Consider the following 141,356-nt stretch of genomic DNA (forward strand, 5'->3'; position numbering starts at 1 on the left):
ATTGGTCGCCTCCTACTTGAACCCCGTCAAGCGTGGCGAGGTGCTTTTGGAGTCTGGGTAGGGTGTGTCCTCTGAAGTGTCCAGGAATAAGTTCACTTGTGCGTGAGGCTCGGGTCCGAGCGTGGGGAGAGCGGCCGTGAGCATGGCGGCAGTTGAGTTCTGGAGGTTTGGGGCTGCTGGGGCTGGGTCCCTTGGGGCGGGAAAGGGTCTCACCCGCCCCCTCCTAGGGCGCCCCGGGTGAGACAGCCTGGCAAGGGGTCCGGCGGCACGGTCAGGGCGAGCGTCAGGCTATGCTCCCTCCCGGGAGAGAAGGACCCGTGATCTCAGGAGGCGGAGCTCGTAAGAGGAAATATTCCCTTATTTATAAGAGGGCTCTGTGAAAAGCGGGTTGCTCCACAGATGCCATTAACTGCACCCGTAGACCTCCCCAGTGCTCCCTCCGCGGCCCCTGCTGCAGTGACGCCACGGCCACGCCTTGTTTGGATATTGGCACGTGCTCAGCTGCAGAGCCCCCCGTGACCACAGGTTTCACCGTGGTGCAGGAATCACAGCGGGCAGGAAGGCTGGCGCTGGGGTCTGGACGGGTGACCCCCACCCCCACCCCCAACCCACCAAGCACGTGCTCGTCTGTAAAGCTACGCCGGGTCTGCTTGACGAGACATCGGCACGTGTGTGGACTGGCTCCCGATTTTGTCGGTCTGACATGTCGCAATATAAACACAATTTAGGGGCTGGAGAGCTAGCCCCGTGGGCAAGGTGCGTGCCTTGCACGAGGTTTATCTCAGTTTGACCCACAGCACCCCCGCAAAGTCCCCCGAGTGTCATCAGGAGTGATCCTTGAGCACAGAACCCAGAGTAGGCTCTGAGCACTGTTGGATGTGGCCTCAAAACAATCACAAATATAAGCAGTATTCATATGTAGCACTGTTTTTTTTTTCTTTTTGGGTCACATCCAGCGATGCTCAGGGGTTACTCCTGGCTCTACACTCAGGAATTACCCCTGGCAGTGCTCAGGGGACCATATGGGATGCTGGGAATCGAACCCGGGTTGGCCGTGTGCAAGGCAAACGCCCTACCCTCTGTGTTATCACTCCAGCCCCTAGCACTGTTTTGGGGGTCACCTCCAGCAACACTCAGGAGTTACTCCTGGCTCTGCACTCAGAAATTACTCCTGGCGGTGCTGGGCCGACCATATGGGATGCCGGGGATTGAACCTGGTGCAAGGCAAACGCCCTCCCCGCTGTACTATCGCTCTGGCCCCGTACAGCACATAATTAGGTGTATAATTTAGGAGTAAGGAGGCCACAGAGGGACTAAGGCACTTGCCTTGCATGCTGCCAACCCTGGCTCAATCCCCGGGGCCTGGCATCTCTTGGGCTGCAGCATCACCAACAGGCACGGGCACAGTGGGCACAGAATGCCACCCCGGGCACGGTGGGCACAGAAGCCCGACCTCACAGGGGACAGACACCCCCACCTCAAGGTCGAGCCCACCCTCACCTCCTCTCCAGGTTATGAGGCTGGAACCTTGGGTTAAATCCTGGCATCCCTGGGCAGACAGATGCCCCGGATACAGCAGTGTGATGGGGAAATATACCTGAAAAATACAAGAATTAGGGGCCGGGGAGAGCACAGCAGGGAGGGTGCTGGCCTTGCACATGATTAACCCGGGTTCGATCCCTGGCATCCCATAGGGTCCCCCCAAGCACCGCCAGGAGTGATTCCTGAGTGCAGAGCCAGGGGTAAGGCTGAGCATTGCTGGGTGTGACCCAAAAGCAGGAAGAAAAATAACAAAAATTAGCTGGCACATGTTAGCAGAGGCCAGGGGGGGCCAGCACCCCCAGGATGAAAATTCTGAGGGTGTTTGACAGAGAACCTGAAATGTAAGACTAGGAAAGCAAAGCTGTGTTGCCTTGAAGACATTTTCTCGGGGGGGAGGGGTGACACTGAGATGTCTGCCAAGGACCCCGGCTTCCTTAGCGACTGCAGGGGCCTGAAAGGCCATGGCAGACTCTTGTGAGGTGACAATGCCAGGCCCCTGGTAGGGGGCCCTGGGACAATGGTGGCAGGAAGCAGACACCTAGTTCCCTCTTTTTTTTGGGGGGGTGTCACACCTGTCGATGCACAGGGGTTACTCCTGGCTCATGCACTCAGGAATTACTCCTGGCGGTGCTCAGGGGACCATATGGGATGCTGGGATTTGAACCCAGGTCGGCCGCATGCAAGGCAAACGCCCTCCCCGCTGTGCTATCGCTCCAGCCCCTAGTTCTCTCTATTGACAGGCCCTGCCAATGCCAGTTGGCAAAAAGAAATGTAATTTCCAGAGTCGCCCCAACATCACAAAAGGGGTACATACAGTGGACTGTGTGCTTGAAGATAATAGCTGAGGGCGGGGGATGGTTCAGGTGGAACCATCGGGTCTTGCACACGCCAGGCCTGTGGGCGATCACCTGTATCATATGGCCCCTTCAGCACTGCTGGCACAGCTCTGGGAGCCCCCCTAGCCCCCCAAAGGAGGCCTCTACCCCAAAAATCAATAGCCCGATAGCTAACACAGTGACCTTGGGAACTACTCTGCACCCATCGTTCCGTGCTCTTTGGGTGCCATAACGGCCCCAACAAAACGTAACGACTTTGATGGAAATAAAAGACAGGGTCCTCCCTCTTCCCCAAAGAGAAGGACAAGTCCCAATGGTCACTGCAACCATCTCTGGGCGCAAGCCACCACCACCATTTCTGGACAGTCGACACGACTCTTCAAACAATCACAGTCAAGCTGCGTATGCGACGTCCGAATAATCCGTCACAGGAGGTAAGAGATGGTTTGACGGGCTGAATGCAGGCTTTGAAGGCGGGAGGCAGGGGTCTGAGACTCAGGACTGGGGGAAACTAGCAACTAGCAAGAAAAAGGGGGCTGAAGAGATAGTACACTTGCCTTGCACATGGCCGACCTGAGTTTGATCCCCAGAAGCCTATATTCGATCCCCGAGCTCTGTCAGGAGCGATCAATAAGCACAGAGGTGGGAGTAAGCCATGGAGACCTCTGGGTGTGGCCCAAAGTGGGAGGGGAGGGGAGAGGAGGGAAGGGGAGGGGAGGGGAGGGGAGAGTAAGAGAGGGGAAGGGAGGGAAGGGGAGGGGAGGGGAGGGGAGAGGAAGGGAGGGGAAGGAAGAGGAGAGGAAGGGAGGGGAGGGGAGGGGAGGGGAGGGGGCATCATCCACTCCAGGGAGGCCATAGCTCCTTCCCTGAGGCGGAGTCTCACGCCGTCAGTGCTCCCCCGGGGAGCGAGCCCCTCTCTGGGAGCAGTGCCGTGCCCACGCGTCTGCTTCTGCGGGTGAGACTCTGAGCCGTGGCTAATGCACACCAGCTGGGACGAAACAACTGCATGTGTCTGAATTCATGCACAGCGGCCACCCCCGCCGCCGTGAGCACTGTCGTGGTGCCGGGATGAGGCCCGCGCTGGCACCGAGCCCCACGGCAGGGCACCTGTGTGCATGAACCGGCACTGGGGAGTCGGGGGAGAGAGACGACACCACAGCGGAAGGTGCCAGCCTGTCCTCTGCCCCCACCACCCCCCCCGGGGATCAGCTCTCAGCCCCTGTGTGCCCGGGCGGGCTGTCTCACCCGGCTGGAACCTTGTCGGTCACGTGTGAAATTCCCACAGAATCCCGGAGCATTTGGCCCTTTGCCTGCGACTTAGGCTCATCCCACCGAGAGAGGGGGTCTATTTCCCACCCACCCGGGCTGGCCCGCATCTCACTCGACCAGTAGGACTCCGTGGAGGGGACTCGGTGGGGCTTCCAAACCCAGGCAGGCCTCGGTGACCCTGGTGACCTCGGTGACCACAGCCACACCTGTGCACCCCTCCCAGCCCCTTGAACCCAGCTAAGCCGCCGGCCAGTCCAGGGGCCGCTCCAGGCCAGCCCAACAGCAGTAAATGGGGTCCCCCCTTGCAGCGGGAAGGGCTGGCCACAGACTGTGAAGGTCATGACGCGGCTCCTGCTGGGAGGCTGACCGAGTCGGACCATCCTTATAAATCCCTCCTCGCCCCCGGGAAAGGTGCACGTCTCTCCCTCAGGCCCCCAGGAGCATCCTGCGGCCTTTCTCTCTTTCCGGCCCCCGACCATCCCGGCGGATCATGAGCTGTCACCCCCCGTCAGAGCCTTCCTCTCTTCTGCAGCCCACACAGAACCGGCTTTCCAGCCGCAGGGCATACCGGGAGGACGTCCCTTCACAACCGTCCTCCAGGGATCCTCAGGACGGGCAGGGCTGAGCTCCAAATCTGGGTGGACAGCATGGAGGAATGACCCAGAGGAGGCCGGAACCCAGGGCCGGGAGGTGTCTGGGTCTCCCAGTCACAGACTTGTACCTTCTGGACATTCGTAAGTCCGGTCTCCTACATGCCATTCCTCTTGGCAAAGCTTTACAGCTATCTGTGCCCAAGTTTATGTCCGCTGGATCAGATGAAGCTGGTTCGAGAAGGGCCTCTTGGTCTGGCGGTCACCCGGAGGTCCAGCACGTTACCCTTCTGTTTCAGTAAGGGCTCAAGAAGGGCCGGAGAGACAGGGCAGAGTTAAGGTTGCTTTGCATGTGGCCTACCTGGGCTCGATCCCCAGCACACGGCATCTGGTCCCCCGAGGACTGTCAGGAGTGATCCCTGAGCACAGAGCCAGGAGTAAGCCCTGAGCACGGGGCCGGTGCTGTCCAGAACAAAATAAAACAAAACGAAACAAAGAGCACACAAACCTTCAGAGCTGGAGAGAGGGTTCAGCGGGTGAGGCACACGGCTTGCACTTGGTCAACCCGTGCTCAATCCCTGGAACCACAGAGAGTCCTCCCGGCACTGCCAGGAGTGATCCCTGAGCACAGAGCCAGGAGTAAGCCCTGAGCACAGGTGGTGTGGACCCACCTCCCCCCACAAAAGGGCGAGAAGAGAGGAGGCCCTGCCTCGGCAGAGGTCAAAATTACCGTCCCCTGCTTCTGACAGGGGCTCCACTGACCCCTCCGGATGACTGGAGCATCCGGGAGCTGTGTTTGTGCGACGCCCGTGTGAGAGCCCCGTGCTTGCGCCCGGACCCCTCCGGAGAGTCTCCTTCTCTAGGCCCCGCTCAGCGGCCGCGGCCGAGGCCAGAGGCCGTGCAGGGAGCAAACGCCCTACGTGCGTGAGGCGCTGGGTTGGATCCCCGGCATCACAGAAAAACTAAACTGAAAGCACCCCACAAAACCCAAAGCCAGGGCCCAGAGTTAGTATGGCAGGTGGGGCCTGGCATGTGGCCCCCAAGGGTTGATCCCCGGCCACACAGAGAGTCCCTGAGCCCGCCAGGAGGGACCCCTGAGCACTGAGCCAAGGAGGAAGCCCTGAGCACCGCCGGGTGCTGCCCAGGAACCAAAACCGAAACCCAGCAAAGGGCAGGCGCCCTGTTACCTGGGAAGAGGGTGGGTCTGCTCACCCCGAGGGCAGCCGCCGAGTGCAAAGGGGCAAGCAGTAGCCCTTCATGCTACTTCACGCGAAGCCGAGGGTGCGCCCCGTGCTCCCCTGGACACGGCTCCACGGCCCGTCACTGAGCTGGGGGCGCCGGGGTCTCGGGGCGTCACCTCTCACTCTGACTCTCTTGGGTTTTTTTTTTTTTTTTGCTTTGCTTTTTGGGTCACACCCGGTGATGCTCAGGGGTCACTCCTGGCTCTGTGCTCAGGAATTACTCCTGGCAGTGCTCAGGGGACCATATGGGATGCTGGGAATCGAACCTGGGTTGGCTGCGTGCAAGGCAAACGCCCTCCCCGCTGTGCTATCACTCCAGCCTCACCTCTCACTCTCCACACACTGGCTCGAGGGTCCGGGAGTGTGCCCCCTGTGGTGGGGTCTCCGCTGAGCGTGCCCCGCCTCTCCCCTGAGGCCGTAGGCCGGAGCACGAGAACTGCTGCCTTGAGACCCCTTCGGGTCCTTTCAGGAACCCGGGGAGACAAGGCGCCTGTGTGGAGCAGTGACCCTGAGCCCCCTCATGCCACCCCATCCCGGGAGGCCGGCAGGAGCCCAGGGCCCCCATCCCAGGCTCTGCTGAGGCCCGAGCTGCCTGGCTCTGCCAGAGAGATCTGTAGCACCTGAGCCACCGCCCGCTCACCAGAGCAGGCACCTCAGCAACAGGGGGCCCCACATCCACCACCTCAGACGCCCCCACCGTGGCCAGTGCTCTGCATGGAGCACTGTCCCTCCGGAACCCAGAGCAGGCGCCTGGGCCAGAGCAACCTTCAGTTGGGCGGCCTTCTGCCGACTCAGAGTGAGTGCCCGGCACCGGGACGTGCTTCTGGGGACTCTCCTGTCGGGGGTCGGGGGGGGGGCTAGCAGAGACCAGGGTCTTCCTCAGGACCCCGACATCCAGCCCCGAGGGGCTGCGGTTCTGTGTTGTTTCCAGACACACAATCTCTGCAGGCCAGAACACAGGCTGGCAAGGGGCCGGGACCACCCGGGGCCAAACCACAGGAGGGCTTGGCGGATGGTGCCAGGTCTCAGGAAACCCCTCTGAAGGCTGCAGACTTGCGCCGAAAGGTAACAAGTTCAGGTTCATCGGTGGTTTGTGTGTCCCGAGAGCGCCACCAAGGAACGGAAAGGCTGCAGCACGGCGGGGAAGGTTTGGACGGCTCTCCCAACTGTCTCCCACAGAAGCTGCCCCGGTTCTGTTCCCACCCACATCATCCCTCCACGCCCTCCCCAGGAAGACACTCCCTTCCCCAAAGCACAGTCAGATGAGCCTGGAAAGGCGGTGGCCCTGCGACCCCTCCCTCCAACAGCCTCTTTGTCATCTGTATCCTGTGCTGCGGGTGAGCTCTTAAGGGCCCGGGAGCACGACCCCCGAAACAGTTTTATCTAAAGGGCCAGAGCTGGTCCCCCGAGACCTCAGCTGCCAAACACTGAAGTGAGCAGAGCCAAGAGGTGCCTTTGGGAGAGAGGGTCATACTATGGTTCAGGGCCATGTTCAGGCCTGAACGTGCCCAGTCTCATCTCGTCTGAGAGAGAGGGTCGCTTCAGTCCTGGAAAACCTGCACCAAGACGAAGCGGTCTAAAGAACGCGTCGCGGGGCCAGAGCGATAGCACAGCGGGTAGGGCGTTTGTCTTGCACACGGCTGACCAGGTTCGATTCCCAGCATCCCTTATGACCCCCTGAGCACCATTAGGGGTAATTCCTGAGTGCAGAGCCAGGAGTGACCCCTGTGCATCGCCAGGTGTGACCCAAAAAGCAAGAAAGAAAAAATAAAAAAGAACGCGTTGCTCAGGAGGTGAGCGGAAGGGCGCTGGGATGCAGACCCCTGCCCCCGCCCCGGGCCTCCCTGCTGAGACTGGGAGACGGTGCAGCGATGAGGCACCTGTGTCAGGATGCCACGGAGCCCAAGCAGAACCATACGCTCAGGCTTTTGCACTGCATTGCTGCCCCCCCTTGGCCAAGAACTGCTGGTGGGGCCCCGGGGGCTCCTGAGCACTGGGCACAAGGCCTCTCTCAGGAACTGAAGCAAACCTCTGTGAGCAGGGCCAGAGAAAGGGTCCAGGGAGGAAGACTCTTGCCTTGCACGTGGCAGGCCCCAGTTCTGTCCCGGGCATCCCCGTGGTGACCAGAGCACCACTAGGGGTCGCCTCTGAGCACTGGACCAGGAATAGGTCCCGAGCACCCCGGGGTGCAACCCCCGCCCCGCTCTCTGTCTCTGCAGTGTCCACGGTGAGCACGTCTTTCTCCCCGGCCTTCTGAGAAAGACACACCCACTCGTGAGGCAGGCTTCTACGGTGGAGCAATCTTCCTGACCCTTCTCTCTACTGTCCTTGGGTGTCGGTCTTGTGTTATATATTTTGTATTCTACAAATGAGTGCAGTCCTTCTATGTCTGTCCCTCTCTTTCTGACTCATTTCACGTAGCATGATACTCTCTATTTATAAGCAAATTTCATGACTTCATCTCTCCTAACGGCTGCATAGTATTTCACTGTGTAGATGTACCAAAGTTTCTTTTCTTTTCTCTTTTTTTGCGTTTTGAGTCACACCCGGCAATGCACAGGGGTTACCTCCTGGCTTTGCACTCAGGAATTAGCCCTGGCTGTGCTCAGGGGACCATATGGGATGCTGGGAATCAAACCCGGGTCAGCCGCATGCAAGGCAAACGCCCTACCCGCTGTGCTATCGATCCAGCCCCAATGTACCAAAGTTTCTTTAACCAATTGTCTGTTCTCAGGCATCTGAGTTGTTTCCAGATTTTGGCTATTGTGAGTGCTGCAATGAACATATAGGTACAGATGTCATTTTTACTGTGCTTTTTTTGCAGCCTTGAGATATATTTCCAGAAGTGGTATTGTGAAAGCTCAATTTCTAGTTTTTGAATGACTGTTCATATTATTTTCCAAAAAAGGCTGGACCAGTCGGCATTCCCACCAACAGTGAAAAGGCGTCCCTTTTCCCCCCACATCCACAACAGCACTGGTTGCTTTTGTTCTTTTGAATGTGTGCCAGTCTCTGTGGTGTGAGATGATATCTCATTGTTGTTTTGGTTTGCATCTCCCTAATGATTAGTGATGTGGAGCATTTTTTCAAATTTTACAAATGTGCCTTTTGGCCATTTGTGTTTCTTCTTTTTTTTTTTTTGCTTTTTGGGTCACACCCAGCGATGCTCAGGGGTTACTCCTGGCTTTGCACTCAGGAATTACTCCTGGCGGTGCTTGGGGGACCATATGGGATGCCGAGGATCGAACCCGGGTCGGCCGAGTGCAAGACAAACGCCCTACCCGCTGTGCTATCGCTCCGGCCCCTATATTTCTTTTTTGATGAAGCTTCTGTTCATTTCTTCTCCCAATTTTTTTGATAGGGTTGGAGGTTTTTTCTTATATAATTCTACTAGTGTCTTGTATATCCTGGATATTAATCCCTTATCAGATGGGTATTGGGTAAATATTCTTTCCCATTCTGTGGGTTCTCTGTATTTTGGTCAGTTTTTTTGAAGTGCAGAATCTTCTTAGTTTGATGTAGTCCCATTAGTTTAGGTTTGCTTCCACTTGCATGGTCAGTGCTGTTTCGTCCTTAAAGATGCTTTTAGCTTCAATGTCATGGAGAGTTCTGCCTACATTTTCCTCTATGTACCTTATGAATTCATGTCTGATATTGATGTCTTTTTTTTTTTTTTTTTGCTTTTTGGGTCACACCCGGCGATGCTCAGGGGTCACTCCTGGCTCATGCACTCAGGAATCACCCCTGGCGGTGCTCAGGGGACCATATGGGATGTTGGGATTTGAACCCGGGTCGGCCGCGTGCAAGGCAAACGCCCTACCCGCTGTGCTATCACTCCAGCCCCGATATTGATGTCTTTAATCCATTTTGATCTGACTTTTGTGCCTGGCACTAGACAGAGGTCAGAGTTCATTTTTTTTTGCAGATAACTATCCAATTTTCCCAGCACCACTTATTGAAGAGGCTTTCCTTGTTCCATTTCACTTTTCTTGCTCCTTTGTTAAAGACTAAGTGGCCATATACATGGGGGTCTGTGACAGAATATCCAACTCTGTTCCACTGGTCTGAGGGTCTGTTTCTAGCTCAATACCATGCTGTTTTAATTACTACTGCTTTGTAGTAGAGTTTGAAGTCGGGGAAGGTGATGCCACCCATCTTCATTTTCCCAAGGATTGAAAAGCAGCTAAGTCTTCACCTTTCTTATTTTCTTTCATAAATTAATGCATTCTTGGGTCAGAGGTACAGGGGGTCATGCACCTGCCTTGCACGTAGCTGATGCCAGTTAGATCCCAGTTAGATCCCTGGCACCACAGATGGTTTTCCTAGCATGGGAGTAGCTGCTGAGCACCACTGGAGGTGGCCCCAAATATTTCCCAAATTCCATTTTTAAAACAACTAATTTCTTTGTGATTTTATTTTTCTACACCTATTGAATCCACCTGTATTTTTTTTTTCTTTTTGGGTCACACCTGGTGATGCACAGGGGTTATTCCTGACTCATGCATTCAGGAATTGCTCCTGGAGGTGCTCAGGGGACCCTATGGGATGCTGGGAATCGAACCCGGGTTGGCTGCATGCGAGGCAAATGCCCTCCCCGCTGTGCTACCGCTCCAGCCTCTAAAGCACCTGAGTTCAATTCCCTGGTCTTGGTTCTTCTTTTCTCAGCTGGGCCTCCCCCCCACCCCCACAGACCGGGCAGGGCGGATGCCCAGAGGCCCCTTGGCACCAGGCTAGCTCTCCCCCTCAAGCTCCATCACCCCTTAGAGGATGACAGGAAATTCAAGCTTTTCCACGCAGCAGGCAGCAAGACAGCGGGAGGGGGGAGTGGCCTGGAGTCGGGGTGAGGCCACCCCAGGCCTCGAGTGTGGGCATCTGAACGCCCGGGAAAGAGTCCAGGCATGGAACAGCTTTTCCAGGGTCCCCTGTCCTCTGCGTTCTCAGGGTTACCAGGCCCCGCTGCAGGGGTGCAAGAAGGAGACACCCCTCTCCCGCAGAGAAGACGCAGCTGACTCACCTGTGGCTTACACCCAGCACCCTCCACCTCAGAGGGGGCGCTGGCCGGGGAGAGGGCAGCCGGGTCACCTCAGCTTTACCTCCACTCGCGGCCATGGGGACGCGCTCTGACAAGCCCCAGCCCAGGGGGGCGCGAGAGGCCTTTCGGCAGAGCCTGGCGGCCCGCACTGAGGGACCGCAGCGGCCAGGTGGGGCTCTTGGTCCCTAGTGCATGCCCCTGCCTGCAGGCCCGGGAGGGGTGAGGCCAGGCGGCCCTCTGCAGGGGACACCCACCAGCCCCCCGAGCGGGAATCGGGCCCCACCTAGGAACCCCAGTCCTGCCCAGCGGGAGGAAGGGAGATGAAAGGCAAAGGAAGCTCCCAAGGGGATGGGCGTGAGGCGCTGAGGAAGTTCCGAGGCAAGAGGCGTCCACTTCCCAGCGCAGGAGGCTCGATGCCCACAGAAAGATCTGGAACATTAGAGCAGCGCAGGAGGAAACTACCCGCTCCCACCTCCCCCAACCACCTAGGACTGTTCTGGAAGCTCAGCACGGCGAGCAGACTCCGGCGCGCGAGGCGTCGCGGAGAAGTGGTTTGTTTGCCAGAGACGCGTCCGCGACGCCGGGCTGCCCCGACGCCCCTCCAGGGGGACGCCGAGACTCCCTCTCGGGGAGACCTGCTGGAGCCTGGAGTCGGGGGAGGTGGGCACAGGGCAGGGACGGGAAACCGCCCCCCCGGGGGAACTCAGAGGAATGTTCTAGCCCCACCACCCGGGCCCGGCAGGCTCCACCCTGAGAGCGTGGGAGTCTGGAGGGCAGGGCATCCCCCCGCCTGCAGAGCGAGCGCCTCAGACGGGCTGTGGCGGGAGAGGAGAGGGCGGGCGTGCTGGTCCCGGGGGAGGCAGGAGGCGCCCCCGCTCCCGGCTGCCTCTCTCCCCTCTGTGCACCCTAGACCGGGCTCCCCGGGGGTGCTGGCTGGCACTGCCTCAGCGGGCTGCGGGGTTTGGCAATATTTGTTATCCTGGAGGTGGCCTCTCTCTCGCTTTCCTGTGTGTTCCAGAAAGTTCTGAGGCCCCACCCCCCACCGCTGGCTGACACCAGGTCTGTAGGCTGCAGGGAGCCGAGGGGAAGGCAAGGCAGAGCCGGCCCAGCAGGACTGCTCGGGAGCACCCCCACCCCAGGGACCCTGCCCCGAGACAGCCCTGCCCGCCCTGCGCCCCGGGCCACCCTCCCGGCTTCCGGGAAACCAGCTAAAGCCGCTGCCCCCCACCGTGGCTCTGAGCCTGGCCACCGCCCCTTTCCCACGCCCGAGGCACCCCGCCCGCCGGCAAGGAAGATGGTCCCGCACTCGCCTCCTGGAGGGAGACCCCGGAGATGGGGACCCCTGCGGCCCCAGTCAGCAGGCCTGGTGGACCAGCCTGGGAGGGGGGACCAAGCCCGGGTTCCTGCCGCCCGCTCTGCCTTCCAGAGAAGAGGGAGAGGCACTAACTGAGCGCCCTCAGCCATCAGCGAGACTAAAGCTGCAAACAGCACTGAGAGGCCACGTCTGGGGCCGTGCAGAAGGGCTGCGGGAGGCACGGACCCCGGAATAGGGGAAGGCTGGGGGACAAAGGCCATTTGAGGGGCTCAGGGGCCTCCAGGCTCGGCGGCAGAGTGGCATGTAGGCGTGCGGGGCTTGTGCAGTAAAGTAGGGGAGGGGTCACCGTTTCCGGGGGGCTCTCGGTACAGACAGGGGCCCCAGGAAGCCGTCCTTGACCACAAAGAGATGTCAGCATTGACCGGCTTAGAGACCCCTGACCTCTCTCCAAGGGGGGTCCCAGCGGGTGGCGAGACGCAGAGGTCAGAGGCGCCCCCCAGAAAGCACAGCACGGCCCTCCAGCAGCATTTTTATTTACAAACAGCAATTTCCATGGACTTTTATTGATACCATAAAAAAGCCATTTACAAGCAAGAAACAAGAATTCCGAACAAAATTAAGCAGCACTGAAATATTCATGTCACGAATCTAGAACAAAATGAGTACGAGAGTAAAATATCCTTTGAATAAATAGTCTTAAATCCATGCTATAAAATAATCCTTAATGGCAAGTTACTAGTTGGGACAGCATCCGCTTAGCTAGCTTCATTTACTTCACGGGGATGAAGTGTGGCGTCGTGAGGTTACCAGTTTATATTGCAAGGTCATGACACTGTGTCGAGTCATTCAAATTGCTCAAACCATTTCTAACGGAAGGAAGGTTAGCCCGACGGGTTACAGTGGGGAGAGACGGTTTCACATTAGGAACACGGGCCTTCTCCGAGAGCCGGGCCCCTCCTCTCTCCCTGGGTCAGGGCGGCCACCCCGGGCGGCCAGGCCGGGGCTGGCTTCACAGCATACTTGTCCCTGAGGGCCAGCGGTAGGTCTGGTCAGAGAGCTGGCGGCCGGGCTGACTCCAGCCTCGGTGCAGAACTACCCGAGCCCCGTGTGTGCGCGGACCCCGAGGGGCAGGTCCCTCCCAGGCCGGGACGCTGGGCCCTGGGCCTTGGCAGTGCCACCCCCGCTGGGCGTCCTGAAGACGACAGGGCGGGGATGGACGGGGGCAGCCGTGACAAACTGGGAACAATGTGAATGACTCTTCCGAACCTTCGGTTCAGCTGCACTGAGTAATATGAGTTTTCTAAGAATTATGAACTAGATAGTTTCATATAAAGAATTTACATAATTCCCCAATACTTTCATATATAAAATTTAATAAATAACCCTGACCAGTCTAGAAGCACCATTCAAGGGCGTGCGCCCCTGGAAAATAGTTTAGGTGTTGCATATTTGAGTCCCTTTCAGTGGAGGCATCACAGGAAACCCTTAGAGAATCGAACAGTAACGACGACAACAGCAAAACAACAACAAAATCACAGTATGAATAGAAAAAGTTGTTCAAATAAAATACACGAATTTCTTTAAAGTAAAGCTCATTCACATAGATGATCTGCGCCCCCCCAGCCCGCCCCCCAGCCCTTGTTTTGTGTTCCTGCAAGTTCTTCCAAGAGTCTGTAAAACAGACAAACAACACACACACACACACACACACACACAGATACACACACACACACACACAATATGTAGGCCTATGGTCTGGGTGAAGGAAAAAACAAAGACTGAGCTAGAACTAGCATCAGAAAGAGGTCTCCACGCGCATTGGAAGGTTGAAGAATGATCAATGTAGTCCTACAGTATATTCTGCTTAACAGTGAACCGACAGTATCCTTTCTGCTGTTAAAAACAAATTAAAAAAAAAAAAGAAAAAACAGAAAAAAAAAAAAACCAAAAACACCTGCCCAGGCAGAGCCAACTGGAGACTCCTCGCCAACCCAAACATGAATTTGTTCCCCTACGTGGTATTTACAAATATAATTTTTAAATGTATTTACAGCTTTAGTAGAGGAGAGAGAACGGATCAGAATGGAGAGAAGGTGTTTAAAACCACACATGTTAGCAAAAAGTAGAAAATTCTTTGTCTTCACAGTTTGCAAGAACAGGTTCGACACCCGGGGAGGAGGCGGCTGCGCTGTCTTCACATTGTGGGCGGACCCGCAGGGAGCCCAGGGGACTCGGCCGGGAAGGGCCTAGGAGCCCGGGAGGGAGATTTCACTGTCAGAGTTCTTCACACGTCACTCTGCTCTGCCGCTGACTTTTCTGCATCTGTCAGACATGAACACGGAACCTAAAACTGTACAGGAATAGGGACTTGGCTTTTCCCGGAAGGGCCGTTCTTACTCGGGACTTACGCAGCGCACTCCGCCTGCCAGCTAGACGCGCGAGAACGGCTCGGTTCTGCGGCCCGGGGCGGGGGGCCTCCTGGCACCCCCTCGCGTGACAAGGCACAATGAACCGCTGCCGCCCGGTCGATGGGAATGGGGCTCGTCTTCTGCCCGCCCTGCGCGCGCGGACGGGCAGGCAGGAAGCGCGCCCCGGGAGGCCGCTGGGCCCTGGGAGGCCCACGAGCCTTACAGTACTGGGTTATGGCTTGAGAACCCCCTCTCGGCACTGCACTGCGAGCAGTGGGGAGGGGGGGAGGGTTAGCAACAGGAGGGAGAGCACGGGGGACGCGCCCAGTGTGGGATTCTGGCTCTCAGGAACGCCATGGATTTCCTGCCCCGGAACAGTACCCTTGCGATGTTTGAACCTGAACTGTACAATCAAAGCAATGTCTAGTTTTGTCAAAGACAATTTTGGATAAGTCACTCTTTGGTAAACTCAAACCAGTGAAGCAAAATGGACAAACACAAAGAACGCCACGGAGAGAAGGCTCAGACAGACACGGTGACGAGAGCCAGGACACGCCGGGCGCCGGCCCCGAGCGCTAGCGCTCCTCCCCCTGGCTGGAAGATCACAGAACTACTGGAAGGAACCTCAGGGGCGGCACCTCCCAGCCTGAGGGAAAAGGAGGTTCCTTCCCTGAGCCTGACTCTGGACATTTTCTTGTCACAAGATAAATTGGTATTACAATAGAAAAAAAAAAAAAGGTTTTTTTTTTTTGCATTTAACTCTTAAAAAGAAAAAAAGAAAGAAAGAAAGATCAAAACCAAAGTATTCATGTAAGGAAGAAATGAAAACTTAATCACAAACATTTACCTGAAACCCCAGAAGACTTTTAAGTGGGTAAACACGTGGGGTCCGGCCTCCCCCGAGGCACTCGGCTGGGACAGGGCCACCGAGGGCTCCCGGGAGGGGCGGCCGCCGTAGGCAGTCACAGGAGAAAGGCATCCCATATACCCGATCGGCCAGCTCCGAGCGGCAGCTCTGAGCTGGCCTAACACTGATGTGGGGGTGGCGGCCACGGGGGCGGGGGGGGGGGGGGCCCTCCGGCACAGCCGCCGCCCGGGGCACGCACACACAAGGGCCTGAATGAGTTCTTTTCTTCAACACCCCCCCGCCCCCACCCCAAACCAAAAGAAACCACCGAAAAAACAAAACTCAGAAATAACCCCCCCTTCTTGGTATTTTAAGAGCCGGCTAACGTGGGGTGCTCGCGCGAGCCCCTGAGGCTGCCTGCTCTGGGGGGGGTGCTCCCTGGTGGCGAGCCCGAGAGCCGAGGTTCTCCAGCCGGGGGCGGGGGTGCCGACAGCCCACCACCTGCGGCCCAGGGCTCTGCGGACACCGCAGCTGGGCCAGCCCGGGCCGGCAGCACCGCGGCTGCGCCGTCCCCCCGTGGCTGGAGCCGCAGACGTTTCCTGCGATGCCGTCAGGCCTCCGCCGGGGGCTCTGGGCAGGGGTCGCAGCCGTGTTCGCCGGCACAGGCTTTTGAGGTCTCTTTCAAGCTCTGAGCTTGAGAGCAGAGAATTGTAATTCAGTATTACCATTAGGTTTCACATTTTCTACGACTGTACTGACCTAAGAGGATACGGAACATAAAAAAATAGCACCACGTGACCCGAGAGACGGGGACACACAGAGACGGGGCACGCCGAGTGGCCGAGAGGGCGTGGGGACTGTTGGTTCCTTGGAGCAGGAAACAGAGCGGGGAGCCGCTGCGGCTCTCGCTAGCACACACGATACTGAGATATATTGCTTGCAATTCCCATAGAGTCTATCTTTACAAAAAAAGGTACAAATTCCGAGTTCTGCAGTTTCCCTGGGAACCGCGTATAGAAAAAGTTGCTGTGCACCTGAACTGGCTGTTTGGAGAGAGGAAGAAGGAAGACGCGAGCCGCAACACTGCTCAGAGAGTCTGTAGCCGGCGCTACGAGCCCCTCTCCTGAATGCCGGGCCCGAACTCCCGGGAGGGTGATTCGACTGAGTTACCTGGTCTGCTTGTTTCTACAGTACGGAATGAAGGTAGATTCGTGGCCAGTGAGAACGCGGGGAAGCGCTGCTCCTTTGGGCTGGCTAAGAGAACTGCGCTAGGTGAGAAGGTCAGCACCACGGGCCATCCGGCTCACTCCCTGGACAGCCGACAGGAATTCCAAATGGTTTCCAACTAGAGTTAAATACACCTTATGGCATTTGGTTTATGTGTTTGTTATGAAGCACAGCTAGAAACACTGTGATTTGCTTTGCTTGCTTTTGGACACGGTTATTAATAATATATGAAAACCTATATGAACATTCTTTCGTAAAGGAAATAAAGGGGCAAAACCCTAGCGCATTAGGTAAGGTCGAGACAGAGTCAAAAAGCCCTGTTCACATTGTATTAAATTATATATTCCTCTTACATTCACCTCAACCAGAATAAAATCAAATTTGAGAATGTATATATACCATATATATAATAATCACTTTATTATATATATATATAAATTGTCTAACTATCCTTAAAAGTCAATTTAAATTAGAAAAGGTTACCCATTTGTATCGGCTGATGGAACCCTAGTTTCTCTCCATGGAAACGCTCGGTGCCAACGCAGACACAGAGAGAGCGAGCGTGCCTCTTGGCAGAGCGGGTCGGGGCGACCAGCTGGCGTCGCCAACCCACCGGCGGGCTTTGGATGAGGGGTTCAGCCCCAGAGGGCCTGTCAGCCTACCAAGTTTTCCCTGGATACGCAGCCCTGCGTGCACGGAGCTCCTGCGGGGAGGGGGCGGGGGGGCGGGGAAGGATAAACACTACAAAGTGTTCCTTCCAGAAACCTTAGAAAAACTGCCAAGAGACCCAGAGATTTCCAGATGGCCGGGAAAACCCAGGATTACACCAACCAGAGCAGATCACAACTCTGCCTCGACTAATGTGCTTTGTCTGGGTGCACACATTCACCCTCGTAGTCGGGCGCGTCGGACACCGTGTGGATTTCCATGCGGGAGTCCAGGGCCATCTCGGCGGCTGAGGCATCGCCGTCCAGTTTCTGCTCCACGTATACATCTGTTCTCTCGGGGGACTCGATGCGGCTCCGGACCTCGGCCACGCCGGGGTGGTTCTTGCGCAGGTGCTGGTTGAGGGTGCCCTGGAAGGGGAAGCACTTGCCGCAGATCTCGCAGCGGAAGGGCTTGTCGTCGGTGTGGCCGCGGATGTGGTACTCCAGCTGGTCCTTGCGGGTGTACTTCTTCCCGCAGAACTTGCACACGAAGGGGGTGATGCCCATGTGCAGCCGCATGTGCCTGTCCAGGCTCCCCTTCTGGTTGAAGGACTTGCCGCAGTAAATGCAGATCAGCCGCTCGTTGTAGGGGTACCAGTGGCCCCGCACGCCCCTCTCGCGCGGGCTGCTCTCGTACCCCGGGTTACCCAGCAGCGCGTCGCCGTCGGAGCCCTGCACCAGCCCCTGGAAGTCGCTGTGCAGGTGCACGGCCAGCGCCCGCTTCTGGCGGGGGCGCCCGCCCCGGAAGCAGCTCAGCATGGACCGCGACGGGCTGGAGCTGCTCAAGTTCCCGAAGGCCTCGGAGACGCCGGGGGGCTGGGAGGCGGCCTGGGAGTAGGGGTAGGCGTGCTGCAGCACCGAGCCGTACGACCCCACGTTGACGGCCACCACCTGCTCCCCGTCCACCAGCTCGGTGTGGTACCCGTCGTCCCCCAGGGAGGAGCTGTCCGAGCAGCTGGGCCGGTCGCACTTCTCCGTCTTGACCTTCACCTCGGCCACCTGGCTCTCCCGCACCAGCAGCTCGCCCTGCTCCTGGTCCCCCTCGATCTGCACCTCGTACTCGGACACGCTCCCGCTGCTCCCGCGGTCCGAGTGCCCCTCCTCCTGCAGGCGGCCGCGCAGCGCCTTGCTGGGCGTGGTCTCCATGCGCAGGTCCCCGCCGGCCGGGGGCGGCCGCGCCTGGGAGCAGTAGGGCGGGGAGATCTCCACCGGGTTGGCGAAGAAGCTGCCGTCCTTGACTCCGTTCTGGCTCTCGGCGGCCTCCTCGGCGCCCACGGTCACGGAGTCCACGTCCCCCACGCTGATCTTGGAGTGGATGCTCTCGAGGATCTGCGTGCACTTGTCGATGACACACTGCATCTGCAGGAAGCTGGCCGCCGTCAGGAAGCTGACCACGTCCTTCAGCTGCAGGGACATTCTTCCAGTGTAACAGAAGGACAGCAGCTGCTCAAACACGCTGGGGTTCTTGATGACCGAGATGGACAAGCCGCTCATGGTGCTGAGGGCCGAGTGGTCCCGGAAGTAGGGGGAGCTGGCCGCCAGCACTGCCTTGTGGGCTTGGAACGGCTGGCCCTGGATGTGCACGATGATGTCGCATAGTTTCCCCTGCAGGCGGAGCTCGTTGAGCTGGCTCAGGACGGTGCTGCTGTACTCGGGCACGTCGAACTGAATGAAACTGCTGCTGTCCATCGCTACTGGCATCAAACAGAATCTGCGGAGACAAAGAATGCGCGTGATTCACCCCCGACTCCTCACATGCTCCAGCGGCGCAGCCCGAGCTCGCAGGCCGCGTGGCCGCAGCCACCCCTGCCCTCTGAGGGCCACTACTGGCCCTCCGCGGGGCTGCCCGAGCACTGGGAGGGAGGGCACTCCTGTCTCCCAAGTCTGGGGGATTCAGCTAAGGCCAAAGAAACGAAAGATCTACCAGCCCGTGGATATAACTGCTGACCACGGGTCAAGATCAGAACCTTACTCGTGCTGGGGTCACTGCGCCTGGCTGGGGATTTGGTGTCCTTTCGGGAAAAATAGTCTTGTTTCACCTATTTTTGAAGATCTGAAGTTCCTTGTAGAAGAGTAAAAAAGTTCATGGAAAGTTTGCTTCCTTGCACCGGTGCTCTCCAGCCTCTGGCATCTGCATACGGCACCCGGAACGAAGCCCTTCTCTTTTAGAACGGGGGTCACGGGCTGGAGGGGCGGCTCAGTGGCTTTGTCTGTGGGAGGCCCAGGATCCCTCCCCGGCACCGCGTGGTCCCAGAGGCAATTCCAACCAGCCTGCCGGGGCAGAGCAGCTCCTGAGCACTGCAGGCTGTGGTCGAACACAGAAGAGGAGGCGCCTCAGCCACATTTTCCTCTCTGGCTCAATACACCTTTCTAGCATTTTGGGTTGGTCACTGACAGAGCAATGCCCGGTCCTCTCCGAGGATGCTCCTGACGGCGCGACAGGCACACCAAAAGTGTGCCCCCCTCCCCACTGTACATGGGGTGGGCACCCCTAGCACAGGCCAGCTTCCCTGATTTGCAACCAGTACCACGGAAGCCTTCAAGCCCACGCAAGTGTGGCTGCCACCCTTGACCAACACAACTAGGTGTGAGGGGCTGTTTTTGTTGTTTGTTGGTCCGGGGAGGCCCACCCAGCAATGCTTCCGGTCCACGCTGGGCGCCAGGGATGAAACCCAGGACGCCTGCGGGCAGAGTGTGCACTCCAGCTTGTCAGGCTAATTCCTCGGCCCGATCGTTTACGTTGTTGATGAAAGCAGGAGAAAGTTCAGTACCATTCTGAATCACTGAAGCAATGAGAGAATTGGAAAAAAAAAAAAAAGCTTAGAAAATAAGATAGCTCATCCAATCTGGGAATAAAGCTTACTTATGTTCAACTGACTTGAGGATGTCGTCCCAAAGGGGCGGGAGGGTCTGTGACAGAGCCAAGGTCTCTGAGCACAGCCTGCGGATGTAGCTGTTTGCTGTTAAAGCCAACTCTGCCCTTTATGAAATTTCATAATGAAACGTTGGCGGGTTTATTATCATTGTTGCTCTGGCCCTGCGCCTGGCCGTGCTCGGGGCTTATTCCTGGCTGTGCGTTCAGGGCTCGCTCCTGGGGCTGAACCATGGTTGGTCGCATGCCAAGACCAGCGCCTTACCTGCGTACGCCTCTCCGACCCGTTTAGGGGGTTTAAACCCACATGCTTCAATAAGGAAAAATCACTCCATTTGAAGATTTTATCACTACACACAAAGAATAAAAATTGATGAAATCTCCTCAAGAAGACTGAAATGAGATTAATGAAATCTCAAGAAAAGGAAGAATAATAAATGAAGCCTGAAAAGAGCAAACAGGGCAACGTGGTCCAAAATCAAAAAATGTTAAAGAGGAGGGGAAAATATGAAAAAAAAAATCAAATAATCACAGAAAAATGTTAAGACAGAACAACGTGCAACTAAAGCCAAGACCCTTGCGGGAGAGAATCAACTGTGCGTGTGACTTTATCACGTCAGAACTTGTTTTCACTATGTGAGAGCCTGAGTTAAAACACTGGAGTTACAGAGAAAAACAGCGCTTTTGTTTATCCTAGATTTATGATTGAAATCAATTTGAATCTGTACCGAGGACAGAGTCTTAGGATAACATAAATTGCCAGAAATAAATGAAGAAGAAACAACTGCCAAAACACGGAGTCTCTCTGGAGCTCTCCTGCCCGAGAGCCATGTGGAGTGAAGAGCCTCTGCTCAGGCAGGGCAGATGGCACGGGCTCTCAGCACCGTGGCAAGGAGAGGACCTCGGCCCCCCTAGCCGGGGCTCAGGCTTACCACGTGCGGGGGGAGAGCTGAGATGCTGGCCTTGATGCCGCCGACCCGGGTTCAATCCCCACCTCCTCATAAGGTCCCCGGGCCCACCAGAAGTGACCCCAAGTACAGAGCCAGGGGTGATTCCTGAGCACCTCCAGGTGTGGCCCCCAAACCAAAACTAAGCAAATGCAGCATCTCCGTTCCAAAGGCACAAATCTGATGCCCACGAGGCCCTGGGTGAGGCAATTTTCAAGTCCTAAAGAGAGTACTACTAAATAAAAACCACCAGGAAAACAAAACGATCGAATCAAGAGAAGCTCCAGGCCTCAGAGCGACAGAACATGAGCAGTCGGGCCCTCGGCCGACCCGGGTCAGTATTGATTCGGCTCTGTGGTTTCTTCCCTCCCCCGACGCTCCCTCGGCGGTGCTCCTTGTCTCCGCATAGACACACAGCCAGCCTTAGTCTGCAGAAGCTTCCTCTCCTCTTCCCGCACCATGCCCCGCGTCTGTGGCGGCTGGGCTCCGGGGCACCGGCCCACGCCTGGTGGAGCCCCAGTGGTGCGGCACACAGGGATGGAACTCGGGCCTTGCTCTGCCTCTTGGGCTCTCCCTGGAGCCTGCAGCAGATTTCCCCCTTTTTTTTTTTTTGGTTTTGGAGTTACCCCCAACAACGCTCAGGGCTCTCGGGAATCACGCCTGGCAGACTCGGGGGACCCTATGGGGTGCCGGAGCTCAAATCCGGGTCGGCTGAGTACAAGGCAAGGCCCCCGCCGCTGTACGATCACTCCAGCCTCACAAAGTGCTTTCTTTTCACTTTTCCCTTTTCGTGGCTCTGGGGCCATACCTGACAGGCCACTCCTGGCGCTGCACTCAGGAATTACTCCTGGCGGGCTCAGGGGACCACATGGGATGCCAGGAACGGAACCCAGGTCAGCCGCGCGCAAGGCAAATGCCCTCCCCAACATCCTACCACTCGGGCCTCTTCTGCAAACCAGAGCGGCCCATCCTGAGAAAGGAAGCTTTGTGTCTCCGTTTCCCAAAGCGCCCAGAGTAGAACCCAGCCCAAGGGGAGCCTCAGAGCGCGACCTTCCCATGACCACCCCCCCCAGAAGGCCTGCAGACCGGAATTCCATTAAACCCAGCAGTCCGCAAACTCAAGTGACGGCGAAACTCCTCTCTCAGGCACACAGATTCAGGGCCGAGGGAACGCGTGGTCCCCGGCACAGCTCTGCTGCTGCTCTAGTGACAGTGCTCCCAGCAGTGCCTGACCGGGCCAGGCGGGCCGCCCGTCCTTCTCGGGCCTTTATCTTCCCTGTGTCGTCGGCTCAGCTGAAAACCGGAAACTGTTCGGGAAGCTCCAGACAAAGCCGACGCCACAAGGAGAAAGAAGGTATGCAAGGTTCGGAGAGGCAAATTACTGCGTGCAGATAAGACTATTTACGCAGAAAATTTAAGAGAATTACTTGAAAAAAAAAAAACTCTATTAGGTTTTAATAAGTGTGGTTAGAAAAATTCTGTACCAAGAAAACCAGTTGGGTAAGATAATGACAGATTACAACCACAATAGCAACAAATTATAAAATACCTAGGGGGGTAAACAAAATACAGTTGCAAATTGTTATGCTTTAATAAAGACAAGAACATGTATGAAGATAAATATCATGCTTCCAAAAGGAAGATTTAATACATTAAGATGGATATTTCCCCATATTAATTTGTAGATATAATGAAGCCCAATGGAGCATTTTCTTAGAGGTGACAGGATCATTTTAAAATTCACCTTTGCTGTCCATCAGAAATGCAATTCAAGCTACATGTGTAATTTAATGTTTTCTAGCAGTTACTTTTAAAATATACAAAACAAATTTTTATACTTTTTCTTGCCTTTTTTGAGGTCACACCTGGCAATGCAGAGGGGTTACTCCTGGCTGTGCACTCAGGAATTACCCCTGGCAGGGGTAATTCCCTGAGCAATTACCCCTGGTGCTCAGGGGACCATATGGGATGCCGGGGATCAAACCCGGGTCGGCCGCATTCAAGGCAAACTCCCTCCCCGCTGTGCTACTGCTCAAGCCCCCAAATTTTTATACTTTTATACACTAATTTCTCTAAAATGCATTATTTCAATCTTTTCCTGAAACTAAAATGTTCTGTTGGGGTGTTGGGGCCGTACCCTGCAGTGCTGAGAGGCCCTTCCTGACTCTACTCTCTCCTCGGCCCCTTCCCACTCCAGTTCTCACTGACAACTCTGGACATTTGGTGTCTTGTAGCTCAGCTTGGAACAACTGCACTTCCTGTGCTAGAAAGCCACAGGCCGCCGGGGCTGGAACGATAGCACAGCGGGGAGGGCGTTTGCCTTGCACGCGGTCGACCCGGGTTCGATTCCCAGCATCCCATATGGTCCCCTGAGCACCTCCAGGAGTGATTCCTGAGTGCAGAGCCAGGAGTCACCCCTGTGCATCGCCGGGTATGACCCAAAAAGCAAAAAGAAAAAGAAAGCCACAGGCCGCCACACTGAAAGGATACTGGAGACGAAAAACACAACAAACATACATGTCAGAACACACGGTGAGGCCAGAGCTTAGCAGGCAAACGGTGTGTTTTCTCCGGGCCAGGCGCGGTGGGAGCTGAGATCCCGAGCACGTCCACCGCCGGGGAGACGGGGCCGCAGGGCAGCACTGCCACTGCCCAGACAGAAGCGGGCACCAGGCGAGAGCCAAGCGGGGAGAAAGGGAGCACGGAGCCCGAGACAGGACAACGGGTAAGACACTTGCCCAGCACGTGGCTGACCCAGGTCTGATCCTTGGCACCACCAGGGGTCACACCTGAGCACTGTCACGTGTGTCGCCATGACACACGTGTACCCAAACCCCCCTCTTCAGGAAAGGGAAGGAGAGAGAGGGCCCTTAGTTCAGCACAGCAGGTCGGTCGCTTGCCTCGCACGCGGTCAACCCGGGTTCCCTCCCTGCCACGGCAGATGGTCCCTGACCACAGAGCCAGGAGTGACCCCCGAGTACCACAGCTGTGGCCCCATAGCAGAAAGAGAGACGAAGTATGACGGCAGAGCTGGGCCTCAGAGCAAGGGGCGGGGCAGGGAGGGTTCGAGGGGCCGCAGAGGCCGGCTCAGCCCAGGAACAAAGGGAAGCTCCCGAAATAGATGCTGCCTGCATAATCCAAACACTAACAGACTCCGCTCCCCTCTTCACAACATCCTTAAAAATAACTTCTGGAGAGCGCGTCTCGAAACACACCACAGATTTAGCTCTGGAAGGTTTTTTAAATTATTTCTTTTAAACACAAAAGTGCTCAAGTGTACGGCGTCAGGGCAGAGAGCCACTGCAGCGCCGTCAGGACGCCCACGGCTCTGGCCCGGGGGCAAAGGCCTCCTACACCCACAAGAGCCTCTGGGCCAGGAGAGACCCGTCCCGGGCCAGGCGCCCGCTGGGATCCGCTGGGATCTAATTCCAGCATCACCTGATCCTCTGAGCACAGAGTGGGGGGAGCCCCAAGCCCCGCTGGGTATGTAACCCAAACCTTCCTCCGGCCCAAAAAAAGCCCACCAAGGCAGGAGACGTGCCTCAGTGCAGCACGTAGCTCACATGGGTTCAGGTTTGACGCTAACAGCCCTGCAAACGCCCGTTTCTGAGGTGCCAGAGCTGAACGCCTGCCCTTCTGCACGGAAGGCACATTACTACTGGGCCACGTTCCCGGCACCCCAAAAAGGCCTTTCTCCCCACAAAAGGACAAATTGTGAAAAATACAACACTTATGTTGGAAGGATAAAATGCTTCTGCATCAGCAGAAGCCAAATCGACCAATTTTAAAATGGGCAAAGAAGAGAGCGGAGGACCGGAGGGTGTGACTCAGTGGTAGAGCTTCTCTGTATGTGAGGCCCCGAGTTGCGCACCCGAGGGAGCTCGCGTGGGCCCCAGGCTCTGCCCTCAAGCACGGAGCCAGGGGAGCACCCAGGCACCACCAGACATGGCCCCCAAACAAACACGGAAGCCAAGTAACGGACAAGGAATACCAAACACTGCTCTAGGGGCTGGAGCAACGGTATACAGGCAGGCCACGTGCCTTGACACGGCTGGCCCGGGTTCAATCCCCGGTATCCCCTATGGTCCCCTGAGCACCGCCAGGAGTAATTCCTGAGTGCAGAACCAGGAGTAACCCCTGAGCATCGCTGGGTGTGACCCAAGAAGGGGGGAGGGGGAGAGAAGCTCTGAAAAGGAAAAGTTAAGGAGCAGGAGAGCCAGAACAGGGGGTAAGGCGCTTGCTGTGAATGCTGCCAACTCGGGTCCAGTCTCTGGCACCGCACATGGTCTCCCAAACCCTGCCGGGAATGATCTAGGAGCAGGGTCAGGAGTCAGCCCAGAGCACCACCAGGTGGGGAGGGGCAGAGGGAGGGGGAGAGAGGAGAGGAGGGGAGAAGCGCCTGGGAACTGACTGAAGCCGTTGAGTGCAGGCGCGGCATGCTGGAGGCGTAGCTCTGACCCCTCGCACACAGAGACCACTGAGCACGCAGACAGAGAGGTAACAAACTGAACAACTTCATCAACAGAGAAATACCTATAAACACGACACATAGTTCTCACACTGGCCAGCGGTACCCAGCTGGCACGGCTGTAAGCAGACCGGTGCTCTGAGACACTTCTGCGGGCTAACAGAACGTATGCCTTTAGGACGGACACATCCTTGGGGCCTGGACCAGCCCTGGCCCGAGGGCCCCCAAGCCTGGGAGCAACTCCTGAGCAAAGCACCAGGGGTAGCCCCCAAACTCTGCAGAGTAGCCCAAAGGCCAAAAAAGGATAGGCATTTCTCTTAAATCAGCAGTGATCATTAAAAACTATGGATATTAGCAAAAAATATTATCTGCAAGTACATTCAACAGCAAAAAAATTTTTTTTTCCTTTTTAGGTCATACCCGGCAATGCACAGGGGTTTGCACTCAGGAATCACTCCTGGTGGTGCTCAGAGGACCATATGGGATGCTGGGGATCGAACCCGGGCTGGCCGCATGCAAGGCAAAATATCCTACCCGCTGGGCTATTGCTCCAGCCCCTCAACAGCAAAAATTATTCTAGGAAATAACCAAAAGGAGCAAATGTTACTTGGAATGACCCCCTCCCCTGCAAAAAAAAAAAAAAAAACCTTCATAATTCCTGATAGGTGATTTGACAGGTATTGCAGGGGAGTGTTGATATGTTCCGAATACCGTGGAGGGCATTTTAATAATATCCACCAAAGCCACAAAAACAGGTCAGCCTGTGAGTTAGCTGCTGCAGCTCTAGAACTCACAACAGCATTGTTCACAATCACCAAAGATGGGCAACAAACGGCAGGCCTGTCGGGCGGAGCTGGTTAATGAGTGATGGTATGTCCACACTAACAACCCCACTACACAACCGAAAAATAAATGAATGCCAAAGGTAAGGAACACAGGAGCAGTTTGCTCTCGGGATACGACAACAGAACCGCACGCACCCTGCTGGGCCGATCCATCAACTTATGGATATACACGTATTTTGCAAATAATAGAAAAAAAAAATCACTTCAACTGCCACCTGGGAAAGCACAGTTGCTTTCAATGAATCTTTTTTACGACTTAAAATGTCTAAACCAGGTGAATGCATTGCTTTTTCAAAATAAGTAACATCAAAAAAAAATTAAGATAGCTCATCTAATTTTTGAAAGATAAGGACGAAAGCCCTCATGGGCTAAGTGCCTACTTTGCATGATGGGGGTCCAGTGCCCATCCCTAGCACTCCATGGCCCTGAGCTCAAAAAGAAAGACGTAAGAAAATACCGTAATACAAAACAGTATGTTAGGATCATAAATTTAGAACCAGAAATGGGTTCAACACAACGCGTAAAACCACAGTTGGAAGCCTGCCTCATGAGCTGGGGGAGAAGGCGGCTGGGATAGAGAAGGGATCACTAAGGCAATGATGGTTGGAGGGATCACACAGGATGGGAGACGTGTGCTGGGAGTAGATAAAGGACCAAACGTGACGGCCTCAGCATCTGCATTGCAAACCAGAATGCCCCAAAGTAGAGAGTATGGGGGAAAATGGCTGCCATGGAGGCAGGGGGAGGGCTGGAAAGGGGGGGATACTGGGGACACTTGTGGTGGGGAATGTGCACTGGTGGAGGGATGGGTGTTTGATCATTGTATCACTGAAACTCAAACATGAAAGCTTGAACTGTATCTCACGGTGATTCAATTTAAAAAAGTGTCTGGGGCAAGGTACTTTATGATCTTTCCATGTTTCCTTCTTTCCAGTTGTACTGCCAGGGATTGAAGCGGGGTCTCTGCTGAGCTGTCTCTTGGGCCCTGAGTTTTCTTTTTGTTCCTTGTTTTGGAGCCACTCCCGGCTCTGTGCAGAAATTTCTCCAGGCGATGCTCAGGGGACCATACGGGATGCTGGGGACCGAACCCAGGGTGGCCCCGTGACAGGCAAATGTCTTATCCACTCTACTCTCTCTTTTTCCCCACAGGGAGGGTTTGGGGCCACATCCAGCAGTGCTCAGGCTCTGGCTCTGTACTCTGAGTGGCCCCGAGTGTAGTTAGCGACTGCATGTGGCACTGGGGACGCCACTGTCCCCAGCCCCGCCCTGATGCCCTGCCCCCTGGGGCGCCGCGAGGCTCCGCAGAGAACAGGAAGCACGATGGACGCCGGACACGGCTGGTAGGAGCAGGGGAAAGCAGCAAAGGCCAGACTTCGACGCTGACACAAATCTGGATTCTGCCTTTCCCAATAAAATTAGTGTCAGTGAGGGGCCAGGGAGAGAACGCAAGTGACCAAACGTGTGTGCTACGTGTCTGTGGCAGGTCCTGCACCCGGTCCTCAGCATGGCATACCCATCTCCCGCACATTAAAAAGACATCAGTAACAATGAACGTTTATTTATTTTATTTTTTTTCTTTTTGGGTCACACCCGGCGATGCACAGGGGTCACTCCTGGCTCATGCACTCAGGAATCACCCCTGGCGGTACTCAGGGGACCCTATGGAATGCTGGGATTTGAACCCGGGTCGGCCGCGTGCAAGGCAAACGCCCTACTCGCTGTGCTATCTCTCCGGCCCCAACAGTGAACATTTAAAAGACTTGAATGGTCTTGAACAGACCCGTCAACTTTTCATTTCCTTACCCAGAAAAGCCCCGGAAAGAATTCCTACTCGGGCTGGAGGCAGCGCCGGGGTCTGACCGCAGGCTTTGCAAGTCGCAGGCCCTGCTCCGGTGCCTGCCACTGTGCGGTCCCCTGACACCACTGGAAGTGATCGCTGAGCACAGAGCCAGGTGTGCCCACCATCCCTGGCAAGGGAAAATAAAAATCCCTACTACCGAAGAGGGCAGCTACAATCACTACACGGGAGGAACCCGCGCAAGGATGCTGTGCGCACGCGTCCCTGCGGTGACGACGTGAGTGGACCGGAACAGCTTACACTCGTCAACTAATCTGGTCTCACCAACTCCGAGGGAAACACCCCGATCGTTTCAGTTTTCTTAGATGAAACAGAAGAGAAAAAGTCTGGCCCCAGGGGTGGGGGGCACCCCCCCAACAGCCTTCCAGGAAGCAGATTCCCGCCGGCGTGGGGCAGGAGCCCAGCACTCCTTGGCACGGCCCTGCCCCAAGGAAGCATCAACAGGGACTTTTGGAATCAAAAGGCAAACAGAGCTGGGTTCAGCCGTTTGCCAAGTGCAAAGTTCTGAGCAAAGGCTGGCAGAGGAGGGACAGCGACAGCGGGCTCCTGACACAGACTCACGGGAAAGCCTGCTGACCAGGCTGCCCTCCCGGGCGAGGCCCGTCCTCTCCGGAGGAAAACACACAACTACTCTAGGGCTAAGGAGAGGGAAACAAGGCACGTAAGACGGTGCTCCCCGCCTGAGAGAGGGGTCCCACTGTTCTGCCAGGTGAGCAGGGCAGCGCTGCCCTCCAGGTCGGGGGGCAACGGCTCCTCTCGGAAGCTGCCAGCTGCAGTGCTCTTCCGAGAAGGGGTTTCCAAAAGACAGCGCACGGCGGAGGCAGGACCCCAGGCCAGAGGAAGCAAAGGGACCCCCTAACGCCAAGTGCTGCACCCACCGAGGAGCCAGGTGGACGTGCCCGGTGGCCACCAGGGACAGGCATTCGGGTCCCCCAGAGGGACTGGTTCAAACAGCCCCCCCGCCCCCCACCCAACCGTGCGCCTTCCCTGGTTTTTCCCGCAGGTCTTGATTTCTCAAAGTCCGCTCCCAGGGAAGCTAATTTTATCTGTTTATTTAGGTCTGGGGGCCCAAGCTGGCGGCTCTCCAAGGCTAGTCCAGCTCGGGGGTGGCCTGGTGAGCCTCCAGGGTGCCGAGGGGTCAAGCCACAAGCCTCCACACGCAAAGCACTCAGCCACTGAGCTTTCGCTCTAGCCCTTAATTTTATATTTAAACTGAAACATAAGCAGAGGGCAGACCTTCAAGTCGCAGGACAGAAAAAGCAAAAACACGGAGGGGGGGAAAGGCAAAAACGTTTCTTGTCCGTCTTCCACAGACCCAGTTGTAAGAGACCGGGGCTGTTCTTCCAGAGAAAATCGCACAGGCTGTCTCGTCTCGCCCTCCGGCCCAACACAAACCTTCCCGCGTGTCTTCCTGGCCTCTGACGCAGGCACGGCAGCCCCTCCCGCAGCGGGGAGGGAGAGGGGGCTGGAACTCATCTCTGATACTGCCACGACGTCACTTATACTAGCTTTTCACTTAGAGGAAGTTTGCAGCTGCTTCAGAAAGCAATAATGAATTGAATGACTCCAGCACTCCGAGACCCTCCCACATTTGACGACACTCGGTCACAAGCCTGCTCCCGGCCTGCTCCCAAGGCTCCCACGGACGGGAGACGACACGGGCACGGGCAGGGAGTCCTCCCTTGCAGTTGCAGTGCTGGTCTCCCCGCCAGCCTCCTCCCCTCCACACACAGGGCGGGAGCCAGTGCCCTCCCGCAAGGTGGCACTCGCTCTGCCTCTGCACCCTGGACCCGCCCGCAGTGGGCATTAGGCTTGTTAACTTTCCAAATGCGTAGGTGAGAATGGCCGCTCATTGTTTTGATATGCACTTAGTAAAGATAAATGAGGGTGACCATCTTTCCTCATGCTTAGTGGCAATTTGTTGAAGTTTGTCTCTGAAGTGCCTATTCATATCTTTTGCCCATATTTGCCCCCTTTTTTTTTTTATTGGATTATCAGAGCTCTTTCCAAATTAAGGAAATTAGCCTTTTGTCATACGCACTGCAAGTATTAGATTTAATTGCAATCACTAAAAGGCACACTGGCTGGGAAGTTAAATGATTTTTTTCCCCATTTATAGGAAATATTCATTCCATTTCCATCTTCTGCAAGCCCAAAACCGAAGGGAATTCCGAGAGGAGCGAGAGCCGCCGCCTGGCCTCTGACGCAGGCACGGCAGCCCCTCCCGCAGCGGAGAGAGGGGGCTGGAACTCATTTCTGATACTGCCAAGATGTCATTTATATTAGTTTTTCATTTAGAGGAAGTTTGCAGCTGCTTCAGAAAGCAATAATGAATTTAATAATTCCACACACCACACAAACCCGAATCAGAATTCTTTAATTCAACAGATTCATCCCAGTTCTTCCTCTCACGTATTAAGGAGGCGAAACTAGACATGTATGCTCTATTTTAAATTTTTTTAAGCTGGATATAAGGATATATGTTTCTAACTTGATTTTTTTTTTGAAAAGCTACACTTTGCAGTATATTAAATACATCTTTTAGAAACACACCCAGATGGGGCTGGAGCAATAGCATGGTGGGTAGGGCGTTTGCCTTGCACGCGGCCAACCCAGGTTCGAATCCCAGCATCCCATATGGTCCCCTGAGCACCACCAGGAGTAATTCCTGAGTGCAGGGCCAGGAGTCACCCTTGTGCATGGCCAGATGTGACCCAAAAAAGCAAACAAACAAACAAACAAACAAAAACCAAACCACACACACCCCCCTCCAGAGAGATAGTGTAGTGGTTGAGGCATTGGCTTTGCATGCGAAGTGACACCAGCCCCGGAGTGACACCAGCACAAAAGTCAAAAAATAAAAAAAATAAAGGCACATGTCTTAATGCATGTACTATCTCACTGGCTCCCACGCAGGCAGTGCCCACCCCAGCTCAGAGAGGCAGCCTGACTTCCTCAGGGCCGTGCAAGTCTAAACACCCGGGGCCCCCCATGAACGCTCCTTACCCTTATTAGCTGCTCGTGAGAGAAAAGCAAGACCAGCAGGAGGAAGAGAAAGCCTGCCTGAGGAAGCGTGGCTGCCCGGAGGGTGGCTGGGGACCGGATGGATGGCACGGGGAAGACACGGAGAAGGGCAGATGGGATCCAAGTTCGGAGACGCGCACTCCGCCACTCCGAGGTGCCAGCTCCAGGCATCACGGCTGCTCTCTCGAGCAAAGCCACCCTCTCTACAAAGTCACCAGGAGCCGAGGTCACCACGCAGAGCCACCCCCACCTCCCCCACGATACACAGCTCTCCCTACCTGCAAGCCCCGATTCATTAGGAAGCCCTCATGCAGTAACTGGCCCGAGAGGTGGTTGGAGGTCAGAATTACGGAGTGGGGATGCTGTCCAGAGGTCATGGGGTCAGCCCGTGCTCCCCGAACTCAAAGCACTACTGGGGTCAGCACAACAGGCTGCAGTACGTGCCCGAGTGGGACCCCCAAACACTGAGCCAGGATCAGGCCCTGAGCAGCAGGGGGTGTGGCATAAAAACTGAACACACACACACACACACACACACACAAACACACACACACACACACACCCATACACACACCCTCTCCCCCCCCCGAAAGCAGCTGACATTCAAAAAGCAAGTGTGGGCAGTGCAGGGCTCTCCAGGAAACTCAGGGGGTGCCAGCAGGCCAGCTCCAGCCAGGGCGGGCGAGGCCCAGGAGTGGGGTGAGGAATGGACGCAGGCATCTAGCAGGTGGCCTGGGGGCACAGGCCAGCGTGGACCCCCTGCCCACCGCCGGGAGGGGCTTTAGACGTAAACATGCGGCAGGCTCGGAGAGACGCAAGGCCTGAAGGAGCACACGGGGCAGGCCCGGCGAGCAGAGTGGCCTGAGACGCGTGCGGGACCCCACACGGCCAGCCACAGGCCATGCCACCCGCCCCCTGCACCAGGACAAGCAGAGGCTGTTCTGGAACACAGCAAACAAGGGACCAAACAAGGGCCAATGCTCCTCGTCCAGGCTCCAAAGTGACCAAGAATAGACGCTTTCTATCGAACGAGCTTCAGAACAAAACAGCCACTCTGGCCGGGGCAGCGAAAGCCGCTGACAATGGTCCTGAGCCTGGGGAACAGAGCGACCCACCCATCAGTCAGTCCTCGGCCCTCCTACCTTACCCCCCCACACACCGTATCACTGTCATCCAGTTGTTCATCAATTTGCTCGAGTGGGTCCAGTACCGTCTCCATTCGTCCTAGCCCTGAGATGTTAGCAGCCTCTCTGTACTCGTCCTTCCCAACGGTGCCGCACTGGAGGCTCTTTCAGGGTCAGGGGAATGAGACTCGTCATTGTTACTGGTTTTGGCATATGAATACGTCACGGGGAGCTTGCCAGGCTCTGCCATACGGGCAGGATACTCTCAGTAGCTTGCTGGGTTCTCTGAGAGGGAGAACTAGACAATAGAAGGTCACCAAGAGTTAAAAAGAGGGGCTGGAGCAATAGCACAGCGGGTAGGGCGTTTGCCTTGCACGCGGCTGACCCGGGTTCGATTCCCAGCATCCCATATGGTCCCCTGAGCACCGCCAGGAGTAATTCCTGAGTGCAAAGCCAGAAACCCCTGTGCATCACCAGGTGTGACCCAAAAACAAACAAAAAAAAAGAGTTAAAAAGAAAAGAAGTGACACGGGTCCTAACAGATGACAGCACTACAGGTTCACATAAACTTTATGGAGACACAGTTCCCTGGCTTTTCAAAGGTGGTACGCGTTTACTTTTCCTCACACAGCAAGCACCAGGAAATGAAGGATTTTTCTTGGTTTGCGTGTTTGGGGAGGGGGTACCAGGGAGCAAGCCCAGTGAGAGCCTTGCACACACAAAGCCCGTCTCTGCCACTGAGCCACGTGCCTGCCCGCACCAGGAAACGTGAGGAGAGTTCTGCTACTCTGCATTTAATGCCCTTCTATTTGGGGGTGAGGGGAGCTGACCCACACCTGGTGATGCTTAGGGGACCCCCTGGTGCTGGGGACGGAACCAGAGTTGGCGACACACAGAGCAGGCTAGCGCTGCAACCCCAATGCCACTGTATTCTTGCGGGTTTAGGACTTGACAACCATCCAAACAGCACTGGATGAAAGTACAATAATAACAAAGTTCTTTCCAAGCCTGACATAAACCCCAGAGACCACAGAGGCGAATACATTGAAAGAATTTAAATTCTATGATTTCTAAAACCCAGACAAAAATACACCCAACAGCCAAATGACAGAACACGTACGGAGTGCTAGCAGTGCTCATCGGACCGGAGCTACATCCCCAGGTCCTTCATGGGTCCCGAAACCAGACGGGGCTGACACAGAGTCGGGCGGGGCTGGGAGGAACAGCACGGGGCTGACAGCATCTGCCGTGAAGCCCCCAGGGTCATGCGCTCCGGTCCCCGGTCCCACGTGTGCTGCTCACAATCCTGGCAGACTCGGCCGACTGCCGTCCCCAGCACCACAAGTGATTTTTGGTCACACTATGGCCAGGTGTGTGTCACTACAAAAAAGGGGGTGCAACCCCAGTGGACACCAAAACGGCGACTTGTGAGCCTGGACTAAGAGCGTGACCTTGGGGCTGGAGCAATAGCACAGCAGGTAGGGCGTTTGCCTTGCACGCGGCCGACCCGGGTTCGATTCCCAGCATCCCATATGGTCCCCCGAGCACTGCCAGGGGTAATTCCTGAGTGCAGAGCCAGGAGTAACCCCTGTGCATCGCCGGGTGTGACCCAAAAAGAAAAAAAAAAGAAGAGCGTGACCTTGGGATGACATGGGGAGCAGCCCAGCCCAGCGAGTGTCACCCCCCTTGTCCCAACACGCAGGGAAGGGGAGCGACGCTGACCATCCTACAGGGGCCAGGACGACAGGACAGCGCGTGCAGTGCACATGGTCGACCAGGGTTTGCTCCCCGCATCCATGCAGTGCCCTGAGCACCTCCAGGGGTGATCCCTGTGGGCAGAGCCGGGAATAAATTTTGAGCATTGCCACGTATGGCCCGAAAACAAAACATCTTTTTGTGTTGTTCTGAGAAAGAGTCAACAGCTCAGAGACAATGACGGGGCGGGGAGGGGGCCGGAGGGAGGGAAGATGTCTGGCTTTAGCCGGGACTAAGACACTTGAAATGCTGTCCCCCAACCCCAAAAAACTAAAGACAGGAGACATGATATTATCTGTAACACTTCAGACTTGTATCACCCCCTTTTTAGGCTGTGTGTGGTGTAGTGGTGGGTACTCAGGACCTCGTATGGGCCAGGCCTAAGTGGCACCACCGAGTTTGCACATATTTCGCTTGTGCCATACCTGGCAGGGCTCAGGGGACTCTCTGCAGTGCTGGCATCAAACCCAGGTCAGCTGCACTCGAAGCACGTGCCTTACCCCCCAGGTACAGCTCTCGGGCGCACGAGTTTGCACATGATTCCAGTGTAATCCTGGGGGATAGCTTCACAGCATCCGTGAGAGTGAAGCAGGCAGGCCAGGGACAGCGCAGCAGCGCCAGCACTGGCCTGCGTATGGATGGCCCAGGCTTGGCCACCGGCACCCATCTGATCCCGATCCCATCAGGAGTAAGCCCTGAGCACCAATGGGTGTTACCCCCACCCTCCCCAAATAAGAATTTGTGTGAGTGCTGTGTATTTGTGGGCTGTTCCTTGCCGTTGACTGTGAGCCAAATGCTTCTGTCTTTTTCTCTCTACTGGGGGTGGGGGTGGGAGGGCAGCCCTCAGCTGAGCTCAGGGGCCATTCCTGCCAGTACTCGGAAGACCACAGGCAGAGCCAGGGATCAAACCCGGGTCAGCCTCGCCCCTCCCCGCAGTACTATCGCTCTGCTCAGCGCTCAGGGAAGCATGTCAGAGAATCCATCACAGGAATGCCCCGTCAGCATCTGCCGCAATGGAAACACACACCGAAGGGGGAAGCAGTCTCCAAACGCTCTTCCCCTGGCAGAAGGGGCGTTTCAGAGACCACTGAGCGCCAGAGGGGTAGCGGAGGAGGAAATGCGTTTGCACTGCACCAGGCCAGCCAGGATCCGCGCAAGGTCCCCTGAGGCCCCGCCAGGAGTAAGCCCTGAGTACCACTGAATGTGGCCCCTAAACACCCCCCGCAACCCACAAACCATTGCCTGCGAAATACTATACAGCCATTAAAAAGAATACAAGGTGCCGGGGATGTGGCTCAAACGGCAGAGCGAGTGCCCAGTGTGTGAGAGGACTTGGTCTCTGGCACACAGCGTCCCATCATGGCAGGGAATGGTCTGCCCCCAAATAAAGACAAAGAGCACCAGGGCCTACATGCTTTCCTATGAAAAGGGCTCTAACACTTCACTAAACACAGTGAGCAAAGGAACTCTCCAGGCTCATTTCGCAGGTCATGTGATTTCACGAAAAACAACCCAACACCGATACCACACACCCCCATTCCGGAGCGACTTAGGGATGAGGGACACAGGGCTGGGGACAGAGAAGGGAAGAAGACTCTGTCTTTCGGATTGCCGGGTTTCGGGGGGGATGGAGGTGCCACCCACACTCATGGTGCCCAGGGAATCACTCCTGGCCGGCGTAGGGGACCTCAGGGGGTTCCGGAGACTGACCTGGGCTGGCGTCATGCCAGGCACGTCCCCTCCCACTTACTATTGCCCCGGCCTCCACCTCTGGAAATGTCTATTACGCAGCTATACTCTTCCCACGAAGGGGTTTTTCCTTTAAGACATGTAGGCTTTTTACCTAAAATAGGTGCAATTTTTAAAATCAAATTATCTAGTGAAAGAAAAACCACAAATGATTTTTTTTTTTTGTATCCAAAAATTACAGGCAAAGGGACAAGGACAAGAGCAGTGACAAGGCTGATTACTTGTGACCAATAAAGGTTTTTGCTTGGGGGGCCTTTGCGGGGGCAGTGAGGGGTGCCCGCTCGGGCCACACCCCGCGTGGCGGAGGGCACGCCTGACTCCGTGCTCAGGGCTTGCTCCTGGTGGAGCCAGACACGACGGGCCAGGGATCAGACCCGGGCTTCCTGCAGGCGAACCACATGCTCCAAGCGCTGAGCTGACGCTTCAGCCACAACAGTTTGTGTGGGGGGATGTGGGGGGGTGTTGGGGGATATCCCCAACAGTGCTCAGGCCTGACTCCTCCTGGCAATGCTCGAGGGATCCCTGCAGCGCTGGGATGGACGGGCCCGCTGGCAGGACCCTGGGACCAGGACAGCAGCAGGAGAGGAGTGCCCCGGGGGGACAGAAGCGCAGCCACGCCCCAGACCCCCGAAGTTCGAGCAGATGCTGAAAGCTGGCGGCGGCCCTTTCGGCCCGAGTGTGCGGGGACACGTGGACGCTCTCCCTGGCAGCCGGGCTGCCCACATGAGCTGAGGGGGCCGGGGCGGGCACACTACGCATGGGAACTCTGGCCTGCACTGCAGAGACCCCGATTTGAGAGGTAGAAGTCACGAGGCAGACGGGTGCAGTGAAGGCTCTGGGGGCTGGGAGGGCAAATGGCAGAGACACAGACAACGCCAAACGCCTGCTCCCGGAGAGCACTGTGCGCATGGGCACCTCTGCCCCAGGCCCCTTGGCCCCAGGCACGGACCTAACGCCTCACCTCTCCTCTCAGAGCCCGCCTCAAGGGCACCCACACGGGCCCCTGGTCGGGAGCAGCAGGGCCGGAATCAGCGGCGCCTCTCACCTCGGGCCCGTTCTGAAGAAAGCCAGAGATGAGGACACGACGGTGACCTCTGGGCAGAGCACCCTCGTGGGGCCGCGACACCCCACCCCGGCCCTTGCACCGTCCTTGGGTCCAGCCCTGCCACCATTTCTCCAGAGACCAAGCAGAGGGGGTGGAAGGGAGCCCGGGAACTGAGCCGGGGACTGAGGCAGAGGCGCGGCTGTGCGCCAGCCCAGGGCTCGGGCAGAGAAGCCCCGGCAGGTGTCGGCGGGCGCCGCTCAGGGTCCACCCGCTGCCACCAGAAGTGCCCCTCAGTGCCCGGCTGCACCGCAGAGCCGCTGTCTGCAGACGAGGGCTGCCGTCCTGGCCAGCTCCCGCCCGTCCCGCCGGAAACCCCGGGAGGCAGGCGCGGGGACCAGCGAGTTCTCCTCCGCCAAACCCCGAGGCCTCCTTAGGAGAGTGTGAAGACCTGCCACTCCCGAACGTTCGCTCTCACACAAAGGCAGTCAAGAGACCGCAGATGGAGGGACGGGGGGCCACAAGCACGGCAACAGCAGGGACAACCACATAAAAATAACTTTTCTAGGTATTTCTGCCTGGGTCTAGAGCAGAACCGAAGCGGAGCTGTCAGGAGCACGCGCTCAGCCTCCCGACAGCAGCCCGCGGTAACGCCAGGGCCGCGGGAGCCATTCTGGTGCTGCTGAAACCCGCGGCAGGGGAAGAAATAAATAAATAAAATGGCATTCCGTGATGGATATTCATGAAGCGCTCATCCTAATTTAAAAGAAAACAAGTCTAGAGTTCTTACTGCATTAATTCATGGGAGCCCGAGAGAACATTTTTATCCAGGCTGCTACATTTCCTAGCAAGGCGCGAACATGCTCCAGGTCTGAGGGTGAGGGTCAGCCGCGGAGGGGGGTTGCCGTCCAGTACAGACAAAACCCAAGAGGCTCCCTGGGGACTTCACTGGAGAGCGGGGCGGGGGTGCGGGCCGCGGGTGGTGCGGCGCTGTGAGCCGAGCCACCTGCCCCCTCGCCTCCCTGGCCGCCACTGGCAGAGAGATGGGCACGCGCGTCCACCCTGGGCGGCCAGCTGCCCGGCTCTGCGCATGCCCGCACCAGGCTCCCGAGCCCGCAGCCGTGCCTCCCGAGGGAGAGGCCTTCACACAGGCACCCACGGAAAGCGAGGGTTTTCGCGGTGCCAAACTCGGTTTCTTTCTGGCTCGGGGGGACACACCCGGCTTGGTGACTGGGGGTCCCTCCTAGTGGTGCTCAGGGGACACAAGGCACGGTGGACAGAGCTTAGCTGGCCACACGCGGAGCATGCGCGCTAGGGGCCGTCTGCCCAGCCCAGTGCTGGGTGCTCGCTGACCGGCTTTGAGTGAAGGAGAGTTCTCACCAGGGCTGTCCCGACGCCGAGCCAGCGCCGAGTACAGGATGACCATCTGTTGTACTGAAAGCAATCTGCAGACATTTCTCCGAGTGGGGTCCACTCTTTCTTACTTCCGTCTGGGAGGCAGCCCAGAGACTAATCACGAATTAGAAAGATCCATTTCAGGTAAGAGAGCGGACAGGCCTTTCGCAGAAGACAGAGGCAGGGCAGTTACAAGGACTGCTCCAAGCACACCAGGCATGGGCTGCTCCGGGCGGTGCAGGGGCTGAACCCCCGCCTCCAGCATGCAAAGCATGTGCTCCAGGCCTAGAACACAGACGTCCCCTTAGCACAGGACTGCAGGGGACAGGGGAGCCGGACAATACTGGGGGGGTCTCCCCTCTCACCCTGGCATGGCCTTCCTCCGTAAGTTTCCCACGACACCAGCTTCCACAGAAAACAACAGCGAGAAATGAAGCTGCTTTCGATTACGACCTAAACTGCCGCAGTCAGTTGGGCAGTCTGTCCTCTACGAAACGCTGGATGGACACAGGAAGTCTGAAAAGCATGAAGGGGACTTTACAGCAGCATGAAGTTCACGGGGGTCGAGCATGATGACGGCTCTCCAGAGCGGGAGCCCGAGTCTGGGTCTGGAGCGGCGTCGGGCGAGATTCGCACCCACAGCCGAGCGGACACGTGGGAATGCAACGCAAAGTTATCACCTGCCCCTTGATACCCTTGCACCCCGGAACGGGGGCTTACGCTGAAGATGACAACGTACTAAGCAGCGCTGCAAACTGTGCTTCCTCCTTCATAAACTTAAAAAAAAAATGGCGGGGAGGGAGGGTGGGGAATGTGTGGAAAGATTTTTTTTATTTGGAGGCCACCCCTGGCAGTGCTCAGGGCTTAATCCTGGCTCTGTGCTCAGGGGACCCTATGGGCTGCAGGGATCTAAGCTGGGTCAGCTGTGTGCAAGGCAAATGCCGGCCCAGTGTACGAGGGCTCTGGCCCTGGCGGTGCTCAGGGCTCACTCCTGGACTAGCTCTCTAGCCTGATGACATGGGAACATCTGAGAAAACAGAGGCAAGGCGCACTAGCCCACATGCCAGTCAGGTGCTGCGGGGGTCTCTTTAAGGAGCAAAGCCTCTGCGTCCCCCCCCCCCGCCCCAACAGTCAAGAGTAAACCTTTTAATATGCCCAAGATTTGCTTCATTATCTACCCCCTGAGCATGAGCGAGAGACACCCCCCCCTTAAATGGCAGCCCTGGCCGAGAAAGCTGGTCACCAACAACACCTTCGCCTTTCAGAAAGCAAAGCGGGAGTGCATGTCCCAATTTTTCAAAAAGCTGTTTACCGACACTCCCCAGAAAGCCTCTGCGTAGGGTCCGGCTGCAGGACCAGCTCCGGGAGCGCCCCACAGAGGCCCTAAGACGCAGGCTTCCAGGGGGGGCTAAGAGCAGGCTCCTCCTGGCACAGGCGAATCCTGAGCCTTCGAGGGGGCTGGGGTGCGGCGGGGCGGGGAGCCCGCCCGAGGAGGCCTATCTTCAGCAGGGGCCAAGGCGGAAGTGAAACTGGGAACTGACATGCAGAAGGAAAAGGGAGGCCGGCAAAGGGAGGCTGGCACCCGGCAGGGGGGACGGGCGGGCCACAGGGGAAGGTTCATGCCCTGGAGACAGTCTTGCACGGGCAGAGGGGGGGCGCACCGGGTGGCCCCAGGGGGCGGGCCGGAGGCCACTGGTCAGCTCTCCCAGGCACCTGCAGGCCCCCCCCACCCCGCCTCGGCCTCCCCCACCTGCCGCAGTCCCGCACCCCACCCGCTGCCTCCGCAGGAGCGTCAACTTTGGCCCAGTGCTCGGATTCCTCCAGGAGCCCTTCCCGACCAACCCTTCCTCCTACTCCCTCCTCTGCGCGCCGGCAGCCGCTGACTCCGGACTCCGGGCGGGCCGGGCCGCCTTGCCTTGCCCTGCGGGACGCTGCGCAAGTGTGAAGTTCAAGGCGGGCCCCCCAGAAGCCTGACCTCCGGCCGGCCCGGCCCGTGCTCTGCCCCTGCTCCCGGGCCGGCGGCGACACCCCGGCGGCTCCCGCGGCCCCCAACCCCAGGCGGCAGCAGTTTGACAGTGCATAAGCGAGCCAGCACGCAACTCTTTTTTTTGACTTCCTATATTAAGTTTGGCATTAGCATAAAGGAAGGGTGGGGGATGGGGGGCCCTTCTGAAGTCAGAGCCCAGCTCAGAAGCTGTTGCAATAATCCAGATGTGAAGCAAAGAGGGCCTGGACTAGGGAACAAAGAGAAAACGGGCTAATATAAACAACCCAAATTTAAAAAAAAAAAAATTCCTTTTTTTTTTTTTTTGCATGTCAGAACTCCGCGGTGTGGGGCTTGCCGAGGGCTCCCCGGAACAAAAGCAAGCGCCGCCTCACGACCCCGGGGAGGCCCGAGAGCCCCCCTGGCCGGCCGCGGGAGCGGGTGTGACCCCCAAGTGCGCGGAGTGCGGCTCAAGAACTCCAGCTCGGCGCCCGAGTCCCGGGGGTGCGACGGACCCGGGCCCGGGACAGCCCCGCCAGTTCCCCACCTGCCCGGGACGCCGAGTGGGGTCTCCGGAGGGGTCGCCTGAACGCCGCCCCCACGCCGTCCCCGTGGGCCCCAGGGGGGGAAACTGAGGCCCGGCGCGGGTTCCGCGGAGACCGGCCCCCCGGTGCCGCCCTCCCGGGGGCCGCCGCCAGCCCGCGCCCAGGCCAGTGCCCGCGGCCCCGGCCCGGCCCGGACCCCCACACTGGCCCGGACCCCCGCGGCGGGGCGCGGGGCAGGGACCACCGCCCCCGCGGCCGCCCCCGCACGGCCGCCCCCGCCCTCGGGGGGGACGCCCCCGGCCGGCCGCCGGGTCCGAGCGGGCAGCGCCCGGCCGCCCGGGTGGACGCCGCCGAGTCCGGGCGCGCCCCGCGGCCCCCGCGCCCGCCGCGCCCCCCGCCCGCCGGCCGCCCCGCGCCTCACCTGCCCCGCGCGCCCGCCCGCGGCGCCCCCTCCGCCGCCGCCGGCGCCAGGCCCGTCCCCGCCGCTCCGGCTGCCGCCTCAGCCCGCGCCCCCCGCCCCCGGAAGTGCTTCCCGGGCCCGCCCCCGCGCGCCGGCGCTTCCGGCCGCGCCGCTCCCCGGGCCCGCGCCGGGCGGAGCCGCGGGGGCTGCGGGCGGGCGGACGCGCCGCGTCCCGGGACGTCCGACCCCCGCGCGGCGCTGGGGACCCCGGGCTGGCGCCGCCGGACCCTCCTCGCCGCTCCCGAGGGCGCGGCTTTGGCCACTGCGCCGGGCCGGCGTGGACACGTGCCCCGCTCGGGTCTGGGAGGGACAGCAGCCGGGACGCAGGGGCGATGCCCTACCCCGGGGGGTGCGGGGCGGCAGGGGGGCGGGGGGCACCGCCTGGGGAACAGCCCCCCAACCAGAATCTTTCAGAAACACAAACCGGGTAGGGCCGAAGCGGATTTTCAGGGTAGGAAGCTGCAGCTCGTCCTGGGGCCCCGAGCCTGGTGCAGCAGGTAAGGCGCTTGCCTTGCACAGGGCCGGCCCGGGGTCCGTCTCCCGCCGCCTCTACGCGCCCCCACCACTGCCAGGAGCTGGCCCTGAGCATTGCCAGGTGACACCCCCGCCACCACCACCACCACCACCACCCCGCAAAAAAAAAAAAAAAAAGAAAAAAAAAAGCTGCAGCTTGTGGTCCTACCCCATTCTCTGCAAGCAGGAGCTCTCTGGGATGTGTCCGCTAGCCACGTCCGACACAGCCCGCGCTGCTCCACGCTGCAGGGCCCTCCTGGGCCCTCGAGAGATGCCACCGCCCTTCATTGCACAGCCCCAGTGAGGGGTCTGCTCTTACCTTGTTGGAGAGAGGGTCCGTGGTTAGATAAGTCACGCAGCGAAGTAGCGGGCTTGGAATGAGCCTTCTGGTCTGCCTCCAGAAGGAAACTTATTATGGCAACAGAATATTCTAAACACAGCGTTTTAGGTAACCGGCTGCTAACGGCAGGCTGACTGCACGGACTCGCTCCCCTCTGACGGCCGCTGCTCTTGAGCTCCCTGGAGTTCCATCCCAGGAGCGAGAGGAGTGAAGAGCACAAAAATGGCATCATCTGGTCATGTTTCCTCAGGACCACCGGTCACAGCCCACCAGAGTGGGTTCGGGCTCCCCTCCTGGCCGGCCACAGGAGGCTGGAGTGATAGTACGTGGGTAGAGTGTTTGCCTTGCACACGGCCAACCTGGGTTCAATGCCCAGCAGCCCATATAGTCCCTGCGCCTGCTAGGAATGAGCACTGCTGGATTTGGCCCAAGCGTTTAAAATAAAAACCAGATCCATCGCTGGCTTCATCGTTTTGACTGATTTTTGCTAAAGCTGTTGGGAAAAGTCGAGTCTGGGCGTTGAAAAGCATGCAGGGGATAAGGCAGTTCCCTGGCACGCAGCTGACCCTGATTCTGTTCCTGGTCCCTTGAGCACTGCCAGGTGTGACTTCTGGGCACAGCACCAGGAACAGCCCCTGGGCACTTCCAGCTGTGACCTCCAAACTCTCCCGAAAATAAAAATCTTAAAAATAGTTCAAGCAGCGTCTTCTCAACTGGGATAAACGCATTGGCATGCCCTTAGGGACGATGGAAACAAATGTTTAATTTTTGTGCCAAGTGGCCCAAAGTTACTGTTGATCTGTCTGCTGGGTAATTCTCCATACATTTATGTTTATTGCTTCAAATGGAGACACTAAACTCATAGTTTCCAGTCCCATGTTTCTACTGGGTTTGTGTTTCCTCTGTGTCAGCTGATAATGTGTCAATTTACTAATTCCTTTTAGTTATAAGGTGACCGCTTCTCAGTTTTTCCATGATCTTTGGGGTGGGGGCAGGGTCATACCTGGTGACTCTTCGCAACGGCCCCAGTGTGTTGCTTTGGGGTGACACCTCTGGTGGGAGAGCTTGGGGCGCTGGGGACCTCAGGGACCGCCTCCGTATAATGCCCCTGCACCCGCCTTTGAATCATCTCCCTGCCCCCAAAGGCTTTCTCAAGTCACCTAACCTTTAGCCCAAGTGAAACCAAGAAGTACCTCCAGCAGTTTTTCCCAGATTTGGTGACACTGCCACCCCCAGCCCAGCGCACTGGAACTAAGATAGAGGGGTGCGGTTGAGGGACCTCAAAAGCAGTTGAGGGGAGGGTGCTTTTTTTTTCTTTTTTCTTTTTGGGTCACACCCAATAATGCACAGGGGTTACTCCTGGCTCATGCACTCAGGAATCACTCCTGGCAGTGCTCAGGGGACCATATGGGATGCTGGGAATCAAACCCGGGTCGGCCGTGTGCAAGGCAAACGCCCTACCCGCTGTACTATTGCTCCAGCCCGGGGAGGGTGCTTTTTAAAGAAGGTATTTTTCTGAGGCTGGAACGATAGCATAGCGGGCAGGGCGTTTGCCTTGCACGAGGCCAGCCCAGGTTCGATTCCTCTATCCCTCTCGGAGGACCAAGAGTATCCCACCCGCGTGGTAGAGCCTGGCAAGCTACCCATGGCGTATTCAATATGCCAAGAACAGTAACAAGTCTCATAATTAAGACATTACTGGTGCCCGATCCAGCAAATCGATGAGCAAAGGGATGACAGTGATACAGTGATCTTTTTCCACTTATGCTTGCTTTCTATTTCATTTATTCCTGTTAGTTTCCCCAGAGAAATCGATAAAATGATCAAGCTAACATTTCATCTGGGGTTATCCTTCGTTCAGTCGTTAGGGATCTGGCCATCATGGGGGCCAGCGTGTGATGGTGACAGAGGGGGTTTGCCATGTCTCTGTTCTGCCTTATGGGGACCCCACAATGTGGGCAAGCCTCCCCTCTGTGCAGGACGGTGCACGAAGGAGTCTTCTGCTTAGAGCTCACCCCACCTGCCTCTTCCCCCGGCCCCGTTCTGAGTCCTGAGAGAGTCAAAAGCCAGGTGATGCGGAGAAGTTCAGGCATCCAGCCCCTCTCCCTGCTTCCCAGGAGACCCGTTCTGGCCGCCTCTGAAATCCCCACATCTTGGCAGAGCCTGGCATCCTGTTGACCCCTGTCATGGTCTTTACAGAACACACACTAGTCTACCTTTAAAAAATGATGTTCTTGGGGCTGGAGCGATAGCACAGCGGGAAGGGCATTTGCCTTGCATGCGGCCAACCCAGGTTCGATTCCCAGCATCCCATAGGGTCCCCTGAGCACCACCAGGAGTAACTCCTGAATGCAGAGGCAGGAGTAACCTGTGTGCATCTCAGGTGTGACCCAAAAAGAAAAAAAAAAAAAAACACGGTTCTAGGAGTGCGAGAGAGAGCACAGGGACTGGATACTTGCCTGGCCCCCAGAGTTGTCAGGAGTGATCCCTGAGCACAGAGCCAGGAGTCATCCTTGATCACCGCTGGGAGTGACCCAACACCTTCCCAGCCAAGAAATGATACTAGCTTGGGGCTCAGCCGCACCCACTTCCACCTGCCTGTCCACCTGAGTCGCTCTGGCCAGCAGGGGGAGCCTGACTCCAAACCAGCTGCCCACTCGCCTTTAGAGTGGGGGGTGCTGGGGAGCTTCCCCACCTCTACGAAGAAGCAGAGAGCAGGGCCCAGGAAGGCCCCTCTTCTGCGAGGCTGCCCCTGGCACTTCCTGCTTGGGTGCCGGTGCCAGGGGCCCTGTTCGCTCCTCTAAGGGCTTCTTCCTCCGTCACGCGTGGCCCCGAGGCTGCGGGACAGGCCTTGCCATCTCCCCATGGGTGGCCAGGATTGGGCGGCAGAGCCCAGTGGCCGTGGCCAAACACTGGGACCCAGCGGGGTCCTCAACCCCCAGGAGACTTGAGCTCTGCGGTGTGACCTGGGTCCTGCTGAGCTTCCACCTCTGCACAAATGGAGTCAGGGCACCGTAGTGGGTAGAGACAATCAGAAACCAGTGCTCCGAGCAGGCCACATCCAGCACCCTTGGCCAGGAAGCGTGTAACAGAGAAAGAATGGCGTGAATGCCCCACCAAGCCCCGAGAGGCAATAGCTCACTCCCCACCTGGCCGGATTCCACGGGGCCCACCTTCCCTTTGGTCACGACACTGCTGGCATCCACGGGCCCAGGTGCCGACCCCCCAGTCTCCCTGGTCTGCCCCTCCTTGGCCTCCTGGTGGTTTCTCAGCACTGTGGGCACAGCTATTTCCTTCATAGTCAAAACCACGGATCTTTTTTTTTTTTTTTTTTTTGCTTTTTGGGTCACACCTGGCGATGCTCAGGGGTTACTCCAAGCTCTGAACTCAGGAATTACTCCTGACAGTGTTCAAGGGACCCTATGGGATGCTGGGAATCGAACCTGGGTCAGCCGCATGCAAGGCAAATGCCCTCCCCGCTGTGCTACTGCCCCAGCCCCCACAGATTTATTAATACCACATATGTCTGTGAGTTACGTGTCCCTGGCACGAGCCTGTCAGTTCCAGGACAGTGACCCTGCCCTGCCTTCTCTTCTGCCTGCTTGTGTGCGGGTACCAGGGGCTCTGCTCGCCCCTCTAAGCGCTTCTTCCTCATCACGTGGCCCTGAGGCTGCAGGACAGGCTTTGCCATCTCCCCGATTGCCAGGGAGTAGGTGATGTGGGGATTGGGACCCCTTTTTCCCACTCAAGCGTGTTCCTCCACTACTGCCTGTGCCCCCAACAGAAGCCAGGGCTAAACGCACAGCCGGATCTGAGAGGACGCCCCCATTTCTCTTCCCCTCTCACCTGCGTCTCCTCTTCCTGTCGTGGGTCTCCAGCAGGCCCTGCCTTGCGGTTTCCCTGGGCACACAGGGCTGCGGTGAGAAGAGGAAGGCCGTCCACACTGTAGGGCATCCTGCGGAAGAGTCTCTCACCTGAGATGATGGTGCCAAGGGCTCCCTGAGCCCCGCCAGGGGTGATCACTGAGTGCAGAATCAGGGGTGAGTCCTGAGCACCGCCAGGTGTGTTCCCCCCCCCAAAAAAAAAAAATTAAGAGGCTAAGAAATTATCCTGGGGCCGGAGCAATAGCACAGCGGGTAGGGCGTTTGCCTGGCACGTGGCCGACCCGGGCTCAATCCCCGGCATCTCGTATGGTCCCCCAAGCAACGCCAGGAGTAACCTCTGAGCATCTCTGAGTGTGACCCAAAAAGAAGAAGAAGAAAAAAAAAAGGAAATCGTCCTGGGTTCTACCTGCCACAGCTCCTCCAGGCCCACACCTACCGGCCAAGAGAACGGCTTCACTCTAAGAGAGTGTCCGGCAGTAGGTCCAGGGGAACTGGGGCCCTTTCCTTGGGCCTCCAGATTTTCACAAGAGCGTCCGGCAGTCACCGCCTTCCATCAGACAGCCCGTGGCAGCAGCCTGCACTCTGATGAGAGAATGGAGGCCCCTTGCCAGTCCCTGTGGGGAGACCACTTACTTATTTTTTTCTTTTCCTTCCCCTCTTCCCTTTTCTTCTTGTCACGATGCCCGGAAGTCACAAACTCGTTCTCGGTACTAAGCAGATCTCACGCTAGGCTGCGCCCGGGCCCCGGAGCGGTGCTGGAAACGGAGCGAGAGGCCCCAGCCTGGCACGGTGGACTCTGCTACCGAGTGCTCCTAAAAACGGGTCCCGACCTTACTGACTTTCCTCTTTCAGTAGGAGATTCACTCTTGGGCCAGAGGATAGCAGAGCAGGTGGGCACAGGCTTACCATGGATCCACTCGATTCCCAGCACCTGGTGGTCCCCCAGACGCCTCCAGGTCTGGCCCCAGAGGACCCCAGCACTGCAGGGGCGGCCTGGGTACCCCCAGCATGCGGAACCCACACAGCATCGCAGCCCGGGCCCTTGCAGGAAGCAGGCCTGGTTGTCTGAGAATTGCCCTCAGACCTCTGAGCACTGCTTGGGAGCCCCTTCCCTCAAAACTAAAGGCTGCACTGTATTTTTGAGGGGGAATGTCTTGGTCCACACCCAGCTGTGCTCAGGCATCATTTCTGACAGTACCCTGGGGACCATATGTGGTGCTAGATGGAAGCCAGTTTGCTGGGTGCACGGGAAGTGCCTTCTCTGCTGTACGCTCTGGCTCAGGGGGTATTCTTTATCATTGGTTTGGGGGCTACACCCAGAAGTACTCAGGGATCATTGCTGATGGTGCTCAGGGGACCATAGGTGATGCTTATAGATTGAGCTGGGGCTGGAACCAGAATCAGTCACGTACAAGTGTCCCGACCCCTTTGTACTACCTTTCTCCCGGGGTTACTCCTGGCTCTGCACTCAGGAATTAACTCCTGGCACTGCTCAGGGGACCATATGGGATGCTGGGAATTGAACCCGGGTCAGCCGTGTGCAAGGCAAACGCCCGCTGTACTATCACTCCAGCCCCTGTACTACCTTTCTGAACCCCCTCCCCCACACCCTATACATTCTTGTTCAAATCAGGTGTTTTGTTTTTTTTTTCCTTCCATCCAAACATGGTGAGTAAAGGCAGAAATCTATGTCAGACAACGCATTCTGGAAAGCTGTGCCTTAAGGACTATTGTAATGCACCCCACTTTTCTCCCAGGCAGCTGTCTGATGGGAGTCAGTAAAGTGAAGCCATCTGCAAAGATCTCGCCTGCTTTCAAATCGGGGCGTTTGTGCTCGGAGCCTCAGAGCCGCCAGGCACGCCTTGGATTCCAGCGCCGGGAGCCGGCTGCCCTAGAAGGACATTCTCGCTGAAACATGTGTTTTATGTAACGCCAACATCCTGTCCATCAACCATCAGACCCGAAACACTGCTTGCCTTCGCTCACAAGTCAGCGGGCTGACAGGCTGACTTTGATGACCAAGAGCTTTCAAAAAGATGCCCAGGGAGACGAGACGCCCCCTCCCCCCAAAAGTAAACCTCCCTGCAGCAAATAGTTGTGCTGACCTTACACAGGGCTTTCTTTGCGGCTGAAGTTCTTTAAGTCCGAGAACAGTGTGGCATCTGATTGCCTGGAAGCTTTGCTAAAGGTTGCAGATTTGCAGCTCTGGGGGGAGGCAGCATCTCTTTAATCTCTCTCTCTCTCCCTTTCTACTAGGCCTCCTGTCCGCTCCCCCTGCCAGCAGAGGAGAGACTGGCGGCCCCTGGGCACTGGGTCCCCTGAGGCTGGGGGTAGTTCCTGCCTTGGGCAAGAGAATCCACTGCATCTTCTTAAAATATTAAAAAATCTACAATGCTGAGGGGCTGGAGCGATAGCACAGCAGGTAGGGCGTTTGCCTAGCACGCAGCCGACCCGGGTTCTAATCCCAGCATCCCCTATGGTCCCCTGAGCACCGCCAGGGGTAATTCCTGAGTGAAGAGCCAGGAGTAACCCCTATGCATCGCTGGGTGTGACCCAAAAACCAAAAAAAAAAAAATCAACACTGCTGAGCTATATCTTGTTTGGGACTGCCACGACGATCCCCAGGGTGCTAGGGAGGACATGGGGGACCAAGCCCGGGACGCTGTGTGACCCAGGCACATGTTTCAGCCCTCTGAGCTGAGAGGAAATGAGGTGTGTATTTCGCCCCCTGTGTTCAGGGCTAATTCCTGGCTCTGCAATCAGAAATCACGCCTGGCAGGACTGGGGGGGCCCTGTGGCCTCAGGGATTTGAACAGGACCAGTTGCGAGGCACGTGCTTTTTTTTTTTTTTTTTTTTTTTTTTGGGTCACACCCGGCGATGCACAGGGGTTACTCCTGGCTCTGCACTCAGGAATCACCCCTGGCAGTGCTCAGGGGACCATATGGGATGCTGGGATTTGAACCCGGGTTGGCCGCGTGCAAGGCAAACGCCCTACCCGCTGTGCTATCACTCCAGCCCCGAGGCACGTGCTTTTACCCCCTCTCTCCAGCCCGCCTTTGCGTCATCATCCGACTGCAGAGAGCCCCCAGCTGTGTTGGGGCGCAGGGGCTCCCGGCATCACTGCCTGCCTTCTTCCTCTGCATGGACACAGCTGGCCTCGGCCCCGTGTTCCTGCCCTGCCCGGGCCAGTCCTCGGCTGGCCCCTGCCTGCAGAATCAGGTTCTTTTTTGTGCCACCCCCGGTGATATTCAGGGCTTACTCCTGGTGGGCTCGGGAGACCATCTGAGGCACCGGGGCTCGAACCTGGGCCAGCCGCATGCAAAGCTAACACCTTCCTTACTCACAGTATTAGCACACTAGTCCAGAACCAACTCTGCAGCTCTGGTGTCCCCTCTGCCCTTCCTCTCGGCTCTGTGGCTCTGTCCCCTGCCTCCGGCCCAGACAGGGCTGCTGTCTTCCTAGGCGCCTGGAAACTTGCCCTGTTTCCCAGAGTGGAACGTGGGGGAGGAGGTGGGTGCACTGCAGAGCCCACGCCTCGTGGGTGCTCAGCCCTGGGTGCTGAGCCCGTAGGAGAGAGACGGGGCTAGTTGAAGCGCGTGCCCCCCCCCTTGTGCCCCCTCCCCCTCCCCGACACACGCGGTCACTCACTCCCCTTTCATCCTGGAGCTTAGCTCCCTGGAATCCTCGCCTCCGGCCACTTAATGAGACAAACTCCTCACTGTCTGCCCCACCCCCACCGTGGCCCCGGACCGGAGTGGAGTCGGCTGACGGGCTGACGGTGCCCGCGCCGCCTCCTCTGCAGACTTGCTGGCGCATCTTCATTTGCCAGGGGCTTCAGTCTGTGCAGGTGTGTCCCGGGAGGGGGAAGAAAGAACCGAGCGTCTCCGCCTTCCGTCCCGGCCGGGCCCACGGCACTCGCGGCACTCGGGGAACCGGCAGCCTGGAGGCAGCTGAGGCCCCTGCAGCTGTTCCCGCGTCCTCCCCTGGCCCGGGACGCACACACAGGCAGCACCCTGGGCCCCGACTCCTCCTAAGCCGCGTCTTTGTTGTTCCTCGAGAGCCTGAATTTTGATCGTGTTGAACACAGACAACTGCCTTCACTTTTCCCTTGGGGGAGGTGGGGGAGGGGGGAGGGCGGGTCACAGCACGGCGGTACTCAGGGGTCACTCCTGGTGGAGCTCAGTGGTGCCAGAGATTGAGCAGGGGTGGCCGCACGCAAGTGTTAGCATCTTGGCCGTGTCAGCATCTCTCCAGCCCTACCTTGGGGCGACTGGCAGGCCGAGCTCTCGGGGAAGGGGGATCACATCCTGTGTGGGTGTGTTATCTGTCTCTGCTCCATGTGTCTGCATGGGTGCGGGTGCGTGTGGGATGTGCATGTTTGTGTGTCTGTGTGCATCTGTGGGATGTGCATGTTTGTGTGTGTGTGCATCTGTGGGATGTACATGTTTGTGTGTCTGTGTGCATCTGTGGGATGTGCATGTTTGTGTGTCTCTGTGCATCTGTGAGATGTGTGTGTAGTATGTGTGTGGTTCACGTGATTTGTGTGTGGTGAGCAGTAGAAGTTGTGTGTGGTTTATGTGTGAATGGTGTGTGGGGTATGTGTGTAGTGTTTGTTGTCTGTGGTGTGCCAGTTTTATGTGCTGTGTGTGCTGTATGTGGTATATGTGAGTGATGTGTTTTGTGTATGGTATGAGTGTTGTGTATGTGGTGAGTGGTGTGTTGTATGTGGTATGTGTGATATGTAGGGTGTGTGTGGTATGAATCGTGTGTTATAGGTGGTAGTATGTGTTGTGTGGTGGTGTTATATGTGTGAGTGATGTATTGTGTCTGTGAGTGTGGTATTTTGATGTGTGTGATATGTGTGCTGTGTTGTGTGGTAGCATTTATGTTGTGATATGTGAGTGATGTGTGTTGTGTCTGTGTGGTATATGTGATGTGTGTGGTACGTGGTATGAGTGATGTGTGTGTGGTATGTGTGATATGTGTGTGGTACGTATGAGTGGTGTGTGTGTGTGTGTGTGTGTGTGGTATGTTTGCGGTGTGTGTGGTATGTGTTGTATATGGTCTGTGTGATATGTGCTGTGTCTGTAGTATGCTATGTGTGTGGTGTGTGTCTGTGTGAGAGGGGCTGTGCCAGGCATAAAGCCCAGGGCCACATTCCAGGCCCTGAGGTGAACTCACTGGGCGTCTCACGGCCGCTCCACACAATGGAGCCAAAGAAAGCACCTCAGAGGGCGGCTGGGAGCAAGCGGCACGGTGCGGTGACGCCGTGAGACCTTCGCCTCCTGCCCCGGGCCCAGAGACTCGCCCCCGGAGCTCGCAGCCCACTGCTGGCTTGGCCGCGACGTGTCTTGCGCCTCCGCTGCTGCTCTTCTGTCATGCCCGTGCCCTGGGGGCCGTCACCTGAGCGGGGCCCCGCAGGTGCCAGGCTGAAGCAGCCCAAGGCAGGAGCCTGACCGGCTCGCAGGTGGCCGGCATTTCCTGCGGCCCGTGGCCGGGCAGAGGGCAAGCGCGCAAACGTTCAGAGCGGAACAGAAGAGCAGAGCTGGGACCCGGCGCCCGAGACGGCTCAGAGGGCGGACACGGGCTTGGCACGTGGGGGCCGCGGTTTGGTTCCCAGCACGGTATGGTCCACTGAGCCCTGCTGGGCACCCCGGGCACTAGGTTGGGAGTGTCCCCCAAGTACTGTGGCCCCCCATCAAATACAGTGGGTAGGGCACAAAAATAAATATAAAAACTTTCTAACTTGTGGAGTGCACGCTTCACCATGCAGTAGGCCTGGGTTCGACTCTGGGCACTGCATATCTCTGGCACAGCAAGGAGGGAAACCCCCCCCCCACCAGTGCCCAGCTAGAAGTAGCCTCTGGGCATTGCCAGGCACAGTCTGAGAACAAGCAAGAGGGGAAAAAAAAAAACCCTGCTCGCACCCGCGACCTCACCCCCCAACCCGCCACCAGAGGTGAGAAAACAGGAAGGGGCCGGGGGCCGGCCTGAAGGAGCCGCTTCCCGCTCACTCTGCCCGGGGGAGAGGACGTGCTGCTGACAGCCCGGCCTCCTAACACGGTGCTCCCGGGGCTGGAGCACAGCGTGTCTGGCACGCAGCCGCCGACACAGGTCAATCCCTGGCACCGCACATGCCACCCACCCCCAGGCCAGAGCCAGGAGTCAGCCCTGGCACCGCTAGGTGTGGTCCCAAACCCAAACCCAACAAAAATAAATCAATCCAGCAGCTCGCCCTGTCCTGCGGTGGAGCGGGAAGCCAGGCTGGCCTCGAAGAGGCCAGAGGAGCCAGAGGGAGGCCACGGAGCTCCCGGCTCCCTCCCGCCGTGGCCCTCTGCCGGCCTGGTCGGGAGCTGGTGGTCGCCTGCTGTGACGTCTCTGCTGCCCTCAAGGCCTCAGTCACTGGCCCCCAGCCCCGGGCAGCCTGGCCACTCCTGTCAGGGGAGAGTCTGGGATTCTTCTTTCAGCTTGGACCATACGGCAGCCCCTCAGGGCCTCGCCAACCAAACTGCCCTGGCAGAAAGACCCTCTCCGACTCTCTCTCTCTCTCTCTCTCTCTCTCTCTCTCTCTCTCTCTCTCTCTCTCTCTCTCTCTCTCTCTCACACACACACACACACACACACACACACACACACACACACATACCTGGGTCCTCGCCAATCAAACTGCCCTGGCAGAAAGACCCTCTCCAACTCTCTCACACACACACACACACACACACCAGCACACACATACACACACACCCCCCCCAGCACACACATACACACACACACCCCAGCACACACACACACACCCCAGCACACACACACACACACACACACCCCAGCACACACACACACCCCAGCATACACACACACACCCCAGCACACACATACACACACACCAGCACACACACACACACCAGCACACACACCCCAGCACACACACACACATACACACACCCCAGCACACACATACATACACACACCCCAGCACACACACACACACACACACCCCAGCACACACACCCCAGCACACACACACACACACACACACACACCTGGCACCGTCTGACTGCAGCCTCTTCACTGGGCGACCCAGACACATACACACACACACACACACACACACACCCCTGGCACCGTCTGACTGCAGCCTCTTCACTGGGCGACCCAGACACATACACACACACACACACACACACACACACACACACACACCTGGCACCGTCTGACTGCAGCCTCTTCCCTGGGCGACCCAGACACATACACACACACACACACACACACACACACACACACACACACACCCCTGGCACCGTCTGACTGCAGCCTCTTCCCTGGGCGACCCAGACACATACACACACACACACACACACACACACACACACACCTGGCACCGTCTGACTGCAGCCTCTTCCCTGGGCGACCCAGACACATACACACACACACACACACACACACACACACACACACACCCCTGGCACCGTCTGACTGCAGCCTCTTCCCTGGGCGACCCAGACACATACACACACACACACACACACACACACACACACACACCTGGCACCGTCTGACTGCAGCCTCTTCCCTGGGCGACCCAGACACATACACACACACACACACACACACACACACACACACACCCCTGGCACCGTCTGACTGCAGCCTCTTCCCTGGGCGACCCAGAAGCGCAGAAGAAAAGGCGCAGTGTCCAGAGGGCTGGAGAGATGCTCCTAGAGGAGACCCAGGTTCAAGTCCTGGCGCCGTGTGACCCCCACGGCACCAAAGGCCCAGAGGCCCTGTGTGGCTTCACAGCCAAAACTAAAGACAAAAAAAGCAGAAGCATGGCCCCCTGCGTGCTCGGGAGGGTTTCCGCCCCAGCACAGGCTTCAGAAGCCCTCCCAATGCCCCCTGCTCTCCCCGCCTGGTGGGCCGGTCTTCTAGGCACGGATGCCAGCAAGCACTGCTGAGGCTTACGCGGGACAAGCTGAGCGTGTGTTTTTTTTTGTTTTGTTTTGTTTTTTCTTTTTGGGTCACACCTGGCGATGCACAGGGGTTCCTCCTGGCTCTGCACTCAGGAATTACTCCTGGCGGTGCTTGGGGATACCCTAGGGGATGCTGGGAATCGAACCCAGGTTGGCCGCGTGCAAGGCAAACGCCCTCCCTGCTGTGCTATCGCCCCAGCCCCGCTGCTGGCAGTGTTGATCTCCTGGCGTGAGCTACGAGAACAGACGAGATCAAAACGACGATGGGGAGGGGCAGTCGCACGCAGGAAGATGGCCGAGGCCCAGACTCCTGACACTGAGCGAGGGGGCAAGGCTGAGTCTGCACCAGGGTTGGTGGGGGAGGGGTGGGTGGCCCTGGACACTGAGTTCGGAGAAGCTGCTCTCTTGGTTGGGGCTGAGTTCCCAAGGTTTGGGGTGCAGGTGACATGAGCATGTGCGTTTTGTGGAAATTCTTGAAGTGGTACACTTAAAAAGTCTTGTTCATGGGGCTGGAGCAATAACACAGCGGGGAGGGCGTTTGCCTTGCACGCAGCTGACCCGGGTTTGATTCCCAGCATCCCATAGGGTCCCCCAAGCACTGCCAGGAGTAATTCCTGAGTGCATGAGACAGGAGTAGCCCCTGAGCATCACCGGGTGTGACCCAAAAGGCAAAAAACCAAAAAACAAAAAACCTCCTGTTCATTTCTGCTTGCTCATGCTTGCTACCAGTGAAACAAAATGAAAACAAAAGGGGCTGGAGTGATAGCACAGCGGGTAGGGCGTTTGCCTTGCACCAGCTGACCCGTGTTCAATTCCCAGCATCCCATAGGGTCCCCTGAGCACCGCCAGGAGTAACTCCTGAGTGCAGAGCCAGGAGTAACTCCTGTGCATCGCCAGGTGTGACCCAAAAAGCAAAATAAATAATTTTTTTTTAAAAAAGAAAAAAGACAACAAAAGCAGTGAACATGCATGTGCTCCCCCAGGGTATCCCGAGGCCGGGCAAGGAGCATGCAAGCAGTCTGTGATCCGAGCTGACCCCCGCACCCCGGGGAGAAGAACATGCCCAGCCCAGCGCTGGGCCCTTGTGGGTCAGGAAACACCAAGAAAATCAACTTTTGTCTCCTGGAGAACAGGGAGGGACTCCCTGCAGGTCGTCCTCTGCTCGGGTCACTGCCCGGCCAGGCTCTCTGTCTGGGTGACGGACACCCGGGGGCGTGGGGGTGAGGGTGACGGCTAGAAAGCGCAGCTTCTCTCGGAGGAAAATCTAAGGACAGTAACAATTAGATAAGGGGGAGGCGGTGCTGGAGGGCGAGTCCCCGCACCAGACGCTGAGGTTGCCCATGTACCCTGCAGAAGCCCCTGCCCCCTGCCACCATGATCACAGTCCCCCACGCCCCCCCACGCGGCACTCTGCAGAGTAAGGCCGACTTTCATCTCCCACCGGGCGGGGGTGCTTGCTGGGCTCCAGATGTCTGGAGAGGGGCGGTTTGTGACTGATAAGATTATCAAAGGGCCAGGAAGAGGCAGTTCTGAAAGCCGGGCCAGGGCTGCTCACGCCTCCATGTTGGAAACGCAAAGGCGGCTGGGTTACCCGGTGCCCAGAGGGAGGCAGGGGAGGGAGGAACCGGGCTCTGCCCGGGTGACTCAGCTCCCAGCCCCGCCTTGGCCGCAGGCCGCACGGCCCGGCTCACCTGCCAGGGCGGCCGGCCCCCGGCTGCTGGGGGCGAGCTCTGCCCGTGAGTCAACACGACTCGGTCCATCTAGTCACTGCTCATTGCTGGGGGCCCCAGGGGTGGCTGGTTACTGAAGGCCTGGACTTGTTGCCGTGTGAGTGTGTGTGTGTGTGTGTGTGTGTGTGTGTGCTGGTTACTGAAGGCCTGGACTTGCTGCCGTGTGAGTGTGTGAGTGTGTGTGAGAGTGTGTGTGTGAGTGTGTGTGTGTGTGTGTGTGTGTGTGTGTGTGTGTGTGTGTGTGTGCTGGTTACTGAAGGCCTGGACTTGCTGCCGTGTGAGTGTGTGTGAGTGTGTGTGTGTGTGTGTGTGTGTGTGTGTGTGTGTGTGTGTGCTGGTTACTGAAGGCCTGGACTTGCTGCCGTGTGAGTGTGTGTGAGTGTGTGTGTGTGTGTGTGTGTGTGTGTGTGTGTGAGTGTGTGTGTGTGTGTGTGTGTGTGTGTGTGTGTGTGTGTGTGTGTGCTGGTTACTGAAGGCCTGGACTTGCTGCCGTGTGAGTGTGTGAGTGTGTGTGAGTGTGTGTGTGTGTGTGTGTGTGTGTGTGAGTGTGTGTGTGTGTGTGTGTGCCTGCAGCCCTCGCCAGAACAAGAACCCGGCCTTGGGGCTGGAGAGCTCACACAGTGGGTGGGGCACTTGCCTTGCAGGTGACCCCTGACCTCCCTATGGTCCCGAGCCCCTCCAGAAGTGATTCCTGAGCCAAGAACCAGGAGTAACCCCCGAGCATCACCGGGCATGACCCCAAAACTGAAAAGAAAAAAAAAAAGAACATCTTTGTCCTGGGGGAGAGTGTCCGGCCCCGAGCCCTACAGGATGCTTGGGGTTCAGGCAAAGGGCCTGAGGAGGGGCCGCTGTGTGGGCGGCGCCTGCGGGGCTGGTGGGGTCCCCATGGCTGCGCCCCTCAGACCCGGCGTGTGTCCTAAGCACTGTCCTACCACCCAACTCACAGTTTAATGTCTCTTAGCAACTGTGGGGCTTGGGGCTCTGCTTGGCAGTGCTCAGGGATGACTCTGGGCCCTGTGCTCAGGGATCACTCTTGGAAGGGATCCCGACGCTCTGGGTGCCAGGAATCGAATCCAGGTGGGCTGCCTGTAAGCCAACACGTGAACTGTCTCTGGTGCCCCCAGAGCTTTCCTCGGAAAGCCACCGAGTCACCCTGGGCTCGTGGGCAGAGTGGACACGGGGAATCGCGTGGGGGACGGGGCAGACGGGGACAGAGCTGAGGGGTAAGCAGAGAAAGGTTTTTTTTTTTCCTTTCGGGGCTGGGGGGGCCACAGCTGGCTATGTTCAGGGCTTACTTCTGACGGTTCGGGAGTCACTCCTGGAGGTGCTCAGGGGACTTTTTGGGGTGCTGGGGATCACACTTGGGTAGGCCAGGTACAAGGCAAGTGCCGTAAGCCCTGTATTAGCTTTCCCAGGCTCTGGGGGGTAGAAATGAACTGAAAATCATTCGTCCTTTTCCTTCACTGTGGGGTGGGGAGGGGGAGGGGCGCCCAGGTACTTTCTGGAAAATTCGGGCCTACTTAGGTAGGAACTGGGGACGCCCTGGAGGCTTCCGAGCGGCTGGTTAGTGGAACAGAGGCGTGTGTGTGTGTATGTGTGTGTGTGTGCGTGCGTAAGTGTGCGTGTGTGTGGGTGGGGAGAGTCCAGGCTGGAGTAATCATCTAGGTGAGAGATGACACCAGGGCTGCTGACAGTCACCTCACTGTCATCACAGAACTAGACTCATTAAACGTGTTCCCGAGGGTCCCTGCCAGCCGCCCTTCCCCTCGTGACTTTCACGGGGAAGGGCGCTGAGCTAATTGCCTCTTTTCGTGGGCACTGGTGGAGCAATTTTTCTGAACGCCATTCAAGGAATTGCGCACCGGAATCTGGCTCTGGGCCAGGCCCGGAGAGTTCATGACTCGTGCCACAGGCAAACGTCCCGGGGGAAGAAACCCGGGCAGAGGTGCCCTTGGCCCCGCAGAACGCCTCATCGGGCCTCGAGTCCAGCTTCTGACTTTGAACTTGGCCCAGGCAGAGCTGGCCGTGACCTCCCACTCAGGCGCCTGGATCCACACCCCGAAGGCCACCCTGGCCAGCCTCTCATTACGGTGGCCCCAGCGCCACGTCCCACGTCCTCCCTGATTACCTCGGCTAATCTTCCTGTCAGCTGCTCATCACCTCTGAAATCAAACCCACACCCCTCCGCCTGGGAGCCGCATGCCCTTGGATGCCAACGCCGGTAATTGCCGTGAGCTCGGCTGTTGAGTCAGATGACCTAGTTGCGAAGTCTGGCTCGCCCCTTGCCGCCTCGAGCGCCTCAACTGTTCCCTTACCTTTTGGGCTCGGGTACAGTGGCGACCCGGGGAGCCCAGCCAGGCCTGCCCCTAGAAGGCCGACTGCCGGATGCTGATGTTGAACTTACTGCTCTACGCCGAGTGCTCTCGGGTTACAGCCAGCTCCGGGAGGAGCGGTTCCTGATTCCTGCTAAAGCTTCTGCACGGTCCTTTCTGCAGGCCGTGGGCTTAACTCTGGTGGGTGGATGATGAGAAAAGGGCTTGGCACGAGAAAGGAGAATGGGGAGAACCCAGGGAGGGCACCAAGGGGCAACTGTTGGAGAAGCTCGCCCACTCTTCAGGCAGAGAGGGGTTCAGTGGGAACCCAGAAGAGCAGGGGAGTTTGAGGGGAGTCCTAAGGCTGCTACAGGAAGTGGCTGTTAGGCTGCGTCTCAGCGCCACAGACGGCTCCAACCACAGCCCCAGAGACGAGTGTCCTGCTCGGGGTCCGGAGAAATGTTCTCTTGGAGGTGGCAGGTCAAATCCTACTGACAAGTCCCAATGGGCACAACTACGTGCCAGGCAGTGAAGACTCTCCTGAAATGCCCACCCCTTGCCTCACAACCGTCCCACCGGGACAGGGATCCACCGTCCGGAGGCCCGGCTCCTGGCCAGAGCTGGAGGCCCGTGAACACCAGGTGAATGAATGACCCCGGCAGCTGATCCAGGCAAGTTACCCACCTATTTTTGAGATCGCCCCCGTTTTTTCCTGCTGCTTTGCAGCCACATGACCATGGAGGGGGCGGGCACTGTGAAACACAACTCTGACGTTAACAGGTCGGAAGCTGCCCCGAGCCGCTGCTCTTCCCGCCCCCAGCGCACACATCTCCCGCCCGTCCTCGGTGGCGATCCACACCCACGTTTTTATTGCACGAAGATCCCCTCCGCGTGGCTGGGCCGGGCTGTTTCAGGGGGTCCCCACCAGGACTGTGTGTCAAGCTCAGGTCAGGACAATGGCAATATGAACAAGGTCCCCAAAACGAGTCTCGGTCCTTAATTGTCACATAGTCTTAGACGAAGCCCCAAATAACATGGAACCATCTGTTTCGGAAGGTGCCAAAACGGCACTGAAAATATGCCCCCTTTAGAACAGGCTTCTCAGAAGAAATCAACACCAGAAATTAGTCATTTTCCTTCTCATTAGAGCTCGCGTGTTTAATAAGGAGCGGCGCCACCCGCCCAAGCTGTTCGCGGCCGGCGGCGGCGATCATTTCGTGGATGGATCCCACCGCCCTCTTCCACCTGGCTGAGCAGACTTAGCGTCTAGGATTATGGCGAAGCGCCCACTCAGGGAGAAGATCTTCCATTGGGGTCAGGAAAGCAGACCCACATTTGATTCAAAGTGGGACCACGGAGGGGCGGGAACTGCACCACGAGGCTCATTCCCGCCGAGCCTGGAACCAGGAAGAGCGTGCTCCAGGGGTGCACAGATGAAGAGCTGGGTGGACACTGCGGGCAGCGGGAGTCCCGCCCGCGAGGCCAGAGAGAAGCCTGGGCCCGAGCAGGGAGGGCCAGCACTGGATCGGGTGAGGGACAGGGAGGCCAGGGGCAGGTCGGAGACTGAGCGATCAGGGTGGGCCTGCTTGGCCGGCCCTCGCCCCCAAGATAAGCAGCGGCTAGGAGGTGGTGTGGAGGTGGGGAACCAGATAAGGCACTGGCCTTTGCTCCCCTTCCTCCCGCTCTTAACACTGGGGGCCCCAGCAGGCAGACGGGGGTTTACCTGGGGTGTTCTGAGCAGTGGGTGCGGGCGGTGTTAAGAGCATGTTCCTCGGGGCTGCCAGGTTTTGCACCTGCTTCTGGTGCCATCCGTGTCCTGCTGGGCTGGCAACAAGGCCCACGGCGGGGGTCCTGGGCTCCGAGGGCTGGAGTGAGGGTGAAGGGAGCCACGGAAAGTGCTCCCCGTAGGTCATGGAGGACTGAGCCCTGCCCTAGTGTGAAGGTAAGATGAGGGTCCTCTCCGCTCCCCTGCCCAGTCTCGGAGCGGGCCTTGTTGCACTGTCTACCAGACCCGGAGCTACTGAGTTCCCCGCTCCCCAACTCATTCCTGGGGTTCATTTCTACCTCCAGCTCCACTAGCGTAAGTAGCTCACACCCGGCTGTGGGTGCCGGGCCCCGCAGGACAATCTCAGGCTAAGGTCTCTGCTCTCCCGAGAATCAAGAGCAAGAACCCACGGGGCCCCCACCCGGAGGCACCAGGAGTGCAGCAGGGCCTACATTGTGTCCCCCAACGGCCCCTCACACACAGACACCCCCACGGCAGGCCGAGGACTAGCGGAGGCTTCGGCAGCGCAGATGTCCGGAGGTACCGGCTAAGTGCGCAGGGGTGCTGTTCTCAGGCCATCCGCACAGCAGGTGGAGTGGGTGTCCAGCACCCAATACATACACAGGCTGCAGGGAAGGAAGCAAAATTCCCTTGACTGTGTATCGTGAAGAGGCAGGAAAGCCAGGTCACGCGTTAGGACGCGCTGGGTAAGTGAAGTGCAAGTTCATCCTTTGTGGTCCAGGTCAGCGTGGGCACTGCGGAGCCTGGCCCTGCAGGAACGCTAGCAGGGCCCACTCCCGAGCGAAGAACCCTGCGAGCTTCCGAGCACCCTCGTGAGTGAGGTGACCCCGGTGCAGCTGACCCCAAGTTAACGAGACAAGCGCGGGCCGGGCGGCCGCCTTCCGCTTCCATTAATAAAGGTTAGCTGCTCCATTACGGTCCTCTGGGGAGTAACTACTATCTTATTAAGTTATAAATACATTTAATGACTTTAGTACCGGTTTCTAATTTCGGAATATGATGGAGAGAAAAAAAAAGGCCTGTAATCACTAGAATCCGAGTGAAAAAGCCAGCATTTTTTTCCCCTACCGTACAGTTACTTACAAAGCTGCGTGTGAATTACCTAGTTCAGACAGAGCACCCTTCAAAGCGAGCCCGGAGGCTCCTGAAACTGTATCCGGTTACTTAGCAGGCTTGTTTGGATTCAAAGTGGTGCCAGGTTCTAAAATCGAATTGGTTTTGATTTAAAACTCTTCGAACCAGTTCTGACTTTTCTCCATCCTGACTCCCCTTCTGGTTTCTCCTGGAGGGAGGAAAAAAAAAAAAGTTGCTATTTCCATACACTGATCTCTCCGCGGACCCGGCCGCCGAGCCGTTTTCGAAGGCAGCCGAGCGAGTGGGTGGGTGAGAGCTCTTCTCTCGCTCCCTTTCTGCACCAACAGCATTATTTACCGACAAGAAATGACTGTGAGAGCAAGTTCGGGCTTACCTCATTTCCTGTGGCTGACCTGCTACGCGGTCCAGCGGCGGAGGGCAGAGTCTAGAGCCGGGCGGCCGAGTGCCCGGGCAGGCAGCCCGCCTGGAGGAATGCGTCGGGGGGTCGGTGGGGAGCAGCCCCCGCCTCGACTGTGAGCAGCGGGGCGACCGCCGCACAGGTGTGACATGGCCCATCTGGGCCGCACCCCGCGCTCCCACCCCCTTCTGTTTCCAAACACACACGAGCCACTCGCCGCCGCCTTTCTCGAGGGGCCCCTCAGAGGCTTCGCGCCTGCGGGGGCCTGGGGCCACCTGCTTCCTCGGTGAGCCGGGCTGCAGGGTCCGAAAGAGCAGGAAAAGGCGGAGCCGGGGGTGGGTCGATGTCACCAAGTCCCAGGGCCTGAGCCCCTGGTGTGCGGTCAGCGGGGAGCGGCCCACTCGGAACGCTGGCTGGACCTGGTCCCCGACGCCGTCCCCCCGGCGCGCGGGCGCAGCGAGCGGAGGCATCTGTGGTTGGCTCCGAGATGGGCCGCGGGGAGGGGAAACCCTCACAACAAACAGTGGGAACAGAAGGTTTGCGTGGGAAGACGCTCGCTGGGCTAAAACAAGCAGTGTCTCTGGTAATGAGCTGTTGTTAGGAAACACGTGGGCCCGGGCGCACCGGCTGCTGAGGAGCACCGGGCCCAGCTCCGAGGGAGGGGGGCAGGGACGGTGGGGACTCGGGCCAGCCCCACGCTGCTCCGCTGCACTGGGGGCGCCCCCTGCCCCGAGCTCTCAGTGAACTCTGGCCTTCTCGGAGTCGAGGGAGTGGCGTCCAAAGCACAGGCCACCCAGACAGGCATTTGCTGAAGGGCCATTTGCCAAGGGTGTGGGCCACGTCCACCTACAGAGAGAGAGCCGGGGCGGGGGGGCTGACCGCAGAGGCAAGCCCAGCGCTCAGCCAGGATGGACGTGGACGGAGAGGGGCAGTGCCCTGAGCGGGTGACCGCAGGAGTGGCCGTTGGTGGAGGAGTAGCTCGGGTGCCACTTCTGCCCACGGGGGGACGACAGAGCCAGTGGGGCGCCCCCTCCTCTGCACCCCCAGCTCCTCCCAGTGAGGCTCAGGGGATCCTGAGTGGAAGTGGGAGGGCGGGTCCACAGCCCCCGCCCCGAGGAGCCCCAGGTGGAGGGATCTGAGGGGACCCGAGTACCCAGGGGGGAGCTGCGGGGATGGAGACGGGCCGTGCATGTCCCAGGTCCTGGGGTGCATCCCTGGCACTCTGAGCAGGACGACAATTGCCACCAGTGCTTGGCCCCGCCAAGGGCACTCACCGGCCATGCAGCATCTGCTTATCAAAAGCCCACACTCCACCGCGGGCTGCAGGTGACACGAGTCAGAATAAGAAATGCAGACACGTGACCACAGACCCCGAGTGAAAACCACGACGTTTACAAAGTTGACAGGTAACATTTATTAAAACATGTCATACAAAAGGGCATGGTCTCTTCTATAAGAAGAAAATCGGAAACAGCAACATCCAGTTAAGTAAAACCATGCTGTACACCGAAGACAGCGAGAGAGACAAAACGAGTCGGCTTTTTGCGACACAGGCAGAACATTTCACCAAATATCAATAAGATATGCACCTAGTGATAATCTGTTCATCATCAAATGATTTTATGATCTAAGAGTCACCTGACTTGCATAAATAAAGGAATTCTCTGGAAGAAGCCCGGGGAACCTCATCGAAGTGAAAGGTGCCGGCAGCAGCGGACATTGTGACACGGGTTTTGCAAGCAAACTGAGGACACAGAGGGAGGGAGTCACACTGGCCAAATGTGTTCCAGCATCTTCCCACAGGGCACTACCAGGAGGGACTCGGCCTAAGACACGGGCACCTTTAGAAACGCAGTAGCGAAGGAAGAGCCCCCACCTGCTAGCCCTGCTTTCACCCAGGGAAGCAACCTTGGTCATTGGCCTGTGCGACCTAGCCGCGGGCCCAGGCAGGTGCTGCCGCGTCCAGCCCGCCGCCGTCACCAGAGATGCACTGAAGCCTGCACGGGACGGGCTGCTCCCGGAACCCGCGGCATGGCCTCCACTACGCGGCCAGCAACTCGGGGGCGCGAGCGTGGCGCCTCCCCGCGTCAGAGCCGCTGAGACCAACCAAGCAAAGCAGAGTCGGTGATTCGGGGGGGGGGGGGGGGTTCGTACAGCACCTTCGCCCTGGGACAGAGAAGACCCTCTCTGGAAGCAAGGTGAGTTCTGGAAGTCAGGACCAACAGGCAGGGCCCGGCAAGGCTGGGACGGCTCTGGCGTCTGCGACGGAGAGACCTCCACTCCCCGGGCGGACCCCGAGCCTGTCTGTCTCGCCCTGAGAGCCCGTGCGGGAGCCAGCATTAACCACCGTGGCGGGGCCTTGAGGCCCTTCCCCACTGGGACCGGAGAAGCAGGAAAGTCTCAGCAGGGGACAAGCGTCTTGGTTCGAGGCCACCCACTTGGAAAACGTCTTAGCAGAACAAAAATGGTGTCACTGCCTTAAGTACTGCAACGGGTGGGAACAACAAATTTCTCCTCACACTTAGTGGCTAGGATCATACGTAAAACCCACTGGTTCCTAACATGAGAAATAAGAGAAGGAGCAACTGAGCTTAATTATACAGTCACCTCTGCCACTCTGTCAGGTACACAGAGAAAGGGACTGTTTACTGGTAAAGTCTCAACACGAGGATATTAATGTGGCAAACAACCAAGAGGTAATATCTAGTTTCTAGGTTAAAAAATCAATATATATATTTTTATATTTATAATAAAGTTTTAAATACAAAGTGCTTATATATATGTATATATACACACATACATATATATATCTCAAGAATGATACAGTGTTAATGAAGAGATCCCTGTTTTGTAATCTTGATTACAAGAGTTAACTGGTAAGTATTTGCTTTCCCTCCCCAGACAGTATTCATTCATTCAACAAGTGAAAAGCCTTGTCTGGTAGGAACTCGAGGATCAGAGGCCTTTGCCAGCAATGTTAATCACATTAGAGCAAAGCCAAACTTTTAAAACAAAATTTTACCCCAAATCCAAAAGCTATTCTTACTTAAGGGAAGGGGGGGGGGAATTCTCACTTAGAAGTAACAGACCAGTAATTTACAGAAGAGTCGACAAACAGTAGCACCCTGTCCTACCCTGGTAAAATTTCAAGGTATGTTACACAGCTTAAAAGTATCCTGAATATATATGCGCTTTTTTTTTTAAAAAAAACCTCAACTCTGATGGGCAGAAAAAGTCTCCGAATAGCTGCTTTCTGATTTTGGTAGGTAGAGTCGCTCGGACTTCTAACTGCACTCAGCTGTAGCTTTGGTCCGGGAGCACACGCCTGCAGACTCCTTTATCTGTGGCCAAGATTCTTCCTCCCGCCCTTAAAAAATCCCACACCAAGACTTCGGCAGTATTAGTTTCAGTGTAGCCCTCTAAAAAAAAAAAAAAAAAGAATCATCTCCCATACCAGTGTATTTTCAAGGCTCTTCCCCGGGCAGTGTTTTCTTTTGCTTCCCAAGTGAAACCTGCCAATTAAAATTCTGCTACTGGGTAGCTCACTCTGACCCCCTGTCGTGCCCACATAGCCTGCCATCCACAGGCCACTCAGCCAGGGCTTCTGGCTCTTTCCCTCCCACTGCGGTCACTGGTTGACTGACCGCTATGGGAAGCACCATGACCAAGGACGGCCCAGGGCTGGGGCGGCAATGGTGCCGTGGTCACTCCCAGCTGGCAGGAACCCCACGGCCACAAAGCCGATCTCAGGGTGCAGACGCTACCATTCGCAAACAGGGTCTGGGAAAACACCCCGGTGAGAAAGCCTATCCCTGGCACCGAGAGAACTACAGCGAGACACAGCTGTTCAAAGTCAGTGTTAATACAAAGATACAAAGTTCTGCCTGATCAAGAGTCTACAACATTGTGACAGTGGCATCTGACAGAAATGGAAGCTTGTACCATTCACTATTTGTTTCATATTTAGAATGTCACGTTCCTAGTAGCTCCAGAGTTTTAATGAAAATACCATTTAGGAAGAACAAAATGAGCAAGAGAGCTCTGTTAATCAACTTCGCATCTGAGGACTCACATTATTTGTCGTTTTTACATTAAGTAGCATTTCATTCAGGAAAGCAGCTGTCAAAAAAAAAAATCCCCCCCACATTATCTTAAGTATCTATAGTAAGAACAAAATAAAACTTTAACATGACCTTGAGTAAGTGATCAGAAACTGCTGCCACCTCAAACGGAACTGGTCAACTGGAGTTCAGTTCCAAGTGCTGGCATTTCTAGAACCAAGTCCACCACTCAACTCTCAATGGGCCCAGAGGTTTACCTTGCCAGCTGGGAGGTGGGTCCAACTCACCCCCCTCACCCACGCCAGGCCTGAACTGGAACACACAGATTTGAGGAATTAGGTTTTTTAATTGGCCTACTTAGAGCTGGTCTTTCCAAAATATCTTCCTTTTCTTTCTTTCTTTCTTTCTTTTTTTTTTTTAAGCTTCTCTTATAATAGCAAGTAGCACGCATCATCTGTGCCCAGATTTGCATAATTACCATAGTTTATTTTTGTGCCTGCCACTCAAGGGCCAGCCCCTATTTTTAGTTAGCCTCAGTTGTATTCTGCTCAGCCTTTGCAGCTTCGTAAGACTTGGTACAAGAAGTTACATGCCTATGGAAACTGTCCCGCCACATAAATCTCTTTGCACAGATATTACACTCATACGGCTTTATGCCAGTATGGATTTTCATGTGGCCCACGAGGTGATGCTTCATCTTGAATTTCTTGCCACAGACGCCACAGCCGTAGGGCCGGAGGCCGAGGTGCATGCTCATGTGTCGGTCTCGCTGGCTCTTGTGAGTGAAACTCTTCCCACACTGGCAGGGATAGAGCTTGTCGGTGGCGGAGAAGCCCAGGTGGGAAGCTTCTTCCTTGATCCCCGTGACCATCTCAATATTCTCGCTGTAGCCGGCTGCCAGGGCAGCCTCCTGTCTGTGCCCGAGTAGGTTCCCGTCCGACCTCTCCCCGGCAAACTCTTCCATGGAAGAGCCATAGAAATCCACCTGCTCGTCGTAATTGCTCTCGTCCGCCTGCTCGTCGAACTCGGCCTCCACCTTCTTCTCCCCGATGTGGAAGTCCTCCTCCACCCCTGACGGCTGGACCGAGTGCTCCGTCTGCATGGTGTTGATGGACTCGGTGACCTGGTGCTCGTCGTAGGGGGCGTGCACGTCCATGCCCTCGCACGCCTGCTCGAAGCGCTCGGGCTTCACGTGGATCCAGCGCTTGTGCGCCATGATGCTGGGTTTGCTGTACATGGGCCGGGTGTAGTGGAACTCCGCGCTGTCGCTGGCCCCCTCCTCCCCGTCCTGACTCGCCATTTCCGTGCTCAGCCGGTCGTGCTCGGTGGAGGAGTTGCTGGGAAGGTACTCGTGCTCAGTGAGTTGAGATGACAGCTCGTCTTTGGTGCTTTCCTCTTCGTTCTCGCCGTCCCTCAGTTCCTGGGCCTTGGGGAAGTCGGCATGGCCCCCGGAGCCCAGCTCAAAGCTCTCCACCAGGCCGTTGTAGCTGCTGCTGCTGGGGGACTGGTGGTCACTGCCGTGGTTGAGCTTCTGGCAGAGCACGGTGGGGTTCCCCTCCAACACCTCTGTGCACTTGTCTACCACGTGCCACATCTGGAGGAAGCTAGCTGCTGTTAAGTAACTAACAATCTCGGGCGCAGGCATCACCAGGCGGCCCGTGTAGCTCGAGAGGAGGATATTCTCAAACACCCTGGGGTTCATCACATCGGGCAAAACGATCCTCCTGCTGTTTTTCAGGAGCACTTGGTCACAAAAATAGGGTGAGCTGGCAGCAAGGACAGCTTTGTGTGCCCGGAAAATGTGGCCCTGGACAACAATGGAGACGTCACATAATTGTCCTTGCTGGCGCTGCTGGTTTAGCTTCTGCAAAATGGTGCTGGAAAAATCAGGAAATTCCACTCGAAAAGAGTTTGTTCCAGGCTCCATTTCATCACAAATCTTGTTCAGCGCTACAAGAAAGAGAAGAACAATTAGTACTGACTCCAGCCCAAAGAGAAATGCATTCTCACTAAGACAGCTCAGAGTTCTAGAGTTCCACAGAGCCGCCTTGCCTGGGGCCTAGTGAGTAGAACCTCCATTTCCAGAGCGAGTCTCAGGTAAGCATATGCCAAAGGCAGGGACCAGCTCCACCGTACTTCCAGGGATTCACTCACTCTTGATTTTGTCTGTGTCAGCAAGCAAAACAGAATCCACAGTGATTAGATTGGTAAACTATAAATCCCCCAAGTAAAAAAAAAAAAAAAAAAAAGAAAAAAAAAGACACATTTCTAGTTAAACATGCTAATAGAAGTTCAGCTTCCAAGTGACAGAAACTGCACCGAGATGTAGGTCAATGGTGGAGTGTATATTATGTGTCCCATGGATGAAGCCAGGTTGGGACAGACACCTCCCAACCCCTTTTGGGGAGGGGGATCCCAAGCAGGACTCAGATGGCTGGGGGTGGGGGACACACTCCTGGCAACGCTCAGCTGGTTCTGCAGGCATGACGGGTCAGGTGTGGTGTTGGTAGCCCCCCCAGCAGTGCTCAGGGGTCACCAGGTCTATAGCAGGCTGTGCTGGTGGGTGGGGAAACACAGGAGGTGCAGGAATGGAATCTGAGGTTTAGAACAAGCAAAGCAAATACTCAAATCCTTTGGGCGATCCCCCCAGCCCTAGGCACAATTTTTTTTCTCTTTCTTTTTGGCCATACCCAGCGGAACTCAGGGGTTACTTCTGGCTCTGCACTTGCAAGGCATCAAATATGAGTCCGCTACAGGCAAGACAAGCACCCTACCGGCTGTACTGTGGCTCTGGCCACCCCAGGCATGATTCTGAGTAGGGAAGAGGGGCTTCCCAAGCAGTGCTCAGGAGGCCCCGGGGCTCCTCCTAGCGATTCTCAGCCAATTAGCCTGGAGGCCAATGTGAGGGCGCACCGTGCAGCACTTGAGGGTCGAGTGGTGCCAGGGACTGAGTGGGGGTCCGCCGCATGCAAGGTATGCACCTGACCCCAGGACTATCTCTGAATCCGACTGTCACTGTCACCGTCATCCTGTTGCTCATCGATTTGCTTGAGTGGGCACCAGTAATGTCTCCATTGTGAGATTTGTTGTTACTGTGTTTGGCATATCGGATACACCAGGGGGAGCTTGCCAGGCAGACATGAATTTTTAAAAGGCCTGAAGACTCGATTCACATTTGCCACACTGGAGTAAAGAAATAGGAGTGGAAGTGTGGAAAGAAGAAGAAAAAACACATGGAACTGAACTTCAAGAAACTTCAGAAGAGGACATTAGGCGAGACTCTCAAGCTTAGTGAGAAAGCAAGACACAGGCGGTTCAGGGGCTGGCTGCGGCCCGGACTCCCCGTAGGCTCCTCTACCCGATAACCGACCACTCTAGGAGCTGCCGGTAAAGTGAATGAGAACAAGACAGCAAGGCAGGTACTCTATCTGAAAGGTCGAAAACACATCTGTCCTGTTTCTCGATGAACTCCATCTGTATTTAAAGTTCAAACAAAGAGTAAGGCAGATGGGGTCCAGCAACAGTACAGCGAGCAGGGTACTCACCTTGGACGCCACTGACCCAGATCCAGTCCCTGGCACCCTGCATGATCTCCCCCAAGCAATGCCAGGAGCGATCCCTGGGCGGAGAGCCAGGAGTAAGCCATGAGCACAGCTGGGTCTGGCCCCCAAACAAAAACAAACAACAAGGGTAACCTGTGTTATTACTGCAAGTACACCTTCGGGCAGTGCCACAGCACTGGGGACAGCCCGCAAGGTGGACCAGACCCACTGCTTGGACCCCTTAATTCTTTGGTACATCAAACCAAAAAGTCGAGAAGATTTATCTGTGCGCTTTGTCACCTGACCCCTTAACAGTGCTGAAAACAAAGCTTCCCAAGGGGAGTAAGACACACCAAGCACCACAGAAAGCCATCCCCGAGAGACGCGGAGAGATGCCAAGAGAAGAAACCAGCGTTTCCTGAGTGATAACTAGGCCGGGAAGGCGACTCTTCCCCTCATGAACTCGTCATGGCACTGCAAATGGAAGGACAGACATGCTGAAAGCCAGCTATTTTCAATCATTTTCCCAAGGCTAAAAGCTAATTTTGGTTTAGGTGGGATTTTAATCTAAATACCTATGGCATTTTTCTCATATCACTTCCCCTTTCCCAATATCTACCACAGTAGACAATTACAAAGAGATTAAGATGGTGTATTTGGAATAAAGTGCCAACTCAATTTGGTTATGCCCTTAACATTTTTTGACGAATAAGGCTAGAGCACTAGTATAGTGGGTAAGGTGCTTGCCTTGCACACAGCTGACCTAGGTTTGATCCCGGGCATCCCATATGGTCTCCTGAGCACCACCAGGAGTAATTCCCGAGTACAGAGCCAGGAGTAACCCCCTGGGCATCACAGGGTAGCCCCCCCTGCACCCCAAACAAACAGAATAAATAAAATTGAAATTTAAGGGCAAGCATGCGGCTCAAGTGGGAGAGGACATTCCTTGCATGCACAAGATTCTGGGTTCGACCCCAGCACTCCACCCCCAGCCCACTGACACATAAATAGATTACGGAACAAATTATTTAACTACCAGTAATTTCAAAAAGCACAGTGAGCTCTATGTAAATATAGTCTAGAGACGTGTCAATTCTGAGAACTGCATATAGCTAAACATTCTCTGTTAAATACCACTGCGCAATATTTTAAGTTATTGGGTGGTGCAGGGGGTGGGTGGTTAATAACACACATTAAAAAATAATTAGAGTTGTTCAAAGAAAAAACAAAAAACACCTTTCTACCAGTAATCCCTTACCCACTCCTCTGCCACAAGGAAATCACCTTTAATAAGTCTTCAAATCATAAAATGAAACACACTTTAAATACAAAGACTGAAAGTCAACGATAGAAACCGATATTCCTTGCAGAGGGCAGCCAAAGGAGAGCTGGGATGGCTATACATTATTGGGCAAAATGGAGTTTTAAGTCAAAATGTTACAATAAAAAATATTTTTTTAAAGCTCAACCATGAAGACATAACCATTATCAACATGTATGTAACTAACAAGAAGAAAAATACAAGAAGCAAAAATAGGGGGCAAAATAACAGAACTGAAGACAAACGTTTCTATAGAAGGGGAAGGACCCTCACTAGCTCACTTTCAATGGATAGGGGCTGAGGCTCAACAGTATGTCAAGTGTCATCCTCTCCCCCCCAACGAACACTCAGGGAGTCTATGCGTCCCAAGGAAGTCAGGAATGGTGGAGACGGCCACAGTAACCAATAAGAAGAAAGGAGAAACAAAGTCACAGAGAAGATGGGGGCGTGGCACGGGAGGGAAGGGGTGGTGGAGACTGGCAGAGGGAAATACACACCTGCGCGTGGACAGCTTTATAACTGTGGATCTCAAAGTGATTCAAACTTTAGAAATGTACAGAATAACACCAATGTGGTCAAACAGATCTATGAGGAGAGATGTGACCTGAAGGACCTTACAAAGCAACTCTAGCCGAGAGTTCAGAGCCTTCACTCAGAAGCCAAATGAACCATTCTTCAGTGCAGACCTTACTTTCAGACCAAAACACAATCTCAATGAAGATTGAGTCTTAGGAAGCCTGAAGTCACAATGTATTTTTTCTGATCAGAAAAGAATGAAACTGGAAAAAAAAATTAAAATTAAACAAAAAACAGGAAAAAGTGAAAAAATACAGGAGTATGTTAAACAACATACTCCGTTCACAAGTTGAAAATGCAAGGATAACTAAAAATTACATCACAATGTATTGCAATGAAAACAACAAACAAAATTTACAGAATGAAGCAAAAGCAATGTTCAGTGGGAAGCTGAGCGTCTCTCCCTTAAGTAAAAGGAAGATAGGGGCTGGGGAGAGGAAGGGGTTAAGGCACACAGCTTGGAAGTGGCCGAGCCCTAACCCAGGACACAGCCCGAAGGGCCTTGAGCACTGCTAGACTTGAGCGGCACTGCCTGCCAGGGCCCTTCAACTGACTCTGGGCCAGCTGACCACAGAATGGCCGAGGGGGGACCCAGGTCTCCTGAGCAACACTAAGGCCACCCCCACCCCCAATGCAGAGCCCAGAGAGATAGTACAGGGGTAGAGCAACTTGCCGTGCATGCAGCTGATCCTGGTTTAATCCCTAGTGCCACCTATGGTCCCCCAAACACCACCAGGAGTGACCCCTGAATCTACAGAGCCAGGAGCAGCCTCTGAACTCCCCCGCTCCTCCCCAGAGACTCTCCAGGCACGGGATCGAGAACTGGAGGAGCCGCGTGCTCGCAGCAGAGGGGACCTGCTAGCAGCACTAGGAGCGACTGATGCCCTGGCACCAAAAACAAAGGGAATCTCCCAGGATTCTCACATTTCTGATCATCAACTATAAATCATGGACTGCCACGTCCCCTTAAAGAGGGGGAGGTGGCCTCCGTAACTTGGCAGACAACCCAGATAGCCTCAGCACAGGCATCTGGAAGCGATGGAAAGGGTGCGGGACCGGGGAGGCTGGGAGAGTACGGCACCCCACGCGCTCTCTCAGGGACACGCTTACGTGCCTCTGGCACCTCAAAGCAATCACTAATTAGGAAGCTCGTCGAATCTGGTCATTCAAAAGATTTTAATAATGGAGTGTACTAACCTTCAACTCCGTTCCTCTCAGGAAGTCAGGGGAGGGGCTCACTGTCCCACCCACCTACCACCCCCAGAGCACGTCTCTTCCCTGGCATCAGTCCCCATTATGGCATAAATAAATTCCAACTTAAATCCTCACATTAAAAGAGGGAGACAAGAACAACAAAAGCCTTATACTGCTCAGAAGAATCCAAGAATCCTGGAGCTGCTGCTAGCGACCAGTGCCAAGAGCAAACACATTTCTGTATCATGCCACGGATACTTCAGCAGCATGTTAAAAGGACCATACTCCATGACTAAGTGGGATTCATTCCTGGAATGCAAGAATGGCTCAACATATGAGAATCAATGTTCTACTGCATGTAATTGTATACACAGAAACCCGATGGCCACAAGAGCACACATACTCCCCCGCCCCCACCAGCTGCAGCTATGTTTTCATACACTAACAATGAACACCACTTGTAAGGTACTGTGAGGGATTTCTAAACGTTAAAAGAATGTCATTGTTTACTGTTAGGATGGGGGTGGAGGGACCAAAAAACACATCCCTGTTACTCAAAGACATCTGATGAAAGTCCCACCCAAAAAAAAAAAAATTACACACACCAGAGGAATGTCGAAGGGACCTCATGATACCCTAGTTAAATATAGCTTGTCACTATAAATTTTGATGTCACCAGCACAAAAAGGAAGAGCTTGAGGACAGCATATAATTCTTCCCTTCTACCACACACTACCCAAAATAATCTAAAAAACATGGCATTATTGGCTTAAGTCCTAGAAACTAGGGAAGAGAGTTCCTATAGGCCACAAAGAGTAACTACAGATGCGAGTGGAGGGGCCAGAGGAAGGGAGACAGGCTCTTCCTCCTGTACCGGAACCGGCTCGGGAGCACAGCAGCGGAGAAGGTGGCATCAGAAAGGCCTGGAGCTGAGGCCCGTGGGTGACGAGACAGGTTGCAACATTCAGTGGTACTGGAGCCAAAGGTTGAGTGTTGCCTCAACAGGAACGTTTTAAAAAACCTGATACAAGAACTGGGGAGACAGTTCAAAGGCTTGAGTGTCTGCTTTGCAAGCGGGAGGCCCAGACTTGATCCCCGGAGCCCTGTGGACCCAGGCAGTACCAGAGTGAACCCCTGAGCACAGCGGCGGGGGGGGGCAGGGGGGCAAAGCATTGCAGGATATGGACCCCAAACAAACAAACAACAACCCTGACAGGAGAGGGTGGGAGTCCACGGCAACCTCCAGAAGAGACAGAAACTACTCATCCTGCCAGCCCTGCCAAAGACAAGCAGCAGGGCCCCGGGCCAGATCACACTGACACGGAAGAACCCAGCACGCAGCTTCCCTGAGTGCCAGAGACGGGCCTGCCGCAGCCACACAGCCACACTTCTCCCGCCGATTCCATCCGCAGCCAGGCACACAGCGATGGACTCCCAAACACCCACCCCACAAAGGACAGACCTAAACATGCACCTCCGAAGCGTTACTGCATTTAAGAATGACTTTTGAAAATTGAGTCTGTAGGAAACAGCAATAGCACAGTGGGTAGGGCACCGGCCTTTCACACAACTGAGCTGCGTTCGATCCCTGGTACCACCTATGGTCCCCCCAGCCCTGCCAGGAGTGATCCCTGAGCACAGAGCCAAGAGGAAGCCCTCAGCACTGCCAGGGTTGGCCCCAAACAAAAGAACTTTTTTTGGTTTTTAAATATATTTTGTAACCAAAAAAAGAAAAGAGCAATAAATTAACAAGCAACAATTTACAGCCAAAGCGTTCTTTGTGGGGGGGGGGGGGGGCGGGTCATGTGTCCCGGGAACAACCAGGGCTCTCTGTGGCAGGCAAGCCAGTCCTTTGAGCTATCCCCCCAGCTCCAGCCCGAAGAACAGTTTTCTGTCCCATGAAACTGAGGGCGAAATACGGCGCGGTCCCCCGAGAAAGCTACACTGCTCCTGGCAAGCACGGGGCCTGCAGGGATGGTAGGACCTTGACCTGGAAAGGGGAACTGGCACAGCCCTGGGAAACACTGGGTTTGACTTTTTTCACCCTCGTTGGTTTGGGGGCCACACCTACAGTGCTCAGCATTTACTCCTGGATCTGTGCTGTGGGATCATTCCTGGCAGGGCTCAAAGGAGCACACAGGGTGTCGGGGATTGAACCCGGGTTGGCTGCGTGTAAGGCAAGCAAGCGCCTTACCTGCTGTGCCCCTTATCTAGTCAACTCTGAGATTTAAGAGGGGAAGCACTGAAAACTCTGGAGTGACACAGTATGAAATCCATTCAGGAAAGACCATTTGTTGGTGGACTTAAACCAGAAATGAGACTGGGAGCAAGATGAGGCTTTCTGGGTCAGATTTTCAAGGTCCAGAAGTAGGTATACTCTGAAAAACAAAGAATGCACACGACTGAGAGAATCAGGCCAAGAGGCATGAACAACAGAACACAGCCTGCACTCCGGCCCTCTGAGTCATCTGCTGGGCTCTACTTTGGGGGACCATGCAAGGTGTCATCCCCCCGGACATCTCCCGGGCCCCTTAGTTTTTTTAAACAGCTTTACTGAGACAATTCAAATGCAATAAAGAGTTGTAAAAGCCTATAAACCAATAACAATACCATGTACCCACCACTGAAACCTAATATTAGAATTTTATAGCTCTCGAAAACACAGGAAGAGTCACTTTCCTTTTTCTCTTGTGATTCCTAGAAGTCATTGATGTACTTTTTGTCTATCGATTTCCCTGGTCTGGAAACTCTAAATGGAAGCGAGATGGGGCTTTCTGGGTCAGATCTTCAAGGTCCAGCCATATGGCCCTGTGGTCATTTTTACTGCCAGAGAATGGTACAATAATACACAATCTATACTCCATGAACTCATACTCCAACGTAGGAGCCGGAAAGACAGTAAAGCGGGTCGGGCACTTGCGCTGCACACAGTCAGCCAGGGTCCGGTCCCCAGTATCCCATAGGGCCCCCTGAGCACCGCTAGGAGTGATTCCTGAGAGCAGAGCCAGGAGTAACTCCTCAGCATTGCCAGCTGTGGCCTAAAGACTTATAAAACAAAAACTCCAAAAAACCCAAAGTATCAAATACCATTTATTTATGCTGTCATCAGCTGACGACATCTGGCTATTCTCAAACTTTGGTTGCCACGGACACTCAGGTAAAAGGTGGTTGTTTGGTTGGTTTTTGGCTACACCCCTGATGCTCAGGGTCACTCCTGACAGTGCTCGGGGGACCGACCGTATGGGATGCCAGGGTTGGATCTTGGGTTAGCCATATGCACGGCAAGCCCCCTACCTGCTGGACTATCTCTCCAGTCATGTAAAAGTTTCTTGTGGAAGTCATACGCTTTTGTTTGGGGGGTGGGGGGGGGTACAGACCTAAGATACCATGGGTCACATGGCACATCTCCTCCTTGGGGTAGGTGGGAAGGGCAACACCTTTCAAGCAGTGGTCAGGGAGCCTGGGGTCCACTTCCAGTGATTCTCTGCCAACCAGGAGGTTCAATGCGAGAGCTCAACAACGTGGTGCTGCCCAGGCCCTGGGCCACCCACAGTGATGCTCGGTTGGTGAGAGGGGCGGCTACAGTGACCAGGATCAGGCATAGGTAAGGCATGCTCCCCGACCCCCGCATTATCTTCCCAGCCCCAGGGTAACTGTGGGGACAGCGGTGGGTGGAGACAGGGATGGCCTACACCCTTAAGTGCCAAGCGTCACTCCTGGCAACGCTTAGGGAATCCCAGGAAGGAATCAAACCCTGGCCTCCTTCGTGCCAGGTGTACACTCAACCTTTTGAACTCTCTTCATTTTCCTCAAAGTAGTCAGCTGCACTATTTCCACCCGCAATAGTTTTCTGGACACACCTCACATGGTTAAGGGAACCACATGCTGTGCCAGGGAGTCAAACCTAGGCTGGCCAAGTGCAAGGCCAGCGCCCTACCCGCTGCACTATCCCTCCAGCCCACCCCCTGCAACGTTCCAGTCCCTCCCTCCCCTCCCCGCAGCAGCGTGAGGGAGCGAGTCCTGGGCCTCACAAGGCCGAGCACCTGCTCGCCTGCTGAACCATAGTCCCAGCCCGCCCGCTCTAACTTTGTCAGAAGCGGTTACTGTCATATTTCTCGGTCACCCTAAAGGAAGAGAAGTGATACCTCATGTGCTTTTGATTTCCATTTCCCTAACGAATGATGATACTGCGCGTGTTTCGTGTGCCAAGCCCAGCAGTGCTCAGAGGCTGCTCTTGGCAGTGCTCCGAGGACCACGAGGTGGTGCCTCCCATCCAGCATGCAGCTCGTCCGAGCCCTCTCTGCCCTGGATTTCAGGTTCTTATTCTGAGTTCTAATGAATATGAGTATGCAATTAAAAACATTTCCTCGGCTTGATTGTAACTGCAATAGCAGGATGACTGGTAAGTGAGGCATTAGTAACTAGAACAATACCCTCCCTTTTGAATCTTAAGAGTTTACCACGGAGGAATTTGCCCTGAACTTTTGAACTTTTAAATAAAGTCTTGAAATGTGATTTCTTTCTTATTTGGGGGAGGAGGGCCTGGGCCACACGAGTGGTGCTCAGGAGTAATCCCTGACAGTGCTCAGGGGGCACAGATGTAGTGCCACGATCAGCTACATAAAAGGTCAGCTCTTACGCCCAACAGTTCTCTCCAGCCCTTAAAACATGGCTTCAAGCTTTACTAGCTCTCCGCCTCCCCCGCCCCCACCCCAAAGATTTTAATCCTGGAAAATTATACAGGCACTGACCAAAGCGGGTTTTCTATTGTTTTGTTTAATTTAGTGCCAGGATCTCACAAATTCTTGGCATGTGCTCTATCTACCACTGATCCACATCCCCCCCTGCTCCCCACTTACTGAGTTTGGCCCCAAACCAAACCAGTACAAAACAAAAAGCAAACAAATCTGAAACTAGGACAAAAGCAGAAAACTATTCGCTTCGTGAAAATTATTGTCTATACATACCAGAAAAAGAAAAGACGTCCCCCTCAGTGTTACAAGGCAATGATCTCTAGTGTAATTACAAATATAAGGTGAAAACTAAACACAAAACCTACATCAAGGCGTGGAGCTCAGCGGGAAGAGCTGGCTCTGCGCTCAGGGGACCATCTGTGGTGGCAGGGATCGAGCCTGGCTGGCCGCACGCAATACAAGCGCCCTGCCGGCTGCACTGCCCCTCTCTCCGGCCACGCTACCTACCTCTTCTAAGAAAGCTCGACACACCACCGTACAGAGTGATAGCCTAAATAAGACTATAAAGTGAAGGCAGGAGACACATAAGAAATACTTATTTCACAGACTATTATATTTTGATAAGAAGGTTCCCCCCCAACCCTGAGTTTTATTCATGTGAAATACAAAATCTTCCTCAAATTTCCCGAGTACGCAGCAGATTCCTGTACTATCCATGGAACATAACAGCTACAAATAGAAAATGTGGGGAGGATTTGAATCAATTATTTTGACCCCTTTCCTACAGATCTTGGGTGTGATGAGACCAGGCATCAGTAAACGTAGATTCAATACCTATTCCGAAAAGCCACGGAGGCTGGAGTGATAGTACAGCAGGTAAGGCATCCCGTGTGGTCCCTGGAGCACTGCCAGGAGTTATTCTTGAGCATCATCAGATATGTGTGTCCTCTCCCCCGTGCCCCCTCTTGGGGGATTTTTTTGCCCCTTCCTTTTAAATGTCTGGGCTGCAGAGATAGTGTAAGTGTTAAGGTCCTTGCCTTACCAGTGGCCAACCCAGCTTGACCCCCAGAGCCACCGTCTCCTGTGCAGTAACTAAAAGCGACCCCTGAACACAAAGCGAGGAGTAGCCCCTGAGCACCACCTGCCCCCCAAACAACAAAATACATTTATGTATATGGAGGGTGGGGCACATCTGGCAGGCTTCAGGGGTCACTGCTTGTGGTGCTCAGGAGAACATGCATTTCCGGGACGGAATTTGAGTATCCTACAAGCAAACCATGTGCTCAGCCCACCAAGTGCTCGCTCAGGAATCAAAAATTAACTTTTCAAATCCCACTTTCAGAGCTGACAAAGTGGCTCAGGAGTAAAATGCAGGCTGTGCGTGAGTGAGGGTGGACCCTGGCACCACCGAGAAACAAAATCCCATTTTCAGAGAGCTCTTTCATTCCACTGTTCCCAATGAGCAGTTTTGTTGCTGTTCCCTTGTGTTGTAAAATAATAATGAGTCGGGAAAGCAACACATAAACACTTGCCTTCATGTGTGCGACCCTGAGTGGGCTGCACGCGCATGTGTGTGAATGTACCTGGATTCAATCCCTGGCACGGCAAAAACAACACACCGGGCTAGGAATGTGGTTCCGTGGTACAGCACTTGCCTTACATGTGTGAGACCTTGGGTCTGATTCCCAGAACCAAAAAAAAAAAAAAACCCACAAAAAAACATAAAGCCCAGCGGCTGGAGCGATAGCACAGTGGGGAGGGCGTTTGCCTTGCACGCAGCCGACCCGGGTTCGATTCCCAGCATCCCATATGGTCCCCTGAGCACCGCCAGGAGTAATTCCTGTGTGCAGAGCCAGGAGTGATCCCTGTGCATCACCGGGTGTGACCCAAAAAGAAAAAATAAATAAAATAAACATAAAGCCCATTTTAAAGTGCATGATTAGTCATCATTAAAGTACAGTAACAACAGTGCCCCAACTGCCCTCCATCTCCAGCCTTTTTCATCATTTCAAAAGAAAACTAGATCCAGAGGACATAATTTCACACCCCCCAACCCCCAAGTTCCTCCTGGTCTTTGCCTACTCTCTTACCTGTCAAAGGCTAACCCTCTCCTAGACCTCGGGGATCTGATCCAGGCAGTGCTCAGGGACCACGTGTGTGTGGTGGGGGGGGAGGGGGTGTAGGGGTGGTAGGGTGGTCAGAGGGTGAAACTTGGGTATCCAAAACCTCACCTCTGGCCCTTGGCGCTGTCTTCCCGCCCCGATCGTTAGTTCAGCATCTACTTACTTCTCTACCAGGTACTTTTTGTCAAGTGCAAAGCCCCGGCCCCAAAAGATCAGGCTTCACACAACGCGGCGGCCCACTGAGACTCGACCTCCTAGGCAGGAACTGGGGCGCGATGCCCCCCCCAGATGCCCTGCTGGCCCCCGAGAGCGCCCGGCGGGACGGGGGCAGAAGCTGCCGGGTCGGGCCTCCTGCTCGCGCCCACCGCGGTCTCCCTCCCGGCCGGGATGACGCGTCCACCCAGACACCCAGACCCGGTGACACCTGTCAGAGCCGCGGCCGGGCTGCGGGCGCGGCGCGGGACGAGTCACCGGTGTGGGCAGCTCCACGGGGTCATGAGTCACGTCCATGGCTCAGAGGTTCGGGCGGGCCTGCCCCACCCGGCCCGGCCCAGACCCGGCGCGCGGCAGAAACACGCGAGAAAGACGCGAAACTGGCTGGGAAGGGGCGAGGCGGGGGGCGCGGGGGGCGCGGGGGGCAGCCGAGACGCCGCGGCCGGCCGGGACCCCGCAGCCCAGGGGAAACTCCGAGTCGAGTCGGACGCCGAGCGGAGCAGCGGCACAAAGGGCCGGGGGCCCAGACAGTCACCGGGGGGCGTGGGGGGTGGGGCCGCCCGCGTCCCGCCGCACCCCCCACCCCGCACCCCGCACCCCGCACGGCCGGCGGATCCCCGGGCGCCGTCGCCCGCCAAGGTCCCGGGCCGCGGGGTGACCTTGGGCGAGACGCCGCCTGGGGGGCTGCGGGCCGCGCGCCGGGCCGGCGGGAGCCCCCGGGGGTCCGGCCGCCGCGTCGGGGCCCGCGTCGCCCGGGCGCGCCGGCGGGAGCATCCCCGGAGCATCCCCGGGCGGCGGCGCGGGCCTGGCGGCGCGGGCGGCGCGACCCGCGGGACGGCTCGGGCCCCCCACCCCCGGCCGCCTTCCCCGCCGCCCCCCGCGCCCCCGGCCCCCGACACCCCCGCACCTGCGAAGGGCTCCGCGTCCACATAGCCCGCCCGAGAGGCAGTTTCCGTCGCCGGCGCCAGGCCCGTTTCAAGCCGTAACCGCCGCCACAGCCTCCGTCGGCGCCTCACGCCCCCGGAAACGCTTCCCGGTCCCGCCCCCGGAGCGCCAGTGCTTCCGGAGCTACGTCAGACAAAAAGCGGTGTGCGCATGCGGAGCCGGCGCGCGGGGCGGGACGGGCGCGCACGCGCCCCCGCGGGGCCGGCGCCTGCGTAGTGCGCGCCGGGCGGGCTCGCCAGAGAGTTGAGCCAGGTCCTCTTTGGGGAAAGAAGAAGAGCCTGAAGGGCCCGACCGAGCTTAACCCAGCGGGAACTGGGGAGCTGGTACCGAGCCCTAAATCCTTTTCACTCCTGATGCCCGATCTCAGATTGCTTCAAAGATTGTGCCAAGGGGGCTGGAGAGATAGCACAGCGGGTAGGGCGTTTGCCTTGCACGCGGCCGACCCGGGTTCGATTCCCAGCATCCCATATGGTCCCCTGAGCACGGCCAGGGGTAATTCCTGAGTGCAGAGCCAGGAGTAACCCCTGTGCATCGCCAGGTGTGACCCAAAAAAGAAAAAAAAAAAAGATTGTGCCAAGCCCCCTTGTTTCTCTAGCCCCTACCCTTTGGGGTGAGCCTTTGGTGGGCGTTGGGTGAGTTCCAGGACAGGACCCACGGCCTTGGTGTGACTGATGTGCTGGGCTCCGGGATGCGCAAAATGGGGGTCCAGGGCCGCATCCGCTGCCCGTCCTCGTTTCTCCGCACCACGCACGTGTATGGGCACATGATCCAGCCCCGCGCTCGCACTCGCAGACCCGCTAGAGGCCCGGGCCTGTCTGCAGCGGAGCTGATTTCCGTTCGCCAGAAATCCCATAGCTCCGAGAGTTCGAACTAGACTCTCCAGGATCGAGGATGGTGGTTCTCCCAGAGCCAAACGCACCCATGCCTCTGACATCGTCGCAGTCTTAGCCATGACACTGGGTCTCCCAGCCCCTGTGCCCCTCTTGTGTCTTGGGCTTTGGGCTCTGAGCTCAGTGGAGAAGGCTGGGGCTCTCGGAGAATTCTGCAAGGACATTTAACCAAAGAGAACAAAAGTCGGAGCACAGAAATGGGACTCAGTATTTCAAGGGTACATGTGTGCTTCAGCCCCTTATTTTTATTTTGGGGAATCACACCCAGAAACTGTGGGGAGTGGGGGCTACTCCCAGCTCTATGGTCCTGGTGGTTCTCGGGCCATCCAGTGCTAGATAGTGAACTGGGTCTCCGGTAGGGGAAGAATGTGCGCAGTCACTGTCACTGTCACTGTCATCCCGTTGCTCATCAATTTGTTCGAGCGGGCACCAGTAACGTCTCTCATTGAGAGACTTATTGTTACTGTCTTTGGCATATCCAATATGCACGGGTAGCTTGCCAGGCTCTGCCGCACGGGCTCGATACTCTTGGTAGCTTGCTGGGCTCTCCGAGAGGGGCGAAGGAATCCAACTCGGGTCGGCCGTGTGAAAGGCGAACGCCCAACCGCTGTGCTATGGCTATTTCTCCCACCACTCTTTTCATTTTATTTATTTTTTCAGTTTTGTGTCAGACCCACCCCTGAGCCACATTCCTGGACTTTCAGCCCCCTCTCACACCCAGCAGAAGCCCACACTATCAAACAAAGGCCTCCAACAATTATCCCTTACTTGTCATTCTAATATCTCTGATCCTAGTTTACGCTCCATTCAAGAATACCTTGTTCAGGTGCCGTGGTAGTACAGCCTTGCACACAGCTCACCAGCATTCAGTTTCCTGCAGCACATCTGGTTCCCCAGAACTGCGCCCCGACCGATCCCTGTACCCGGACAGAGCCAGGAGTGAGCCCTGAGCATCGCCTGGTGTGGTTCAAAAGCCAAACAAGAGAAGCAGAATCTGGTTGTACTCAGACTTTCACCCCAGTTGGAGGTTAATAACTCATGATTGGTTCAAACTCTTCATAACTTCTCATTAGTCAGTCACTGAAGTAGGCATCATCATGTGACTCACTCCTGCCAGGCACTGGTTGTTCAGGTCATTGGGACTCCGAAAAAGTTTTACTGTGTGTGTCTGTGTGTCTGTGTGTCTGTGTGTCTGTGTGCGTGCATGGTTCTGGACTAGGGCAGGAAATCTAGGGCCTCATACAACAGGATGCATTGCACTGAGCCCCATCCCTGCCCCGTTGTTTTGTCCTTAAAGTCCACTAAGACTTCTAGTTAAGTGCTTTGCCACCTTTCTCCTGACTCGAAGCATACCTGAAGTTTAGAAGTTCGATCCCCATCCTGACAAGTAATGATAAGACCAGCAAGGTAGAAAGGTTGAGAGAGCTAGGTTTTATTATTATTATTATTATTGTTGTTGTTGTTGTTATTATTATTTTTGCTTTTTGGGTCACACCCAGCAATTCACAGGGGTGACTCCTGGCTCTGCACTCAGGAATCACTCCTGGTGGTGCTCAAGGGACCTTATGGGACACTGGGGATCGAACCTGGGTTGGCTGAGTGTGAGGCAAACACCCTACTTGCTGTACTATTGCTCCAGCCCCAAGAGAGAGCTAGGTTTTTGTTGTGTTTGGTTTTGGGGGGGTCCTACCCAGTAGTGCTCAGGCTTACTCCTGGCTCTGCATTCAGGGATAATTCCTGGTGGATCTTGGGGGACCATAGAGGGTGCCAAGGATTAAACCCAAGTCAGCTGAGTACAAAGAAAACACTCTACCCACTTATCGCTCTGGCTCCAAGCCTAAGTTTTGTATGATGTTGAACTACAATTCCAGGTTTGAATCCTTACTCCTGGTAATTTTGTTTTGTGCAGGGGCCTTTACATCCAGAAGTGTTATTTACTCCTGACATGGTGCTTGGGGGACCATCTGGTGCTGGGGATTGAACCCAGGTTTCCTGCATACAAAGTATGAGTTCTAGTCTTTTGGGCTCCTGCATCTGACCCCTGAATATTTTGCTACATTGGCCTAATAATCTTCTTATTTGATTTTATGTCGTGTAATATTGTGGACTATGTTATTTCCAAATGTAACAGCAATAAAAAAGGCCTAAAATTGCTGGGAGAAATAATTAAGCCCTCTTCGAAAGTACACAGAGAGACAGGCAAAAAATTAAGTCAGGAACATGATCTGAGGCCAAGAAGAAGTTAGGCGAAAGTTCAGAGATTATTCAAGGTGCAGTCTGCATCCGATCTGATTGGTTGGTTTTTGTGTTAAGCAAACTCTAAAATATTTTGAAGATCATCTCTGGAGAGAGGTAAATGCTGAGGCTGCAACCAGCGACCTGGATACTTGGAAGGATGAGAACAACTGGAATTGGCGGAGACCCAAGAAGGGCGGTATCTGCGGGGGAAGGAGACCCGCGGGAGGAGAGAATGGCCCCGCAGAGGCGGGGAGCAAGGAGAGCTCCGTGTGGAACGCTCTGTGTGGAAGGTAAATGTTTTCCCAGCGGGTCCATGGCCGAAGCCTGACCACCAGCACACGATCACGCTGTTTGCACAGCCCAGAAAGCCCACAAATGGAGCCTTTTCATTGGAAATGTACCTAGACAGATACTATCTATGACGCTAGGCCAATGCAAACACAAACACTCTGGGAGAACTCAGCATCCACCCAGGTCGCAGTGCCCGCAGATAGGCTTGCAAATAAACAGGAACTTAGTCACACACACACACACACACACACACACACACACACACACGACATCCAAGGAGAGAAAAGAGGCAGAGCCACAACTTGAGTTAGGAGGCATTTAAAAGCTTTTTTTTTTTAATGGAATCAATGTGAAATCTACAGTTACAAAGTTGTTGATGGTTAGGTTTCAGTTAAACAATGTTCCAACACCTGTCTCTTCACCAGTGCACATTTTCCACCACCCGTCTCCCCACGTTTCCTCCCCACCACGCCAGCTGCCCCTACGACAGACAGACAGAGGAGTGTCAGCTGAAGAGGCAGGCTGGGGAGTGGGGGAGGGAGGGAAACTGGGGACTCTGGTGGTGGGAAATGTCACTGGTGAAGGGGTGGGTGTTGGAACATTATATGACTAAAACCCAATCAGGAGCAACTTTGTAACTATATCTCACAGTGATTCAATGAAAAAAACATAGCACAGCAGGTAGGGCGGTTGCCTTACACGGAGCCAACCCAGGTTTGATCCCTGGCATCCTCCCATATGGTCTCCCGAGCACCTCCAGGAGTGATTCCTGAGTGCAGAGCCAGGAGTAACCCCTGAACATCGTTGGGTGTGACCCAAAAAGAAAACAAAAAGTGATGTGCCAGGGACATAGCTCAATGGTAGAGCACTTGTAAGTGTGAGGCCGCGAATTCCCAAAGAATGAAAGAAAAAAGGTAAAGAATTCTCTCTCCCTCCCTCCCTCCCTCCCTCTCTCTCTCTCTCTCTCTCTCTCTCTCTCTCTCTCTCTCTCTCTGTGTGTGTGGTTCAGGGGTTACTCCTACCTCTGCACTCAGGAATCACTCCTGGCTGGCTCAGCGGGCCCTATGGGATGCCAGGAATTGAACCTGTGTTGGCAGTGTGCAAAGTAAACACCTTAGCCGCTGTACTATTGCTCCAGCCCCAGGAAAAGAACTTCTGGGTTTAGAGAGGTCACAAGGAACTCTCAAAGGTTACCATGCAAACATGGCAGAGAAACCACCCATACTGTAGACCTGCCTTTATCACTGCTTAGACTCGTTCTCTCCCAAAGCGGATAAGACCGCCTCTCCTCCGCTCCGGGCTGGGCTGGTGCCGGGAGGCGGTGGCGGAGTAGTAGCCCCTAGAGCGGCAAATTGGGAAGGAGGAGCTCCTTTTGCTTGTTCGCTTATCACTGTCATCCCGTTGTTCTTCGATTTACTCGAGCTGGCACCAGTAACGTCTCTATTACACTCCAGCCCTGAGATTTTAGCAGCCTCTCCTTACTCTTCTTTCCCAAAGATTGGAGGCTCTTTCAGGGTCAGGGGAATGAGACCTATCGTTACTTGTTCATTTAAAGAAGCAGATTTTTGGAGTCACAGAGATAGCACAGTGGTAGGGTCCTTGCTTTGCTCGTGGCCACCCAGCTTCCATTCTGGCACCCCACATGATCCCCTGAGCCTGCCAGAGAAAAGATGGAGGAACAAGCCCTGAGCACGGCAATGGGTCAAGTAAGTTGGGATTCTCTGGATAGTTCATTGAAGGCAGAATAGCAAGTCGGATACAACTGAAGGGTTTAGGGTCGCAGGTCTCAATCTCTCCCACACCACAGCCCCCTCCTTTTCTGTGCCCACTCCCTCCCTGCCTTGCCATCTCATTCTGTGAATTTCTATTTGTGTGGTTTTCACCTTGCTCCCCTTGGAATATCCTGGGAGTCTGCCAGAGCCTGTATGACTCAGTTGAGAAGTGCTGGTTCAGTGAACAACAACAACAACAACAACAAAAGATTTGCAGAGAATAATCCAAAGGACATCCTAGAGAGGAGCTTAGGCAATTGCTCAACAGACCGGGCCACCTTCTTTGCATGCAGGAACCCAGGTTTGATTCCTGACGCTAGAGTCCACCAGCACCAATTCAGGAGTAAGCTGAGCACACTTTGTAAGGCTCAAAAACAAATAAATCTCAGATAAATGAATGGAAAAAAGTTAAACAGGCCTGTCTAAACATTAGCATTTATGTTAGAAAAAGATAAGAAAATGAATTTAAGTGAAACGATTGTCAAATAGGGAAGTCAAGAATTTTCCAGCATTGTTGGAAAAATCCTTAAGAAACATTATAAATACAAGAAAGATAAGGACAAAGTAGATGACCTAGATCTTATAAGGAAACTGCAGAATACCAGAACACAGAGACGATTTGTTAAAAATCATTTTAAGGGGCTGGAGCCATAGCACAGCGGGGAGGGCGTTTGCCTTGCACGTGGCCGACCTGGGGGGTTCGATTCCTAGCATCCCATAGGGTCCCCTGAGCACTGCCAGGAGTAATTCCTGAGTGCAGAGCCAGGAGTAACCCCTGTGCATCGCCAGGTGTGACCCAAAAAGCAAAAAAAAAAAAAAAAAGTTTTAACAGAGAAACAGAAAAGTTAGGGAATGTACAATGGAGTGACAATGCTGGCAACTCTTGTTCGTTCAAGAGCACTGCAGGAGAACGGTGATAATAATAATAACCACGCAATAATATAATTAAAGAAATATAGCACTAATGTGATAAGAGAAAATAACTATTTACCTAGACTGCAATCTTAGCAAAACAGTATTTCAAGAGTGAAAACAGTATTTTTCAGGTGAACCAAAACTGCTACCGATAGAATTTAAGGGAAGGCTCTTCTCTAGAAGAGATATTTCAGAAAAGAAAAATTAAATGCCCCAGAAGGGAGATTGATAAGTATCAGAATTGGCGAGCAAATAAAATGATAACTGTGGGTTACTCTAAAAAAACATTGAGGGCCAAAAAATAGAGATAATTTATGATTTGTAGGATTTGAAAAGGCAAAACCAAAATAGAATAACAATAGACAAAGTATCAGTGGACTACTGGAGTTAGAGCATTTATCTGTTGCCCAACAAACAGCCATGCATCCGTGTAAGATATGCGTGTTGGTGTGGTAATGGGGGACGGAGTGGTTAGCCACATTCCTGAGCTTGGCAGGGCTTGCTTACGTGTCTGGCTAGGGCCAGGTGGTTCAGGATGCCCTTGGCTAGGGCCTTTGCTCTCTCACTCACCAGCCAGGTAGTTTGGGTGAGTTTTCATGGCAGTGGCAAACACAGAAAAGAACAAATACAGGTGCTAAGCACAGGTTCCAAGATTTTTCTTTCAAGTGATTGGTCAAATCAAGTCACATGACTTATCCTGCCTTTTAGTGGGAACACGCTATGAAGGTTTACGTTGGAGTGTTTGTACAAAGAAGGGGATGAATTGGAACTTTTAGTTAGACCTATGTTCTTTTCATTGTTCAGAAAAGTGTTCTTTACTAAGTTGGAGCACACACACAAAAATTGTCTTGTCCCAGGGCTGACATCTAAGACATATCAAGCACACACAAGGCTCGAAAACAACAACAAAGAAACACAATCATTCTATCAGAGAACAGGGAGAGGAGATAAACAAACACTGCCCTGAATAGGATACACATCCGGGCAGTGGTCATATGAGCAAGTGTTCCTCACGTGTTATCAAAATAACAAGTGCAAACTATAACGAGACATGGCTCACAGCAGTGAGAATGGCGTAGGTTTAAAAGACAGGCTGAAACTACCGTTGGCAGGGGTGTGGTGAAAACAGAAACCTTCATTTACTGTTGGTGGGAAGGCTATCGGGGTTGAGTGCCTGTGGAAAACAGTATGGAGAATACTCAAAAAATATGAATAGAGCTTCTACATGACCCAGTGATTCTACTTCTTGCCATCTATCTCCAACATACACACACATACACACACATTTGAAAAGACATACGCACACTTATGGTCATTTTAGTGCTAAGTACACTAGACAGGCTATGGAACCAACTCAAATATCCATCAACAGAACAATGATTAAGGAAGGTATGTATCCACAATGGAATACTATGCAGCTACAAGAAAGGACAGAATAATGCAGTTTCCTGCAATGTGGGTGAGCCTGGAGGAGACCATGTGCAAGAAACCAGGAGGACAATACTGGATGACTTCACTCATCTGAGAGAAAAGCAATAGTATCTAATGACAAACCCTTGGCACTGGATTTTTAAGTTAGATTACCAAGCCATGGTGGGGAGGGAGAGAGAGGACACTGGGGAGAAAGAGGTGGGCTAGAAGTTACATAAGGACAGTAGTGGAAGGGTGTGGGCATTTTGGCGGTGGGGGGTGCAGCACTTTGTACAACAAACTCAGAAATTTTAGCAATTTAATAAGTATGTAACCTCATGTGGGGCTGGAGCGATAGCACAGCGGGTAGGGCGTTTGCCTTACCCGTGGCTGAACCGGGTTCGATTCCTCCGTCCCTCTCGGAGAGCCCAGCAATCTACCGAGAGTATCTCGTGGGCTTGGCTACCCGTGGTGTATTCGATATGCCAAAAACGGTAACAACAAAGTCTCGCAATGGAGACATTACTGGTGCCCACTCGAGCAAATTGATGAGCAACGGGATGACAGTGACAGTGACAGTAACCTAATGTATAATAATTTAATAAAGAAAGTCCTTGTACCCCTGTGGGTTCTCCAGAGGCTGGACAATAAATAAGCTTCTGACATATTGATAAGATAAAGTGTCTAAACGGTCTGGGTGTGGCTCGAAGCTCCACGGACCATTTGCCTTGCATGTGGAAGGTCCTGAGTTCCAGTTCAGTCACACACACACAGGAGAGAGGAAAAAGAATAGAGACATTTGAAAGGCAGCATCTTCCTGTCTTCAGAGTCTCTCCCATGAAATTGACCTTTTAAAAAAAAAAGTATTGGAAGGGCCGGAGCAATAGTATAAGGGCTAAGGCATTTGCTTTGCATGCAGCTGACCCAGGTTTGAGCTCTGGAAAGAGGAAACTAAGGAAGGAAATAAAAGCAAAGTGATCTCCAAAAGCATGAAAGTAGAAAACGCACAAAGCACAAAGCAAAGAGGAAAACTAATACTAATGTATTGATAATCACAATATTAAAAAAAGACACCCTAAAACCCCGTGAAAAGACAGATTGCAGTATCATATTTCCTTTTTCCCCCCACACAAATGAAGTAATACACTTTTTTGGGGGTACTTGTTTGTTTTGGGGCATGCCTGGGGAATAGCCAGGGGTTAGTCCTGGCTCTGTGCTAGAAATTACTCCTGGCAGTGCTCGGAGGACCATATAGGGTTGAACAGGGATCCGTGGCATGCAAGGCAACTACTCTATCCACTGTACTCTCTCTCCAGCCCTTGATACATTATTTTTTTTCTTGCTTTTTGGGTCACACCCAGTGATGCTCAGCGCTTACTCCTGGCAGTGCTTGGGGGACCATATGGGATGCCGGAGATTGAACCCAGGTCAGCAGGCTGCACACAAGGCAAACTCCCTACCCACCGTGCTATGGCTCTGGCCCCTCAATACACTTTAAAACACAAGGAACATTTAAAAAAATGGTTGAGGGGCCTGAGCGATAGCACAGCGGGTAGGGCGTTTGCCTTGCACGCGGCCGACCCGGGTTCGATCCCCGGCATCCCGTATGGTCCCCCAAGCACCGCCAGGAGTAATTCCTGAGTGCAGAGCCAGGAGTAACCCCTGAGCATCGCTGGGTGTGACCCAAAAAGCAAAAAAAAAAAAAAAAAAAAAAGGTTGAATCATCATGAGATACAAAGTTACAAAACTGTTCCCATTTGCGTTTCAGGCATAGTGCTGAGGCAGCTATCCCGTAACCAGCTCGCCCTTCTCTCCACCAACGTCCGTTTCCCTCCCTCCTCCCAAAGAACAGTTGAAGTGAAAGAATGTCAAAGAGATTCCAGGCTGTGTGAGCATCATTAACGTTAGATGAAACAGACTTCAAGGTGAAAAGCGTTATTAGAAATAGTGCAGCGGATTGTATTGTTGTTCAATCGATACTTTGCCTTCCTGTCCCTGATGAGGCCTGAGCTTAGCATTCTGTGAGCGCCAGGCGCGGAGTCTGCAGCGTAAGTGAAGTTGCATGTGTGCTCTGGGCGGTCTGAAGAGACCCGGCCGCCAGGTGGGAGAGATGACTCAGGGGACAGGAAGCATGTTTGGGGTTGTTCCCAGCCACCAAGTCTCTGAGTACAAGCTGGGAGCACCCCCTGAGCCCTGAGATAATAGCACCAGGTGTGACCCCAAAACCAAAAAAGGAAAGGAAGAAGGAAAGGGAGGGAGGGGGAGGGGGAGGAAGGGGAGAGAGGGAGGGAGGAACAAGGGAAGGAAGCAAGTAGTAGAAGAAAATAAAGGAAAGGAAGAAGAGAGGGAGAAAAGAAGGGAGGGAGGGAGGGAGGGAGGAAGGAAGAAAGGAAGGAAGAAAAGAAGGAAGGAAGGGAGGGAATGAAGGAAGGAAGGGAGGGAGGAAGAAAGGAAGGAGAAAGGAAAGAAAATAGGAAGAGTGGGAGGGAAGGAAGGAGGGAAGGAGAAAAGGAAGGAAGGGAAGGAGGGAAGAAGAAAAGAAGGGAGGAAGGAAGGGAGGGAGGGAGGGAGGGAGAAAGGAAAGAAGGAAGGGAAGGAGGAAGGAAAGAAGGAAGGAAGGAAAGGAGAGATAAAGGAAAGGAAGGAAGGAGGGAGGGAAGAAGGAAGGAAGGAAGGGAGGAAGGAAGGAGGGAGAGAGGGAGGAAAGAAGAAAGGAAGGAGGGAGAGAGGAAGGGAGAGAAAAAGGGAGGAAGAAGGAAGGAAGGAAGGAAGGAAGGAAGGAAGGAAGGAAGGAAGAGGAAGAAAGGAGGGAGGGAGGGAGGGAGGGAAAAAGGAAGGGAGGAAGGGAGAAGGGGGGAGGGAGGAAGGAGGAGAGGAAGGGTGGGAGGGAATGAATAAAGGAAGGGAGGGAGGGTGGGAGGGAAGGAGGAAAGGAGGGACAGGAAGAAAGAAGGGAGAGAGAAAAGGAGGGAGGGAAAGAAGGAAGGAGGGAAGGCGAGAGGAGGGAAGGAGAAGAAAGGAAAGAAGGAAGAGAAAGAGGAGAGGCGACCCTTGATTCTTCCTTCTGCCCCAAGTGGGGCGACTCTTCCTTGACTAACCACCAACAGGCTGTGGGCGGGGCTGGATGACCAGAGGAGCCCGAGGGGTCTGTACCCCAGTGAGAAGTGGGCACGGATGCAGGCGACCGTGAGACGCCTCGAGGGGGTGGTCAGGGCGGTCTCCCTGTAGGGCTCCCTGACTGTGTCACTCCCGGTGATGCTGTAAGAGCCGGGGCAGGGTCCACGCAGCCTACCCCGGGGGGGGGGCGGGTGACTCACTCAGACAGGCTGGTGGGCTCTCTTTGGGCCAGGAGAACGCTCCCCCTCACCAGGAGTCCTCCTCGTCCTAAACCGGCCCGCGTCACACTCATCAACCTGAGCAGCGTTTCCCAGCGGCGCCCCCAGCATATTCCAGGAGGGGGGCGCAGGGGACGGGTGGTAACTGCGTACATGGGGGCCGGGGTGGAGGCTCAGCTCGAGGTGAGGAGGCCTCAGGAGGGAAGCGAGACGTGAAGAGAACAGAGCCTGCTGGGGAAAAGAAAACAGGTGGGAAACGGTTCCGACACGCTGGCGTCACCACGGACCACTCAGAGGAAACGGGCCAGTTCCCCGTCTGGGCGCAAGCGGCGGAACTCATTAGAATCGCCCACACAGAGTTCCCCAGGCTTTTTTCTGGGGTGTATGGCTCCCTGGGGTACACATGTGGCCATGTGGCTTTCTTTGGCCCGTGCAGAAGAAATTGAAGTGGCGCGTGTCACTTCCAGGAGGAAGCAGAGCGCTCCGTGCTCTTTCCGTCCCTCTCCCTGCCCCGGGACCCGGCACTGCTCCATAAGGGGGGGGACGGGGTGGGGGGAGCGTTGCCTCATCTGAATATGACCGCGAGTGGAGTTGACACAGAACAGAGCCCTAGCCCGACCAGAGATGAAAAAAAAATACAGATAAATAAAAGATGTCATATGCTTTTGATGTCACAAGCTTTGGAAACGTGGGAGCGGGGTGTTTGTTATTTTTAGCCGAACCTAGGATATCACAGCTCACACATATTTTTCTATTTTTAAAGAGGAAGGTGCCATTCCCATGGAGTGAGATTCTCTCTTCAGGGAGTAGTTCTAGAACCGGGAGGGGCCAAGTTTCACCGCCACCCAAGGCTAGTCACAGGACAGATGAGGGGATGGATTAAGAAAAAGAGTTTGGGGCTGGAGGGATAGTACAGTGGGGAGGGCATTTGCCTTGCATGCAGCCAACCTGGGTTCGATCCCCGCCATCCCAGAGGGTGGCCAAGCACCACCAGAAATAGTTCCTGAATGCAGAGCCAGGAGCAAGCCCGGAGCATCTCTGGGTGTGACCCAAAAAGCAAATATCCAGGTGTCTTCACTCATTTGGCCTGGATGGCTACAAGAAATGATATGGGGGAAGGTTGTGGGAGCAGAAGCAGGGTTGGGCCACACCGGGCAGTGCTCAAGGATCACTCCTGGCGGTGCTCAGGGCATCAAACTCCAACACATGCCTAATTTAGGTTACTTTTCTGCCTTTAGGACGAGGTAAAGGGGGACATTTGCAACATCTGGAACCACCCCTGCAGGGGCAGATTTCTGGTCTCTGATATTAAGCTTAGCTTTTAATTTCTTTTTTGGGGGGAGGGTTGGCTATTTTTGTCTGTTTGTTTAATTTGAGACTTTTTATTTGGCCACCCCCAGCAAAGGTCAGGGCTAACTCCTGGCTCTGAGCTCAGGGTTCACTCCTGGCAAGGCTCAGGGAACTATATGGGGTGCCGGGAATTAAACCCGGTTTGACTGTGTGCAAGACAAGTGCCACCTTCCTGCTGTACTATTGCTCTGTCCCTGAGTTCTTAATTTTTGTTTTTAAAAAGTTCACACAATCACAATATCCCCTTAATCATCGATTTCTCGGGCGGTCTAAGTAACATCTCATTTCATCCTTTCCCTGAGATCTTAGAAGTCTATCTCGACTCGGCCCTCCTAACAATGTTGCACTGGGGGCTCCTCAGGGTCAGGGGAATGAGATCCAGCTTGTTACTGGATTTTGCATATGAATACACCATGGGAAGCTTGCAAGGCTGTCCCATGTGGGCAGGAAACTCTCAGAAGATTGCCAGTTTCTCCCAGAGGGAGAAGTAGGCTAAAGATATCTGAGAGTTTGCTTTTAAGTCTCTCTCTGGATGTTGGCCATTGATGGGATCACACACACCTGGGTTCCTCTGCCGGTACCTTCATGCATGAGGCCTGTCCGAATGTGTAGAGAGGAGCCTCCAGCATGGCTGTAGCTAGGTTCCGGTGGTCTTTGGCTGCCGGGAGCTCTGCTCGGGGTGGGGAGGGAAGCTGGAGCCCATCCCCTCCGAGGGGCCCCGGGGAAGACAGCCAGGTGTGTGGGCAAGATAAAAAGTTAATTATCTTTAAAATTGAATCAGTTAGATACACAGTTACAAAGTTGCTCATGATTGGGTTTCAGTTACATAATGTTCCAACACCTGTCCCTTTACCAGTGCACATTTCCCACCACCAATTTTCCCAGTTTTTCTCCCATTCCTCCCATGCTGGTAGGTGGTAGGGTGTTCACCTTGCACGCGGCCCACTTGGCTTCGATTCCTCCGCCCCTCTTGGAGAGCCTGGCAAGCTACCGAGACTATCTCGCCCGCATGGCAGAGCCTAGCAAGCTACCTGTGGCATATTCAATATGCCAAAAACAGTAACAACAAGTCTCACAATGGAGACATTACTGGTGCCTGCTCGAGCAAATCGATGAGCAATGGGATGACAGTGATACAGTGAATTTCTTTTTTATTTTATTTTATTTTATCTTAATGAATCACCACGAGATACAGTTACAGACTTAAGGGGAAAAAGCCCAAGTGCCTGAGAACAGATGACTGGCTAAAGAAACTTTGGTATATCTACACAATGGAATACTATGCAGCTGTTAGAAAAGATGAAGTCATGAAATTTGCATGTAAGTGGATAGACATGGAGAGTATCATGCCTTGCTAATCTCTCTAGGTTGGTTTTCGTTCTGTGACTTTGGAGGCATGAAGATGGTGAGAGCGCCGAATCCTAACCACCAGACCACCAGGGAGTGCCAGCCCCGGAGTCGGACTTCATAACCAAGTCTTGACTTCCCTATTTGCCCAAGTCATCTTTTGGTCTCTGAGGCACCAAACCATTCAGGCTTAAATAGGTGTCATGGTCCTCTTCGGGGGTCTGTTAGTGAGAGAGACTCTGAAGAGACTCCTGCGAGTGGGGGCTGGTTGTCAGGGAGCTTGAAACGGGGTGGGGGGGAGCTTTCAGTCCCAGCCCCTGACCCCCAAGAGGTGAGGGGCCAGGCTGGAGTCTGACTTCAGTGGTCGAAGCGTCCATGCATGTGGCATATGCAGCGAGATCGCCACGAATCCGCTAGAGTGTATGCTTCGGGGGCTTCCAGTGTCGGGGGAGGGGAAGCAGATGGGGATTGGGGGAGGGGGGCTCATCGGGAAGGGACCCCCACAGCTAAGCTTCTCTGAGCCTTGCCCTCCACATCTCTCCCTCTCTGGCTGTGGTTGCATCGCCTCTACTATCCCGTGTCATAAATTAGTCATCGAGAGATTACACTTGGATTTTTAAATTTAATTATTATTATTTTTGCTTTTCGAGCCACACCTAGCAATGCTCAGGGGTTACTCCTGGCTCTGCACTCAGGAATTACTCCTGGCAGTGCTTGGGGGACCATATGGGATGCCGGGGATCGAACCCGTGTCGGCCATGTGCAAGGCAAATGCCCTATCTGCTGTATGGCCCCTACACTTGGGTTTTTATCTTGTTTCCTGGACCTCCCAAGAGGTAGTGAGGACACCCAGGGACCTTTTCTGGAGGTTCTTGGCCAGCTGGACCAGGGTTCAATGCAAGGCCCAAGGAGGGGAGGCTGCTTTGGCGCTTGGGTTCAGTGGGGCCAGGGATTACCCAGCTCACCCTGTGCTGCTGGGGCCACAGCGGGCAGTGCTCGGGGCCTCCAGGGCACAGCTGGTAGTGCTCGGGGCCTCCAGGGCACAGCTGGCAGTACGCGGGGCCTCCGGACTGCATCTAGTGGTGCCCGGGAGGGGACCGGAAGTTTTGTTGGTGTGTTTTGTTTTAGTTTGGGGCCACACCTGGTGGTGCTCATGAGTCATTCCTGGTGGTGCTTCTGGGACCATAAATGGTGCCAGGGATCAATGTGGAGTTGGCCATTGTCATAGCAAGCACGTAAATCCCTCAGCTCTCTCTCTCTGGCCCCCAATTTTTTGGGGGGCCACACTCAGCGATGCTCAGGCGTTACTTCTGGTTCTGCACTCAGGAATCACTCCTGGCGGTGCTTGGGGGACCATGGGAGATGCTGGGAATCGAACCCAGGTTGGCATCATGCAAGGCAAATGCTCTACCCACTGTGCTATCACTCCGGCCCCCAAACTTGGTGTTTTTCAAGGGCCAGAGTGGTGGTAGAGCAGACAGGGCACTTGCCTTGCATGAAGCCGACCTAGGTGTGACCAACTACATCCAATGCGGCTCCCTGAGCCCCACCAGGGGTAAATCCTGAGTGCAGAGCTAGAAGTAAACCCTGAGCACTGCCGGGTGTGGCTCCAAAACAAAACAGAACAAGCTACTTCGGTGGGGCTGGGGAGAGAGCTCAGAGGCCCAGAGCGGACTCTTCGCATGCAGGAGGCCCGGGTTCCATTCCCAGTACTGCACTGTTCCCTGAGCGCCACCAGGTATGGCCACAAAATAAGCAAACGGAAGTCATCTGGTTTTATTGAGTCTGGGGTGGGATGGGGGCAGGGTCAGAGGGGGCTTCTGGGGAGAGGTCAGAGGCCTGGAACCATTTCTGGGAACACCAGGCCCAGCCAGGTGGGCCTGACTCATCACTCACTATTCTACTCCGTAGTGCCACTTTGGTCACCAGGGCCACCCCCAAAAGTGCTCAGGGACACCAGAGCTGCACCTGGAGCCACTGGGTACGGTGGCCCAGGAAGAGAAGTCAGGGTCTTGGCATGCAAAGCACGCCCTCAGCCCTCTGAGCCGTCGGCCGCCCCCGCCAAAGCTATTTCAGTAGATATGTATCGGCATCTATTGTGGTTTACTTAGTTTACATTTTCCTAATGACAACTGGTGTCGAAATCTATTTATGTGCATCATTGATATTTATACATCTCCTGTGAAGTTGCCCCCTACCCCCCGCCCCCGCCCAATCTTTTGCCCTAACAACTTGGATGATACGACCGAGTCTTGAGGTCGTTCATAAAATATGGATATAACATCAGATACGTGATTTGAAATTTTTCTGTCCTCCTCTGTGGACAACTTTGCATTTTCTTTTTTTTAAAATTAAAAAAAATGTTGGGGGCCACAACCGGTGATGCTCAGGGGTTTCTACTGACTCTGTAGCTATGGCCATGTTAGGGGTCCCATGTGGGGTGCTGGAGATCGAACCCGGGTCAGTTGCGTGCAAAACAAGTGCCTACCTGCTATCTCTTGGGCCTCCACTTTTAATTTTATCTTCTTTAGAGCATCCTCCCTGGGTCCCTGGGGCTCTTCATGGGCTCAGATCCTTGAAGGATCACCCAGGGGGAACTGCTCAGATTCGAGATGGAGCCCACGCAATGCTCTGTGGTGCGGCGCGAGAGAGAAAGCTGGTGCAGGGAGCAGGAGACTTCATTAAGGACAAAGGCTATTTAGCGCCAGGGAGAGGGCACACATGGCTGAAGTATGTGCTTTGCACACAGGCTCCCGAGGAACTCTAGGTTTCACCCTTGGCCCCACATCACACACATGGTCCCCTGACCTCTGTGAACTGCAGCCCAAAGTACTGTCAGATGTGGCTCTAAAAAGAACATTTTAAAAAAGCAGGAGCTGAAGTGATGGTCTAGCAGGGAGGGTGTTTGCCTTGCATGTGGCTGACCCAGGTTTGATCTCCGCCAGCCCATACGGTCCCCAGAGCACTGCCACGAGTAATTCCTGGGCGCAGATACAGGAGTAACCCCTGAACACTGCCGAGTGTGCCCTCCCCCCGGAAGGTAATTAAATAAAAGGATATTTAATAATTAATAATCAACTACTAATTACTAATTAAATAATGATTTAATGTAAGGGTTTTGTTTTTTCTTTTTGGGTTACACCTGGCTCTACACTCAGGAATTACCCCTGGCGGTGCTCGGGGGACCCATATGGGATGCTGGGAATCGAACCCAGGTCGGCCGCGTGCAAGGCAAACGCCCTACCTGCTGTGCTATTGCTCCAGCCCCTGTAAGGATTTTTCAAGCGGTTTATTTTTTGTTTCTTGGGCCATACCCAGCAGTGTCCAGGGCTTACTCTGTGCTCTCTCTGTGCTCAGGAGTCACTCCTGACAGGGATCAGGGAAGCATATGGGGTGCCCGTGATCAGACTGGGGTTGGCCTCATATAAGGCAGCGCCCTCCCTGCTGCACTATCTCACCAGCCCTTGGACTTGTGTGGTTTTGTTTTTGTTTTTGTTCTGCTGGTGTTAAACCCTCTCTGTCATCTAGACTTTCAATGAAGGCTTTTAGATCCACAAAGTAAGAGTGTGTGTGTGTGTGTGTGTGTGTGTGTGAGTGTGTGTGTGAGTGTGTGTGAGTGTGTGTGTGTGTGAATGTGTGTGTGAGTGTGTGTGTGAGTATGTGTGTGAGTATGTGTGAGTGTGTGTGTGTATGTGTGTGAGTGTGTGTGAGTATGTGTGTGAGTGTGTGTGTGTAAGTGTGTGTGTGTGTGTGTGTTTCCTAAGAAGGGAACTCCAGAGAGACGGTTCAACAGGCTGCACATACAGCACGCAGAAGGCCTGGGGTTCCCAAGTTGACCCTTGAGAGCTGTGCGGGGGATACCCCCTAAGTCCCACCGACCGTGGCCCACCCCTCACCCCACATGAGGCATAGAGAGGAAAGGGAACAAATCCAGCCTAAGCTGGTGCTGATGTTTCGGTGATAAACGCTGTTCACTAGCAAGTATGCTGGAAACCCTGGGCCCCCGGCAGGAGGCTGACCTCATTCAGGGGGCAGGAACCTGGCCCAACCCAGTTTACCACTGGAAGTGTCAATCCTGGCCCCAGAGAAGTCTTCCTCTCTGCGCCTCCTGGGGGGTGAGGGGAGGGCTGCCGTGCCAGCGCCCCCACCTTAGTCGCTGCCCCATGGCCTCGGAAACGGATCTCACGGCAACTCCCGACTCTGCAGCTGCCATCGGCAGGCACGTGTGGCATGTGGGTCCTCGCCTCTGGCTGGCCGGGCTGACGGGCTTCCGGCTGCCCCCTAGCTGCAAGGGAGGCTGGGAGGGAGGCCCGCTGGCTTTGGAGGACATCCCGTGGGAAGTAGGTTCTGTCTCCCGCAAAGCCCAAGTTTTGGGGGGTGGGTGGAGTTCCTCAGACTCAGGACGGGAGCAGTAGCCTGCTGGTTCGGTACGGGGCACGGGGCTGGGGAGGCAGGGCAGCGGGGAAGGTGTTGGCTCTGTCCGCAGCTGACCTGGATTCGATCCCTGGCACCGGATATAGACTATTGAGCACTGCCAGGAGGGATCCCTGGGCATCGCGACGGGAACAAGCCCTGGGCATCGCCAGCCGTGGCCATCCCCAACTCCTGACCCCACCCCCACCAATATGGCCCCGAGATCCTGTGGACGGAGCCACTTCCGCTCTGCTCCTGGCAGCTCTGACGGGGCTCCCTTGCCCCAGAGATGGTGCAGGGCGCTGAGTCCAGGCTGGGCCGACAGGAGGTCTGGGTTCGATGCCTGAGCACCAGGAGTGGCCCCTGAGCACCCCCAGGTGCCCAGGCATGGCCCCCAAACTGAAAAACAAACCGAACCCAAACGAAAAGGGGCTCCTGACTCTCCTTTACTGGAGACTCTCCCGAGGGTCTCCCCCGAGGGTAAGGAAGCAGGAACGTGGGAGGGGCATGTCGGGCAGGTGCAGGGGAGGGCCTCATGCCAGGCCCACACTGTCCCCTCCCCACACGGCACGTGGGGAGGTGCGTGGGCGGGGACTTACTTCCCCTGGCCCTTCTGCTTTGGAGAATGCATGGAATCTGTGTCCCTCGGTGGAAATAAAATCAAAAGACAGTGGGGGTGAGGTGCCAGGGGACATCAGGGAAGGCGGCTGCTGTTCCGGTGACCCTGACACAAAGCCACAGAGATCAGGAAGGAGAGGCCAAGAGAGCAGCTGTCCCGGCAGAGAGGATGATGTGTGTGTGCACATGTGTGTGCATGCATGCATGTGTATGCATGTGTGCATGTGTATGCCTGTGTGTGCTTGTGTCTGTGTGTGTCCATGTGTGTGTATGTGCGTGTATCTGTGTGCATGTGCATGTGTGTGCATGTGTGCACATGTCTGTGTATGCATGAGTGTGTGCGTGCATGTGTGAGCATGTGTGCATGTGTGTGCACTTGTGTGTGTGCATGTGCGTGTGTGTGCCTGCATGTGTGTGCTTCACTGGGGATGGAGCCCAAGAGTTCACACATGCCAGGCAGGTACTGTGCCACTGAGCCACATCCCTGGTTCTGTACATATTACCTTTATCAGCCCTAGGCCTCCTCCACACAGAGCCCTGCTCAGTCCTCTGGTGCTCCGCCCTGGGCCCAGAACGTGTTCTCCCCCACTCCAGACTTCCTCCTTCCCTTCTTTCTCTTCCTTCTTTTTCTCCCTCCCTCCCTCCCTCCCTCCCTCCCTCCCTCCCTCCCTCCCTCCCTCCCTCCCTCCCTCCCTCCCTCCTTCCTCTTTTTTTTTTTTTTTTGCTTTTTGGGTCACACCCAGCGATGCTCAGGGGTTATTCCTGGCTTTGCACTCAGGAATTACTCCTGGCAGTGCTTGGGGGACCATATGGGATGCCGGGGATCGAACCCGGGTCGGCCGCATGCAAGGCAAACGCCCTACCCGCTGTGCTATCGCTCCTCCCTCCTTCCTCCTTTCCTTTTCTTTCTTTCTTTCTTTCTTTCTTTCTTTCTTTCTTTTCTTTCTTTCTTTCTTTCTTTCTTTCTTTCTTTCTTTCTTTCTTTCTTTCTTTCTTTCTTTCTTTCTTTCCTTCTTTCTGTGAATCACCATGAGGTACAGTTACAAACGTACAAACTTCCATGCTTGCATTTCAGTCATACAATGGTCGGGTACCCATCCCTCCACCAGTGCCATTTCCCACCACCAATGGTCCCAGCAGCCCTTTCACCACCCCACCCCCTCCACCCCACCCCACCTCTGTGGCAGGGCATTCCCATTTGCTCTCCCTCTCTCCTTTTGGTGTTGTGGTTTGCAGTAGAGGTATTGAGTGGCCATCATGTTTGGTCTATAGTCTGCTTTCAGCATGCATCTCCCTTCCCGAGCGGGGCCTCCAAGCACCCTTTACTTGGTGGTCCCTTCGCTATCTGAGCTGTCTTTTCCCCCAGCATGTGAGGCCGGCTTCTAACCTGTGGAGTAAACTTCTTGGTACTTTTCTCTACTATTCCTGGGCGTTAGTCTCCCAATCTGTGACTTTATAGTCCACAAATGTGTGCAATCTTACTATGTCTGTCCCTCTATTTTTGACTCATTTCACTTAACATGATACTTTCCATGTTGATCCACCTATATGCAAATTTCATGACTTCACCTTTTCTAACAGCTGCATAGTATTCCATTGTGTAGATGTACCAAGTTTCTTTAATCAATCATCTGTTCTTGGGCACTTGATTTTTTTCCAGATTCTGTCTATTGTAAACAGTGCTGCAATGAACATACAAATGCAGATGTCATTTCTACTATACTTTTTTGCATCTCCAGGATATATTCCCAGAAGTGGTATTGCTGGGTCAAATGAGAGCTCACTTTCTAGTTTTTTGAGAAACGTCCATATTGTTTTCCAAAAGGGCTGAACCAGTTGGCATTCCCACCAGCAGTGAAGGAGAGTCCCTTTCTCCCCACATCCGAGTCTACACCGGTTGCTTTTGTTCTTTTGGTTGTGGATTTCTTTCTTCCTTTCCTTGTTTTTGGGCCACACCCAGAGATGCTCAGAGGTTACTCCTGGTTCTGTGCTCAGGAATCACCCCTGGCATTGCTCAGGGGCCCCTATGGATGCCAGGAATCAAACAAGGCTTAGCTGAGAGCAATGCAAGCACCTCACCCACCTGCTGAACCATCTCTCCATACCTGCATCCCCTGCCCCGCTTCTTCTTTAGGCACCATGATTTATAATACTGTTAACTCAATTCTGTAGGCCGAGTCTCAGGGCTGTGGCCACTGGCCATTTGTTATTCTCATGTTTCTCTCGTTCTGTCTGTGAGATTCTCTGTATTTGTCCTGCTTCCTCCAGCTGAATTCACTCATTTGATACCCTCTAGTTTGACCCACGTAGCTGAGAATTTTGTGATTTCATCTTGCCTCATGGCTGAATAGTATTCCACGGTGCCTACTGGCCACAGTTTCTCTGTCCACTCTTCCTTCCATTCCCAGGCACTTGGCTTCTTTCCATATCTTGGCTACTGTGAATGGGCACTTTGGCAGCTGTGTGGTGAGTGAATATTTTTCCCCAGCCCTAGAGGGATTTTTGTTTTATTTTATTCTGTCACTGTCACTGTCGTCCTGTTGCTCATCGATTTGCTCGAGCGGGCACCAGTAACATCTGCATTGTGAGACTTATTGTTACTGTTTTTGGCATATCAAATACACCACAGGTAGCTTGCTAGGCTCTGCTGTGCAGGTGGGATACTCTCGGTAGCTTGCCGGGCACTCCAAGAGTTGCAGAGGAAGCAAACCTGGGTCAGCCGAGTGCAAGGCAAAGCCCTACCCGCTGTGTTATCACTCCAGCCCTTTATTTTATTTTATTTTATTTGCTTTTTGGGTCACGCCCAGTGATGCACAGGGGTCACTCTTGGCTCTGCACTCAGGAATTACCCCTGGCAGTGCTCAGGGGACCATATGGGATGCTGGGAATAGAACCCAGGTCGGCCGTGTGCAAGGCAAACGCCCTACCCGCTGTGCTATCGCTCCAGCCCTTCCAGCTCTTTATTTTATTATTATTTTTTAAAAATTTATTTTTATAAAGTTGTTGATAATAATTTATTACATTCAATATGGCTTTTTATTTTATTCTTTGTTTCTTTTGCAGTACAGAAGCTTCTTCACTTGATGTAGCTCCATTTGTTTATTTTTGCTTTTGTTTTTCTGACCAGTAGACATATATTTTGGGGGGGTAGGGAACCACAACTGGAAATGCCCAGGGGTTACTCCTGGCTCTGCACTCCAGAATTACTCCTGGAGGTGCTCAGGGGACCAGATGGGATGCTGGGGATTCCCAAGGCAAATGCCCCACCCTTTGCCTTATCTCTCCGGGGCCCCCCATCCTGTAAATATTCTTTTGATACCGTCTTATTCAATCTCCCCTCCCTCCAAATTTGATTCTCTCTGTTTTTGCTTTGTCACTGTTTTTTTGGGGTGTGCACACCAGATAGCTCAGGGCTACTGTTGGCTCTGTTTTAGGGGTCCTCCCGCTGGTGCTCAGTGCTCCATGCATGCCTGGGATTTGGACCCAGGCATCCCGCATGCAAAGCCTGAGTTCTGGACCTTCACACCATTTCTTTAAAAAAAAATTATTTTTATTTTATTTTAGTGAATCACCGTGACATACCATAACAGACTTACACACTTTCGTGATAACATTTCAGTCATATGATGGTCGAGTGCCCATCCCTCCACCAGTGCCCATTCGCCACCACCAATGTTCCCAGCATCCCTCCCCCCACCCCCACCCCTTCCCACCCCCTGCCTCTGTGGCAGGCACATTCCCTCCTTCTCTCTCCTTTCGGGTGTTATAGTTTGCGATCCAGGTACTCAGCGCTTTTTTTCTACAACCTTCGAAGGCCACTGGGCTCCCTCGCTCTCGCCCCCCTGCCCCTTGCCTGGTCCTGGGAGGATGACATAGAGGAATCCTTTGTCTCTGGCTTTGCTGGAGCTGCCCCCGGGGGACACTCGGGAGACTGAGGCAGGAGGAGAGGGCGTGGAGGGGATTCTTCACTGCCTCGTTCACTAGCTTCCCCACGGGCTGACTGCCGCCCTAGCGGGTCTCAGCTTTATCCCTAGAACCTCTTTGCACACCCCCCTGCAGGTATGCCCTCAGGTCAAAGCGGGTGACAGTTCCCCAGCCCGAAAGCCCGTCCTTGCCTTTGGAAATAATCCCACTGCAAATTCTTGGCTTCTGAGCCGGCCCGGCTGTCTCCTTGGCTCCTGCAGGTCCCCCGAACTCTGTGCGTTCAATCAGGGTGAGGGCTGAGGGGGTGTTTCTCAACCGGAAGGAAAGCACAGCTCACGTGTACCCACCAACAGCTTTCAAGCCTGCGGGAGGCCGCGTGGGCGTGGGAGGGGCCCCGGGGCCCGGGGAAGCACGTGACCTCTCCAACGCCAGCCTTTTGTCGCCTGGACAATGATAGCCCCAGAGGCCAGTGTGTCCCATTTTTTAAATGTAACCAAACATCCGGATTTTCAAGGGAGGTTTTGTTATTTTTTTTTATTTTATTTTTTTATTTTTTTGCTTTTTGGGTCACACCTGGCGATGCACAGAGGTTATTCCTGGCTCTGCACTCAGGAATCACTCCTGGAGGTGCTCAGGGGACCATATGGGATGCTGGGAATCGAACCCGGGTCGGCCGCGTGCAAGGCAAACGCCCTACCCGCTGTGCTATTGCTCCAGCCCCTGTTATTTTTTTTTTTAAATTCTTTTCATTTATTTTATTTTACACCTTGTTTGGGGACCGCACCCAGTGGTGCTGAGGAATCACTCCTGGCCGGGCACCAGGGGAGCCTTAGGGGGTGCCGGGGAGGGACCCCCGCTTGATTGCGTGCGAGGCGAGCGCCCCGCCTGCTGTCCCACGGCTCCAGCCCTGAGCTCTCATTTTCAAACATTGAATTTTGAAGAGTCGCATGAACTGGACAAACATTGAACTGACTGGAGTGGCCCTCAGCCCATAACATCCTGCCAGCCCCGAGTCCCCTGTGGGCAGAGACTGGGGAGGTCTGTGGTGGGGATGCTTCAGGGCCCCGAAGTTGGGGGCTGTGGGTCCAGGCCTCAGAAGTTGCACCTTCCAGCGCCCGTCCTGTGACACAGTTCCCAAGTCCGCAGACGGGCTGAGCCCGCCAGCCTGGTTTATCACGTCTAATACGGGTGTCAGCAGAGAGTAAATTAAATCCGCTAAGCTGTAATTTGCCAACGGAACAGTTTCTGGCAGTAACTAAACAGAGCATTATGTTTTAATCGGGTTTTTTTATGTTGTTTTAAAAATCACTTTATTGTGCAGAAGCTGGTATGGATGAGAGGCGGCTCTTTAACTAACCGTATGCTAATGTGGCATCCTCACGCCCAGCCTGCCCTCCGGAGCTCGTAAACCCATCTATTCTCAGGGCTACGCTGCCTTCTGGTCCTCAGATGGAACGTCCGTGGAACTGTGTCTGGAAAGGCAGCCTTTCACCTTGACTTTGGAGAGAAACAGAAGGAATCTTCTTCCCTTCTCTGTATCTGTTATTTACCTACCTATCTGCCCATCCACCATTTATCATCCATCCACCCATCCATCCATTCAACCATCAATCCAGCTAACCACCCATCCATCCATCCATCCATCCATCCATCCATCCATCCATCCATCCATCCATCCATGCAACTAATCACCCATTCATCCATCTACCTATCCATCCATCCACCCACCCACCCACCCACCCATCCATCCATCCATCTATCCATCTACCCATCCATCCATCCATCCATCCATCCATCCATCCATCCATCCAATCACCCATTCATCCATCTACCTATCCATCCACCCACCCATCCATCTATCCACTCATCCATCCATCCATCCATCCATCCATCCATCCATCCATCCATCCATCCATCCATCCATCCATCCATCCCTATCTCTCCATTATCCAGCTGTGCAGAGAGGCAGCAAACACTACTGAACGAGACATATTGTTTTATTTTAGCTACCCAGGGCTTACTCCCGGCTAACTCAGGGCTCACCATGGCACGGCTCGGGGGACCTTATAAGGTTCCAGGGACCAAACCTAGCAAGTGCCCTCCCAGCTACACTATCGCTCTGGTCCCTAACTAGACATTTTGCAAGCATTGGCTCACTTACCTCTTAAAAGGAGGTTTTTCCTTTCTTTTGTTTGTCTGTTTGTTCAGGGCCCTTCCCAGTGGCAAATGAACATGCTAAACCTGCTCCCCTGCCCTCCGCGCCGTCTGCCCCAGCCTGTCCCCCGCCTGTGGAGCTATTCTGGGTGTTAGCGATGCTGAGCCCAACCCAGGGCTTCACAGATGGGAAACAAGCGTTCTCCCGCTGACTGTGTCTCAGACAAGAGATGATCTTCTTCTCTCTATTTTTTCCAGACAAGCAGATGAGGCCTAGAGAGGTGAGTGACTCATCAAAGGTCATATAGCCAGAAAATGACAGGGACGGGCACCCGGCTCCTGAACGCACACCCTGAATCTTTTATCTGCCCGAAGCCCCCCGCTTGCCCTTCATTTGGTGCTTTCTCCTGCCACACTCCCCCCGCCCTTGAAGGCACTTCCCCTTTTCTTTGTGGGCATTGGGAAGTCTGGGCCAGGCCAGGCCCTCTGTTCGAAGACGGGGATCCCACACGGTGTCATTCCCGGTGACCCTGCCTTGTCACCACCTAGAGAGGCGTCTGTCCCGTCTCTCTGGCTTCTGTGATTTTGGAGAAAGCACTCTTGGCAGTCCTAGGGATCAACGGGGCTCTATCTGGCCATGTGGTACTGGGGCCAAACCTGGGGTGGGCATGCAGGGTGGGTGCTCCACCCCTCGGGCAGAGCCTCTTAGTAACGCTCCTTCCCATTTCTTAAATGATCATCTCCTCTTAATCCTGCCATGACAGTTGTGTCATCATCTGTGCGTTGAGTGGCTTTCTCAGTACTAGTGACATTGGCATTGAGGAGTCATCTTTCCTTCCTTCTTCTTCCTTTTTTTTTTTTTTTTTGCTTTTTGGGTAACACCTGGCGATGCACAGGGGTTACTGCTGGCTTATGCACTCAGGAATTACTCCTAGCAGTGCTCAGGGGACCATATGGGATGCTGGGAATCAAATCGAACCCAGGTCAGCTGCGTGCAAGGCAAACACCCTACCCGCTGTGCTATTTCTCCAGCCCCCTTTCCTTCCTTCTTCCCACGGGGACATTTACATAACAAGACAGGGCAAAGCCAGGTTGTGTGTGATACTCTGTTCTCTCAAGGGGACTCCATTCCAGGTGCTCAGGGGTCCACGTGGAACCCTTGGGGATTGGTCGACATGCCTTCTCCTGCTTGAGCCACTTCCCGGACTCCACACTGATCTTTTGGAAGAACTTCCATGCTTTCACCCCGTGCTGTACCATCTCCTGTTCCCACCAGCTCTGTTGATGAGTTCTGGTGCTTCTCTGATCTTGCTGACAACCGTTATTTCAATTCTAGGTACTCTGGGATGTGACCAAGTGTCCCAATGGGATTTGGAATTTTCTAGTGACGACCTGAAGCCCCCTTTTTGTAGGTGCTTGTGGTCCATTTGGAAACTCCTTTGAAAACTCTTTTCAGATTACATGGCCAATGTTTGATTGGCTTGTTTGCCTTTTATTGTTGAGTTGTAATGATTCCTTGTATGCTCTGGGAGCTAGATCCTTATCCTAGATATTATTTGCAAATACATTCACTTTCTTGTGTCTTTTGAAGCACCAAAATTTGAATATATATTTTTTCTTTCGGGAGGGTCCATACTTAATGGTATTCAGGGTTTACTCATGGCTCTGCACTCAGAAATTACTCCTGGAAGTGCTCGGGGACCATATGGAATGCTAGGGATTGACTTGGGTAGGACATAGGCAGGGCAAATGCTCTAGCTGCTGTATTGTCCCTCCAACCCCACAACTTTAATTTTGATGCGATCTCAACTGTTTCCATTGGTTTCTTGTACTTTGTTGTTTGAAACAAAGAACTTTTCATTCATTCATTCATTAATCAATTAATTAATTTTGATTTTTTTTTATCACACCCAGAGATGATCAGGGGTTACTCCTGGCTCTGCACTCAGGAATCACACCTGGTGGTGCTTGGTGGACCATATAGGATGCTGGGAATCGAACCCAGGTTGGCTACGTGCAGACAAACACCCTACCCAATGTGCTACTGCTCCAGCCCCTACAAAGAACTTTTTAAATGCTCAAAGGAGAGAGAGAGGGGGGAGAGAGGAAGAGGGAGAGGGAGAAAGTGAGAGAGAGAGAGGGAAAGGGAAAGGGAGAGGGGGAGAGGGAGAGGGAGAGGGAGAGGGAGAGGGAGAGGGAGGGAGAGAGAGAGGGAGAGGGAGAGGAAGAGGGAGAAGGAGGGAGAGAGGGGAGAAAGGGAGAGAGAGGGAGAGGGAGAGAGGAAAAGTGCCTGTTGCAGAAGCAGTGGGGTGGGGGTGGAGGGAAACTGGGAACATTCACAGTGGTGGTGGGAAGTGTACACTGTCATGTGAGGTGCTGAAACCTTATATGGCTGAAACCCAATCATGAACAACTTTGTAACTGTGTATCTCAATGTGATTCAATAAAATTTTTTAAAAAGCAGCAAATTTAATTAAAAAATACCTTTTTTAAAAAAAGAAAGAATTTCTTTTTTGGGGGGGCACACCCAGTGATGCTCAGGAAACTCTGTGTTTAGGGGACCATATGGGATACCAGGGATCGAACCTGGGTTGGTCATATGCAAGGCAAATACCCTACCCTCTGTGCTATGGCTCCAGCCCAAGAAAGAAATTAAAAAAAAATTAGTGTCATGAAGGTTTATACACACACACACACACACACACACACACACACATTTGTTTCCTTCTTTTCCTCTCTGTTGTAGGGCCTCGCCTGGCAGGTGTCAGGAGTCACTCCTGACTCCGTGCTCCAGTGGCTTGGGAAACACGTGATCATCGAGCCAGGGCCTGCCCCCAGCAAAGCACGCATTTAGCCCTCCAAGTGACATCTCTGGCCTATTTTCTTCTTTATTAATTTTTTTTACAATTAAAAAAATTTACAGTAGAACTAATGTTGTCCACCCCACCCCTAGTATTTTATTCTTTTTTTTTTTTTTTTGCTTTTTGGGTCACACCCGGCAATGCACAGGGGTTACTCCTGGCTCTGCACTCAGGAATCACTCCTGGCGGTGCTCAGGGGACCATATGGGATGCTGGGAATTGAACCCGGGTCGACTGCATGCAAGGCAAATGCCCTCCCTGCTGTGCTATCGCTCCAGCCCCTAATCTGAGCTAATTTTTGAGTGCTTTATTTTAGTCTCTTAATTTTTGGATCTGGGGCTTAGAGATGAACTCAGCTGCGAGTCCTGCCCACCACGCACTCAGTGCTCCTCAGGGGTGCGGGGCAAGTCAGGCCGGGGCCCCGGTGGTTCCCCAGCCCCTGGCCCCAGCTCTTCCTGAAGCTCACTCACCGTTTGTGCCATGGCAGCTGGTGGGGTTCTGTGTCTCCTCCCACTTTCCCCTACAGAGACTAATTCTTCTCCAACCACTTATTGAACACTCTCCCCTTTCCCTTCTACTCTCACATGTGTGTGCCTCACATGTGTGCATGTGTGCATGCATGTGTGCTCATATGTGTGTGTTTATGTGTGTGCGAGTGTGCATGTGTGTATGTGTATGCATGTGCGCACATGCATGTGTGCACGTGCATATATGTGCTCATGCATGTGTGTTTATGTGTGCGTGGGTGTACATGTGTGTATGCATGCTTATGCACATGCATGTGCATGTGTATGTGCGTGTGCTCGTGTGTGTGTGCATGTGTGTGAGTGTGTGCACGTTTTCATGTAGCTTTGTCAGCTAGCACACGCCTGGGGGCAAGCATATTTCTGAGCTCTCGGTCCGTGCCCCTCCCGGTCCCCCATTCTGGCTGAGTTATTAGACATTTCCAGTGTGTCCTGACACCTGGTACCTGTTGCAGCTCTGGGTCAGCTCCTCTCGGGGCGTCATCGGCCTCATTCTCTCCTGCCCCTGCTCACACCCCGTGTCCTCACTGCACATGGGGGAGGGGATCAGCTCATGGGAGTCAGCATGGTGACTCAAGAGGTGGGTGCTGGAGACTTCCTCTGTCACCCTCTGTGCAGCCACCACCACAGCGGGCCAAGGAGGATGAGAGAAGGTGGCGTGGAACTGCCCAGATGTGCCCTAGAGACACTGGGTAGCTTGAAGCTGAGCAGCCCCCGGAACCAGAAGAGCCCAGGAGAGCCCAGGTGAGCCCAGGAGAGCCCATGCGAGCCCAGGAGAGCCAGGGGAGCCCAGGAGAGTCCAGGAGAGCCCAGGAAAGTCAGGTGAGCCCAGGTGAGGTCAGGAGAGCCCAGGAGAGCCCAGAGGAGCCCAGGTGAGTCCAGGGGAGCCCAAGTGAGCCCAGGAGAGTCCAGGAGAGCCCAGGGGAGCCCAGGGGAGCCCAGGAGAGCCCAGGAGAGTCCAGGGGAGCCCAGGGGAGCCCAGGAGAGCCCAGGGGAGCCCAGGAGAGCCCAGGAGAGCCCAGGGGAGCCCAGGAGAGCCCAGGAGGGCCCAGGGGAGCCCAGGAGAGCCCAGGAGGGCCCAGGGGAGCCCAGGAGAGCCCAGGAGGGCCCAGGAGAGCCCAGGAGGGCCCAGGGGAGCCCAGGACAGCCCAGGGGAGCCCAGGAGAACCCAGGGGAGCCCAGGGGAGCCCAGGAGAGCCCAGGAGAACCCAGGAGGGCCCAGGGGAGCCCAGGAGAGCCCAGGAGGGCCCAGGGGAGCCCAGGAGAGCCCAGGGGAGCCCAGGTGGGCCCAGGGGAGCCCAGGAGAGCCCAGGGGAGCCCAGGAGAGCCCAGGAGAGTCCGACCTGGTTTTCGGGCAGCTGATGAGGAAGCAGTGAGGAACCGTCAGAGGTAAAATGGGGAGGTGCCCTGGATGCGGGGCTGACTCGGGCTATACTGTGCCTATGTGTCAACCCAGCTTAGAGACGAACAAACGACAGGTGAATTCAGTGGACCCCCAGCCCCCGCGTCCATACAGGCTGTTTGGTCTCCAGCCCCCAGCGGGAAGAATGGGGGAAAAAAGCCGAGAGGGAGGGGGGCTTAGGGGAGGGGGCTGATGATGTCACATCGGATGGGGCAGATTCTGTCTTTTGGGGCATGGGGGATTGGGTGATACTCGAAGGGGCTGGGGGCTGCTCCTGGCTCTGCACAGGATGGCCTTCGGCAGTGCTCTGCTAAGGGGACCACAGTGACACCAGGGGTTCCAACCAGGGTCGCCAGGCAAGCACCTACGTCCCGTCCTATCTGGTGCTGGGGAGGGGCCTTTTCTGGAGGATCAGCTGGAGCTTCGACTTTACACGGAAGGCAAGAGAGGGGCCTGGGGGACGGCCACGGCCAGAGCACCTGCCTCGCCAGCGTGGCGCCTTGCGTTGGACCCCGGTGCTGCTCACGTGCTCTGAGCACGCGACTCCGCCGTGGGGACCCCCGGTGCCCCCGCATGGTGGGCCCTGCCCAGCACACAGCCAGGTGTGTGGAGCACCACAGGGAACGATGTGTGAGCCTGGGACCTCCTCCCTTAGCTCGGGTGTGGGTGCCCCGAGGACCCCTAGGGAGTGCTCCCTCTGCAGTGCACAGCACCACAACAAGACGGTGCCACGGCCAGCACTGGGGCCAGGCACAGCCCCGCAACCTCACCCAGCAGGGCGACCTGGCCAGCACGTCCATTGTGAGTGGACTGCTGCTGGCAGCCTCTGGTCACTGCAGCAGCCAAAGGACCGGAGGGGAGGGAGAGGGGGGCAGGGCAGGGGAAGGGGGAGCCAGGCAATGGAGTCCCCAATGTTCCCAAGCCAGGGGCGGATATGATGGGGTTCAGATCTCATTGGCAGAGCTGGAAGAGGGATGGGGTAGCTCAGTGGGCGGAGCACTTGCTTTGCATGGTTCCATCCAGGCACCGCCGAGGACCGCTGGGAAAGACTCCCAAGCACAGAGCCAGGGATAAACCCCTGAGCACTGCTGGGTGTGGCCCTCAAATCAAAACCCGACCCGACAGTTCCCTCCCACCCAGAGACCTGGGTCTGAGTCTCCTTTATCCTCCACCCAGGAGTATTCAGCTCAACTGAGATGGAGCGTGCAACTCAACTGAGAGTAATTTATTCACATTTTGCATTTGGGGTCACACCCGGCGATGCTCGGGGGGCTACTCCTGGCTGACTCTGCACTCAGGAATCACTCCTGGCGCTGCTCCGGGGGCAGTAGGGGTTGCCAGGGATCGAACCCATGTTGGCTGTGTGCTAGGCAAACCCTCTCCCCGCTGTACTATGGCTCCGGCCCCTCAACTGGGTTCTAAAAAAACGCGTGTCCCCACGCCCACGGCTTTTAAAATATTCGCTCCCTTGGGGCTGGAGCAATAGCACAGCGGGTAGGGGGTTTGCCTTGCACGCGGCCGACCCGGGTTCGATTCCCAGCATCCCATATGGTCCCCTGAGCACCGCCAGGAGTGATTTCTGAGTGCATGAGCCAGGAGTAACCCCTGTGCATCGCCGGGTGTGACCCAAAAAGCAAAAAACAAAAAAATTTCGCTCCCCTTTCTCTCCCCGCCTTGCCCACGTCTCCCCTCGGCCCGGCAGGGAGCTGCGGTTCCGGACGCCACCAGCAGATGGCGCTGGAGGCTAAGGGAAGGCGCCCCCTCCTCGCGCCGTGCCCGTGGCCCTGCCCTGCAGCCCCCCGCGACCCCCCGGCGGCTCCCCCAGCTCCGGGGCTGCCGCTGCAGCGGGCCGCGAGGCCAAACCGGCCGCCGGCTCCTGGGGGCCCGTTTTGGAGGAGCAGAAACGCCGGCCCGAGACCCAGCGGAGGTCGGAGGGGGGCCGCGCCCCAGGGACGCCCCCCGCCCCACCCCGGGCCTCCCCAGGAACCGCCTTCTGAGCCCGGCCGGCGGCCCCCCGCCCGCGGCGCCCGTCACGGGGCGCTCGGGGCCGCCCCGCGACCTTCCTGTCCGTCCCGCGTAAAATATGAAATAAGAGTTTTAATTACAGGCTTGGAAGCCGGCCGACACGTTTAATATTTAATGTCTCCGGGGCGAGCGCCCCGGGCCCGCGGGCAGCGTCGCCGGGATCAGTTTCCCTGGGGTGGGCGCTGGATGCGTTTGGAGAGGGGCCAGCGCTGCCCTGCCCAGCACCTGGGCGCCTCCTCCCGCCCAGCCGGCCCCCCACCCTCGGAGGGACCCCCGGCCAGGACTTTGAGAAGCCTGGGTGGGGGGGATGCACAGGGGCCAGCAGCTGGGGCAGGGCCGAGGGAAGCCCCCCGGGGGGCCCAGTGCGGGGCCTGGCGTGGGCTCTGCCTCCCCAGGGGCCTTTCTGTGGTCTTGGCTCTGAGCAGTAGGAGCCGGCCGGGCCAGCAGGCCCCAGCACGTCGCTTCTTTCATCTGCAGCAGCCCCTGGGGGGCAAAGTCAGGACTGAACCCAGGACCCTCCGACACTGGAGGCAAAAGCGCTCCTGTGAGCTTGGAGCCCCGGCCCCTTGCTGGTCCTGCACCTTCCTGGCCCCTCTTGCTTCTTGAATAGCACTGTAGCACTGTAGCACTGTCGCCCGTTGCTCATCGATGTGCTCCAGCGGGCACCAGTAACGTCTCTGTCGTGAGACTTCTTGCTACTGTTTTTGGCATATCGCATATGCCACGGGCAGCTTGCCAGGCTTGCAGGTGGGATACTCTTGGTAGCTTGCCGGGCTCTCCGAGAGGCATGGAGGAATCGAACCCGGGTTGGCCGAGTGCAAGGCAAAAGCCCTACCTGCTGTGCTAGGGCTCCACCCCACCTCGGTGTGTGTGTCCTCCAGAGCCATGGCGCATTAGCTGACGGGCATGCTTAGCCCGGGGCCAGCCCCCCTCAGGGCTCCCGCCCCACCCCCCACCCGGGTCTAGGCAGCCGTGGAAGCAGCTGGTGTCTCCGCCCTGCTAAGACCCGGATGACAGCAAGTGACGGGGCCCGGGAAGCCTTGCAGAGGCAGCCACTTGTCTTCGAGGGTTGGACAAGGGATGGCTCAGGGGGCCGAGTGCCAGCACTGCGTGTGGGAGACAAGGGCTTGAACCCTGGCAGGGAAGGGGTCCCCCGAGCACCATCAGGAGAGATTTCTGGAGCACAGAGTTGAGAGTAGCCCCAAGCACTGCAGGGTGTGGCTTCAAAACAGCAGAAAAGGTGCAGGGTCCACGAAGTCCTCCTGGACCCCCCAAGAGCAGCCAGGGAGCACTGAGGAATGAGAGGAGGAGGGGATGAACCAGACTGTGACCCAGGGTGGGGTCACAAAGTTGGGAGGGGGTCATTGTGGGGAGCACTCTGGGCCACCACTGCCTAGAAGCGTTTCCCGCTGGCCAGACCCCTCGAGCACCTGCCCCAAGGAGACCAATCACAGGTGGCATATGCAAATGAGGAAGGCCCAGAATTGGGGCGACGTGTATCAACGGGGAAATGTCAGGTGCGTTACGCACAGTGTCTGCCAAACGCTCCGCTGGTGTGTGTGTGTGTGTGTGTGTGTGTGTGTGTGTGTGTGTGTGTCTGTGTGTGTGTGCGGGCACGGCGGGGATCCCTCTCAGGCGTGATCAGGGGACACGGGCGTCTGGACTGCTTCTCGCCTGGGTTAAGTGACGCGGTGCTGCTCGTATCAGACCCCGGCCCGCAGTGCTCAGGACCCGAGCAGGCGAGGCTCGCGCCCCTGGCCCCCAGGAAGGATCTCATGCGCCTGGCAGCCTCCCAGAGAGATCCGACAGGCTCCGCCTGCGGCAGGTCCGGGTTCGATCCCCGGCACCGCGGGAAACCCCAATTACGGAGTGAGGAGTAGCCGGGGAGCACCGCGGGGTGTGGCCCCCAAACCTCCAAAGAAAACAATGAGACAGACAGAAAAGCGCTCACCGGCGCCCCCTGGCGACCAGGAGCTGCACTGACCGCCCGATTCCCGGCAGGGCAGGAGCCGCGGCCAGCGCAAGGGGAGGGTCTAGGGCAGGGCAGAGGCTCTTTCGGGCTGGGGGGTCCGCATCCAGGCCGCGAAACCTGTCACCCAACCTGGGCCCAGTAGGCGCGGGCTGGAACCTGCCGCTTCCCTCCCACACCCGGAGCTGGGTCCGAGAGGACCTTTCCCCGGCATGGCCTGGAGGTGGCGCTGTTGCAGCGGGCCCGGGACGCGAGAGGACTCGGGCCAGGGCTGGGGGGGGTGGAGGAGCCGCGCGGGAGATGATGGGGTGCCCCTGGGTTTAGGGGAGCCCTTAAGTGCCCAGCTCTGGGAGGGGCGAGGGTGGGAAAAAAGGCCCAAGGAGGCCTGGGACTAGGACCCCTTCCTCCAGGAGCCCCCCAAGCACTGGAGAGGGGTCAGGGCCTGTTAGAGGGAGGGTCCCCTTCCCCCCGCCCCCCCCACCCCGTGCGCTCTGGGGGCTTCCGCAGGACGCAGCTCCCGGAGACTTTGTGATGGGGATAGGCAGGAATCTGGGGACCATGTGGGGGTTGGAGATCAGGGGGAGGGAGCGGCGGCCCCAGGGCTGACCTACTTGGGGGCAGTATACCTAACCCGCTGGGCGGGGACAGGACCGCCCCCCCCCTGTTTTCTGCCCCCCCAGTCAGGTCACCTGGTGGGGCTGGGGGGGCAGGAAAGGCTGGCATTGGCACACAGACAGCATTTCTTCTCTCTTGCACGGTCGCAGGGGTCTGGACCCGCAGGAAGTGTCTCTGTGGGTGCTGCCCACAGCCACTGCGTCCCCCCACCGGCCAGCACCCGCTGTCCCCAGACCCCCACAGCCAAGCCCCCGCCCCACCAGGTGTGTGAGTGAGAGCCAGTGGACGGATGAGTGAACCAATAGGGTGCCTCTCCTGGGCACCGGCGGGGGCGCCCCAGGGTGGGGAATCCAGGGTGGTCCCCTGAGTCTGGAACCCCCCCCCCTTGTCTCAGGGTGCAGCCCCCCCTCCCGCGGTGCACCCCTGTGGGCGGAGAGGGCAGGAGAGGGGGCCTGGATCTCTGCCACAGACGGGATAGGCTTGCTGGCTTCTCGGAGTAGGGGGTCCTGGAGCAGGAGGGAGAAGGGTCCGAGGGCAGGGGCAGACTGTGGCTGCCTTCAGGGCCGCGGCATCCCTGCGTTTCTGGGGGACAGCGGAGCACCCAGCCGGGCTCGGGGGAGGGAGCAGCCCCGTGGGGTGTCTCCCTCTGAGCAGCTGCTGCTGAACCCACAGCGTGGCCACCGGGCCCCCCGGCCACCCGGGCACGCCCAGGGTGTGTCCTCCGGGACCGTCTGCTGCATTCTGGGATGGGCGCCAGTGGGGGCCCCAGCGTCCCTTCCGAGCTGCCCACACGATGGCCAGTTGTGCCTGGGCTTCTGGAAGCTTCTCGAGAGCACGAGTCAAAGCAGCTTCGTCAGAAAGCGTTGCCCCAGGCCAAGCCTGCTTCTCCTTCTCAGCGTCCACCAGGCCCCACCTGGACAGTCTTGAGTGGGAAAAGCGCATCCTTGATGACCACATCCCAGGGCTGAGGGGTCACTACACCCAGAGCTTCCACCAACGGGCCTTCCCTCTCCCTCCTCCTCTTCCTCCTCCTCCCCCCTCCTCCCTTTCCTCCTCCTCTTCCTCCTCCTCCTCTTCCTCCCTCTCTCTCCTCCTCCTCCCTTTCTCTCTCCTCTTCCTACTCCTCCTCCCTCTCCTCCTCTTCCTCCCTCTCTCTCCTCCTCCTCCCTTTCTCTCTCCTCTTCCTACTCCTCCTCCCTCTCCTCCCTCTTCTCTTCCTCCTCCCCCTCCTCCTCCCTTTCTCCTCCTCCTTCTCCTCCTCCTCCTCCCTTTCTCTCTCCTCCTCCTTCTCTTCCCTCTCTTCCTCCTTCCCCTTTCTCTCTCTCCTACTCCCTTCTCTTTCCTCCTCCTCTTCCTCCCCCTCCCTCCCCCTCCTCCCTCCCTCCTCCCTCCCTGTCAAATCAACCAAGACTGAACAGTGCTCACGAAGAGTTGGGGGTCCTGCCCTGGCTCCGAGGAGCGGAGTGTAACCTTTCGGAAGACAGCGTGGCGGGCTGTGTCAATAGTCATAAATGCCCTTATTTCATCTCGTTTTTCTCCTGAGAATCTCTCCTGAGAAAACAATCCTCCACACAGAGAAAGCATTTTGTTCAATGATATGCATGACAGCACTGTTTAGACCAGCCCCGGGAAACCCGATCACAGCAGGAAAGCAACGCGGGGGGGGGGGGGGGGGAGCAACGCTGGGGGGAGGAGCAACGCTGGGGGGAGGTGCATTTCCCCCTATGCCTGGGGCATGACTTTGTGTTCCCCCTTCCTTTCCTCCTCCTGCCCTTCTTCCTTTCCTTCTTTACACCTTCCCTCTTTTCCTCCTTCTCTTCCTTCCTTCCTTCCTTCCTTCCTTCCTTCCTTCCTTCCTTCCTTCCTTCCTTCCTTCCTTCCTTCCTTCCTTCCTCCCTTCCTTCCTCCCTCCCTCTCTCCCTCCCTCCTTCCATCCTTCCTTCCTTTCTTCCTTCCATGCTTCCTTCCATCCTTCCTTCCTTCTTCCTTCCTTCCTTCCTTCCTTCCTTCCTTCCTTCCTTCCTTCCTTCCTTCCTTCCTTCCTTCCTTCCTTCTTCCTTCCTTCCTTCCTTCCTTCCTTCCTTCCTTCCTTCCATCCTTCCTTCCTTTCTTCCTTCCATGCTTCCTTCCATCCTTCCTTCCTTCTTCCTTCCTTCCTCCTTCCTTCTTTCCTTCCTTCCTTCTTCCTCCCTTTCTTCCTTCCTTCTTCCTTCCTCCTTCCTTCTTTCCTTCCTTCCTCCCTCCCTCCCTCCCTCCTTCCTTCCTCCTTCCTTCCTTCCTTCCTTCCTTCCTTCCTTCCTTCCTTCCTTCCTTCCTTCCTTCTTCCCTCCCTCCCTCCCTCCCTCCCTCCCTTCCTTCCTTCCTTCCTTCTTCCTTCCTTTTTTCCTTCCTTCTTCCTTCCTTCCTTCCTTCCTCCTTCCTTATTTCCTTCCTTCCTTCCTCCTTCCTTCCTTCCTTCTTCCTTCCCTCCTCCTCCTTCCTTCCTTCTTCCTTCCCTCCTCCTCCTCTTCCTTCCTTCCTTCCTTCCTTCCTTCCTTCCTTCCTTCCTTCCTTCCTTCCTTCCTTCCTTCCTTCCTTCCTTTTTCTTTCTTTCTTATTTTTTAATTGAGTCACTGTGAAATACAGTTACAAAGCTTTCATGTTCAAGATTCAGCCATACAATGATCCAACACCCATCCCTCCACCAGTGCCTGTTTTCCACCACCAATGTCCCCCGTATCCCCCACCCCCATCCCTGTCCTCATCCTGCCTCTATGGCAGACAACCTCCCCAATATTCTCTCTCTACTTTTGGGTATTACATTTTGCTTGGATTTTTCCACCACCATTCAAGCCTGCCTGCCAGGGGCAGATACTAGATCACTGGTTTTCCACACCCATTATGAATATCACGAGAGGTCGCGCAGCTGCGTGCTTCTGGAATTCTAAGACTGTAAATGGTTGGGTTCCAGAGACATCTCTGTAGGGCATCCATGTTGGGATTCAGTTGGGAGTCTCTGGACCAGGGCTGTTGGTGCCCCAAAACGGCGCCCACAGGCACATTGTGGGGGTGACAGCCAGGCCGGCGAGTGGGCGGGGACGGGGAGGGACAGCAAACTCCTCTGCACTGTCGTGCGGCCTGGAGCCTCAGTCCCGGCACCCGCACACCTGGGCCCTGCTTGTGGAAGCTCTTGGTCATGGGGATTCCATCTGGAGTGGGCGGGGAGACTGCACCTCCTCCATCTGGGTGCCCGGTGAAACCGGCTCGGTAGGGGGCCCAGAGAAATCTCCGGCTCTGTGGTGTCTTCAGGGACTCACCGCTGCTTCTCCCTCCCTTCCTTCCTTCCTTCCTTCCTTCCTTCCTTCCTTCCTTCCTTCCTTCCTTCCTTCCTTCCTTCCTTCCTTCCTTCCTTCCTTCCTTCTTTCTTTGTTTCTCTTTCTTCCCTCCCTCCCTCCCTCCCTCCTTTCCTCCTTCCTTCTTTCCTTCATTTCTTTTTTTTTCTTTTTGGGTCACACCCAGCGATGCTCAGTGGTTACTCCTGGTTTTGCACTCAGGAATTACTCCTGGCGGTGCTTGGGGGACCATATGGGATGCCGGGGATCGAACCCGGGTCGGCCGCATGCAAGGCGAACGCCCTACCCGCTGTGCTATCGCTCCGGCCCTCCTTCCTTCCTTTCTTTCTTCCTTCATTCCTTTCTTCCTTTCCTCCCTCTGTCCCTCTCTCCCTCCCTCTCTTCCTCCCTCCCTCCCTCCCTCCCTTCCTTCCTTCCTTCCTTCCTCCCTCCCTCCCTTCCTTCCTTCCTTCCTTCCTTCCTTCCTTCCTTCCTTCCTTCCTTCCTTCCTTCCTTCCTTCCTTCCCTCCCTCCCTCCCTCCTTCCTTCCTTTCCTTTCTCCCTTCCTCCCTCTCGCCTTTCTTTTTTTTTTTTTTTTGCTTTTTGGGTCACACCCAGCGATGCTCAGGGGTTACTCCTGGCTTTGCACTCAGGAATTACTCTTGGCAGTGCTTGGGGGACCATATGGGATGCCGGGGATTGAACCCAGGTCGGCCGTGTGCAAGGCAAACACCCTACCCGCTGTGCTATCGCTCTGGCCCCCTCGCCTTTCTTTCTTTGTGGAGCAAAATAGCTTGGGTTGAAACCAACTTAGCGAGGTGTGCGGGGAGAGAAAGCGCAGCACGTGCTTCAGATACCCAAGCAGGCCCAGCCCGAGCAGGCCCAGCCGGAGCAGGCCCAGCCGAGCGGGAACCCACCGCACTCCGGGGGCACAGGCCCTGCAGGCCCCGCCTCTGCCGTTCTTTGCAATTACTCCATGTAATGAGCCACAGGATGAATTTCTCACAATGACCCGTTTCCGTGCAAATGCTATTGCTGTCGCATCGACTGTATGGATTGAGGGGAGATGGCGGTGTGGCGATACGGCCGGGCCCAGACCCCCAGCTGCGTCGGCCGCCTTTAACTGTCCCTCATTCCGCCCGCGCATCTGTCTTTGTACATATTTTGCTAAACGGATTCTTTTGTTCCCCATGTTTTCTGGCTCGTTACAGCTGGTGCCGAGGACAGGCATTGATCCTGGGATATTTATCACCTTATCTCTGTCTCTAATCAATGCTCTGTAGTTTTTTCAGGTTTTTTTTTCTCCTGGCTTATTAGGGTGACTGAACGTATCATCTGCAAATAATTGCATTGATCACCGCTTTCTTGTTTTCCATTTTGTGGATGCTTTGATCTTTATTTCCAGCCTCTGTGTGTGTGTGTGTGTGTGTGTGTGTGTGTTGTGCTTTCTCAAGATGGAAGATGACATGTATTCCCTTTGACACATTTCCCCCTCCTAGGGACAAGCATTAAATGCTATGAATTTCCCCCTTGGCAATGTTTTAGCTGAACCCCCCGTATCTCCCCTGCTGCAGCCCCATCGAGAGCATAAAAACACAGCAATGGGGGGGTGGGGGGGCTAGTGCGATAGGACAGCAGGGAGGGCGTTTACCTTGCATGCAGCTCACCTGGGCTCTTTCCCCGGCATCTCATATGGTCCCATAAGCACCACCAGGAGTGACTCCTGAGTGCAGAGCCAGGAGGAACCCCTGAACATAGCCTGTGTGACCCCCCCCAAAAAAAGGGAAAAAAGACACCAAAACCCCCACAGGAACAGAAATCTACTCCAGCCAACTTTTCACCTCCTCTCCCCTTGTCCTTGCAGTGTCTGGGGGTCCCTTTGGTGGCAGTGCCACGGCCTCTTGTCTCCAAGGCCGACACCCCCTAACCCCCAGCTATGCCCTGGCCCTTCCGTTGTTCCAAGCGTACCGTTCTCTTAGCTACATGTGCCGTGTGATACAGCAGATTTCTAGAACCTTATGTTCTATACCTGAAGGATGTACTTTCCCATCTCCTGCCTGAATCCCTGGGCCCCCGAGCCCTGCCTTTTCCTCCCACAAATTTATAAATGTCACCTAGGCACTTCCATTAAGCTTGAAATATTGACAAAATGGCCTTTAAGGTCAGAGAGATGCCCAAGGTCTGTAGGAGACGGTCTCCTTGCGGGAGGTCTGGGTTCAGTCCTGGGCTCTGCGCGGCCCCCAGGCACTGAGCCTGGCGTAATGCCCCCAGAGCCACTGGGCCCCTGGGCGAGGCTGGAGACAAACAGGACCTCCTGTGGCTTCCCTTCTTGCTGGGGGGAGGGTTGATGGGCCCCACCCAGCAGTGCTCCGGGACCCTCCTAGAGATGGACCATATGCCAGGGTTGAACCCAGGGGGCTGTGTGCCCGGCAAGGGTCTTACCTCCTGTACTATCTTCCAGGCCCAAGCCTTATTTAGAAGTGTTTCTTTCTTTCTTTCTTTCTTTCTTTTTTTTTTTAATGTTTTCAACCAATTTTATAACCTAGAAACTTATGTTATGAACCAAACCAGTACTTTTTGAACCTGCTTTTAGATAACACAATCATTTCAACTCTCATTTTAACAATCCAAGGCAATGCATATGCAAACAAACAAACAAGCGATATATCTACATGGACATAGCAGCATAAGAAGAACTTAGAAGCAATTTTTATGAAGCATGAGGAAAACCTCTTTTGGCTTAATTTCAGGAGTTTTTATACCTTAGTTATTTCAAATCATGAGCTTTACAAACATGCTGAAAACACTTGAACGGCCAATGTTTATGGAAACGTTTTATTTCTTTTTAAAACACTCGGGGAGGGGCTGGAGTGACAGCACAGCGGGTAGGGCATTTGCCTTGTACGTGGCCGACCCGGGTTCGATTCCCAGGATTCCATATGGTCCCCTGAGCACTGCCAGGGGTGATTCCTGAGTGCAGAGCCAGGAGTAACCCCTGTGCATCGCCAGGTGTGACCCGAAAAGAAAAAAAAAATCCCGCTTGGGGATTTACACAACACTTACCCTGCTGTTGGTACTTACTGTGATTTAGTGACGTTTGTTAAGGACCTAAAGGCCAGACAACAGCTCCTGGCCACTGTTCTGTTTCCCCGATCAGCCAGCGTGGCTGCTGGTGTGACCGGGAGCTGTCCTTGGTGTGGGCTGCTGGTCACACTCAGGCTTGGTCACACGCTCCGGACCTGACTAATTTCTCATTTATTTTTCCTATTGCGGACGGAGAGATTTACCTCATCAACGATAGAAGTGAATTTCCTGGGGGCTGGAGCGATAGCACAGCGGGGAGGGCGTTTGCCTTGCACACGGCCAACCCGGGTTCGATTCCCAGCATCCCATATGGTCCCCTGAGCACCGCCAGGGGTCATTCCTGAGTGCAGAGCCAGGAGTGACCCCTGAGCATCACCGGGTGTGACCCAAAAAGCAAAAAAAAAAAAAAAAAAAGTGAATTTCTCTCTTTCATGCATCTGTTTGTCTTTGCATCTTGAAGCTTGTTACAATGTGCAAACACAGGGCCAGAGAGGTAGCACAGCAGGAAGGCACAGAGAGGTAGCACAGCAGGAAGGCACAGAGAGGTAGCACAGCAGGAAAGCACAGAGAGGTAGCACAGCACGAAGGTACTTGCTTTGCACGCAGCTGACCTGGATTTGATCCCCCACAGAGCAGATAGTCCCCCAAGGACGCCGTGAGCACAGCGGGGTGTAGCCCCCAAACCATGTGCAAACACATTCAGGATTTGGGTCTGCGTGCTGGGCTCAGCCCGGGGGCGGTGCTCGGGGGCTATTCCCGGATATGTTCCTTGGGGCTGCTCCCAGCTGCGCTCTGTGGACCAGATGGTGTCAGAAGGAACACAGGGCCACCACGTGCAGAGCACGTGCTCCAGCCCTGACAATGCCTGTTAGTGTGTGCGTGCGTGTGTGTGCGTGCGTGTGTGTGCGTGTGTGTGTGTGTGTGTGTGTGAGAGAGAGAGAGAGAGAGAGAGAGAGAAAGAGAGAGAGAGAGAGAGAGAGATGGCCTCTGGCTTTAAGATGAATTCTCTCTTCCAGTGTTAACCACCTGATTCAAGTCACAAGGCCGAGACACACCAGAGAAGCTTGGGACCGAGCAGCTCTCTGCAGAGATGCCTCCGGAATTTAAGCCGGGCCGACTTCACCTGGGTGCCTCAGGCGGGAGCAGGCGTCGTCCCTCCACCTGCCCCTAAGAATCCCCGCGGCCGCCACCTTCCAGAGAACCCCACGAGAAGACCAGGCACTCGGGGTTAGTGATGGCAAACTCCAGGCGTCAAGGGGTAGGGGCTGGGCTGGCCCTTCCCATCCCTCCCCTCACCCCCACCCCAGGGCCCCATGGGACCCTGGAGGTCACGCCCACGAGCTGCCCCTGGCTTCTACTTAAGCTCCATAAGAGCCATGATCCAGAGACGCACAAAAGAATCTCCGAACCGGGCAGCTCACTGCAGAGACTTCTGATTACCTAAAATTTTAGATTTTCAGAAGCGCGCGGCCTCTCTTGTGGCTGTGCACCATCCAGTGTTATTCATAGCAGGCAATACAAGCAAATTATGATCTGGCACCTGCCTGCTGGTGGGAACGTCAAACTGATGGTGGTGGGCCTGGGGTCGGAATATTGAATGCAATCCATTACTGTGAACAGTTTTATTTAAAAAAAAAAAGTCACAAGGCCCGCGTTCCTGCTCCCTCTGGCAAGAGGGTGGGGGGCCTTCCTGGGACTCTAGCTGGCACCTCAGTGACCCAGAAGCGCAGCCTTGGGACAGAGCGGGGACCCCGTTCTCACTCCGAAGCCTCTCTCTGGTGTTGGTGCAGGACAGGGTTTGCCCAGTGGGTCTTTGGGGCTTGTCCCTGTCATGCACCCACACTGAGGTCACCCCTGGGTCAAAGTGGGGTGATTGATGGAAGAGAGACGGAGTCCCAGAAACTCAGCCATGAGGGGTTTCCCTTTCTGGGGGCTCCACTGGCCGGAACCCAGCACGTGGGACCCTCTGCAGGGTTTGCTCGGACCCATGCAGACCCGGCCGGCTGACTTGGTGTGGGACAGAGTCACAAAAATGAGCTTATTGGGGGCTGGAGCAATAGGACAGTGGTTAGGGCGTTTGCCTTGCATGTGGCCGACCCGAGTTCCATCCCCGGCATCCCGTACGGTCCCCTGAGCCCACCAGGAATGATCCCTGAGTGCAGAGCCAGGACTAAGCCCTGAGCATTGCTGGGTGTCACCCAAAAAGCCAAAAACATATACAGAAATAAATAAAGTATTATTTTCCTCAACCTCACCTACGTTTAAACTGTGCTATGTCTTGATGCTTCCAAACGGCCATACCAATCCCTCTTCCACCAGCCCCGGAAAAATCCTTCCCTAGTTCTTTCCTGGGCACCGCCAACAGCCAATAACATTTCTCCCTTATCTGTTGGGCTAAAAAATAAAAAATAGGCGCGTCTCGATCTGATTTCATGTTCTATGTTTGCTAGTAAGGCTTGAGCACCTTTTGATATATTTTCGGCTGCTCATATCTCCTCATTTGTAAATTGCCCTTCCCTCTCCTTGGCCCATTTTCCTCCGTGGTCATTTGTCTTTTTATTATTGATTTGTAGGAATGGTAGTTTCTACCGTCTGGAATTTATGGAGGTTTGCCGGAGCCTCATTACTTCATCAATTCTGCGTTTATGTCCTGTGAGCGTGCGGAGGGGAAGGTCTTCCCTGCTCGTGTTCTTTACCGATGTTTTATTTTTTGTACATTTTGTGATTACCTTGTATGCTTCTTAAAATATTTGACTTGTTCAATTCTGAGACAGATGTTTTAAAGATCCCCTAATCTACCTGTGGTTTGGGGAAACCTCAGGAGCCACATTTTCTCCTATTTCAGTTTTTCTGTGCTATGTTCTTTTTTAGTGTATTTGATATACCTATATCTGATTTAGATTCATTATTAGTCACTCACTGCAGGATTAAGAGAAGGAATTTTGGTGTTTGGCTACTTGGGTTCAACTCTTGGTTGTTCTTCTAAAACAGGCAGGTTTAGGAGATTTATTTTGTCTATTTTTTTTTTCCTTCCTCACTTTATTTGAACAATGTGGTTTACAAAGTTGTCCATGGTGATTCGTTCCAGGCCTTCAATATTCCAACCCCGATCCCACCACCCCATCACCTGCCCTCCACTCCTGTCTCCATTTTCCCCACCATCCCTCAGACCTGCCCCCCGAGCAGCCCGCCGTAATTTATTTCATATTGCTTCTTACCACTAAACGGCTAATGGAGCGCTCAAAAATTATTCCCAGAGAAGAAAATTTGTGAGAATTGTTGCATCTCACCATGGAGATACTATGGTCTGAGGGTTTCCTAAGCCGCTGTTGCAAGTGAGGCCTTGGTGCTAACGGTTCTGTCAGCTGAGATTGGTTGGCTTTTACTTCACGCGCCCATCCAGCCTGGGGTGCCCTTACTTGGATGACTCGCGGCAGCTTGCCCCGGGAAATCCCGAGTATCTGACTGGGCTGGCCAGAGGCATGCGGTGGCTTTGGGGTGTGGGAGCGACTGCGGGTGCAGGGCGGGGGGCTCCAGGCATTTGTCAGAGCAGGACCTGGCCTGCCCCACTCCAAGACTGCCCCAGGGGCCTCAGGGGGGAAGGGGTCTCTGAGAAATTTTGTGGCTAGTTTTCTTTGTCTTTTTATGCCTCAGATTCCTTCTGATTCCTTCTCTGTGAAATGGGGCCTTGTTATCTCCAAGGTGTGTGAGGTATTAAGTTATCCATGAAAGTGTTCAATACGACTATTAGTGCGTCTCCCTCCCTCCCTCCCTTCCTCCCTCCCTCCCTCTCTCCTTTCTTTCTTTCTTTCTTTCTTTCTTTCTTTCTTTCTTTCTTTCTTTCTTTCTTTCTTTCTTTCTTTCTTTCTTTCTTTCTTTCTTTTCTTTCTTTCTTTCTTTCTTTCTTTCCTTCTGTTTTAGGTTTTGGTTTTAGGGCCACACCTGGCAGTGTTCAGGCACCATGTAGTACCAGGCTGGCCCCCGTGCCTCTCCCGTGCAAAACCTGTCCCCAGTTTCATTGATCTTGTGCCTCTGGCCCTGCTGTTACCCTTTCTCTCCCTCGGTTATATCCATACCTTTCCTACTTTTATTAATCCTTTAAAAATACAGCCATGTGGGGGAGGGGTGGCACAGGGGTCAGGTGAGGGATACTGGGGACATTGGTGGTGGGAAATGTGCACTGGTGGAGGGATGGGTGTTCCATCATTGTAAGACTGAAACTCAAATAGGAAAGTTTTGTACTGTAGCTCACGGTGATTAAAAAAAAAAATTCAGCCATGATTCCATTCTCTTTGTTCTATTGGAATGTACCTGAGATATCTTGCTATTTTAAATCTTTTCTAATTTTTTTTTGCTGTGTGTGGGGTTACTCTCAGCTCAGTGCTCAGAGGTCTTTTGAGCTGAGTTTGGGGGATCATGCGGTGCTGGGGATACAACCCAAGCCTTCCGCATGCCAACCATGTGTTCATCTTTTGAGCTATTGCTTCAGTACTGCCCCTGGTACATTTGATGCTATAATTATATTATAATTTGAATAGGATGTTATATTAATTAACATTACTATTATAATTATATATTAATTTTGTATAAATAAGGGGAACACGTGTTTAAAGTTATATTTCTGAGTATTTTTTAAAATTTAATTAAATTATTATTTTTTTTACAAAGCTACTCATGATTGAATTTCAGTCATATAGTATTCCAACACCCATTCCTTCACCAGTGTACATTTCTCAGCACCAGTGTCCCCAGGTTCCCTCCCAACACCCCCCACCCCTTCTAAGCATTTCTTTAAAGTACCTGTAATCTCCAAACAAGGTTGTCCTTTGGAATGTTTTAGCATCTCTTTGGTGCCTTCCCACTTCCAAAGAATAGTTAAGTGAGCGAGTCAGGTAATGATGCATCATTATTAATTTTTTGGACAGTAGGTGTCTTCCATTCCTAGAATCCCTTTTGAAAGATTGCACAAATTTCACGACTGCACTGTTAACCATGAGTTTGAATTAACTACAGCAAACGCTCACTCGAGAGAGGTTGTTAGAATCTGCAGCTCTCAGCAAAAGAGGCTCTTAACAAAGCACAGGTCCAGTTCTTCCTGTTCAAAGGCAGCCCATGTTTTCTCACATGATGCTTGTTACAATGAAACTTCCTGGAACTCCAAGGGCCGCTAAGATTGCACTTGGAGCCTACAGGCTGGTATTGGGGATGAAATTCCTGACCTTGCTGGAGGATAGCTGAGCAGGTAGGGCATTTGCCTTGCACACCGCCAACCCGGGTTCGATTCCTCCGTCCCTCTGGGAGAGCCCGGCAAGCAACCAAGAGTATCCCGCCCGCACAGCAGAGCCTGGCAAGCTCCCCGTGGTGTATTCGATATGCCAAAAACAGTAACAACAAGCCTCACAATGGAGATGTTTCTGGTGCCCGCTTGAGCAAATCGATGAACAACGGGGATGACAGTGATACAGTGCTACACTTAGCTTTGCCGCGGAATGCACTCTGGTCCCCCTTAATCCTTTGCTGTGCAGATCGCATTTACAAAGTCTACATATGCATTCAATGCTTTGGTTGTTCTTTTGTCTGCTTGCTTGTTTGGGGGCCACACCTGGCGGTGCTCAGGGGCCCAGCTGTGGTGCAGGGGATCAAACCGGGGTGGGCTGCGTGTGAGGCAAGCACCTTAGCCCCCGTGCTACCTCTCCTGCCCCAGGAGAGGCTCTGAATTTGCCTTTTCAGAGAGGTGGCATAGATGCCCCAGACCTGAACATTCCTTGTGTCTCCTCTGAGCACTGTTCTGAGAGTCCCAGCCTCACTGTCTGTCCTCCCCCCCCCCAGCACCCTCTAGGGATGAGGAGGCCCTGGCCATTGGCCAGTTGCCCTTTTTCGGGTCAGGCCCTTGTTTTCGTCTTGGGAAACTAGTTGCTTCTTTGCTCCTGCGCTTTGGTTCTCCAGAGGCTGTTCCGGATGCAGATACAGGATGCAGTTGGCGCCTTGGACCGCAGGTACCAGCTGGGATCAGGAGACCAGCTGGCGTCCCTGGGGACTGACAGGGAGCCGGGCACTGAGATCCCTGTGAGGACTCAGCACCTCGGCTGCCTGGGCCTGGCGGGAGAGGGGCCACGGACGACTGTGTAGAGAAAGGTGCTGGGTTTAAGTCCCTCTGCCCGTGGGCAGCAGGCGCAATCCCTGAAACCTTGCACATAGATCCTACAAAGGGACAAGGCTCGCTGACTTAGCGCAACCCGCACCGCCTTCAACTCGGGGGATCCTGGCGGTTCTGCAGCGGGTGTGCGGGGGGGGGGGGGGGGGGGGGGCTTCGAGCCACTTCCTGCCGCCCCGCAGTAAGGCGTGAGCAAGCACAGCTGAAGGGGCGTGGCCTGCAAGGGCCGCGTGAGCGGCACAGCGCCCCCTGGCGAGCGCCTTGGCGTCTCAGCTCAAGGAGCACAACCCCGGGAGCACTGAGGCCAAGTGCTCGAGCGCCAGAGCCTGGGGGGGTGACCCCTGGTGAGCACCAAAGCTGCGGTGAAGGGAGGGGCCCGGGGCCGAGGGCCAATACATCAGGGACGGTGCTTGCTCTGCCCGCTGCTCACCTGGTTCCATCCCCTGCATGGCACAGGGGTCCCTGAACACCACCAGGAGTGAACCCTGAGCACAGAGCCCGGAGTCAGCCCTGAGCACCGCCAGGATGCTCCATAAACAACAACAACAACAAAAAAAGGGGTGTGGGGGGGAAGCAACTTGGGTTTGGTTGTTTTGTTGATCGGGACACACCCTACGTCACTCTGGGGCTACTTCTGGCCTTGTGCTCAGAGTTCGCGTGGGGCTGGGGGTTGAACCCAGGGCTCCTGCCGTGCAAAGCCGCACGGGCTGCTGAGCGCTCTCTCCGGCCCAAGAAACGCAGGGTTTTGTTTGTTTGTTTGTTTGTTTGGGTCCATACCTGGAGGTGCTCGGGGGTCACTCCTGGCTCCGGGCTGGGGGGAACACGCGGGCTGCTGGGGATCGAACCCTGGTCGGTGACGTGCAAGGAAGGCACCCTGGCCCACCGTACTGCCGCTCTGACCCAGGAAACTCTGCGTTGGGTTTGGGCTGGTGAGTCTGGGGGCAGCCCCTGGCGGCCCAGCCTCTCTCCCCGCCTCACCCCTGAGCCCAGGGCAGAGTCACGAGGAGGAAGCGGAGCCGGGAGGGGCGTGAGCGCACGCCAGGCCCTCCTGGGCGCCCAGCTGGAGCAGCGGGTGGCAGAGACGTGACTCCCACACCCTCCCGCGCCGCCTCCGCCAACCCCTGCCCCGCCCCCGCGAGCAGCGAGTTCTAATGTTTTCCATCGTCTCCAAACTTCTGATCTCCACGTCCAGTTTCCGTGAAACTCTGAGTGTTTCCGCCTGGGGAGAGCTGCGGGGGTTGGGAGGGCTGGGAGCGGGGGAGGTTGAGGGCTGTGTGCTTTGGGGGGGGGGTGCCCCTGTCCATATTTAGGGCAGCGAGCGTGAGGCGGGGAGGGGGGTTTGCAGAGCAGAGATGGTAGGTCACAGGGGGCGTGTGAAGTCACAGGCAGTGGGAGGGTGACGATTTGGGGGGACGCCTAAGCATCCCTGTGCTTTCCAACCCTCTGTGGGGTCCCTCTCTGTGAGAACGGGCCCCCCAAGGCTGCTCTCTGCATATCAACAGGAAGAGGGTCCCCCAGAGTGGGCGAAGCCGGGGAGAGGGGGGCTCCTAAGGGTCAGGAGGAAGACCTCAATGCACCCGGCAAGGAGGAGGACCCAGGGGGCTCGCATGGCCACCCTGGCTGGCCGCGTCCTCTGGGACCTTGTCCCCAAAAAGTCCTCCTTTGTCTCTTCTGGGTTCTCTGCTGTTCTCTGGCCCCGAACCGCCCCTCTGCAGGCTGGAATGTCCATGTTTCTCTGGTCACTCTCTGGCGTGCTGCCCTGAGATCTCCTGAGAAGTCACACCAACGGCAGCTCTCACACATGCCAGGAGACGCCCAGTCCAGGGACTACAGAAGTGCAGGAGAGAAGCAAGACCCGGTCGGAGAGACGGGTCGTGAGCTAGTCCATGCGTGCGGCCGACGATGCCCAGTACTCCCTACGGTCCTCCGAGCCCTGCCAGGAGTGATGTCTGAGCACAGAGCCAGGAGTAAGCTCTGAGCACAGCTGGGGGGGTCCCCCACCCCCAAAGAAGAGCTAGCAAGAGCCTGCCCTCATGCTGTGCTAATCGCTCGCACACACCTCTCCTCTCTCCCTCTCCCAAAGGAGAGCACGCGTCTCCCAGTCCTACTAGTGATTCATTTGCTAATATCTTGTGGGCATCTTTCCAAGTGAGCACCCCCCTCCCGCCCTCCTTTACGCACGTCACTTGCTCTCCACGTCGTCGGGAGCAGCAGGCGCCCACGGATTAGAGAACAACCGTTGTCGGTCTCGCGTGGAACTTCTCACTTTCCAGCAACCACCTTGGAAGAAGGGAAGGAAAACAAGTGGAATTCATCTTCAGTTTTGTTCTAGGGAAGCCAATCTGTTTTATTTATTATTATTATTATTATTATTATTATTATTATTATTATTATTTTTGCTTTTTGGGTCACACCCGGCGATGCACAGGGGTTACTCCTGGCTCTGCACTCAGGAATTACTCCTGGCGGTGCTTGGGGGACCATATGGGATGCTGGGAATCAAACCCGGGTCAACCGCGTTCAAGGCAAATGCCCTACCCGCTGTGCTATTGCTCCAGCCCAAACCCAACCTGTTTTAAAACGTTAACACCTTGGTGTGCAAACAATCTAAACTCAGCAATAACATCTTTTGAATTGTTTTGGTTATTTATTATTTTTTGCTTTTTGGGTCACACCCAGTGATGCTCAGGGTATACTCCTGGCTCTGCATTCAGGAATTACCCCTGGAGGTGCTCGGGGACCCTATGGGATGCCAGGGATCGAACCCAGGTTGGCCACATGCAAGGCAAACGCCCTCCCCGCTATACTATCGCTCCAGTCCTTGCGTTTTTTAAAATCTGAAATCCTTGGGACCAGGAGCTTGTCCTGAGCTAGGACACATCTCGGGCATGCACCGGACCTGGGTTTGGAGCATCCTGTGGTCCTCCCAGCATCACCATGTTGTCCTGGGGTCCTCGTGCTGAACTAGCCGGGTTGGCCCAGACCTGCCAGAAGGAAGCCTGAGGGTTCCTCAGTGCTGCTGGGGAGGTTTCGGGGATCAAAGCAAGTAACTGCCGTCCCCGAAGCCCCGGGGTGCACTCGGCACCGAGAGCTCAGCTCCCTTTGGACCGGTCCCATTTCCGGTGTGGAGTCACCTCCTGTGGGCCAGTGAGTGCGAGCTGGCCACCAGGCTTCCCGGGGTCCTACTGGACGGTGTTTGTGCCGGCAGGAAGGAGCCGTGTCCCGCGTGCCGGGCTCAGCGAAGCAGCACTGAGCATCCGTATGCTTGTCACGTCCACCCCTGCCTGGGACGCCGCCTGCAGATTTATAGAAGTGAGGTTTTTAGGTCAGAGAGTTTATGCATTTTATAGTGTAATAGAGAAAGCTAAATTACTCTCTAATAAGGACTAAACCAATTTCTGCTTCCACCGACAGTCCATAAGACGGCTCCTCTCTCCCTCCCGCAGACGGGATGCCGCCCCTCTGCAGACGCGCTCCATCTCTCTCTGTCCTCCGGCGTCTGTGGCTCACGCAGGCCTGCAGCGCACTAGGAGACGGCCCCAGCCGTGGTCACGACAAAACCCTGGGACCAATGGTGCAGAGAAGCGAGAGCTGGCTTCCTCCTAGCGAAGGGCGTCGGGGGTGGGCTGGGGAAGGCGTCCACTTTCCGCCTGCGGGACCCGATGGGCCCCTGAGCCCGGCCTGGGAGCTCTCCCCAAGCAAAGAGCCAGGCGTAGCCCCTGGCACTACCGGGTGTGCCAGAAACCAACCACCTGACCAATAAAGTGTGGGGGGAACCAAGGTGACTTGGGCCCATGGGCCCGCTGACCCAGGAAGCCTGCGAGGGTCTCCCCATGTTTCTGATTCAAAATGATCGGCAGGTGGACTCTTACCTCCTCGTGACTGTCATCCTCTGTACCCAGGAGGCCACCACCCTCCAGACAGCAGGTCTGTGCCCGGCAGGAAGGAGGAGGGGGCAGCGACAGGAGCTCCTTCCTACCCAGATGCCACCCGGACGGTTTGTAGCTCACTGGGCAGAACTGGATCACGTGGTCACCCCAGTTGCAAGGAAGTCTAGGAAAAAGAAGGTGGCCAGGGCCGGGGGGTCGGCATTGGCTGATGGGTCAGCCCAGAGAGCTTTACGATGAAGAACCCCAGGGCCCCCCTTTCTGATCCCACTATCTCTGGCGGTTCCTGCCAGTCTCTGTGGAGATTGGGGAAAAGAAGCTTCTAGAAAGATGCCATTTCTCTCTCTTTTTTTTTTTGGTTTTTGGGATCACACCCGGCAGTGCACAGGAGTTCCTCCTGGCTCTGCACTCAGGAATTACCCCTGGCAGTGCTCAGGGGACCCTATGGGATGCTTGGAATCGAACCCGGGTCGGCCGTGTGCAAGGCAAATGCCCTACCGGCTGTGCTATCGCTCTAGCCCTGAAAGATGCCATTTCTGACAGCATCCGGTGATTCTCCCTCCCGCCGTGGGGGTTTGCGCCCTTGGATGGTCACCTCGCTGGAGGGAGAGGAGCTTGGTTTGAGAAGACGGGAGATGAACACGCCAGACGCGGGTGCTGCCGTGACATGACGAAGACTGGCTTTCACGGAGACGTCCTCTCAGCTGCCCCTTGGGGCGGGGCCTGTACTGGTGGCCAGGCTCAGTGCCCACAGCCCTGGACACTCTGAATTCTGCCCCCCAGCCCCCTGAGTGAGTTTGCATGTGGATGCCCACGAGAGGAGAGGACCCCAGCACGTGGACCCCCTGCGACAGACCCCGAGCCAGAGGCTGCACCTGGCTGAATCGTCCCAGCCCGCCAAGGAGCTCTCAGATGCAGGCTCTTGTCCTTACTCTTCAAGTGCTGCGGTAATTTTTTTTTTCTCTTTTTGGGTCACACCTGGCGATGCTCAGGGGTTACTCCTGATTCTGCACTCAGGAACCACTCCTGACGGTGCTCAGGGAACCCTATGGGACGCTGGGAATCGAACCCGGGTGACCACGTGCAAGGCAAACGCCCTCCCCACTGTGCTGTCGCTCCAGCCCCTGCTGGGGTAGTTTTGAAGGCAGCAACTAGAACTGATGACAATTTGCTGTTGTCAGTCTCGAGAGGGGGCTGGAGTGATAGTACAGCGGGGAGGGCGTCTGCCTTGCATGCAGGCGACCCACGTTTAATCCCCAGCATCCCATACGGCCCCCTGAGCACTGCCAGGAGGAATTTCTGAGTGCAGAGCCAGGAGGAACCCTTGACCCTAGCTGGGTGTGCCCTCCCCCCAAAGAGAAAGAAAAAAAAAGTCCTGAGGTCATCTGCCTGAAATCTGTTTGACAGTTTTTTTTTTTTTTTTTTTTTTTTTACATTTTGGGTCACACCCTTTGATACTCAGGGGTTCCTCCTGGCTCTGCACCCAGGAATTACCCCCAGTGCTGCTTCGGGGACCATATGGGATGACGGGAATTGAACCCGGGTCGGCTGCGTGCAGAGCAAGCATCTGACCCGCTGTGCCATCACTCTGGCCTCTCTGTTTCACTTTCCTGCTTCCAGAATGCAGGGATGGCTGGCAGCCCCAGGCCCGGGCGTCCTGGCGAGCCTTTCCTTTCTCTTCACACTTCTGATGGCGGTACCGGTACCGCCAATGTTCTCTGGACTCCCCCTTCCCTGGGCTGCTCCGGGGAGTGTCTCTGCCTCTCACCAGAGAGGGGAGGTGGAGCCTCATCTCTCACCTTCGGAGCCAGCACTGAGCATGCTCAGTCCACCCGAGGGCTGCCTGCAGGGCACCTGCCCTCCCCTTACCCACGCCTGGTGGGCTCCAATCTGACCGGATGAACTTAAAGTTAAACTTAAAGTTCTTTCTAATTTTTTTTTTTTTGTATCACACCCTGTGACACTGAGGAGTCACTCCTGGCTCTGCACTCAGGAGTACTTTACTCCTGGCGGTGCTCGGGGGACCATATGGGATGCCGGTGGTCAAACCCGGATCAGCCCCACGCAAGGTCAACGCCCTCCCTGCTGTCTTGTCGCTCCGGCTTCATCATCAGTATTTCCAAGGCCAGAGCTAGGTAGGTCAAGGGTGAGGCCTGGGGACACGGTCTTATCCCAGTGGATGTTCAGCCTGTCCTGGTGACTGCAGACTCACAACAGCGAGCGTCCCCGCAGCCCGCCTGCCCCATGCCTCCGGGCGCGATGGGAAGCAGAGGGACCTCACTGGTGGTCTCCATCCCCCCAAAACTCTCAGAGCTTTTTCAGGGGGAGTCAAAGCACGTTTGTTTTGGTCAAGTTTGACTGACGCAGTTATAGTTCTTTCCTGTGTACGGCGAGGGGGGTTGGACCCGTGTATGCGGGCCGAGTTCTGACGGGACCCCTAGCCGTTGTTGTTGGGGGCAGACGGGGAAGCCCCCAGGGTGAGGCTGGGGCGCATGCACCTCCTATACCCTTGGGTGTCTCAAGTGTGACACAATCCGTGTCTCGGTGTCAAAGACAGGGATTCCCACCCCCCACCCCCAGCTTCCCCTCCTGAGGCCCTGAGGGGGTGTCCCTTCCCTCTAGGACCCCCGAGAAATTCTGGCTCGACAGACGTCACAGTCCTCCAAAGGTCCTGTCCTTCCCACCAGAGCCCCCGACCCGGGATCACGCATCAAGGGGCCCCGGAGCAGCACCCCCCCCCGCCGCCCCACTTCAGGCTGCACCCACCCAGCTGCTCCTCGCCCCGCCCCCATCTCTGTTCAATGCTTGATTTTTTACGATCGATCTTATATCCGGCACAATCAGATTTATGGCTCCTGCATCTTATGAAATTACACAGATGTTGTAGCTCTGCCTCTCTCCAGGACAGTAAAAGGCAATAACGTTCTTGCAGATTTCGACAGCAGGCAATTCAATAAAGGGCCATGTATATTTTATAAGTACAATAAAGACAAGTCTCTGTGTGTGCCGCGGCCCCGCCAGGGCCCCCGCGCTGCACCGGGCGGCCGCCGCGCCCCCCGCCCCCGCCCCTTCCTGTCTGTTTGTCGATCAGCTCTCTCCCACCCGTCACACCGCGGCCGGGGAGATTTATCTCCTTTCTGATCCATTATTTAGGCTTGGCTCCAGGGACCCTGCAATGGGGGCTGTTTAAAATTTAAAGGTGTTTGTGGAACTTAATACTTTCCTCCTCCTGATTTGCACTATAAAATTTTATCTATATTTTTGTTGCCCCATAAAACGTTTCTATCTTATCGGGATGGCTTGGCCTTTTATGGGCGAAACCATAAATACCGGATGAGGTGCGGGTTGGCGGAAGGTCTCCCCAGAACCCTGGGGGAGCCGGGAAGAGAGACCCCTCCTGTCTCTACCTACCGCCAGTGTCGGGGTGTCTGGAGGCAGGACGGGGCCCCGTCTGCCTGGAGGTCTCCTTCATCACCCCTAAAACAGGGACCCCACAGTGCTTGTTTGGAGTCTGGCGAGGCACGTGCCCTGCGGCCCCTGAGGTGGGGGGTCCTCCCATGCCGGGCCCCCCTGCAAAGTTTCAGCCGGGGCTGGGAGATGTCTGTGCCCACTGAGCTGCCCGCCCCGTGCCTCAGTGGCCTCATTTGTAAGAGGACTGAATTAGCACCCCACAGAGCGGACGGTTTCCTCTGAGTGTGTGCGGTGCTTTGTGACGGGGCAGGTGCGGGGCCCCGGGGACAGTGCCCAGGGCCTGCCCTCCGGAAGGGAAGCAGGTGTGTGTCCTGGGCACCGGCCGAGCCACAGGACAGCCCAGCCCGAGCGCTGCCCTTGAGGTGTGGGGTGGTGCCCGGTCTTGCCGGGGGCCTGGCTGCTGACCTGGGGAGGGCAGGGGGGGTTTCTAGACGGAAGCTGGGGGGACTGGGGGCCGGAGCGATAGTACAGGGGAGAGGGCATTTGCCTTGCATGTGACTGACCTGGGTTCGATCCCCAGCATCCCCATGGGGTCCACGGAGCACCGCCAGGAGTGATTCCTGAGTGCAGAGCCAGGAGTCACCCCTGAGCATTGCCGGCGTGACCCCCCCAAAAAATAGCTGGGGGGGGGCTGTGCAGACTCAGACAGCAGTTCCGGGGGGGAGGTCTCAGCTGGCCCAGGGCAAGGGCCCACTTGAGGCCTTTGTCTCTGATTCTCTGATGGCCAAGGGAGAGAGACACGTGCTCGGCAGTCCGTGTGGACAGGAGGTGACAGGGCTTGAGCTGGGGGTCCTGGGGGTAGGTGGGAGGTGAGGCTGGAGCCCAGGGTTGCCCGGGGGCCACCTCACGGGCCGCTGCTGGCTGCTCACCCCTGGGGGGCTCCTACCTTCCACGTGGCTGCATCCGGGGGTGATGCCAGCCTTGCTGGTCCCTCCACCTGTATGGGCCGATGGTCGACGGTCACGGTGTCACCAGACACTAGAGCTGACCTCACAGGCGCCCCAGCAGGCTGCTCCTCTCGGGGAGCGGGTGGGGGCCGCCAGCCGGTGTCTGCGGGAGGCTCCACTGTGTCCCTTCGTCTAGCCCCTAAGTTTCGGCTCTTGGAGAAGCGGGGCAGGTGAGTGCCGATGAGGGCACGGAGCGGGGTGGGTCAGGACACGAGGCATGCGCTGCCGGCTTGGCGGTTGGCAGGGGGTGGTCGTGAACAGCCCGCGCAGGGGTGCGGGAGTCGGAAATGGCTGTTACGGACCACAGCCTGGGCTCCTCAGAATAAAGGGCTGGGGGGGGGGGTGAGGGGGCCAGATCAAAGGGTGCGCGTTGCTGGGCTTTGCACGTGTGAGGCCCAAATCTTATCCCTGAGCACCTCCAGGAGCGACCCCCGAGCTTTGGAGTGTCGCCAAAACCAAAAAAAAAATTTTTTTTTTTAAAATTAGAATTGTCATATGTCAGGGCTGGAGTGATAGCACAGTGGGGAGGGCGTTTGCCTTGCACGTGGCCAACCCGGGTTCGATTCCCAGCATCCCATAGGGTCCCCTGAGCACCGCCAGGAGTAATTCCTGAGTGTAGAGCCAGGAGTCACCCCTGTGCATTGCCGGGTGTGACTCAAAAAGAAAAAATAAAGAATTGTCATATATCCCCACAATTGCCTTCCTGTGTCAGTTCCTAATGACCTGGAGACAGGCCTTGGGGTATCCACACGCTCGTCTCCATGGTCCTCCAGTGATAGAAACAACCCCCCAGAACGTGAACACACACACAGTCCCCAACAGCAAACGAATCGCACACACTTAAAGGGAGGCCATCCGGACCCACGCCATGGGACGGATGGACCATGACGGCATTGGGTGGAATGTGACAGTGCAAATGGACAAAGGGCTGGGGAGGTGGTTCCGTGGTGGGGCTAAACCCTGGGTTCCCCCACGCATGTGCACGTGCGCACGCGCACACACACACACACACACACACACACACGGACAGACATGGTATGATTCTATTTATGTGAGGTCCCTCGGGCAGCCAAACGCACAGGGACGGGCAGTAGAACGGAGGTTACAGGGGAGGTCGGGGGGGTGCAGTGAATGGGGCAGTTTGCATTGTGGAGAGCGTCTGACGGGGGAGGCACACAATACTGTCCCCGTGCAGATGACCTACACGCTTCACACCGCCAGTGTCCTGCTACACGCCTCCGCCTGCACAGAGATGACCGGATATGTGCCAGGGAGATGCTCCAGGGGACGGAGCTCCTGCTGGGAACCAGTTCCAGCCCCAGCACCCCGTGACCCCCCAGCACTGAGCTGCAAGTACTGAGCATGGCTGGACGTGGGCCAGAGAATGAATGAAGGAATGAATGAATGGGCTAAATCACTCAGATTTGGTGGTTGCAGAAAGAGGGCTGGGCTGAGAAGCACATGTCCACCCACACAGCTGTCCACCCACGCTGGACCAGAAAGTTTTTCTTTTATTTTCCCATTTTATTTATTTTTAATTTTTTTCTTTTTGGGTCACACCTGGCGATGCACAGGGGTTACTCCTGGCTCTGCACTCAGGAATTACCCCTGGCAGTGCTCAGGGGACCATATGGGATGCTGGGATTTGAACCCGGGTCGGCCGAGTGCAAGGCAAACGCCCTCCCCGCTGTGCTATCACTCCAGCCCCTTTATTATTTTTTTTAATTGAAACACCTTGTGGAAAGTTATAAAGCTTTCAGGCTTAAGTCTCAGTTATACAATGCTCAAACACCCATCCCTTCACCAGTGCACATATTCCACCACCAGGAACCCCAGTATACCTCCCCCCGCACCCCGCCCCTCCATCTCCCCCCCCCCGCCTGTGTAGCTGATAAATTTCACTTTACTTTTCTCTTTACTTTGATTACATTCAATATTTCAACAAAAAACTCACTATTATTGTTTGGAGTTTCCCCCTCCCCACCACCCCGCCACCAAGTCAGACCTGTTGAAAAGGAAGCATTTGATAATTTGTTTTCCATTGCTGGCAATGAAGAGATATGAGGTTTTGGATTTCTGCATTTTAGTAACTAAGTCCAGGGAAATTCCTGCCAGGAATTGCATCACTGCAGGCTCGTACCTTTTGTGGTCGTGATAAGATGGCGGCCGGGGCTCAGTTCACAGTCGAGAGACATTTCTGCAAGAAGCTGCTGGTGCCCGAAGTAGTTTAGCTGGGCTCCGGGGCCAAGGTCCTGCAGCAGCGGAGAGGCCACACAGGTGCAGCCACCGGGGTTACCTCTCTGCGGAGGGCGGTGCCGGTACCACTCCCGTCCCGAGATCACCCGCTGCTGCAGGCTCGTACCTCCCTTTTTCTATTTTTTGTTTCTTAATGAATCACCGTGAGGTACAGTTACAGACTTACAAACTTCCGTGCTTACTTTTAAGTCATATAATGATCGAGTACCCATCCCTCTACAGTGCCCATTCTCCACCACCAATGGTCCCAGTTTCCCTCCTACCACCCCCCCAGTCCCCCCCACCCTGCCTCTGTGGCAGGGCATTCCCTTTTGCTCTCTCTCTCTCTCTCTCTCTCTCTCTCTCTCCCTCTCCCTCTCCTTTTGGGTGTTGTGGTTTGCAATAGGGGTATTGAGTGGCCATCATTAGGTCTGTTGTCTACTTACATCCCGCATCTCCCATTCCGAGCAGGCCCTCCAGGCACCCTTTACTTGGTGGTCCCTTCTCTGTCTGAGCTGCCTTTTCCCCTAACACGTGAGGCCGGCTTCCAAGCTGTGGAGCAAACCTCCTGGTACTCATCTCTACTATTCTTGGATATAAGTTTCCTATTCTGTTACTCTATATTCCACAAATGAGTGCAATCTTTCTACGTTTGTCCCTCTCTTTCTGACTCATTTCACTTAACATGATACTCTCCATGTTGATGCACTTATATGCAAATTTTATTACTTCATCCTTTCTGACAGTTGCATGGTATTCCATTGTGTAGATGTACCAAAGCTTCTTTAACCAGTCATCTGTTCTTGGGCACTCGGGTTTTTTCCAGATTCTGGCTATTGTAAACAGTGCTGCAATGAATATACAGGTGCAGATATAATTTCTACTACACTTTTTTGCATCTCCGGGATATATTCCCAGAAGTGGTATTGCTGGGTCAAATGGGAGCTCAGTTTGGATCAGCAAGTTTTTCTTGGTATTTAGATTTTTATTTTTTTTTGGTGGTGGGAGGGGGGCGGTCATGTCCAGAAGTGCTCAGGGCTTACTCCTGGATCTGTGCTCAGGGATCATTCCTGGTGGTGCTTGGATACCATCTGGGATACCGGGAGTTGGACCCAGGCCAGTGTGTGCAAGACAAGTGCCTGCCCCGCCGTGCTATGGCTCAGCCCTTCGTGGCCCTGAGGATCTCAAGGCTGCAGAGAATGGACTCGGGTTCTGCTGAGCCTGCTCAGTTGGTGGCAGGTGGCCGCCACGTGGTCAGCCAGTGAGGGCAGAGAGGAGCGATGGGGAGAGACCCCTCGACCCTCCATTCCTGGGGCTGGTCACTACAGCTCAGTTCACTAGATTCCTACCACCCCTTCAGCCCAACCTAGACTGTTTGCTGGGGTCTCCTTTAAGTTTTCACCAACAAACGTCCTCTTTTGCTTCAACTAGTAGTTCAATAAAACAGCTTTTAGAGACGGGAGAGCGAGTGCAGCCTGGAGGGCACTTGCCTTTCTTCTTCTTCTTTTTTTTTTCCTTCTGGGTCACACCCAGCAATGCTCAGGGGTTACTCCTGGCTCTGCCCTCAGGAACTACTCCTGGAGCTGCCTGGGGGACCCTATGGGAGGTCGGGGATCAAATCCGGGTCTGCCGTGTGCAAGGCAAACATCTCCCCACTGTCCTATCACCCTGGCCAAAGGCTCTTGCCATTTTACTCAGCTGATCCTGGGTTCAATCCCTGGTGCCTCCTTGGGCCCTGAGCCCTGCCAGGAGTGATCCCGGAGCACAGAGCCAGGAGTGAGCCCTGAGCACTGACTGCCAGGAGTGATCCCAGAGCACAGAGCCAGGAGTGATCCCGGAGCACAGCCAGGCATGGCCTAGCAGCAGCGTGATGCCGTAACCCCCTGAGGAGGGCTTGCTGGGATTGGAGGAAGGGACCGAATACACCCCGAAAAAGGGAGACGGATGTGCTGCTGGAGGGGGGGGCGCCTCCTATCCAGGGCCCACCCTTGGGTTCCCCCACACTGAACTGACGAGGGGCTGTGGGGTGGGCAACTCCAGACACGCGCCAAGGGCTCCCCGACGCCAGCCTTGGGCGTCACCCTTTCGCTGGATGTTTCCAGAGGCAGGAATGGGTTTTGCTGGCAGCACCTAAGCAAGCACTGAAGCCCCCCGCCACCTCTCATCGCCCCCCGAAACGGGAGCAAGGGAGTGTAAGGTAAGGCGGTGGGGCGTATCAGGGGACTGTAAATCTCGGTCGCGCCGTAAAAGCGGTCAAGAAGAAAACTCAAAGGGACGTGGGGCTGGGCGCGAGGAAGGGGCTGCCGCGAGCAGTCGGGGCGGGCGGGCATCTCGGGGAGGCCCTTTGGCCATAGAAGCTTCGGGGTCTCCTCGAAGGGGAGTGTCCGCTGAGGGCCGGCCAGGGTCCGAGTATGCCACGGGACGGAGGGGGCCACAGAGGAAACGCACCAGAAGAGGCCTCGGGATGGAGAAAACTCAGGATCCTTGAGACCCAGGCGGGGGGCCCCGGTCACGGTGTCCAGGGCCCCCCCGAAATGGGTGTGTCGGGCCTGGCGGTCCCAGGCCATCTGCGGCCTCTTGGCCCGAGTTACGGAAAGCCACGCGTCCTTCCTCGGAACCGGGTCCCCCTTCCGGCTGGCCCTTCCGAGCCGCGTGGTCTGCTGGGCAGTCTTCCCGGCTTTGCTCCCAGGCGCTGGACTGACCGGACACAAGGGAATGGAGTTGGCCAGCGCGGCCCCTCCCCGGGCTGATGGGCAAATGTTTTCCGGGAGCACCCGGGCTCCTCCTCCCCCCGTGTCCCTGATGGCTCTGCCACGTGCCTCGGCCCCAGCGCCGGTGCCCGGAGCTCACAGACCCTGTTCTCCGCCGTGTGACCGCCTCCCGACGGACGTCCCCTCCGTGGCGAGCTCCTCGGCGCCAGCGTTTGCCCTTCCGCGCGGTGAGCGTCGGGCCCAGGAGTTCCCGGCCACGGTGGGACGGGAAGAGAAAGGAGCTGGGTCCAAACGGGCGGCGGTGAGCGGGGATCGACCAGCGGCAAATAGCCCCGAGCACTGTGGGGGCTTCTGTGTGTCTGGAGTTTGCTGCAGCCCCCGACCAAGCTGCCGTCATTTCCAGAGAGCCGCTCCGTGGGGAAGCACCGTCGAGGCCCGGAGACACTCACAAGCTCCACTGGCTGCTGGGAAAAAGGGTAAATAACTTGGTTGTGTATGTGAGTGTGTGTGAATGTGTATGTGTGAGTGTGTGTGAGTGTGTGAATGTGTATGAGTGTGTAAGTGTGCATGAGTGTGTGAGTGTGTGGGAGTGTGTGCTTCTGTGTGAGTGTGTGCATGAGTGTGTGAGTGTGTGTATGCGTGTGTGCATGTATGTGAGTGTGTGTGCATGAGTGTGTGAATGTGTGTGTGAGTGTGTGGGAGTGTGGGAGTGTGTGCTTCTGTGTGAGTGTGTGAGTGTGTGTGTGTGTGAGTGTGTGTGAGTGTGGGAGTGTGTGCTTGTGTGAGTGTGTGTGAGTGTGTGTGCATGTGAATGTGAGTGTGGATGAGTGTGTGTGCATGTGAATGTGAGTGTGTGAGTGTGTGTGCTTGGGAGTGTGCATGTGTGAGTGTGTGCATGTGTGTGAGTGTGTGTGCATGTGAATGTGAGTGTGTGTGTGTTTGGGAGTGTGTATGTGAGTGTGTGTGCATGCGAATGTGAGTGTGTGAGTGTGTGTGTTGGGAGTGTGTATGTGGGAGTGAGTGCATGTGAATGTGAGTGTGTGTGTGAGTGTGTGTGTTTGAGAGTGTGTATGTGGGAGTGTGTGCATGTGAATGTGAGTATGTGTGTGAGTGTGGTGTTTGGGAGTGTGTATGTGGGAGTGTGTGCATGTGTGAGTGTGTGTGCATGCGAATGTGAGTGTGTGTGTGAGTGTGTGTGGTGGGCCACACCGAGCACTCTGGGGCTACTCCTGTCCTGTGCTCAGGAGTGTCCCTGGTGGAGGCGGGGATTCTTCCTAGCCCTGACTTTCCTCTGCTGACTGGAAATCGCTCTGGGGACCACACCCGTGCCCAGGGGTTACTCCTGGCTCTGTGCTCCTGTATCACTCCTGGCGGGCTCAGGGGACCATATGGGGTGCTGGGGTTGAACCTTGCTTGGCTTCGTGCAAGGCAAGTGCCTTGTTCGGTTTGTTTTTGTTCCGTGTGTGCGTGTGTCCCTCGGGGAAGGACCTTGGGGTACAAGCAAGCTTTCCCTTTCCCTTTCCCTCCCTTCCCTTCCCTTCCTTTCCCTCCCCCCTTCCCTTCCCTCCCCTTCTCTTCCCACCCCACCCCTCCCCTTCCCTTCCCTCCCTTTCACTTCCCTCCTCTCCCTTCCCCTTCCCTCCCCTTCCCTTCCCTCCTCTCCCTTCCCCTTCCCTCCCCTTCCCTTCCCTTTCCCACCCCTTCCCTTCCCGTCCCTCCCCTCCCCT

At 55.4% G+C, this 141,356-nt stretch overlaps 2 protein-coding genes across 3 annotated transcripts; both read right to left on the minus strand.

Moving 5' to 3' along the window:
• Positions 1-12,342: 12,342 nt before the first annotated feature.
• On the minus strand, positions 12,343-41,125 carry ZBTB34 (zinc finger and BTB domain containing 34). Of its 2 annotated transcripts, none has more exons than XM_055118224.1 (2): positions 41,044-41,125; positions 12,343-18,725 (listed from the first exon to the last, which is right to left on the minus strand). In XM_055118224.1, the coding sequence occupies exon 2, from the start codon at positions 18,713-18,715 to the stop codon at positions 17,165-17,167; it is 1,551 nt and encodes a 516-aa protein (XP_054974199.1). In that variant the 5' UTR covers positions 18,716-18,725; positions 41,044-41,125; the 3' UTR covers positions 12,343-17,164. The 2 variants fall into 2 exon arrangements, with proteins under 2 accessions (XP_054974199.1, XP_054974202.1); XM_055118227.1 differs by lacking the exon at positions 41,044-41,125 and adding an exon at positions 31,011-31,208.
• A 21,372-nt stretch (positions 41,126-62,497) lies between these two features.
• On the minus strand, positions 62,498-79,865 carry ZBTB43 (zinc finger and BTB domain containing 43). The gene is made up of 2 exons (XM_055144978.1): positions 79,739-79,865; positions 62,498-67,118 (listed from the first exon to the last, which is right to left on the minus strand). Exon 2 carries the CDS (start codon positions 67,093-67,095, stop codon positions 65,692-65,694), a length of 1,404 nt encoding a protein of 467 aa, XP_055000953.1. The 5' UTR covers positions 67,096-67,118; positions 79,739-79,865; the 3' UTR covers positions 62,498-65,691.
• Between the last annotated feature and the right edge of the window lie 61,491 nt (positions 79,866-141,356).

The sequence above is a fragment of the Sorex araneus genome, chromosome 1, assembly GCF_027595985.1.
Source record: "Sorex araneus isolate mSorAra2 chromosome 1, mSorAra2.pri, whole genome shotgun sequence".
Lineage (NCBI taxonomy): Eukaryota > Metazoa > Chordata > Mammalia > Eulipotyphla > Soricidae > Sorex > Sorex araneus.

Coding starts and splice junctions, on each gene's coding strand:
- ZBTB34 (XM_055118224.1), bottom strand. CDS start 18,715: ATGCCAGTAGCGATGGACAGCAGCAGTTTCATTCAGTTCGACGTGCCC.
- ZBTB43 (XM_055144978.1), bottom strand. CDS start 67,095: ATGGAGCCTGGAACAAACTCTTTTCGAGTGGAATTTCCTGATTTTTCC.